Genomic DNA, 129,962 nt, shown 5'->3' with positions numbered 1-129,962 from the left:
GAAGTAAGAAAGAAGTGAGAAAGAAAGAAGAAAGAAAGAAGAAAGAAAGAAGAAAAAAGAAGTTAGAAAGAAATAAGAAAGAAGTAAGAAAGAAGTAAGAAAGAAGTAAGAAAGAAGTAAGAAAGAAAGAAGTAAGAAGTAAGAAAGAAGAAAGAAAGAAGTAAGAAAGAAGAAAGAAAGAAGAAAGAAAGAAGTAAGAAAGAAGTAAGAAAGAAGTAAGAAAGAAGTAAGAAAGAAAGAAGTAAGAAGTAAGAAAGAAGAAAGAAAGAAGTAAGAAAGAAGAAAGAAAGAAGAAAGAAAGAATTAAGAAAGATGTAAGAAAGAATTAAGAAAGAAGCAAGAAAGAAGTAAGAAAGAAAGAAGTAAGAAAGAAGTACGAAAGAAGTAAGAAAGAAAGAAGTAAGAAAGAAGTAAGAAAGAAGTAAGAAAGATGTAAGAAAGAAGTAAGAAAGAAGTAAGAAAGAAGTAAGAAAGAAGTAAGAAAGAAGTAAGAAAGAAAGAAGTAACAAGTAAGAAAGATGTAAGAAAGAAAGAAGTAAGAAAGAATAAAGAAAGAAGTAAGAAAGAAGTAAGAAAGAAGAAAGAAAGAAGAAAGAAAGAAGAAAGAAAGAATTAAGAAAGAAGAAAAAGAATTAAGAAAGATGTAAGAAAGAAGTAAGAAAGAAGAAAGAAAGAAGTAAGAAAGAAGTAAGAAAGAAAGAAGAAAGAAGTAAGAAAAAGTACGAAAAAAGTAAGAAAGAAGTAAGAAAGACGTAAGAAAGAAGTAAGAAAGAAAGAAGTAAGAAAGAAGTACGAAAGAAGTAATAAAGAAAGAAGTAAGAAAGAAGTAAAAAAGAAGTAAGAAAGAAAGAAGAAAGAAAGAAGAAAGAAATAAGAAAAAAGAAGATAGAAAGAAGTAAGAAAAAAGTAAGAAAGAAGTAAGGAAGAAGTAAGAAAGAAAGAAGTAAGAAAGAAGAAAGAAGGAAGAAAGAAAGAAGAAAGAAAGAAGTAAGAAACAAGTAAGAAAGAAGAAAGGAAGAAGTAAGAAAGAAGAAAGAAACAAGTAAGAAAGAAGTAAGAAAGAAAGAAGTAAGAAAGAAGTAAGAAAAAAGTAAGAAAGAAGTAAGAAAGAAAGAAGAAAGAAGTAAGAAAGAAGTACGAAAGAAGTAAGAAAGAGGTAAGAAAGAAAGAAGTAAGAAAGAAGTATGAAAGAATTAAGAGAGAAAGAAGAAAGAAAGAAGAAAGAAAGAAGAAAGAAAGAAGTTAGAAAGAAGTAAGAAAGAAGTAAGAAAGAAGTAAGGAAGAAGTTAGAAAGAAGAAAGAAGTATAGAAAGAAGAAAGAAAGAAGTAAGAAAGAAGAAAGAAAGAAGAAAGAAGTAAGAAAGAAGTAAGAAAGAAGTAAGAAAGAATTAAGAAAGAAAGAAGAAAGAAGTAAGAAAGAAGTAAGAAAGAAGAAAGAAAGAAGAAAGAAGTAAGAAAGAAGTAGGAAAGAAGTAAGAAAGAAGTAAGAAAGAAGTAAGAAAGAAGTAAGAAAGAAGTAAGAAAGAAGAAAGAAAGAAGTAAGAAAGAACTAAGAAAGGAAGAACTAAGAAAGAAGTAAGAAAGAAGTAAGAAAGAAGTACGAAAGATGTACGAAAGAAGTAAGAAAGAAAGAATGAAGAAAGAAGTAAGAAAGAAGTAAGAAAGAAGTAAGAAAGAAGTTAGAAAGAACTAAGAAAGAAGTAAGAAAGAATTAAGAAAGAAAGAAGTAAGAAGTAAGAAAGAAGTAAGAAAGAAAGAAGTAAGAAAGAAGAATGAAAGAAGAAAGAAAGAAATAACAAAGAAGTAAGAAAGAAGTAAGAAAGAAGTAAGAAAGAAAGAAGAAAGAAAGAAGAAAAAAGAAGTTAGAAAGAAGTAAGAAAGAAGTAAGAAAGAAGTAAGAAAGAAGTAAGAAAGAAGTAAGAAAGAAAGAAGTAAGAAGTAAGAAAGAAGAAAGAAAGAAGTAAGAAAGAAGAAAGAAAGAAGAAAGAAAGAAGTAAGAAAGAAGTAAGAAAGAAGTAAGAAAGAATAAAGAAAGTATTAAGAAAGAAGAAAGAAAGAATTAAGAAAGATGTAAGAAAGAAGTAAGAAAGAAGCAAGAAAGAAGTAAGAAAGAAAGAAGTAAGAAAGAAGTACGAAAGAAGTAAGAAAGAAAGAAGTAAGATAGAAGTAAGAAAGAAGTAAGAAAGATGTAAGAAAGAAGTAAGAAAGAAGTAAGAAAGAAGTAAGAAAGAAGTAAGAAAGAAGTAAGAAAGAAAGAAGTAAGAAAGAAGTATGAAAGAAGTAAGAAAGAAAGAAGTAAGAAAGAAGTAAGAAAGAAGTAAGAAAGAAAGAAGAAAGAAAGAAGAAAAAAGAAGAAAAAAGAAGTTAGAAAGAAGTAAGAAAGAAGTAAGAAAGAAGTAAGAAAGAAGTAAGAAAGAAGTAAGAAAGAAAGAAGTAAGAAGTAAGAAAGAAGAAAGAAAGAAGTAAGAAAGAAGAAAGAAAGAAGAAAGAAAGAAGTAAGAAAGAAGTAAGAAAGAAGTAAGAAAGAATAAAGAAAGTATTAAGAAAGAAGAAAGAAAGAATTAAGAAAGATGTAAGAAAGAAGTAAGAAAGAAGCAAGAAAGAAGTAAGAAAGAAAGAAGTAAGAAAGAAGTACGAAAGAAGTAAGAAAGAAAGAAGTAAGATAGAAGTTAGAAAGAAGTAAGAAAGAAGTAAGAAAGAAGTAAGAAAGAAGTAAGAAAGAAGTAAGAAATAAAGAAGTAACAAGTAAGAAAGATGTAAGAAAGAAAGAAGTAAGAAAGAATAAAGAAAGAAGTAAGAAAGAAGTAAGAAAGAAGAAAGAAAGAAGAAAGAAAGAAGAAAGAAAGAAGAAAGAAAGAATTAAGAAAGAAGAAAGAAAGAATTAAGAAAGATGTAAGAAAGAAGTAAGAAAGAAGAAAGAAAGAAGTAAGAAAGAAGTAAGAAAGAAAGAAGTAAGAGAGAAGTTAGAAAGAAGTAAGAAAGAAGTAAGAAAGAAGTAAGAAGGAAAGAAGTAAGAAAGAAGAAAGAAAGAAGAAAGAAAGAAGAAAGAAAGAAGTAAGAAAGAAGTAAGAAAGAAGTAAGAAAGAAGTAAGAAAGAAGTAAGAAAGAAAGAAGAAATAAAGAAAAAAGAAAGAAGAAAGAAAGAAGTTAGAAAGAAGTAAGAAAGAAGTAAGAAAGAAGTAAGAAAATAGTTAGAAAGAAGTAAGAAAGAAGTAAGAAAGAAAGAAGTAAGAAAGAAGTAAGAAAGAAGTAAAGAAAGAAGAAAGAAAGAAGAAAGAAAGAAGATAGAAAGAAGTAAGAAAGAAGTAAGAAAGAAGTAAGAAAGAAGTATGAAAGAAGTAAGAAAGAAGAAAGAAAGAAGTAAGAAAGAAGTAAGAAAGAAAGAAGAAAGAAAGAAGAAAGAAGTAAGAAAGAAGAAAGAAAGAAGTAAGAAAGAAGAAAGAAAGAAGTAAGAAAGAAGAAAGAAAGAAGTAAGAAAGAAGTAAGAAAGAAAGAAGAAAGAAGTAAGAAAGAAGTAAGAAAGAAGAAAAAAGAATTTGGAAAGAAGTAAGAAAGAAGTAAGAAAGAAGTAATAAAGAAGAAAGAATGAAGAAAGAAAGAAAGAAGAAAGAAGTAAGAAAGAAGTAAGAAAGAAGTAAGAAAGAAGTAATAAAGAAGTAAGAAAGAAGTAAGAAAGAAGAAAGAAAGAAGTAAGAAAGAAGTAAGAAAGAAGTAAGAAAGAAATAAGAAAGAAAGAAAAAAGAAAGAAGAAAGAAAGAAGTTAGAAAGAAGTAAGAAAGAAGTAATAAAGAAGTAAGAAAGTAGTTAGAAAGAAGTAAGAAAGAAGTAAGAAAGACGTAAGAAAGAAGTAAGAAAGAAGTAAGAAAGAAAGAAGAAAGAAAGAAGAAAGAAGTAAGAAAGAAGTAAGAAAGAATTAAGAAAGAAGTAAGAAAGAAGTTAGAAAGAAGTAAGAAAGAAGTAAGAAAGAAGTAAGAAAGAAGTAAGAAATAAGAAAGAAGTAAGAAAGAAGTAAGAAAGAAGTAAGAAAGAAAGAAGTAAGAGAGAAGAAAGAAAGAGGTTAGAAAGAAGTTAGAAAGAATTTAGAAATAAGAAAGAAAGAAGAAAGCAAGAAGAAAGAAAGAAAGAAGTAAGAAAGAAGTAAGAAAGAAGTAAGAAAAAAAGAAGAAAGAAAGAAGAAAGAAAGAAGAATGAGAGAAGAAAGAGAGAAGAAAGAAAGAAGAAAGAAGTAAGAAAGAAGTAAGAAAGAACTAAGAAAGACGTAAGAAAGAAGTAAGAAAGAAGTAAGAAAGAAAGAAGAAAGAAGTAAGAAAGAAGTAAGAAAGAAGAAAGAAAGAAGTAAGAAAGAAGAAAGAAAGAAGTACGAAAGAAGTACGAAAGAAGTAAGAAAGAAGTAAGAAAGAAAGAAGTAAGAAAGAAGTAAGAAAGAAGTAAGAGAGAAGTAAGAAAGAAGTAAGAAAGAAGTAAGAAAGAAGTTAGAAAGAAGTAAGAAAGATAAGAAAGAATTAAGAAAGAAAGAAGAAAGAAGTAAGAAAGAAGTAAGAAAGAAGAGAGAAGTAAGAAAGAAGTAAGAAAGAAGTAAGAAAGAAGTTAGAAAGAAGTAAGAAAGAAGTAAGAAAGAATTAAGAAAGAAAGAAGAAAGAAGTAAGAAAGAAGTAAGAAAGAAGAAAGAAAGAATTAAGAAAGTGAAAGAAAGAAGAAAGAAGTAAGAAAGAAGTAAGAAAGAAGTAAGAAAGAATTAAGAAAGAAAGAAGAAAGAAGTAAGAAAGAAGTAAGAAAGAAGAAAGAAAGAAGAAGAAGTAAGAAAGAAGTAGGAAGTAAGAAAGAAGTAAGAAGGAATGAAGAAAGAAGTAAGAAAGAAGTAAGAAAGAAGAAAGAAAGAAGTAAGAAAGAAGAAAGAAAGAAGAAAGAAGTAAGAAAGAAAGAAGAAAGAAGTAAGAAAGAAGTAAGAAAGAAGAAAGAAAGAAGAAAGAAAGAAGAAAGAAAGTAGTAAGAAAGAAGTAAGAAAGAAGTAAGAAAGAAGTAAGAAAGAAAGAAGAAAGAAAGAAGTAAGAAAGAAGTAAGAAAGAAGTAAGAAAGAATTTAGAAAGAAGTAAGAAAGAAGTAAGAAAGAAGTAAGAAAGAAGTAAGAAAGAAGTAAGAAGGAAGTAAGAAAGAAGTAAGAAAGAAGTAAGAAAGAAGTAAGAAGAAAGAAGTAAGAAAGAAGTAAGAAAGAAGTAAGAGAGAAGTAAGAAAGAAGTAAGAAAGAAGTAAGAAAGAAGTTAGAAAGAAGTAAGAAAGATGTAAGAAAGAATTAAGAAAGAAAGAAGAAAGAAGTAAGAAAGAAGTAAGAAAGAAGTATGAAAGAAGTAAGAAAGAAGAAAGAAAGAAGTAAGAAAGAGGTAAGAAAGAAGTAAGAAAGAAGTAAGAAAGAAAGAAGAAAGAAGAAAGAAAGAAGTAAGAAAGAAGTAAGAAAGAAAGAAGAAAGAAGAAAGAAAGAAGTAAGAAAGAAGTAAGAAAGAAGTAAGAAAGAAGTAAGAGAAAAGTAATAAGGAATGAAGTAAGTAGTAAGAAAGAAGTAAGAAAGAAGTAAGAAAGAGGTAAGAAAGAAGTAAGAAAGAAGTAACAAAGAAAGAAGAAAGAAGAAAGAAGAAAGAAAGAAGTAAGAAAGAAGTAAGAAAGAAAGAAGAAAGAAGAAAGAAAGAAGTAAGAAAGAAGTAAGAAAGAAGAAAGAAAGAAGTAAGAAAGAAGTAAGAAAGAAAGAAGTAAGAAAGAAGTAAGAAAGAAGTAAGAAAGTAGAAAAAACAAGTTAGAAAGAAGAAAGAAAGAAGTAAAAAAGAAGTAAGAAAGAAAGAAAAAAGAAGTACGAAAGAAGTAAGAAAGAAGTAAGAAAGAGGTAAGAAAGAAGTAAGAAAGAAGTAAGAAAGAAGTAAGAAAGAAGAAAGAAAGAAGAAAGAAAGAAAGAAAGAAGAAGAAGTAAGAAAGAAGTAAGAAAGAAGTAAGAAAGGAGTAAGAAAGAAAGAAGAAAGAAGAAAGAAGTAAGAAAGAAGTAAGAAAGAAGTAAGAAAGAATTAAGAAAGAAAGAAGAAAGAAGTAAGAAAGAAGTAAGAAAGAAGTAGGAAAGAAGTAAGAAAGAAGTAAGAAAGAATGAAGAAAGAAGTAAGAAAGAAGTAAGAAAGAAGAAAGAAAGATGTAAGAAAGAAGAAGAAAGAAGAAAGAAGTAAGAAAGAAAGAAGAAAGAAGTAAGAAAGAAGTAAGAAAGAAGAAAGAAAGAAGAAAGAAAGAAGAAAGAAAGTAGTAAGAAAGAAGTAAGAAAGAAAGAAGAAAGAAAGAAGTAAGAAAGAAGTAAGAAAGAAAGAAGTAAGAAAGAAGTAAGAAAGAAAGAAGTAAGAAAGAAGTAAGAAAGAAGTAAGAAAGAATTTAGAAAGAAGTAAGAAAGAAGTAAGAAAGAAGTAAGAAAGAAGTAAGAAAGAAGTAAGAAGGAAGTAAGAAAGAAGTAAGAAATAAAGAAGAAAGAAGTAAGAAAGAAGTAAGAAAGAAGTATGAAAGAAGTAAGAAAGAAGAAAGAAAGAAGTAAGAAAGAGGTAAGAAAGAAGTAAGAAAGAAGTAAGAAAGAAAGAAGAAAGAAGAAAGAAAGAAGTAAGAAAGAAGTAACAAAGAAAGAAGAAAGAAGAAAGAAAGAAGTAAGAAAGAAGTAAGAAAGAAGTAAGAAAGAAGTAAGAGAAAAGTAATAAGGAATGAAGTAAGTAGTAAGAAAGAAGTAAGAAAGAAGTAAGAAAGAGGTAAGAAAGAAGTAAGAAAGAAGTAAGAAAGAAAGAAGAAAGAAGAAAGAAAGAAGTAAGAAAGAAGTAAGAAAGAAAGAAGAAAGAAGAAAGAAAGAAGTAAGAAAGAAGTAAGAAAGAAGAAAGAAAGAAGTAAGAGAAAAGTAATAAGGAATGAAGAAAGTAGTAAGAAAGAAGTAAGAAAGAAGTAAGAAAGAAGTAAGAAAGAAGTAAGAAAGAAAGAAGAAAGAAGTAAGAAACAAGTAAGAAAGAAGTATGAAAGAAGTAAGAAAGAAGTAATAAAGAATTAAGAAGGAATGAAGAAAGAAGTAAGAAAGAAGAAAGACAGAAGTAAGAAAGAAGTAAGAAAGAAGTAAGAAAGAAGTAAGAAAGAAGAAAGAAAGAAGTAAGAAAGAAGTAAGAAAGAAGAAAGAAAGAAGTAAGAAAGAAGAAAGAAAGAAGTAAGAAAGAAGTAAGAAAGAAATAAGAAAAAAGTAAGAAAGAAAGAAGTAAGAAGTAAGAAAGAAGTAAGAAAGAAGTAAGAAAGAAGTACGAAAGAAGTAAGAAAGAATTAAGAAAGAAAGAAGTTAGAAAGAAGTAAGAAAGAAAGAAGAAAGAAGTAAGAAAGAAGTAAGAAAGAAGTATGAAAGTATAAGAAAGAAGAAAGAAAGAAGTAAGGAAGAAGTAAGAAAGTAGTAAGAAAGAAGTAAGAAAGAAGTAATAAAGAAAGAAGGAAGAAGTAAGAAAGAAGTAATAAAGAAGTAAGAAAGAAGTAAGAAAGAAGAAAGAAAGAAGTAAGAAAGAAGAAAGAAAGAAGTAAGAAAGAAGTAAGAAAGAAAGAAGTAAGAAAGAAGTAAGAAAGTAGAAAAAACAAGTTAGAATAAGAAAGAAAGAAGTAAAAAAGAAGTAAGAAAGAAAGAAAAAAGAAGTACGAAAGAAGTAAGAAAGAAGTAAGAAAGAAGTAAGAAAGAAGTAAGAAAGAAGTAAGAAAGAAGTAAGAAAGAAGAAAGAAAGAAGAAAGAAAGAAAGAAAGAAGAAAGAAGTAAGAAAGAGGTAAGAAAGAAGTAAGAAAGAAGTAAGAAAGAAAGAAGAAATAAGAAAGAAGTAAGAAAGAAGTAAGAAAGAAGTAAGAAAGAATTAAGAAAGAAAGAAGAAAGAAGTAAGAAAGAAGTAAGAAAGAAGAAAGAAAGAAGAAAGAAGTAAGAAAGAAGTAGGTAAGAAGTAAGAAAGAAGTAAGAAAGAATGAAGAAAGAAGTAAGAAAGAAGTAAGAAAGAAGAAAGAAAGAAGTAAGAAAGAAGTAAGAAAGAAAGAAGAAAGAAAGAAGTAAGAAAGAAGTAAGAAAGAAAGAAGTAAGAAAGAAGTAAGAAAGAAAGAAGAAAGAAAGAAGTAAGAAAGAAGTAAGAAAGAAAGAAGTAAGAAAGAAGTAAGAAAGAAGTAAGAAGGAAGTAAGAAAGAGGTAAGAAATAAAGAAGAAAGAAGTAAGAGAGAAGTAAGAAAGAAGTATGAAAGAAGTAAGAAAGAAGAAAGAAGTAAGAAAGAGGTAAGAAAGAAGTAAGAAAGAAGTAAGAAAGAAAGAAGAAAGAAGAAAGAAAGAAGTAAGAAAGAAGTAAGAAAGAAGTAAGAAAGAAGTAAGAGAAAAGTAATAAGGAATGAAGAAAGTAGTAAGAAAGAAGTAAGAAAGAAGTAAGAAAGAAGTAAGAAAGAAGTAAGAAAGAAAGAAGAATGAAGTAAGAAACAAGTAAGAAAGAAGTATGAAAGAAGTAAGAAAGAAGAAAGAAAGAAGTAAGAAAGAAGTAAGAAAGAAGTAAGAAAGAAATAAGAAGGAATGAAGAAAGAAGTAAGAAGAAGAAAGAAAGAAGTTAGAAAGAAGTAAGAAAGAAGTAAGAAAGAAGTAAGAAAGAAGTAAGAAAGAATTACGAAAGAAGTAAGAAAGAAGTAAGAAAGAAAGAAGAAAGAAAGGAAGAAAGAAGAAAGAAAGAAGTAAGAAAGAAGTAAGAAAGAAGAAAGAAAGAAGTAAGAAAGAAGAAAGAAAGAAGTAAGAAAGAAGTAAGAAAGAAGAAAGAAAGAAGTAAGAAAGAAGTAAGAAAGAAAGAAGAAAGAAGGGAAGAAAGAAGAAAGAAAGAAGTAAGAAAGAAGTAAGAAAGAAGAAAGAAAGAAGTAAGAAAGAAGTAAGAAAGAAGAAAGAAAGAAGTAAGAAAGAAGTAAGAAGTAAGAAAGAAGTAAGAAATAAGTAAGAAAGAGGTACAAAAGAAGTAAGAAAGAATTAAGAAAGAAAGTAGTTAGAAAGAAGTAAGAAAGAAAGAAGAAAGAAGTAAGAAAGAAGTAAGAAAGAAGTATGAAAGAATAAGAAAGAAGAAAGAAAGAAGTAAGGAAGAAATAAGAATGAAGTAAGAAAGAAGTAAGAAAGAAGTAATAAAGTAAGAAGGAAGAAGTAAGAAAGAAGTAATAAAGAAGTAAGAAAGAAGTAAGAAAGAAGAAAGAAAGAAGTAAGAAAGAAGAAAGAAAGAAGTAAGAAAGAAGTAAGAAGGAAGTAAGAAAGAAGTAAGAAATAAAGAAGAAAGAAGTAAGAAAGAAGTAAGAAAGAAGTATGAAAGAAGTAAGAAAGAAGAAAGAAAGAAGTAAGAAAGAGGTAAGAAAGAAGTAAGAAAGAAGTAAGAAAGAAAGAAGAAAGAAGAAAGAAAGAAGTAAGAAAGAAGTAAGAAAGAAAGAAGAAAGAAGAAAGAAAGAAGTAAGAAAGAAGTAAGAAAGAAGTAAGAAAGAAGTAAGAAAGAGGTAAGAAAGAAGTAAGAAAGAAGTAAGAAAGAAAGAAGAAAGAAGAAAGAAAGAAGTAAGAAAGAAGTAAGAAAGAAAGAAGAAAGAAAGAAGTAAGAAAGAAGTAAGAAAGAAGAAAGAAAGAAGTAAGGGAAAAGTAATAAGGAATGAAGAAAGTAGTAAGAAAGAAGTAAGAAAGAAGTAAGAAAGAAGTAAGAAAGAAGTAAGAAAGAAAGAAGAAAGAAGTAAGAAACAAGTAAGAAAGAAGTATGAAAGAAGTAAGAAAGAAGTAATAAAGAATTAAGAAGGAATGAAGAAAGAAGTAAGAAAGAAGAAAGACAGAAGTAAGAAAGAAGTAAGAAAGAAGTAAGAAAGAAGTAAGAAAGAAGAAAGAAAGAAGTAAGAAAGAAGTAAGAAAGAAGAAAGAAAGAAGTAAGAAAGAAGAAAGAAAGAAGTAAGAAAGAAGTAAGAAAGAAATAAGAAAAAAGTAAGAAAGAAAGAAGTAAGAAGTAAGAAAGAAGTAAGAAAGAAGTAAGAAAGAAGTACGAAAGAAGTAAGAAAGAATTAAGAAAGAAAGAAGTTAGAAAGAAGTAAGAAAGAAAGAAGAAAGAAGTAAGAAAGAAGTAAGAAAGAAGTATGAAAGTATAAGAAAGAAGAAAGAAAGAAGTAAGGAAGAAGTAAGAAAGTAGTAAGAAAGAAGTAAGAAAGATGTAATAAAGAAAGAAGGAAGAAGTAAGAAAGAAGTAATAAAGAAGTAAGAAAGAAGAAAGAAAGAAGTAAGAAAGAAGAAAGAAAGAAGTAAGAAAGAAGTAAGAAAGAAAGAAGTAAGAAAGAAGTAAGAAAGTAGAAAAAACAAGTTAGAAAGAAGAAAGAAAGAAGTAAAAAAGAAGTAAGAAAGAAAGAAAAAAGAAGTACGAAAGAAGTAAGAAAGAAGTAAGAAAGAAGTAAGAAAGAAGTAAGAAAGAAGTAAGAAAGAAGAAAGAAGAAAGAAAGAAGAAAGAAAGAAAGAAAGAAGAAAGAAGTAAGAAAGAGGTAAGAAAGAAGTAAGAAAGAAGTAAGAAAGAAAGAAGAAATAAGAAAGAAGTAAGAAAGAAGTAAGAAAGAAGTAAGAAAGAGTTAAGAAAGAAAGAAGAAAGAAGTAAGAAAGAAGTAAGAAAGAAGAAAGAAAGAAGAAAGAAGTAAGAAAGAAGTAGGAAAGAAGTAAGAAAGAAGTAAGAAAGAATGAAGAAAGAAGTAAGAAAGAAGTAAGAAAGAAGAAAGAAAGAAGTAAGAAAGAAGTAAGAAAGAAAGAAGAAAGAAAGAAGTAAGAAAGAAGTAAGAAAGAAAGAAGTAAGAAAGAAGTAAGAAAGAAAGAAGAAAGAAAGAAGTAAGAAAGAAGTAAGAAAGAAAGAAGTAAGAAAGAAGTAAGAAAGAAGTAAGAAGGAAGTAAGAAAGAGGTAAGAAATAAAGAAGAAAGAAGTAAGAGAGAAGTAAGAAAGAAGTATGAAAGAAGTAAGAAAGAAGAAAGAAGTAAGAAAGAGGTAAGAAAGAAGTAAGAAAGAAGTAAGAAAGAAAGAAGAAAGAAGAAAGAAAGAAGTAAGAAAGAAGTAAGAAAGAAAGAAGAAAGAAGAAAGAAAGAAGTAAGAAAGAAGTAAGAAAGAAGTAAGAAAGAAGTAAGAGAAAAGTAATAAGGAATGAAGAAAGTAGTAAGAAAGAAGTAAGAAAGAAGTAAGAAAGAAGTAAGAAAGAAGTAAGAAAGAAAGAAGAATGAAGTAAGAAACAAGTAAGAAAGAAGTATGAAAGAAGTAAGAAAGAAGAAAGAAAGAAGTAAGAAAGAAGTAAGAAAGAAGTAAGAAAGAAATAAGAAGGAATGAAGAAAGAAGTAAGAAAGAAGAAAGAAAGAAGTTAGAAAGAAGTAAGAAAGAAGTAAGAAAGAAGTAAGAAAGAAGTAAGAAAGAATTACGAAAGAAGTAAGAAAGAAGTAAGAAAGAAAGAAGAAAGAAAGGAAGAAAGAAGAAAGAAAGAAGTAAGAAAGAAGTAAGAAAGAAGAAAGAAAGAAGTAAGAAAGAAGAAAGAAAGAAGTAAGAAAGAAGTAAGAAAGAAGAAAGAAAGAAGTAAGAAAGAAGTAAGAAAGAAAGAAGAAAGAAGGGAAGAAAGAAGAAAGAAAGAAGTAAGAAAGAAGTAAGAAAGAAGAAAGAAAGAAGTAAGAAAGAAGTAAGAAAGAAGAAAGAAAGAAGTAAGAAAGAAGTAAGAAGTAAGAAAGAAGTAAGAAATAAGTAAGAAAGAAGTACAAAAGAAGTAAGAAAGAATTAAGAAAGAAAGTAGTTAGAAAGAAGTAAGAAAGAAAGAAGAAAGAAGTAAGAAAGAAGTAAGAAAGAAGTATGAAAGAATAAGAAAGAAGAAAGAAAGAAGTAAGGAAGAAATAAGAATGAAGTAAGAAAGAAGTAAGAAAGAAGTAATAAAGTAAGAAGGAAGAAGTAAGAAAGAAGTAATAAAGAAGTAAGAAAGAAGTAAGAAAGAAGAAAGAAAGAAGTAAGAAAGAAGAAAGAAAGAAGTAAGAAAGAAGTAAGAAAGAAAGAAGTAAGAAAGCAGTAAGAAAGAAGTAAGAAAGTAGAAAAAACAAGTTAGAAAGAAGAAATAAAGAAGTAAAAAAGAAGTAAGAAAGAAGTTAGAAAGAAGTAAGAAAGAAGTAAGAAAGAAGTAAGAAAGAAGTAAGAAAGAAGTAAGAAAGAAGTAAGAAAGAAAGAAGAAAGAAGAAAGAAGTAAGAAAGAAGTAAGAAAGAAGTAAGAAAGAATTAAGAAAGAAAGAAGAAAGAAGTAAGAAAGAAGTAAGAAAGAAGAAAGAAAGAAGAAAGAAGTAAGAAAGAAGTAGGAAAGAAGTAAGAAAGAAGTAAGAAAGAATGAAGAAAGAAGTAAGAAAGAAGTAAGAAAGAAGTAAGAAAGAAGTAAGAAAGAAGAAAGAAAGAAGAAAGAAGTAAGAAAGAAAGAAGAAAGAAGTAAGAAAGAAGTAAGAAAGAAGAAAGAAAGAAGAAAGAAAGAAGAAAGAAAGTAGTAAGAAAGAAGTAAGAAAGAAGTAAGAAAGAAGTAAGAAAGAAAGAAGAAAGAAAGAAGTAAGAAAGAAGTAAGAAAGAAAGAAGTAAGAAAGAAGTAAGAAAGAAAGAAGAAAGAAAGAAGTAAGAAAGAAGTAAGAAAGAAAGAAGTAAGAAAGAAGTAAGAAAGAAGTAAGAAAGAATTTAGAAAGAAGTAAGAAAGAAGTAAGAAAGAAGTAAGAAAGAAGAAGGAAGTAAGAAAGAAGTAAGAAATAAAGAAGAAAGAAGTAAGAAAGAAGTATGAAAGAAGTAAGAAAGAAGAAAGAATGAAGTAAGAAAGAGGTAAGAAAGAAGTAAGAAAGAAGTAAGATAGAAAGAAGAAAGAAAAAAGAAAGAAGTAAGAAAGAAGTAAGAAAGAAAGAAGAAAGAAGAAAGAAAGAAGTAAGAAAGAAGTAAGAAAGAAGTAAGAAAGAAGTAAGAGAAAAGTAATAAGGAATGAAGAAAGTAGTAAGAAAGAAGTAAGAAAGAAGTAAGAAAGAGGTAAGAAAGAAGTAAGAAAGAAGTAAGAAAGAAAGAAGAAAGAAGAAAGAAAGAAGTAAGAAAGAAGTAAGAAAGAAAGGAGAAAGAAGAAAGAAAGAAGTAAGAAAGAAGTAAGAAAGAAGTAAGAAAGAAGTAAGAGAAAAGTAATAAGGAATGAAGTAAGTAGTAAGAAAGAAGTAAGAAAGAAGTAAGAAAGAAGTAAGAAAGAAGTAAGAAAGAAGTAAGAAAGAAGTAAGAAAGAAAGAAGAAAGAAGTAAGAAACAAGTAAGAAAGAAGTATGAAAGAAGTAAGAAAGAAGAAAGAAAGAAGTAAGAAAGAAGTAAGAAAGAAGTAAGAAAGAAATAAGAAAGAAAGAAGAAAGAAGAAAGAATTAAGAAAGAAAGAAGTTAGAAAGAAGTAAGAAAGAAAGAAGAAAGAAGTAAGAAAGAAGTAAGAAAGAAGTATGAAAGTATAAGAAAGAAGAAAGAAAGAAGTAAGGAAGAAGTAAGAAAGAAGTAAGAAAGAAGCAAGAAAGAAGTAAGAAAGAATTACGAAAGAAGTAAGAAAGAAGTAAGAAAGAAAGAAGAAAGAAAGAAGTAAGAAAGAAGTAAGAAAGAAGTAAGAAAGAAAGAAGTAAGAAAGAAGTAAGAAAGAAGTAAGAAAGTAGAAAAAACAAGTTAGAAAGAAGAAAGAAAGAAGTAAAAAAGAAGTAAGAAAGAAAGAAAAAAGAAGTACGAAAGAAGTAAGAAAGAAGTAAGAAAGAAGTAAGAAAGAAGTAAGAAAGAAGTAAGAAAGAAGAAAGAAAGAAGAAAGAAAGAAAGAAAGAAGAAAGAAGTAAGAAAGAAGTAAGAAAGTAGTAAGAAAGAAGTAAGAAAGAAAGAAGAAAGAAGAAAGAAGTTAGAAAGAAGTAAGAAAGAAGTAAGAAAGAATTAAGAAAGAAAGAAGAAAGAAGTAAGAAAGAAGTAAGAAAGAAGAAAGAAAGAAGAAAGAAGTAAGAAAGAAGTAGGAAAGAAGTAAGAAAGAAGTAAGAAAGAAGTAAGAAAGAAGTAAGAAAGAAGTAAGAAAGAAGAAAGAAAGAAGTAAGAAAGAAGTAAGAAAGGAAGAACTAAGAAAGAAGTAAGAAAGAAGTAAGAAAGAAGTAAGAGAGAAGTAAGAAAGAAGTAAGAGAGAAGTAAGAAAGAAGTAAGAAAGAATTACGAAAGAAGTAAGAAAGAAGTAAGAAAGAAAGAAGAAAGAAAGAAGTAAGAAAGAAGAAAGAAAGAAGTAAGAAAGAAGTAAGAAAGAAAGAAGTAAGAAAGAAGTAAGAAAGAAGTAAGAAAGTAGAAAAAACAAGTTAGAAAGAAGAAAGAAAGAAGTAAAAAAGAAGTAAGAAAGAAAGAAAAAAGAAGTACGAAAGAAGTAAGAAAGAAGTAAGAAAGAAGTGAGAAAGAAGTAAGAAAGAAGTAAGAAAGAAGAAAGAAAGAAGAAAGAAAGAAAGAAAGAAGAAATAAGTAAGAAAGAAGTAAGAAAGAAGTAAGAAAGAAGTAAGAAAGAAAGAAGAAAGAAGAAAGAAGTAAGAAAGAAGTAAGAAAGAAGTAAGAAAGAATTAAGAAAGAAAGAAGAAAGAAGTAAGAAAGAAGTAAGAAAGAAGAAAGAAAGAAGAAAGAAGTAAGAAAGAAGTAGGAAAGAAGTAAGAAAGAAGTAAGAAAGAAGTAAGAAAGAAGTAAGAATGAAGTAAGAAAGAAGAAAGAAAGAAGTAAGAAAGAAGTATGAAAGGAAGAACTAAGAAAGAAGTAAGAAGGAAGTAAGAAAGAATTTAGAAAAAGTAAGAAAGAAGTAAGAAAGAAGTAAGAAAGAAGAAGAAAGAAGTAAGAAAGAAGTAAGAAAGAAGTATGAAAGAAGTAAGAAGAAGAAAGAAAGAAGTAAGAAAGAGGTAAGAAAGAAGTAAGAAAGAAGTAAGAAAGAAAGAAGAAAGAACAAAGAAAGAAGTAAGAAAGAAGTAAGAAAGAAGTAAGAAAGAATTTAGAAAGAAGTAAGAAAGAAGTAAGAAAGAAGTAAGAAAGAAGTAAGAAAGAAGTAAGAAGGAAGTAAGAAAGAAGTAAGAAATAAAGAAGAAAGAAGTAAGAAAGAAGTAAGAAAGAAGTATGAAAGAAGTAAGAAAGAAGAAAGAAAGAAGTAAGAAAGAGGTAAGAAAGAAGTAAGAAAGAAGTAAGAAAGAAAGAAGAAAGAAGAAAGAAAGAAGTAAGAAAGAATTAAGAAAGGAAGAAGAAAGAAGAAAGAAAGAAGTAAGAAAGAAGTAAGAAAGAAGTAAGAAAGAAGTAAGAGAAAAGTAATAAGGAATGAAGAAAGTAGTAAGAAAGAAGTAAGAAAGAAGTAAGAAAGAAGTAAGAAAGAAGTAAGAAAGAAGTAAGAAAGAAAGAATAAAGAAGTAAGAAACAAGTAAGAAAGAAGTATGAAAGAAGTAAGAAAGAAGAAAGAAAGAAGTAAGAAAGAAGTAAGAAAGAAGTAAGAAAGAAATAAGAAGGAATGAAGAAAGAAGTAAGAAAGAAGAAAGAAAGAAGTTAGAAAGAAGTAAGAAAGAAGTAAGAAAGAAGTAAGAAAGAAGTAAGAAAGAATTACGAAAGAAGTAAGAAAGAAGTAAGAAAGAAAGAAGAAAGAAGGGAAGAAAGAAGAAAGAAAGAAGTAAGAAAGAAGTAAGAAAGAAGAAAGAAAGAAGTAAGAAAGAAGAAAGAAAGAAGTAAGAAAGAAGTAAGAAAGAAGAAAGAAAGAAGTAAGAAAGAAGTAAGAAAGAAAGAAGAAAGAAGGGAAGAAAGAAGAAAGAAAGAAGTAAGAAAGAAGTAAGAAAGAAGAAAGAAAGAAGTAAGAAAGAAGTAAGAAAGAAGAAAGAAAGAAGTAAGAAAGAAGTAAGAAGTAAGAAAGAAGTAAGAAAGAAGTAAGAAAGAAGTACGAAAGAAGTAAGAAAGAATTAAGAAAGAAAGAAGTTAGAAAGAAGTAAGAAAGAAAGAAGAAGGAAGTAAGAAAGAAGTAAGAAAGAAGTATGAAAGAATAAGAAAGAAGAAAGAAAGAAGTAAGGAAGAAGTAAGAATGAAGTAAGAAAGAAGTAAGAAAGAAGTAATAAAGAAAGAAGGAAGAAGTAAGAAAGAAGTAATAAAGAAGTAAGAAAGAAGTAAGAAAGAAGAAAGAAAGAAGTAAGAAAGAAGAAAGAAAGAAGTAAGAAAGAAGTAAGAAAGAAAGAAGTAAGAAAGAAGTAAGAAAGAAGTAAGAAAGTAGAAAAAACAAGTTAGAAAGAAGAAAGAAAGAAGTAAAAAAGAAGTAAGAAAGAAAGAAAAAAGAAGTACGAAAGAAGTACGAAAGAAGTAAGAAAGAAGTAAGAAAGAAGTAAGAAAGAAGTAAGAAAGAAGTAAGAAAGAAGAAAGAAAGAAGAAAGAAAGAAAGAAAGAAGAAAGAAGTAAGAAAGAAGTAAGAAAGAAGTAAGAAAGAAGTAAGAAAGAAAGAAGAAAGAAGAAAGAAGTAAGAAAGAAGTAAGAAAGAAGTAGGAAAGAATTAAGAAAGAAAGAAGAAAGAAGTAAGAAAGAAGTAAGAAAGAAGAAAGAAAGAAGAAAGAAGTAAGAAAGAAGTAGGAAAGAAGTAAGAAAGAAGTAAGAAAGAATGAAGAAAGAAGTAAGAAAGAAGTAAGAAAGAAGTAAGAAAGAAGTAAGAAAGAAGAAAGAAAGAAGAAAGAAGTAAGAAAGAAAGAAGAAAGAAGTAAGAAAGAAGTAAGAAAGAGGAAAGAAAGAAGAAAGAAAGAAGAAAGAAAGTAGTAAGAAAGAAGTAAGAAAGAAGTAAGAAAGAAGTAAGAAAGAAAGAAGAAAGAAAGAAGTAAGAAAGAAGTAAGAAAGAAAGAAGTAAGAAAGAAGTAAGAAAGAAAGAAGAAAGAAAGAAGTAAGAAAGAAGTAAGAAAGAAAGAAGTAAGAAAGAAGTAAGAAAGAAGTAAGAAAGAATTTAGAAAGAAGTAAGAAAGAAGTAAGAAAGAAGTAAGAAAGAAGTAAGAAAGAAGTAAGAAAGAAGTAAGAAAGTAGAAAAAACAAGTTAGAAAGAAGAAAGAAAGAAGTAAAAAAGAAGTAAGAAAGAAAGAAAAAAGAAGTACGAAAGAAGTAAGAAAGAAGTAAGAAAGAAGTAAGAAAGAAGTAAGAAAGAAGTAAGAAAGAAGTAAGAAAGAAGAAAGAAAGAAGAAAGAAAGAAAGAAAGAAGAAAGAAGTAAGAAAGAAGTAAGAAAGAAGTAAGAAAGTAGTAAGAAAGAAAGAAGAAAGAAGAAAGAAGTAAGAAAGAAGTAAGAAAGAAGTAAGAAAGAATTAAGAAAGAAAGAAGAAAGAAGTAAGAAAGAAGTAAGAAAGAAGAAAGAAAGAAGAAAGAAGTAAGAAAGAAGTAGGAAAGAAGTAAGAAAGAAGTAAGAAAGAAGTAAGAAAGAAGTAAGAAAGAAGTTAGAAAGAAGAAAGAAAGAAGTAAGAAAGAAGTAAGAAAGGAAGAACTAAGAAAGAACTAAGAAAGAAGTAAGAAAGAAGTAAGAAAGAATTTAGAAAGAAGTAAGAAAGAAGTAAGAAAGAAGTAAGAACGAAGTAAGAAAGAAGTAAGAAATAAGAAGAAAGAAGTAAGAAAGAAGTAAGAAAGAAGTATGAAAGAAGTAAGAAAGAAGAAAGAAAGAAGTAAGAAAGAGGTAAGAAAGAAGTAAGAAAGAAGTAAGAGAAAAGTAATAAGGAATGAAGAAAGTAGTAAGAAAGAAGTAAGAAAGAAGTAAGAAAGAGGTAAGAAAGAAGTAAGAAAGAAGTAAGAAAGAAAGAAGAAAGAAGAAAGAAAGAAGTAAGAAAGAAGTAAGAAAGAAAGGAGAAAGAAGAAAGAAAGAAGTAAGAAAGAAGTAAGAAAGAAGTAAGAAAGAAGTAAGAGAAAAGTAATAAGGAATGAAGTAAGTAGTAAGAAAGAAGTAAGAAAGAAGTAAGAAAGAAGTAAGAAAGAAGTAAGAAAGAAGTAAGAAAGAAGTAAGAAAGAAAGAAGAAAGAAGTAAGAAACAAGTAAGAAAGAAGTATGAAAGAAGTAAGAAAGAAGAAAGAAAGAAGTAAGAAAGAAGTAAGAAAGAAGTAAGAAAGAAATAAGAAAGAAAGAAGAAAGAAGAAAGAATTAAGAAAGAAAGAAGTTAGAAAGAAGTAAGAAAGAAAGAAGAAAGAAGTAAGAAAGAAGTAAGAAAGAAGTATGAAAGTATAAGAAAGAAGAAAGAAAGAAGTAAGGAAGAAGTAAGAAAGAAGTAAGAAAGAAGCAAGAAAGAAGTAAGAAAGAATTACGAAAGAAGTAAGAAAGAAGTAAGAAAGAAAGAAGAAAGAAAGAAGTAAGAAAGAAGTAAGAAAGAAGTAAGAAAGAAAGAAGTAAGAAAGAAGTAAGAAAGAAGTAAGAAAGTAGAAAAAACAAGTTAGAAAGAAGAAAGAAAGAAGTAAAAAAGAAGTAAGAAAGAAAGAAAAAAGAAGTACGAAAGAAGTAAGAAAGAAGTAAGAAAGAAGTAAGAAAGAAGTAAGAAAGAAGTAAGAAAGAAGAAAGAAAGAAGAAAGAAAGAAAGAAAGAAGAAAGAAGTAAGAAAGAAGTAAGAAAGTAGTAAGAAAGAAGTAAGAAAGAAAGAAGAAAGAAGAAAGAAGTTAGAAAGAAGTAAGAAAGAAGTAAGAAAGAATTAAGAAAGAAAGAAGAAAGAAGTAAGAAAGAAGTAAGAAAGAAGAAAGAAAGAAGAAAGAAGAAAGAAGTAGGAAAGAAGTAAGAAAGAAGTAAGAAAGAAGTAAGAAAGAAGTAAGAAAGAAGTAAGAAAGAAGAAAGAAAGAAGTAAGAAAGAAGTAAGAAAGGAAGAACTAAGAAAGAAGTAAGAAAGAAGTAAGAAAGAAGTAAGAGAGAAGTAAGAAAGAAGTAAGAGAGAAGTAAGAAAGAAGTAAGAAAGAATTACGAAAGAAGTAAGAAAGAAGTAAGAAAGAAAGAAGAAAGAAAGAAGTAAGAAAGAAGAAAGAAAGAAGTAAGAAAGAAGTAAGAAAGAAAGAAGTAAGAAAGAAGTAAGAAAGAAGTAAGAAAGTAGAAAAAACAAGTTAGAAAGAAGAAAGAAAGAAGTAAAAAAGAAGTAAGAAAGAAAGAAAAAAGAAGTACGAAAGAAGTAAGAAAGAAGTAAGAAAGAAGTGAGAAAGAAGTAAGAAAGAAGTAAGAAAGAAGAAAGAAAGAAGAAAGAAAGAAAGAAAGAAGAAATAAGTAAGAAAGAAGTAAGAAAGAAGTAAGAAAGAAGTAAGAAAGAAAGAAGAAAGAAGAAAGAAGTAAGAAAGAAGTAAGAAAGAAGTAAGAAAGAATTAAGAAAGAAAGAAGAAAGAAGTAAGAAAGAAGTAAGAAAGAAGAAAGAAAGAAGAAAGAAGTAAGAAAGAAGTAGGAAAGAAGTAAGAAAGAAGTAAGAAAGAAGTAAGAAAGAAGTAAGAATGAAGTAAGAAAGAAGAAAGAAAGAAGTAAGAAAGAAGTATGAAAGGAAGAACTAAGAAAGAAGTAAGAAAGAAGTAAGAAAGAATTTAGAAAAAGTAAGAAAGAAGTAAGAAAGAAGTAAGAAAGAAGTAAGAACGAAGTAAGAAAGAAGTAAGAAATAAGAAGAAAGAAGTAAGAAAGAAGTAAGAAAGAAGTATGAAAGAAGTAAGAAGAAGAAAGAAAGAAGTAAGAAAGAGGTAAGAAAGAAGTAAGAAAGAAGTAAGAAAGAAAGAAGAAAGAACAAAGAAAGAAGTAAGAAAGAAGTAAGAAAGAAGTAAGAAAGAATTTAGAAAGAAGTAAGAAAGAAGTAAGAAAGAAGTAAGAAAGAAGTAAGAAAGAAGTAAGAAGGAAGTAAGAAAGAAGTAAGAAATAAAGAAGAAAGAAGTAAGAAAGAAGTAAGAAAGAAGTATGAAAGAAGTAAGAAAGAAGAAAGAAAGAAGTAAGAAAGAGGTAAGAAAGAAGTAAGAAAGAAGTAAGAAAGAAAGAAGAAAGAAGAAAGAAAGAAGTAAGAAAGAATTAAGAAAGAAAGAAGAAAGAAGAAAGAAAGAAGTAAGAAAGAAGTAAGAAAGAAGTAAGAAAGAAGTAAGAGAAAAGTAATAAGGAATGAAGAAAGTAGTAAGAAAGAAGTAAGAAAGAAGTAAGAAAGAAGTAAGAAAGAAGTAAGAAAGAAGTAAGAAAGAAAGAATAAAGAAGTAAGAAACAAGTAAGAAAGAAGTATGAAAGAAGTAAGAAAGAAGAAAGAAAGAAGTAAGAAAGAAGTAAGAAAGAAGTAAGAAAGAAATAAGAAGGAATGAAGAAAGAAGTAAGAAAGAAGAAAGAAAGAAGTTAGAAAGAAGTAAGAAAGAAGTAAGAAAGAAGTAAGAAAGAAGTAAGAAAGAATTACGAAAGAAGTAAGAAAGAAGTAAGAAAGAAAGAAGAAAGAAGGGAAGAAAGAAGAAAGAAAGAAGTAAGAAAGAAGTAAGAAAGAAGAAAGAAAGAAGTAAGAAAGAAGAAAGAAAGAAGTAAGAAAGAAGTAAGAAAGAAGAAAGAAAGAAGTAAGAAAGAAGTAAGAAAGAAAGAAGAAAGAAGGGAAGAAAGAAGAAAGAAAGAAGTAAGAAAGAAGTAAGAAAGAAGAAAGAAAGAAGTAAGAAAGAAGTAAGAAAGAAGAAAGAAAGAAGTAAGAAAGAAGTAAGAAGTAAAGAAAGAAGTAAGAAAGAAGTAAGAAAGAAGTACGAAAGAAGTAAGAAAGAATTAAGAAAGAAAGAAGTTAGAAAGAAGTAAGAAAGAAAGAAGAAGGAAGTAAGAAAGAAGTAAGAAAGAAGTATGAAAGAATAAGAAAGAAGAAAGAAAGAAGTAAGGAAGAAGTAAGAATGAAGTAAGAAAGAAGTAAGAAAGAAGTAATAAAGAAAGAAGGAAGAAGTAAGAAAGAAGTAATAAAGAAGTAAGAAAGAAGTAAGAAAGAAGAAAGAAAGAAGTAAGAAAGAAGAAAGAAAGAAGTAAGAAAGAAGTAAGAAAGAAAGAAGTAAGAAAGAAGTAAGAAAGAAGTAAGAAAGAAGAAAGAAAGAAGAAAGAAAGAAAGAAAGAAGAAAGAAGTAAGAAAGAAGTAAGAAAGAAGTAAGAAAGAAGTAAGAAAGAAAGAAGAAAGAAGAAAGAAGTAAGAAAGAAGTAAGAAAGAAGTAGGAAAGAATTAAGAAAGAAAGAAGAAAGAAGTAAGAAAGAAGTAAGAAAGAAGAAAGAAAGAAGAAAGAAGTAAGAAAGAAGTAGGAAAGAAGTAAGAAAGAAGTAAGAAAGAATGAAGAAAGAAGTAAGAAAGAAGTAAGAAAGAAGTAAGAAAGAAGTAAGAAAGAAGAAAGAAAGAAGAAAGAAGTAAGAAAGAAAGAAGAAAGAAGTAAGAAAGAAGTAAGAAAGAGGAAAGAAAGAAGAAAGAAAGAAGAAAGAAAGTAGTAAGAAAGAAGTAAGAAAGAAGTAAGAAAGAAGTAAGAAAGAAAGAAGAAAGAAAGAAGTAAGAAAGAAGTAAGAAAGAAAGAAGTAAGAAAGAAGTAAGAAAGAAAGAAGAAAGAAAGAAGTAAGAAAGAAGTAAGAAAGAAAGAAGTAAGAAAGAAGTAAGAAAGAAGTAAGAAAGAATTTAGAAAGAAGTAAGAAAGAAGTAAGAAAGAAGTAAGAAAGAAGTAAGAAAGAAGTAAGAAAGAAGTAAGAAAGTAGAAAAAACAAGTTAGAAAGAAGAAAGAAAGAAGTAAAAAAGAAGTAAGAAAGAAAGAAAAAAGAAGTACGAAAGAAGTAAGAAAGAAGTAAGAAAGAAGTAAGAAAGAAGTAAGAAAGAAGTAAGAAAGAAGTAAGAAAGAAGAAAGAAAGAAGAAAGAAAGAAAGAAAGAAGAAAGAAGTAAGAAAGAAGTAAGAAAGAAGTAAGAAAGAAGTAAGAAAGAAAGAAGAAAGAAGAAAGAAGTAAGAAAGAAGTAAGAAAGAAGTAAGAAAGAATTAAGAAAGAAAGAAGAAAGAAGTAAGAAAGAAGTAAGAAAGAAGAAAGAAAGAAGAAAGAAGTAAGAAAGAAGTAGGAAAGAAGTAAGAAAGAAGTAAGAAAGAAGTAAGAAAGAAGTAAGAAAGAAGTTAGAAAGAAGAAAGAAAGAAGTAAGAAAGAAGTAAGAAAGGAAGAACTAAGAAAGAACTAAGAAAGAAGTAAGAAAGAAGTAAGAAAGAATTTAGAAAGAAGTAAGAAAGAAGTAAGAAAGAAGTAAGAACGAAGTAAGAAAGAAGTAAGAAATAAGAAGAAAGAAGTAAGAAAGAAGTAAGAAAGAAGTATGAAAGAAGTAAGAAAGAAGAAAGAAAGAAGTAAGAAAGAGGTAAGAAAGAAGTAAGAAAGAAGTAAGAAAGAAAGAAGAAAGAAGAAAGAAAGAAGTAAGAAAGAAGTAAGAAAGAAAGAAGAAAGAAGAAAGAAAGAAGTAAGAAAGAAGTAAGAAAGAAGTAAGAAAGAAGTAAGAGAAAAGTAATAAGGAATGAAGAAAGTAGTAAGAAAGAAGTAAGAAAGAAGTAAGAAAGAAGTAAGAAAGAAGTAAGAAAGAAAGAAGAATGAAGTAAGAAACAAGTAAGAAAGAAGTATGAAAGAAGTAAGAAAGAAGAAAGAAAGAATTAAGAAAGAAGTAAGAAAGAAGTAAGAAAGAAATAAGAAGGAATGAAGAAAGAAGTAAGAAAGAAGAAAGAAAGAAGTTAGAAAGAAGTAAGAAAGAAGTAAGAAAGAAGTAAGAAAGAAGTAAGAAAGAATTACGAAAGAAGTAAGAAAGAAGTAAGAAAGAAAGAAGAAAGAAAGGAAGAAAGAAGAAAGAAAGAAGTAAGAAAGAAGTAAGAAAGAAGAAAGAAAGAAGTAAGAAAGAAGAAAGAAAGAAGTAAGAAAGAAGTAAGAAAGAAGAAAGAAAGAAGTAAGAAAGAAGTAAGAAAGAAAGAAGAAAGAAGGAAAGAAAGAAGAAAGAAAGAAGTAAGAAAGAAGTAAGAAAGAAGAAAGAAAGAAGTAAGAAAGAAGTAAGAAAGAAGAAAGAAAGAAGTAAGAAAGAAGTAAGAAGTAAGAAAGAAGTAAGAAAGAAGTAAGAAAGATGTACGAAAGAAGTAAGAAAGAATTAAGAAAGAAAGAAGTTAGAAAGAAGTAAGAAAGAAAGAAGAAAGAAGTAAGAAAGAAGTATGAAAGAATAAGAAAGAAGAAAGAAAGAAGTAAGGAAGAAGTAAGAATGAAGTAAGAAAGAAGTAAGAAAGAAGTAATAAAGAAAGAAGGAAGAAGTAAGAAAGAAGTAATAAAGAAGTAAGAAAGAAGTAAGAAAGAAGAAAGAAAGAAGTAAGAAAGAAGAAAGAAAGAAGTAAGAAAGAAGTAAGAAAGAAAGAAGTAAGAAAGAAGTAAGAAAGAAGTAAGAAAGTAGAAAAAACAAGTTAGAAAGAAGAAAGAAAGAAGTAAAAAAGAAGTAAGAAAGAAAGAAAAAAGAAGTACGAAAGAAGTAAGAAAGAACTAAGAAAGAAGTAAGAAAGAAGTAAGAAAGAAGTAAGAAAGAAGAAAGAAAGAAGAAAGAAAGAAAGAAAGAAGAAAGAAGTAAGAAAGAAGTAAGAAAGAAGTAAGAAAGAAGTAAGAAAGAAGTAAGAAAGAAAGAAGAAAGAAGAAAGAAGTAAGAAAGAAGTAAGAAAGAAGTAAGAAAGAAAGAAGAAAGAAGTAAGAAAGAAGTAAGAAAGAAGAAAGAAAGAAGAAAGAAGTAAGAAAGAAGTAGGAAAGAAGTAAGAAAGAAGTAAGAAAGAATGAAGAAAGAAGTAAGAAAGAAGTAAGAAAGAAGTAAGAAAGAAGTAAGAAAGAAGAAAGAAAGAAGAAAGAAGTAAGAAAGAAAGAAGAAAGAAGTAAGAAAGAAGTAAGAAAGAAGAAAGAAAGAAGAAAGAAATAAAAAAGAAAGTAGTAAGAAAGAAGTAAGAAAGAAGTAAGAAAGAAGTAAGAAAGAAAGAAGAAAGAAAGGAGTAAGAAAGAAGTAAGAAAGAAAGAAGAAAGAAAGAAGTAAGAAAGAAGTAAGAAAGAAATAAGAAAAAAGTAAGAAAGAAAGAAGTAAGAAGTAAGAAAGAAGTAAGAAAGAAGTAAGAAAGAAGTAAGAAAGAAGTACGAAAGAAGTAAGAAAGAATTAAGAAAGAAAGAAGTTAGAAAGAAGTAAGAAAGAAAGAAGAAAGAAGTAAGAAAGAAGTAAGAAAGAAGTATGAAAGTATAAGAAAGAAGAAAGAAAGAAGTAAGGAAGAAGTAAGAAAGTAGTAAGAAAGAAGTAAGAAAGATGTAATAAAGAAAGAAGGAAGAAGTAAGAAAGAAGTAATAAAGAAGTAAGAAAGAAGTAAGAAAGAAGAAAGAAAGAAGTAAGAAAGAAGAAAGAAAGAAGTAAGAAAGAAGTAAGAAAGAAAGAAGTAAGAAAGAAGTAAGAAAGTAGAAAAAACAAGTTAGAAAGAAGAAAGAAAGAAGTAAAAAAGAAGTAAGAAAGAAAGAAAAAAGAAGTACGAAAGAAGTAAGAAAGAAGTAAGAAAGAAGTAAGAAAGAAGTAAGAAAGAAGTAAGAAAGAAGTAAGAAAGAAGAAAGAAAGAAGAAAGAAAGAAAGAAAGAAGAAAGAAGTAAGAAAGAGGTAAGAAAGAAGTAAGAAAGAAGTAAGAAAGAAAGAAGAAATAAGAAAGAAGTAAGAAAGAAGTAAGAAAGAAGTAAGAAAGAATTAAGAAAGAAAGAAGAAAGAAGTAAGAAAGAAGTAAGAAAGAAGAAAGAAAGAAGAAAGAAGTAAGAAAGAAGTAGGAAAGAAGTAAGAAAGAAGTAAGAAAGAATGAAGAAAGAAGTAAGAAAGAAGTAAGAAAGAAGAAAGAAAGAAGTAAGAAAGAAGTAAGAAAGAAAGAAGAAAGAAAGAAGTAAGAAAGAAGTAAGAAAGAAAGAAGTAAGAAAGAAGTAAGAAAGAAAGAAGAAAGAAAGAAGTAAGAAAGAAGTAAGAAAGAAAGAAGTAAGAAAGAAGTAAGAAAGAAGTAAGAAGGAAGTAAGAAAGAGGTAAGAAATAAAGAAGAAAGAAGTAAGAGAGAAGTAAGAAAGAAGTATGAAAGAAGTAAGAAAGAAGAAAGAAGTAAGAAAGAGGTAAGAAAGAAGTAAGAAAGAAGTAAGAAAGAAAGAAGAAAGAAGAAAGAAAGAAGTAAGAAAGAAGTAAGAAAGAAAGAAGAAAGAAGAAAGAAAGAAGTAAGAAAGAAGTAAGAAAGAAGTAAGAAAGAAGTAAGAGAAAAGTAATAAGGAATGAAGAAAGTAGTAAGAAAGAAGTAAGAAAGAAGTAAGAAAGAAGTAAGAAAGAAGTAAGAAAGAAAGAAGAATGAAGTAAGAAACAAGTAAGAAAGAAGTATGAAAGAAGTAAGAAAGAAGAAAGAAAGAAGTAAGAAAGAAGTAAGAAAGAAGTAAGAAAGAAATAAGAAGGAATGAAGAAAGAAGTAAGAAAGAAGAAAGAAAGAAGTTAGAAAGAAGTAAGAAAGAAGTAAGAAAGAAGAAAGAAAGAAGTAAGAAAGAAGAAAGAAAGAAGTAAGAAAGAAGTAAGAAAGAAGAAAGAAAGAAGTAAGAAAGAAGTAAGAAGTAAGAAAGAAGTAAGAAATAAGTAAGAAAGAAGTACAAAAGAAGTAAGAAAGAATTAAGAAAGAAAGTAGTTAGAAAGAAGTAAGAAAGAAAGAAGAAAGAAGTAAGAAAGAAGTAAGAAAGAAGTATGAAAGAATAAGAAAGAAGAAAGAAAGAAGTAAGGAAGAAATAAGAATGAAGTAAGAAAGAAGTAAGAAAGAAGTAATAAAGTAAGAAGGAAGAAGTAAGAAAGAAGTAATAAAGAAGTAAGAAAGAAGTAAGAAAGAAGAAAGAAAGAAGTAAGAAAGAAGAAAGAAAGAAGTAAGAAAGAAGTAAGAAAGAAAGAAGTAAGAAAGAAGTAAGAAAGAAGTAAGAAAGTAGAAAAAACAAGTTAGAAAGAAGAAAGAAAGAAGTAAAAAAGAAGTAAGAAAGAAAGAAAAAAGAAGTACGAAAGAAGTACGAAAGAAGTAAGAAAGAAGTAAGAAAGAAGTAAGAAAGAAAGAAGAAAGAAGAAAGAAGTAAGAAAGAAGTAAGAAAGAAATAAGAAAGAATTAAGAAAGAAAGAAGAAAGAAGTAAGAAAGAAGTAAGAAAGAAGAAAGAAAGAAGAAAGAAGTAAGAAAGAAGTAGGAAAGAAGTAAGAAAGAAGTAAGAAAGAATGAAGAAAGAAGTAAGAAAGAAGTAAGAAAGAAGTAAGAAAGAAGTAAGAAAGAAGAAAGAAAGAAGAAAGAAGTAAGAAAGAAAGAAGAAAGAAGTAAGAAAGAAGTAAGAAAGAAGAAAGAAAGAAGAAAGAAAGAAGAAAGAAAGTAGTAAGAAAGAAGTAAGAAAGAAGTAAGAAAGAAGTAAGAAAGAAAGAAGAAAGAAAGAAGTAAGAAAGAAGTAAGAAAGAAAGAAGTAAGAAAGAAGTAAGAAAGAAAGAAGAAAGAAAGAAGTAAGAAAGAAGTAAGAAAGAAAGAAGTAAGAAAGAAGTAAGAAAGAAGTAAGAAAGAATTTAGAAAGAAGTAAGAAAGAAGTAAGAAAGAAGTAAGAAAGAAGAAGGAAGTAAGAAAGAAGTAAGAAATAAAGAAGAAAGAAGTAAGAAAGAAGTATGAAAGAAGTAAGAAAGAAGTAAGAAAGAAAGAAGAAAGAAGAAAGAAAGAAGTAAGAAAGAAGTAAGAAAGAAGTAAGAAAGAAGTAAGAGAAAAGTAATAAGGAATGAAGAAAGTAGTAAGAAAGAAGTAAGAAAGAAGTAAGAAAGAGGTAAGAAAGAAGTAAGAAAGAAGTAAGAAAGAAAGAAGAAAGAAGAAAGAAAGAAGTAAGAAAGAAGTAAGAAAGAAAGAAGAAAGAAGAAAGAAAGAAGTAAGAAAGAAGTAAGAAAGAAGTAAGAAAGAAGTAAGAGAAAAGTAATAAGGAATGAAGTAAGTAGTAAGAAAAAAGTAAGAAAGAAGTAAGAAAGAAGTAAGAAAGAAGTAAGAAAGAAGTAAGAAAGAAGTAAGAAAGAAAGAAGAAAGAAGTAAGAAACAAGTAAGAAAGAAGTATGAAAGAAGTAAGAAAGAAGAAAGAAAGAAGTAAGAAAGAAGTAAGAAAGAAGTAAGAAAGAAATAAGAAAGAAAGAAGAAAGAAGAAAGAATTAAGAAAGAAAGAAGTTAGAAAGAAGTAAGAAAGAAGAAAGAAGTAAGAAAGAAGTAAGAAAGAAGTATGAAAGTATAAGAAAGAAGAAAGAAAGAAGTAAGGAAGAAGTAAGAAAGAAGTAAGAAAGAAGTAAGAAAGAAGTAAGAAAGAATTACGAAAGAAGTAAGAAAGAAGTAAGAAAGAAAGAAGAAAGAAAGAAGTAAGAAAGAAGAAAGAAAGAAGTAAGAAAGAAGTAAGAAAGAAAGAAGTAAGAAAGAAGTAAGAAAGAAGTAAGAAAGTAGAAAAAACAAGTTAGAAAGAAGAAAGAAAGAAGTAAAAAAGAAGTAAGAAAGAAAGAAAAAAGAAGTACGAAAGAAGTAAGAAAGAAGTAAGAAAGAAGTAAGAAAGAAGTAAGAAAGAAGTAAGAAAGAAGAAAGAAAGAAGAAAGAAAGAAAGAAAGAAGAAAGAAGTAAGAAAGAAGTAAGAAAGTAGTAAGAAAGAAGTAAGAAAGAAAGAAGAAAGAAGAAAGAAGTTAGAAAGAAGTAAGAAAGAAGTAAGAAAGAATTAAGAAAGAAAGAAGAAAGAAGTAAGAAAGAAGTAAGAAAGAAGAAAGAAAGAAGAAAGAAGTAAGAAAGAAGTAGGAAAGAAGTAAGAAAGAAGTAAGAAAGAAGTAAGAAAGAAGTAAGAAAGAAGAAAGAAAGAAGAAAGAAAGAAGTAAGAAAGAAGTAAGAAAGGAAGAACTAAGAAAGAAGTAAGAAAGAAGTAAGAAAGAAGTAAGAGAGAAGTAAGAAAGAAGTAAGAGAGAAGTAAGAAAGAAGTAAGAAAGAATTACGAAAGAAGTAAGAAAGAAGTAAGAAAGAAAGAAGAAAGAAAGAAGTAAGAAAGAAGAAAGAAAGAAGTAAGAAAGAAGTAAGAAAGAAAGAAGTAAGAAAGAAGTAAGAAAGAAGTAAGAAAGTAGAAAAAACACGTTAGAAAGAAGAAAGAAAGAAGTAAAAAAGAAGTAAGAAAGAAAGAAAAAAGAAGTACGAAAGAAGTAAGAAAGAAGAAAGAAAGAAGAAAGAAAGAAAGAAAGAAGAAATAAGTAAGAAAGAAGTAAGAAAGAAGTAAGAAAGAAGTAAGAAAGAAAGAAGAAAGAAGAAAGAAGTAAGAAAGAAGTAAGAAAGAAGTAAGAAAGAATTAAGAAAGAAAGAAGAAAGAAGTAAGAAAGAAGTAAGAAAGAAGAAAGAAAGAAGAAAGAAGTAAGAAAGAAGTAGGAAAGAAGTAAGAAAGAAGTAAGAAAGAAGTAAGAAAGAAGTAAGAATGAAGTAAGAAAGAAGAAAGAAAGAAGTAAGAAAGAAGTATGAAAGGAAGAACTAAGAAAGAAGTAAGAAAGAAGTAAGAAAGAATTTAGAAAAAGTAAGAAAGAAGTAAGAAAGAAGTAAGAAAGAAGTAAGAACGAAGTAAGAAAGAAGTAAGAAATAAGAAGAAAGAAGTAAGAAAGAAGTAAGAAAGAAGTATGAGAGAAGTAAGAAGAAGAAAGAAAGAAGTAAGAAAGAGGTAAGAAAGAAGTAAGAAAGAAGTAAGAAAGAAAGAAGAAAGAACAAAGAAAGAAGTAAGAAAGAATTAAGAAAGAAGTAAGAAAGAATTTAGAAAGAAGTAAGAAAGAAGTAAGAAAGAAGTAAGAAAGAAGTAAGAAAGAAGTAAGAAGGAAGTAAGAAAGAAGTAAGAAATAAAGAAGAAAGAAGTAAGAAAGAAGTAAGAAAGAAGTATGAAAGAAGTAAGAAAGAAGAAAGAAAGAAGTAAGAAAGAGGTAAGAAAGAAGTAAGAAAGAAGTAAGAAAGAAAGAAGAAAGAAGAAAGAAAGAAGTAAGAAAGAATTAAGAAAGAAAGAAGAAAGAAGAAAGAAAGAAGTAAGAAAGAAGTAAGAAAGAAGTAAGAAAGAAGTAAGAGAAAAGTAATAAGGAATGAAGAAAGTAGTAAGAAAGAAGTAAGAAAGAAGTAAGAAAGAAGTAAGAAAGAAGTAAGAAAGAATTACGAAAGAAGTAAGAAAGAAGTAAGAAAGAAAGAAGAAAGAAAGAAGTAAGAAAGAAGAAAGAAAGAAGTAAGAAAGAAGTAAGAAAGAAAGAAGTAAGAAAGAAGTAAGAAAGAAGTAAAAAAGTAGAAAAAACAAGTTAGAAAGAAGAAAGAAAGAAGTAAAAAAGAAGTAAGAAAGAAAGAAAAAAGAAGTACGAAAGAAGTAAGAAAGAAGTAAGAAAGAAGTAAGAAAGAAGTAAGAAAGAAGTAAGAAAGAAGAAAGAAAGAAGAAAGAAAGAAAGAAAGAAGAAAGAAGTAAGAAAGAAGTAAGAAAGTAGTAAGAAAGAAGTAAGAAAGAAAGAAGAAAGAAGAAAGAAGTTAGAAAGAAGTAAGAAAGAAGTAAGAAAGAATTAAGAAAGAAAGAAGAAAGAAGTAAGAAAGAAGTAAGAAAGAAGAAAGAAAGAAGAAAGAAGTAAGAAAGAAGTAGGAAAGAAGTAAGAAAGAAGTAAGAAAGAAGTAAGAAAGAAGTAAGAAAGAAGTAAGAAAGAAGAAAGAAAGAAGTAAGAAAGAAGTAAGAAAGGAAGAACTAAGAAAGAAGTAAGAAAGAAGTAAGAAAGAAGTAAGAGAGAAGTAAGAAAGAAGTAAGAGAGAAGTAAGAAAGAAGTAAGAAAGAATTACGAAAGAAGTAAGAAAGAAGTAAGAAAGAAAGAAGAAAGAAAGAAGTAAGAAAGAAGAAAGAAAGAAGTAAGAAAGAAGTAAGAAAGAAAGAAGTAAGAAAGAAGTAAGAAAGAAGTAAGAAAGTAGAAAAAACAAGTTAGAAAGAAGAAAGAAAGAAGTAAAAAAGAAGTAAGAAAGAAAGAAAAAAGAAGTACGAAAGAAGTAAGAAAGAAGTAAGAAAGAAGTGAGAAAGAAGTAAGAAAGAAAGAAGAAAGAAGAAAGAAGTAAGAAAGAAGTAAGAAAGAAGTAAGAAAGAATTAAGAAAGAAAGAAGAAAGAAGTAAGAAAGAAGTAAGAAAGAAGAAAGAAAGAAGAAAGAAGTAAGAAAGAAGTAGGAAAGAAGTAAGAAAGAAGTAAGAAAGAAGTAAGAATGAAGTAAGAAAGAAGAAAGAAAGAAGTAAGAAAGAAGTATGAAAGGAAGAACTAAGAAAGAAGTAAGAAAGAAGTAAGAAAGAATTTAGAAAAAGTAAGAAAGAAGTAAGAAAGAAGTAAGAAAGAAGTAAGAACGAAGTAAGAAAGAAGTATGAAAGAAGTAAGAAGAAGAAAGAAAGAAGTAAGAAAGAGGTAAGAAAGAAGTAAGAAAGAAGTAAGAAAGAAAGAAGAAAGAACAAAGAAAGAAGTAAGAAAGAAGTAAGAAAGAAGTATGAAAGAAGTAAGAAGAAGAAAGAAAGAAGTAAGAAAGAGGTAAGAAAGAAGTAAGAAAGAAGTAAGAAAGAAAGAAGAAAGAACAAAGAAAGAAGTAAGAAAGAAGTAAGAAAGAAGTAAGAAAGAATTTAGAAAGAAGTAAGAAAGAAGTAAGAAAGAAGTAAGAAAGAAGTAAGAAAGAAGTAAGAAGGAAGTAAGAAAGAAGTAAGAAATAAAGAAGAAAGAAGTAAGAAAGAAGTAAGAAAGAAGTATGAAAGAAGTAAGAAAGAAGAAAGAAAGAAGTAAGAAAGAGGTAAGAAAGAAGTAAGAAAGAAGTAAGAAAGAAAGAAGAAAGAAGAAAGAAAGAAGTAAGAAAGAATTAAGAAAGAAAGAAGAAAGAAGAAAGAAAGAAGTAAGAAAGAAGTAAGAAAGAAGTAAGAAAGAAGTAAGAAAGAAGTAAGAGAAAAGTAATAAGGAATGAAGAAAGTAGTAAGAAAGAAGTAAGAAAGAAGTAAGAAAGAAGTAAGAAAGAAGTAAGAAAGAAGTAAGAAAGAAAGAAGAAAGAAGTAAGAAACAAGTAAGAAAGAAGTATGAAAGAAGTAAGAAAGAAGAAAGAAAGAAGTAAGAAAGAAGTAAGAAAGAAGTAAGAAAGAAATAAGAAGGAATGAAGAAAGAAGTAAGAAAGAAGAAAGAAAGAAGTTAGAAAGAAGTAAGAAAGAAGTAAGAAAGAAGTAAGAAAGAAGTAAGAAAGAATTACGAAAGAAGAAAGAAAGAAGTAAGAAAGAAGTAAGAAAGAAGAAAGAAAGAAGTAAGAAAGAAGTAAGAAAGAAAGAAGAAAGAAGGGAAGAAAGAAGAAAGAAAGAAGTAAGAAAGAAGTAAGAAAGAAGAAAGAAAGAAGTAAGAAAGAAGTAAGAAAGAAGAAAGAAAGAAGTAAGAAAGAAGTAAGAAGTAAGAAAGAAGTAAGAAAGAAGTAAGAAAGAAGTACGAAAGAAGTAAGAAAGAATTAAGAAAGAAAGAAGTTAGAAAGAAGTAAGAAAGAAAGAAGAAGGAAGTAAGAAAGAAGTAAGAAAGAAGTAAGAATGAAGTAAGAAAGAAGTAAGAAAGAAGTAATAAAGAAAGAAGGAAGAAGTAAGAAAGAAGTAATAAAGAAGTAAGAAAGAAGTAAGAAAGAAGAAAGAAAGAAGTAAGAAAGAAGAAAGAAAGAAGTAAGAAAGAAGTAAGAAAGAAAGAAGTAAGAAAGAAGTAAGAAAGAAGTAAGAAAGTAGAAAAAACAAGTTAGAAAGAAGAAAGAAAGAAGTAAAAAAGAAGTAAGAAAGAAAGAAAAAAGAAGTACGAAAGAAGTACGAAAGAAGTAAGAAAGAAGTAAGAAAGAAGTAAGAAAGAAGTAAGAAAGAAGTAAGAAAGAAGAAAGAAAGAAGAAAGAAAGAAAGAAAGAAGAAAGAAGTAAGAAAGAAGTAAGAAAGAAGTAAGAAAGAAGTAAGAAAGAAAGAAGAAAGAAGAAAGAAGTAAGAAAGAAGTAAGAAAGAAGTAGGAAAGAATTAAGAAAGAAAGAAGAAAGAAGTAAGAAAGAAGTAAGAAAGAAGAAAGAAAGAAGAAAGAAGTAAGAAAGAAGTAGGAAAGAAGTAAGAAAGAAGTAAGAAAGAATGAAGAAAGAAGTAAGAAAGAAGTAAGAAAGAAGTAAGAAAGAAGTAAGAAAGAAGAAAGAAAGAAGAAAGAAGTAAGAAAGAAAGAAGAAAGAAGTAAGAAAGAAGTAAGAAAGAGGAAAGAAAGAAGAAAGAAAGAAGAAAGAAAGTAGTAAGAAAGAAGTAAGAAAGAAGTAAGAAAGAAGTAAGAAAGAAAGAAGAAAGAAAGAAGTAAGAAAGAAGTAAGAAAGAAAGAAGTAAGAAAGAAGTAAGAAAGAAAGAAGAAAGAAAGAAGTAAGAAAGAAGTAAGAAAGAAAGAAGTAAGAAAGAAGTAAGAAAGAAGTAAGAAAGAATTTAGAAAGAAGTAAGAAAGAAGTAAGAAAGAAGTAAGAAAGAAGTAAGAAAGAAGTAAGAAAGAAGTAAGAAAGTAGAAAAAACAAGTTAGAAAGAAGAAAGAAAGAAGTAAAAAAGAAGTAAGAAAGAAAGAAAAAAGAAGTACGAAAGAAGTAAGAAAGAAGTAAGAAAGAAGTAAGAAAGAAGTAAGAAAGAAGTAAGAAAGAAGTAAGAAAGAAGAAAGAAAGAAGAAAGAAAGAAAGAAAGAAGAAAGAAGTAAGAAAGAAGTAAGAAAGAAGTAAGAAAGAAGTAAGAAAGAAAGAAGAAAGAAGAAAGAAGTAAGAAAGAAGTAAGAAAGAAGTAAGAAAGAATTAAGAAAGAAAGAAGAAAGAAGTAAGAAAGAAGTAAGAAAGAAGAAAGAAAGAAGAAAGAAGTAAGAAAGAAGTAGGAAAGAAGTAAGAAAGAAGTAAGAAAGAAGTAAGAAAGAAGTAAGAAAGAAGTTAGAAAGAAGAAAGAAAGAAGTAAGAAAGAAGTAAGAAAGGAAGAACTAAGAAAGAACTAAGAAAGAAGTAAGAAAGAAGTAAGAAAGAATTTAGAAAGAAGTAAGAAAGAAGTAAGAAAGAAGTAAGAACGAAGTAAGAAAGAAGTAAGAAATAAGAAGAAAGAAGTAAGAAAGAAGTAAGAAAGAAAGAAGAAAGAAGAAAGAAAGAAGTAAGAAAGAAGTAAGAAAGAAGTAAGAAAGAAGTAAGAGAAAAGTAATAAGGAATGAAGAAAGTAGTAAGAAAGAAGTAAGAAAGAAGTAAGAAAGAAGTAAGAAAGAAGTAAGAAAGAAAGAAGAATGAAGTAAGAAACAAGTAAGAAAGAAGTATGAAAGAAGTAAGAAAGAAGAAAGAAAGAAGTAAGAAAGAAGTAAGAAAGAAGTAAGAAAGAAATAAGAAGGAATGAAGAAAGAAGTAAGAAAGAAGAAAGAAAGAAGTTAGAAAGAAGTAAGAAAGAAGTAAGAAAGAAGTAAGAAAGAAGTAAGAAAGAATTACGAAAGAAGTAAGAAAGAAGTAAGAAAGGAAGAAGAAAGAAAGGAAGAAAGAAGAAAGAAAGAAGTAAGAAAGAAGTAAGAAAGAAGAAAGAAAGAAGTAAGAAAGAAGAAAGAAAGAAGTAAGAAAGAAGTAAGAAAGAAGAAAGAAAGAAGTAAGAAAGAAGTAAGAAAGAAAGAAGAAAGAAGGAAAGAAAGAAGAAAGAAAGAAATAAGAAAGAAGTAAGAAAGAAGAAAGAAAGAAGTAAGAAAGAAGTAAGAAAGAAGAAAGAAAGAAGTAAGAAAGAAGTAAGAAGTAAGAAAGAAGTAAGAAAGAAGTAAGAAAGATGTACGAAAGAAGTAAGAAAGAATTAAGAAAGAAAGAAGTTAGAAAGAAGTAAGAAAGAAAGAAGAAAGAAGTAAGAAAGAAGTATGAAAGAATAAGAAAGAAGAAAGAAAGAAGTAAGGAAGAAGTAAGAATGAAGTAAGAAAGAAGTAAGAAAGAAGTAATAAAGAAAGAAGGAAGAAGTAAGAAAGAAGTAATAAAGAAGTAAGAAAGAAGTAAGAAAGAAGAAAGAAAGAAGTAAGAAAGAAGAAAGAAAGAAGTAAGAAAGAAGTAAGAAAGAAAGAAGTAAGAAAGAAGTAAGAAAGAAGTAAGAAAGAATTTAGAAAGAAGTAAGAAAGAAGTAAGAAAGAAGTAAGAAAGAAGTAAGAAAGAAGTAAGAAGGAAGTAAGAAAGAAGTAAGAAATAAAGAAGAAAGAAGTAAGAAAGAAGTAAGAAAGAAGTATGAAAGAAGTAAGAAAGAAGAAAGAAAGAAGTAAGAAAGAGGTAAGAAAGAAGTAAGAAAGAAGTAAGAAAGAAGTAAGAAAGAAGTAAGAAAGAAGTAAGAAAGAAGTAAGAAAGAGGTAAGAAAGAAGTAAGAAAGAAGTAAGAAAGAAAGAAGAAAGAAGAAAGAAAGAAGTAAGAAAGAAATAAGAAAGAAAGAAGAAAGAAGAAAGAAAGAAGTAGGAAAGAAGTAAGAAAGAAGTAAGAAAGAAGTAAGAAAGAAGTAATAAAGAAGTAAGAGAGAAGTAAGAAAGAAGTAAGTAGGAATGAAGAAAGAAGTAAGAAAGAAGTAAGAAAGAAGTATGAAAGAAGTAAGAAAGAAGTATGAAAGAAGAAAGAAAGAAGAAAGAAAGAAGAAAGAAAGTAGTAAGAAAGAAGTAAGAAAGAAGTAAGAAAGAAGTAAGAAAGAAAGAAGAAAGAAAGAAGTAAGAAAGAAGTAAGAAAGAAAGAAGTAAGAAAGAAGTAAGAAAGAAAGAAGAAAGAAAGAAGTTAGAAAGAAGTAAGAAAGAAAGAAGTAAGAAAGAAGTAAGAAAGAAGTAAAAAAGAATTTAGAAAAAAGTAAGAAAGAAGTAAGAAAGAAGTAAGAAAGAAGAAGGAAGTAAGAAAGAAGTAAGAAATAAAGAAGAAAGAAGTAAGAAAGAAGTAAGAAAGAAGTAAGAGAAAAGTAATAAGGAATGAAGAAAGTAGTAAGAAAGAAGTAAGAAAGAAGTAAGAAAGAAGTAAGAAAGAAGTAAGAAAGAAGTAAGAAAGAAGTAAGAAAGAAGTAAGAAAGAAAGAAGAAAGAAGTAAGAAACAAGAAAGAAGTATGAAAGAAGTAAGAAAGAAGAAAGAAAGAAGTAAGAAAGAAGTAAGAAAGAAGTAAGAAAGAAATAAGAAAGAAAGAAGAAAGAAGAAAGAAAGAAGTAGGAAAGAAGTAAGAAAGAAGTAAGAAAGAAGTAAGAAAGAAGTAATAAAGAAGTAAGAGAGAAGTAAGAAAGAAGTAAGTAGGAATGAAGAAAGAAGTAAGAAAGAAGTATGAAAGAAGTAAGAAAGAAGTATGAAAGAAGAAATAAAGAAGAAAGAAAGAAGAAAGAAAGTAGTAAGAAAGAAGTAAGAAAGAAGTAAGAAAGAAGTAAGAAAGAAAGAAGAAAGAAAGAAGTAAGAAAGAAGTAAGAAAGAAAGAAGTAAGAAAGAATTAAGAAAGTAAGAAGAAAGAAAGAAGTAAGAAAGAAGTAAGAAAGAAAGAAGTAAGAAAGAAGTAAGAAAGAAGTAAGAAAGAATTTAGAAAAAAGTAAGAAAGAAGTAAGAAAGAAGTAAGAAAGAAGAAGGAAGTAAGAAAGAAGTAAGAAATAAAGAAGAAAGAAGTAAGAAAGAAGTAAGAAAGAAGTATGAAAGAAGTAAGAAAGAAGAAAGAAAGAAGTAAGAAAGAGGTAAGAAAGAAGTAAGAAAGAAGTAAGATAGGAAGAAGAAAGAAGAAAGAAAGAAGTAAGAAAGAAGTAAGAAAGAAAGAAGAAAGAAGAAAGAAAGAAGTAAGAAAGAAGTAAGAAAGAAGTAAGAAAGAAGTAAGAGAAAAGTAATAAGGAATGAAGAAAGTAGTAAGAAAGAAGTAAGAAAGAAGTAAGAAAGAGGTAAGAAAGAAGTAAGAACGAAGTAAGAAAGAAAGAAGAAAGAAGAAAGAAAGAAGTAAGAAAGAAGTAAGAAAGAAAGAAGAAAGAAGAAAGAAAGAAGTAAGAAAGAAGTAAGAAAGAAGTAAGAAAGAAGTAAGAGAAAAGTAATAAGGAATGAAGAAAGTAGTAAGAAAGAAGTAAGAAAGAAGTAAGAAAGAGGTAAGAAAGAAGTAAGAAAGAAGTAAGAAAGAAGTAAGAAAGAAGTAAGAAAGAAAGAAGAAAGAAGTAAGAAACAAGTAAGAAAGAATTATGAAAGAAGTAAGAAAGAAGAAAGAAAGAAGTAAGAAAGAAGTAAGAAAGAAGTAAGAAAGAAATAAGAAAGAAAGAAGAAAGAAGAAAGAAAGAAGTAGGAAAGAAGTAAGAAAGAAGTAAGAAAGAAGTAATAAAGAATTAAGAAGGAATGAAGAAAGAAGTAAGAAAGAAGAAAGAAAGAAGTAAGAAAGAAGTAAGAAAGAAGTAAGAAAGAAGTAAGAAAGAAGTAAGAAAGAAAGAAGTAAGAAAGAAGAAAGAAAGAAGTAAGAAAGAAGTAAGAAAGAAGTAAGAAAGAAGTAAGAAAGTAGAAAAAACAAGTTAGAAAGAAGAAAGAAAGAAGTAAAAAAGAAGAAAGAAAGAAGTAAAAAAGAAGTAAGAAAGAAAGAAAAAAGAAGTACGAAAGAAGTAAGAAAGAAGTAAGAAAGAAGTAAGAAAGAAGTAAGAAAGAAGTAAGAAAGAAGTAAGAAAGAAGAAAGAAAGAAGAAAGAAAGAAAGAAAGAAGAAAGAAGTAAGAAAGAAGTAAGAAAGAAGTAAGAAAGAAGTTAGAAAGAAAGAAGAAAGAAGAAAGAAGTAAGAAAGAAGTAAGAAAGAAGTAAGAAAGAAGTAAGAAAGAAGAAAGAAAGAAGTAAGAAAGAAGTAAGAAAGAAGTAAGAAAGAAATAAGAAAGAAGAAGGAAGTAAGAAAGAAGTAAGAAATAAAGAAGAAAGAAGTAAGAAAGAAGTAAGAAAGAAGTAAGAGAAAAGTAATAAGGAATGAAGAAAGTAGTAAGAAAGAAGTAAGAAAGAAGTAAGAAAGAAGTAAGAAAGAAGTAAGAAAGAAGTAAGAAAGAAAGAAGAAAGAAGTAAGAAACAAGTAAGAAAGAAGTATGAAAGAAGTAAGAAAGAAAAAAGAAAGAAGTAAGAAAGAAGTATGAAAGAAGTAAGAAAGAAGTATGAAAGAAGAAGGAAAGAAGAAAGAAAGAAGAAAGAAAGTAGTAAGAAAGAAGTAAGAAAGAAGTAAGAAAGAAGTAAGAAAGAAAGAAGAAAGAAAGAAGTAAGAAAGAAGTAAGAAAGAAAGAAGTAAGAAAGAAGTAAGAAAGAAAGAAGAAAGAAAGAAGTTAGAAAGAAGTAAGAAAGAAAGAAGTAAGAAAGAAGTAAGAAAGAAGAAAGAAAGAAGTAAGAAAGAAGTAAGAAAGAAGTAAGAAAGAAGTAAGAAAGAAGAAGGAAGTAAGAAAGAAGTAAGAAATAAAGAAGAAAGAAGTAAGAAAGAAGTAAGAAAGAAGTAAGAGAAAAGTAATAAGGAATGAAGAAAGTAGTAAGAAAGAAGTAAGAAAGAAGTAAGAAAGAAGTAAGAAAGAAGTAAGAAAGAAGTAAGAAAGAAGTAAGAAAGAAAGAAGAAAGAAGTAAGAAACAAGTAAGAAAGAAGTATGAAAGAAGTAAGAAAGAAGAAAGAAAGAAGTAAGAAAGAAGTAAGAAAGAAGTAAGAAAGAAATAAGAAAGAAAGAAGAAAGAAGAAAGAAAGAAGTAGGAAAGAAGTAAGAAAGAAGTAAGAAAGAAGTAAGAAAGAAGTAATAAAGAAGTAAGAGAGAAGTAAGAAAGAAGTAAGTAGGAATGAAGAAAGAAGTAAGAAAGAAAGAAGAAAGAAAGAAGTAAGAAAGAAGTAAGAAAGAAAGAAGTAAGAAAGAAGTAAGAAAGTAAGAAGAAAGAAAGAAGTAAGAAAGAAGTAAGAAAGAAAGAAGTAAGAAAGAAGTAAGAAAGAAGTAAGAAAGAATTTAGAAAAAAGTAAGAAAGAAGTAAGAAAGAAGTAAGAAAGAAGAAGGAAGTAAGAAAGAAGTAAGAAATAAAGAAGAAAGAAGTAAGAAAGAAGTAAGAAAGAAGTATGAAAGAAGTAAGAAAGAAGAAAGAAAGAAGTAAGAAAGAGGTAATAAAGAAGTAAGAAAGAAGTAAGATAGGAAGAAGAAAGAAGAAAGAAAGAAGTAAGAAAGAAGTAAGAAAGAAAGAAGAAAGAAGAAAGAAAGAAGTAAGAAAGAAGTAAGAAAGAAGTAAGAAAGAAGTAAGAGAAAAGTAATAAAGAATGAAGAAAGTAGTAAGAAAGAAGTAAGAAAGAAGTAAGAAAGACGTAAGAAAGAAGTAAGAAAGAAGTAAGAAAGAAAGAAAAAAGAAGAAAGAAAGAAGTAAGAAAGAAGTAAGAAAGAAAGAAGAAAGAAGAAAGAAAGAAGTAAGAAAGAAGTAAGAAAGAAGTAAGAAAGAAGTAAGAGAAAAGTAATAAGGAATGAAGTAAGTAGTAAGAAAGAAGTAAGAAAGAAGTAAGAAAGAAGTAAGAAAGAAGTAAGAAAGAAGTAAGAAAGAAGTAAGAAAGAAAGAAGAAAGAAGTAAGAAACAAGTAAGAAAGAAGTATGAAAGAAGTAAGAAAGAAGTAAGAAAGTAGAAAAAACATGTTAGAAAGAAGAAAGAAAGAAGTAAGAAAGAAGTAAGAAAGAAGTAAGAAAGAAGTAAGAAAGAAGTAAGAAAGAAGTAAGAAAGAAGAAAGAAAGAAGAAAGAAAGAAAGAAGTAAGAAAGAAGTAAGAAAGAAGTAAGAAAGAAGTAAGAAAGAAGTAAGAAAGAAGTAAGAAAGAAGAAAGAAAGAAGAAAGAAGTAAGAAAGAAAGAAGAAAGAAGTAAGAAAGAAGTAAGAAAGAAGAAAGAAAGAAGAAAGAAAGAAGAAAGAAAGTAGTAAGAAAGAAGTAAGAAAGAAGTAAGAAAGAAGTAAGAAAGAAAGAAGAAAGAAGAAAGAAGTAAGAAAGAAGTAAGAAAGAAGTAAGAAAGAATTAAGAAAGAAAGAAGAAAGAAGTAAGAAAGAAGTAAGAAAGAAGAAAGAAAGAAGAAAGAAGTAAGAAAGAAGTAGGAAAGAAGTAAGAAAGAAGTAAGAAAGAAGTAAGAAAGAAGTAAGAAAGAAGTAAGAAAGAAGTAAGAAAGAAGTAAGAAAGAAGAAAGAAAGAAGTAAGAAAGAAGTAAGAAAGGAAGAACTAAGAAAGAAGTAAGAAAGAAGTAAGAAAGAATTTAGAAAGAAGTAAGAAAGAAGTAAGAAAGAAGTAAGAAAGAAGTAAGAAATAAGAAGAAAGAAGTAAGAAAGAAGTAAGAAAGAAGTATGAAAGAAGTAAGAAAGAAGAAAGAAAGAAGTAAGAAAGAGGTAAGAAAGAAGTAAGAAAGAAGTAAGAAAGAAAGAAGAAAGAAGAAAGAAAGAAGTAAGAAAGAAGTAAGAAAGAGGTAAGAAAGAATTTAGAAAGAAGTAAGAAAGAAGTAAGAAGGAAGTAAGAAAGAGGTAAGAAATAAAGAAGAAAGAAGTAAGAAAGAAGTAAGAAAGAAGTATGAAAGAAGTAAGAAAGAAGAAAGAAAGAAGTAAGAAAGAGGTAAGAAAGAAGTAAGAAAGAAGTAAGAAAGAAAGAAGAAAGAAGAATGAAAGAAGTAAGAAAGAAGTAAGAAAGAAAGAAGAAAGAAGAAAGAAAGAAGTAAGAAAGAAGTAAGAAAGAAGTAAGAAAGAAGTAAGAGAAAAGTAATAAGGAATGAAGAAAGTAGTAAGAAAGTAGTAAGAAAGAAGTAAGAAAGAAGTAAGAAAGAAGTAAGAAAGAAGTAAGAAAGAAAGAAGAAAGAAGTAAGAAACAAGTAAGAAAGAAGTATGAAAGAAGTAAGGAAGAAGTAAGAATGAAGTAAGAAAGAAGTAAGAAAGAAGTAATAAAGAAAGAAGGAAGAAGTAAGAAAGAAGTAATAAAGAAGTAAGAAAGAAGAAAGAAAGAAGTAAGAAAGAAGAAAGAAAGAAGTAAGAAAGAAGTAAGAAAGAAAGAAGTAAGAAAGAAGTAAGAAAGAAGTAAGAAAGTAGAAAAAACAAGTTAGAAAGAAGAAAGAAAGAAGTAAAAAAGAAGTAAGAAAGAAAGAAAAAAGAAGTACGAAAGAAGTAAGAAAGAAGTAAGAAAGAAGTAAGAAAGAAGTAAGAAAGAAGTAAGAAAGAAGTAAGAAAGAAGAAAGAAAGAAGAAAGAAAGAAAGAAAGAAGAAAGAAGTAAGAAAGAAGTAAGAAAGAAGTAAGAAAGAAAGAAGAAAGAAGAAAGAAGTAAGAAAGAAGTAAGAAAGAAGTAAGAAAGAATTAAGAAAGAAAGAAGAAAGAAGTAAGAAAGAAGTAAGAAAGAAGAAAGAAAGAAGAAAGAAGTAAGAAAGAAGTAGGAAAGAAGTAAGAAAGAAGTAAGAAAGAATGAAGAAAGAAGTAAGAAAGAAGTAAGAAAGAAGTAAGAAAGAAGTAAGAAAGAAGAAAGAAAGAAGAAAGAAGTAAGAAAGAAAGAAGAAAGAAGTAAGAAAGAAGTAAGAAAGAAGAAAGAAAGAAGAAAGAAAGAAGAAAGAAAGTAGTAAGAAAGAAGTAAGAAAGAAGTAAGAAAGAAAGAAGAAAGAAAGAAGTAAGAAAGAAGTAAGAAAGAAAGAAGTAAGAAAGAAGTAAGAAAGAAAGAAGAAAGAAAGAAGTAAGAAAGAAGTAAGAAAGAAAGAAGTAAGAAAGAAGTAAGAAAGAAGTAAGAAAGAAGTAAGAAAGAAGTAAGAAAGAAGTAAGAAAGAAGTAAGAAAGAAGTAAGAAAGAAGAAAGAAAGAAGAAAGAAAGAAAGAAAGAAGAAAGAAGAAAGAAAGAAGTAAGAAAGAAGTAAGAAAGAAGTAAGAAAGAAAGAAGAAAGAAGAAAGAAGTAAGAAAGAAGTAAGAAAGAAGTAAGAAAGAATTAAGAAAGAAAGAAGAAAGAAGTAAGAAAGAAGTAAGAAAGAAGTAAGAAAGAAGAAAGAAAGAAGAAAGAAGTAAGAAAGAAGTAGGAAAGAAGTAAGAAAGAAGTAAGAAAGAAGTAAGAAAGAAGTAAGAAAGAAGTAAGAAAGAAGAAAGAAAGAAGTAAGAAAGAAGTAAGAAAGGAAGAACTAAGAAAGAAGTAAGAAAGAAGTAAGAAAGAATTTAGAAAGAAGTAAGAAAGAAGTAAGAAAGAAGTAAGAACGAAGTAAGAAAGAAGTAAGAAATAAGAAGAAAGAAGTAAGAAAGAAGTAAGAAAGAAGTATGAAAGAAGTAAGAAAGAAGAAAGAAAGAAGTAAGAAAGAGGTAAGAAAGAAGTAAGAAAGAAGTAAGAAAGAAAGAAGAAAGAAGAAAGAAAGAAGTAAGAAAGAAGTAAGAAAGAAGTAAGAAAGAATTTAGAAAGAAGTAAGAAAGAAGTAAGAAAGAAGTAAGAAAGAAGTAAGAAAGAAGTAAGAAAGAAGTAAGAAGGAAGTAAGAAAGAGGTAAGAAATAAAGAAGAAAGAAGTAAGAAAGAAGTAAGAAAGAAGTATGAAAGAAGTAAGAAAGAAGAAAGAAAGAAGTAAGAAAGAGGTAAGAAAGAAGTAAGAAAGAAGTAAGAAAGAAAGAAGAAAGAATAAAGAAAGAAGTAAGAAAGAAGTAAGAAAGAAAGAAGAAAGAAGAAAGAAAGAAGTAAGAAAAAGTAAGAAAGAAGTAAGAAAGAAGTAAGAGAAAAGTAATAAGGAATGAAGAAAGTAGTAAGAAAGAAGTAAGAAAGAAGTAAGAAAGAAGTAAGAAAGAAGTAAGAAAGAAGTAAGAAAGAAAGAAGAAAGAAGTAAGAAACAAGTAAGAAAGAAGTATGAAAGAAGTAAGAAAGAAGAAAGAAAGAAGTAAGAAAGAAGTAAGAAAGAAGTAAGAAAGAAATAAGAAGGAATGAAGAAAGAAGTAAGAAAGAAGAAAGAAAGAAGTTAGAAAGAAGTAAGAAAGAAGTAAGAAAGAAGTAAGAAAGAAGTAAGAAAGAATTACGAAAGAAGTAAGAAAGAAGTAAGAAAGAAAGAAGAAAGAAAGGAAGAAAGAAGAAAGAAAGAAGTAAGAAAGAAGTAAGAAAGAAGAAAGAAAGAAGTAAGAAAGAAGAAAGATAGAAGTAAGAAAGAAGAAAGAAAGAAGTAAGAAAGAAGTAAGAAAGAAAGAAGAAAGAAGGGAAGAAAGAAGAAAGAAAGAAGTAAGAAAGAAGTAAGAAAGAAGAAAGAAAGAAGTAAGAAAGAAGTAAGAAAGAAGAAAGAAAGAAGTAAGAAAGAAGTAAGAAGTAAGAAAGAAGTAAGAAAGAAGTAAGAAAGAAGTACGAAAGAAGTAAGAAAGAATTCAGAAAGAAAGAAGTTAGAAAGAAGTAAGAAAGAAAGAAGAAAGAAGTAAGAAAGAAGTAAGAAAGAAGTATGAAAGAATAAGAAAGAAGAAAGAAAGAAGTAAGGAAGAAGTAAGAATGAAGTAAGAAAGAAGTAAGAAAGAAGTAATAAAGAAAGAAGGAAGAAGTAAGAAAGAAGTAATAAAGAAGTAAGAAAGAAGTAAGAAAGAAGAAAGAAAGAAGTAAGAAAGAAGAAAGAAAGAAGTAAGAAAGAAGTAAGAAAGAAAGAAGTAAGAAAGAAGTAAGAAAGTAGAAAAAACAAGTTAGAAAGAAGAAAGAAAGAAGTAAAAAAGAAGTAAGAAAGAAAGAAAAAAGAAGTACGAAAGAAGTACGAAAGAAGTAAGAAAGAAGTAAGAAAGAAGTAAGAAAGAAGTAAGAAAGAAGTAAGAAAGAAGAAAGAAAGAAGAAAGAAAGAAAGAAAGAAGAAAGAAGTAAGAAAGAAGTAAGAAAGAAGTAAGAAAGAAGTAAGAAAGAAAGAAGAAAGAAGAAAGAAGTAAGAAAGAAGTAAGAAAGAAGTAAGAAAGAACTAAGAAAGAAAGAAGAAAGAAGGAAGAAAGAAGTAAGAAAGAAGAAAGAAAGAAGAAAGAAGTAAGAAAGAAGTAGGAAAGAAGTAAGAAAGAGGTAAGAAAGAATGAAGAAAGAAGTAAGAAAGAAGTAAGAAAGAAGTAAGAAAGAAGTAAGAAAGAAGAAAGAAAGAAGAAAGAAGTAAGAAAGAAAGAAGAAAGAAGTAAGAAAGAAGTAAGAAAGAGGAAAGAAAGAGGAAAGAAAGAAGAAAGAAAGTAGTAAGAAAGAAGTAAGAAAGAAGTAAGAAAGAAGTAAGAAAGAAAGAAGAAAGAAAGAAGTAAGAAAGAAGTAAGAAAGAAAGAAGTAAGAAAGAAGTAAGAAAGAAAGAAGAAAGAAAGAAGTAAGAAAGAAGTAAGAAAGAAAGAAGTAAGAAAGAAGTAAGAAAGAAGTAAGAAAGAATTTAGAAAGAAGTAAGAAAGAAGTAAGAAAGAATTTAGAAAGAAGTAAGAAAGAAGTAAGAAAGAAGTAAGAAAGAAGTAAGAAAGAAGTAAGAAGGAAGTAAGAAAGAAGTAAGAAATAAAGAAGAAAGAAGTAAGAAAGAAGTAAGAAAGAAGTATGAAAGAAGTAAGAAAGAAGAAAGAAAGAAGTAAGAAAGAGGTAAGAAAGAAGTAAGAAAGAAGTAAGAAAGAAGTAAGAAAGAAGTAAGAAAGAAAGAAGTAAGAAAGAAGTAAGAAAGAAAGAAGAAAGAAGAAAGAAAGAAGTAAGAAAGAAGTAAGAAAGAAGTAAGAAAGATGTAAGAGAAAAGTAATAAGGAATGAAGAAAGTAGTAAGAAAGAAGTAAGAAAGAAGTAAGAAAGAGGTAAGAAAGAAGTAAGAAAGAAGTAAGAAAGAAAGAAGAAAGAAGAAAGAAAGAAGTAAGAAAGAAGTAAGAAAGAAAGAAGAAAGAAGAAAGAAAGAAGTAAGAAAGAAGTAAGAAAGAAGTAAGAAAGAAGTAAGAGAAAAGTAATAAGGAATGAAGAAAGTAGTAAGAAAGAAGTAAGAAAGAAGTAAGAAAGAAGTAAGAAAGAAGTAAGAAAGAAGTAAGAAAGAAGTAAGAAAGAAAGAAGAAAGAAGTAAGAAACAAGTAAGAAAGAAGTATGAAAGAAGTAAGAAAGAAGAAAGAAAGAAGTAAGAAAGAAGTAAGAAAGAAGTAATAAAGAATTAAGAAGGAATGAAGAAAGAAGTAAGAAAGAAGAAAGAAAGAAGTAAGAAAGAAATAAGAAAGAAGTAGGAAAGAAGTAAGAAAGAATTACGAAAGAAGTAAGAAAGAAGTAAGAAAGAAAGAAGTAAGAAAGAAGTAAGAAAGAAGTAAGAAAGTAGAAAAAACAAGTTAGAAAGAAGAAAGAAAGAAGTAAAAAAGAAGTAAGAAAGAAAGAATAAAGAAGTACGAAAGAAGTAAGAAAGAAGTAATAAAGAAGTAAGAAAGAAGTAAGAAAGAAGTAAGAAAGTAGTAAGAAAGAAGAAAGAAAGAAGAAAGAAAGAAAGAAGAAAGAAGTAAGAAAGAAGTAAGAAAGAATTAAGAATGAAGTAAGAAAGAAAGAAAAAAGAAGAAAGAAGTAAGAAAGAAGTAAGAAAGAAGTAAGAAAGAATTAAGAAAGAAAGAAGAAAGAAGTAAGAAAGAAGTAGGAAAGAAGTAAGAAAGAAGTAAGAAAGAAGTAAGAAAGAAGTAAGAAAGAAGAAAGAAAGAAGTAAGAAAGAAGTAAGAAAGGAAGAACTAAGAAAGAAGTAAGAAAGAAGTAAGAAAGAATTTAGAAAGAAGTAAGAAAGAAGTAAGAAAGAAGTAAGAACGAAGTAAGAAAGAAGTAAGAAATAAGGAAGAAAGAAGTAAGAAAGAAGTAAGAAAGAAGTATGAAAGAAGTAAGAAAGAAGAAAGAAAGAAGTAAGAAAGAGGTAAGAAAGAAGTAAGAAAGAAGTAAGAAAGAAAGAAGAAAGAAGAAAGAAAGAAGTAAGAAAGAAGTAAGAAAGAAAGAAGAAAGAAGAAAGAAGAAAGAAAGAAGTAAGAAAGAAGTAAGAAAGAAGTAAGAAAGAAGTAAGAGAAAAGTAATAAGGAATGAAGAAAGTAGTAAGAAAGAAGTAAGAAAGAAGTAAGAAAGAAGTAAGAAAGAAGTAAGAAAGAAGTAAGAAAGAAGTAAGAAAGAATTACGAAAGAAGTAAGAAAGAAGTAAGAAAGAAGAAAGAAAGAACTAAGAAAGAAGAAAGAAAGAAGTAAGAAAGAAGTAAGAAAGAAAGAAAGAAAGAAAAAAGAAAGAAGAAAGAAAGAAGTAAGAAAGAAGTAAGAAAGAAGTAAGAAAGAAGGAAGAAAGAAGTACGAAAGAAGTAAGAAAGAAAGAAGTAAGAAGTAAGAAAGAAGTAAGAAAGAAGTAAGAAAGAAGTACGAAAGAAGTAAGAAAGAATTAAGAAAGAAAGAAGTCAGAAAGAAGTAAGAAAGAAAGAAGAAAGAAGTAAGAAAGAAGTAAGAAAGAAGTATGGAAGAATAAGAAAGAAGAAAGAAAGAAGTAAGGAAGAAGTAAGAAAGAAGTAAGAAAGAAGTAAGAAAGAAGTAATAAAGAAAGAAGGAAGAAGTAAGAAAGAAGTAATAAAGAAGTAAGAAAGAAGTAAGAAAGAAGAAAGAAAGAAGTAAGAAAGAAGAAAGAAAGAAGTAAGAAAGAAGTAAGAAAGAAAGAAGTAAGAAAGAAGTAAGAAAGAAGTAAGAAAGTAGAAAAAACAAGTTAGAAAGAAGAAAGAAAGAAGAAAAATAAAGTAAGAAAGAAAGAAAAAAGAAGTACGAAAGAAGTAAGAAAGAAGTAAGAAAGAAGTAAGAAAGAAGTAAGAAAGAAGTAAGAAAGAATTACGAAAGAAGTAAGAAAGAAGTAAGAAAGAAGAAAGAAAGAACTAAGAAAGAAGAAAGAAAGAAGTAAGAAAGAAGTAAGAAAGAAAGAAAGAAAGAAAAAAGAAAGAAGAAAGAAAGAAGTAAGAAAGAAGTAAGAAAGAAGTAAGAAAGAAGGAAGAAAGAAGTACGAAAGAAGTAAGAAAGAAAGAAGTAAGAAGTAAGAATGAAGTAAGAAAGAAGTAAGAAAGAAGTACGAAAGAAGTAAGAAAGAATTAAGAAAGAAAGAAGTCAGAAAGAAGTAAGAAAGAAAGAAGAAAGAAGTAAGAAAGAAGTAAGAAAGAAGTATGGAAGAATAAGAAAGAAGAAAGAAAGAAGTAAGGAAGAAGTAAGAAAGAAGTAAGAAAGAAGTAAGAAAGAAGTAATAAAGAAAGAAGGAAGAAGTAAGAAAGAAGTAATAAAGAAGTAAGAAAGAAGTAAGAAAGAAGAAAGAAAGAAGTAAGAAAGAAGAAAGAAAGAAGTAAGAAAGAAGTAAGAAAGAAAGAAGTAAGAAAGAAGTAAGAAAGAAGTAAGAAAGTAGAAAAAACAAGTTAGAAAGAAGAAAGAAAGAAGAAAAATAAAGTAAGAAAGAAAGAAAAAAGAAGTACGAAAGAAGTAAGAAAGAAGTAAGAAAGAAGTAAGAAAGAAGTAAGAAAGAAGTAAGAAAGAAGAAAGAAAGAAGAAAGAAAGAAAGAAAGAAGAAAGAAGTAAGAAAGAAGTAAGAAAGAAGTAAGAAAGAAGTAAGAAAGAAAGAAGTAAGAAAGAAGTAAGAGAGAAGTTAGAAAGAAGTAAGAAAGAAGTAAGAAAGAAGTAAGAAAGAAGTAAGAGAGAAGTTAGAAAGAAGTAAGAAAGAAGTAAGAAACAAGTAAGAAAGAAGAAAGAAGAAAAACGTAGTTAGAAAGAAGTAAGAAAGAAGTAAGAAAAGTAAGAAAGAAGTAAGAAACAAAGAAGAAAGAAAGAAGAAAGAAAGAAGAGAGAAAGAAGTTAGAAAAAAGTACGAAAGAAGTAAGAAAGAAGTAAGAAAGAAAGAAGTAAGAAAGAAGTTAGAAAGAAGTAAGAAAGAAGTGAGAAAGAAGTATGAAAGAAGTAAGAAAGAAGTAAGAAAGAAGTAAAAAAGAAGTACGAAAGAAGTAAGAAAGAAGTAAGAAAGAAAGAAGTAAGAAAGATGTAAGAAAGTAGTTAAAAAGAAGTAAGAAAGAAGTAAGAAATAAGTAAGAAAGAAGTTAGAAAGAAGTAAGAAAGAAGTAAGAAAGAAGTAAGAAATAAGAAAGAAGTAAGAAAGAAGTAAGAAAGAAGTAAGAAAGAAAGAAGTAAGAGAGAAGAAAGAAAGAAGTTAGAAAGAAGTTAGAAAGAATTTAGAAATAAGAAAGAAAGAAGAAAGCAAGAAGAAAGAAAGAAAGAAGTAAGAAAGAAGTAAGAATGAAGTAAGAAAGAAAGAAGAAAGAAAGAAGAAGGAGAGATGAAAGAGAGAAGAAAGAAAGAAGAAAGAAGTAAGAAAGAACTAAGAAAGAACTAAGAAAGACGTAAGAAAGAAGTAAGAAAGAAGTAAGAAAGAAAGAAGAAAGGAGTAAGAAAGAAGTAAGAAAGAAGAAAGAAAGAAGTAAGAAAGAAGAAAGAAAGAAGTAAGAAAGAAGTAAGAAAGAAGTAAGAAATAAAGAAGAAAGAAGTAAGAAAGAAGTAAGAAAGAAGTACGAAAGAAGTACGAAAGAAGTAAGAAAGAAAGAAGTAAGAAAGAAGTAAGAAAGAAGTAAGAAAGAAGTAAGAGAGAAGTAAGAAAGAAGTAAGAGAGAAGTAAGAAAGAAGTAAGAAAGAAGTAAGAAAAAAGATAGAAAGAAGTAAGAAAGAAGTAAGAAAGAATTAAGAAAGAAAGAAGAAAGAAGTAAGAAAGAAGTAAGAAAGAAGAAAGAAAGAAGAAAGAAGTAAGAAAGAAGTAGGAAAGAAGTAAGAAAGAAGTAAGAAGGAATGAAGAAAGAAGTAAGAAAGAAGTAAGAAAGAAGAAAGAAAGAAGTAAGAAAGAAGAAAGAAATAAGAAAGAAGTAAGAAAGAACGAAGAAAGAAGTAAGAAAGAAGTAAGAAAGAAGAAAGAAAGAAGAAAGAAAGAAGAAAGAAAGAAGAAAGAAGTAAGAAAGAAGTAAGAAAGAAGTAAGAAAGAAAGAAGAAAGAAAGAAGTAAGAAAGAAGTTAGAAAGAAGTAAGAAAGAAGTAAGAAAGAATTAAGAAAGAAAGAAGAAAGAAGTAAGAAAGAAGTAAGAAAGAAGAAAGAAAGAAGTAAGAAAGAATTAAGAAAGAAAGAAGAAAGAAGTAAGAAAGAAGTAAGAAAGAAGAAAGAAAGAAGAAAGAAGTAAGAAAGAAGTAGGAAAGAAGTAAGAAAGAAGTAAGAAGGAATGAAGAAAGAAGTAAGAAAGAAGTAAGAAAGAAGAAAGAAAGAAGTAAGAAAGAAGAAAGAAAGAAGAAAGAAGTAAGAAAGAAAGAAGAAAGAAGTAAGAAAGAAGTAAGAAAGAAAGAAGAAAGAAGTAAGAAAGATGAAAGAAGTAAGAAAGAAAGAAGAAAGAAAGAAGTAAGAAAGAAGTAAGAAAGAAAGAAGTAAGAAAGAAAGAAGAAAGAAAGAAGTAAGAAAGAAGTAAGAAAGAAAGAAGTAAGAAAGAAGTAAGAAAGAAGTAAGAAAGAAGTAATAAAGAAAGAAGGAAGAAGTAAGAAAGAAGTAATAAAGAAGTAAGAAAGAAGTAAGAAAGAAGAAAGAAAGAAGTAAGAAAGAAGAAAGAAAGAAGTAAGAAAGAAGTAAGAAAGAAAGAAGTAAGAAAGAAGTAAGAAAGAAGTAAGAAAGTAGAAAAAACAAGTTAGAAAGAAGAAAGAAAGAAGAAAAATAAAGTAAGAAAGAAAGAAAAAAGAAGTACGAAAGAAGTAAGAAAGAAGTAAGAAAGAAGTAAGAAAGAAGTAAGAAAGAAGTAAGAAAGAAGAAAGAAAGAAGAAAGAAAGAAAGAAAGAAGAAAGAAGTAAGAAAGAAGTAAGAAAGAAGTAAGAAAGAAGTAAGAAAGAAAGAAGTAAGAAAGAAGTAAGAGAGAAGTTAGAAAGAAGTAAGAAAGAAGTAAGAAAGAAGTAAGAAAGAAGTAAGAGAGAAGTTAGAAAGAAGTAAGAAAGAAGTAAGAAAGAAGTAAGAAAGAAAGAAGAAAGAAGTAAGAAAGAAGTAAGAAAGAAGTAAGAAAGAAGAAAGAAGAAAAACGTAGTTAGAAAGAAGTAAGAAAGAAGTAAGAAAAGTAAGAAAGAAGTAAGAAACAAAGAAGAAAGAAAGAAGAAAGAAAGAAGAAAGAAAGAAGTTAGAAAAAAGTACGAAAGAAGTAAGAAAGAAGTAAGAAAGAAAGAAGTAAGAAAGAAGTTAGAAAGAAGTAAGAAAGAAGTGAGAAAGAAGTATGAAAGAAGTAAGAAAGAAGTAAGAAAGAAGTAAAAAAGAAGTACGAAAGAAGTAAGAAAGAAGTAAGAAAGAAAGAAGTAAGAAAGATGTAAGAAAGAAGTTAAAAAGAAGTAAGAAAGAAGTAAGAAATAAGTAAGAAAGAAGTTAGAAAGAAGTAAGAAAGAAGTAAGAAAGAAGTAAGAAATAAGAAAGAAGTAAGAAAGAAGTAAGAAAGAAGTAAGAAAGAAAGAAGTAAGAGAGAAGAAAGAAAGAAGTTAGAAAGAAGTTAGAAAGAATTTAGAAATAAGAAAGAAAGAAGAAAGCAAGAAGAAAGAAAGAAGTAAGAAAGAAGTAAGAATGAAGTAAGAAAGAAAGAAGAAAGAAAGAAGGAGAGATGAAAGAGAGAAGAAAGAAAGAAGAAAGAAGTAAGAAAGAACTAAGAAAGAACTAAGAAAGACGTAAGAAAGAAGTAAGAAAGAAGTAAGAAAGAAAGAAGAAAGAAGTAAGAAAGAAGTAAGAAAGAAGAAAGAAAGAAGTAAGAAAGAAGAAAGAAAGAAGTAAGAAAGAAGTAAGAAAGAAGTAAGAAATAAAGAAGAAAGAAGTAAGAAAGAAGTAAGAAAGAAGTACGAAAGAAGTACGAAAGAAGTAAGAAAGAAAGAAGTAAGAAAGAAGTAAGAAAGAAGTAAGAAAGAAGTAAGAGAGAAGTAAGAAAGAAGTAAGAGAGAAGTAAGAAAGAAGTAAGAAAGAAGTAAGAAAAAAGTTAGAAAGAAGTAAGAAAGAAGTAAGAAAGAATTAAGAAAGAAAGAAGAAAGAAGTAAGAAAGAAGTAAGAAAGAAGAAAGAAAGAAGAAAGAAGTAAGAAAGAAGTAGGAAAGAAGTAAGAAAGAAGTAAGAAGGAATGAAGAAAGAAGTAAGAAAGAAGTAAGAAAGAAGAAAGAAAGAAGTAAGAAAGAAGAAAGAAATAAGAAAGAAGTAAGAAAGAACGAAGAAAGAAGTAAGAAAGAAGTAAGAAAGAAGAAAGAAAGAAGAAAGAAAGAAGAAAGAAAGAAGAAAGAAGTAAGAAGTAAGAAAGAAGTAAGAAAGAAAGAAGAAAGAAAGAAGTAAGAAAGAAGTTAGAAAGAAGTAAGAAAGAAGTAAGAAAGAATTAAGAAAGAAAGAAGAAAGAAGTAAGAAGTAAGAAAGAAGTAAGAAAGAAGAAAGAAAGAAGTAAGAAAGAATTAAGAAAGAAAGAAGAAAGAAGTAAGAAAGAAGTAAGAAAGAAGAAAGAAAGAAGAAATAAGTAAGAAAGAAGTAGGAAAGAAGTAAGAAAGAAGTAAGAAGGAATGAAGAAAGAAGTAAGAAAGAAGTAAGAAAGAAGAAAGAAAGAAGTAAGAAAGAAGAAAGAAAGAAGAAAGAAGTAAGAAAGAAAGAAGAAAGAAGTAAGAAAGAAGTAAGAAAGAAAGAAGAAAGAAGTAAGAAAGATGAAAGAAGTAAGAAAGAAAGAAGAAAGAAAGAAGTAAGAAAGAAGTAAGAAAGAAAGAAGTAAGAAAGAAAGAAGAAAGAAAGAAGTAAGAAAGAAGTAAGAAAGAAAGAAGTAAGAAAGAAGTAAGAAAGAAGTAAGAAAGAATTTAGAAAGAAGTAAGAAAGAAGAAAGAAAGAAGTAGGAAAGAAGTAAGAAAGAAGTAAGAAAGAAGTAATAAAGAATTAAGAAGGAATGAAGAAAGAAGTAAGAAAGAAGAAAGAAAGAAGTAAGAAAGAAGTAAGAAAGAAGTAAGAAAGAAGTAAGAAAGAAGTAACAAAGAATTACGAAAGAAGTAAGAAAGAAGTAAGAAAGAAAGAAGAAAGAAAGAAGTAAGAAAGAAGAAAGAAAGAAGTAAGAAAGAAGTAAGAAAGAAAGAAGTAAGAAAGAAGTAAGAAAGAAGTAAGAAAGTAGAAAAAACAAGTTAGAAAGAAGAAAGAAAGAAGTAAAAAAGAAGTAAGAAAGAAAGAATAAAGAAGTACGAAAGAAGTAAGAAAGAAGTAATAAAGAAGTAAGAAAGAAGTAAGAAAGAAGTAAGAAAGAAGTAAGAAAGAAGAAAGAAAGAAGAAAGAAAGAAAGAAAGAAGAAAGAAGTAAGAAAGAAGTAAGAAAGAAGTAAGAAAGAAGTAAGAAAGAAAGAAGAAAGAAGAAAGAAGTAACAAAGAAGTAAGAAAGAAGTAAGAAAGAATTAAGAAAGAAAGAAGAAAGAAGTAAGAAAGAAGTAAGAAAGAAGAAAGAAAGAAGAAAGAAGTAAGAAGGAAGTAGGAAAGAAGTAAGAAAGAAGTAAGAAAGAAGTAAGAAAGAAGTAAGAAAGAAGAAAGAAAGAAGTAAGAAAGAAGTAAGAAAGGAAGAACTAAGAAAGAAGTAAGAAAGAAGTAAGAAAGAATTTACAAAGAAGTAAGAAAGAAGTAAGAAAGAAGTAAGAAAGAAGTAAGAACGAAGTAAGAAAGAAGTAAGAAATAAAGAAGAAAGAAGTAAGAAAGAAGTATGAAAGAAGTAAGAAAGAAGAAAGAAAGAAGTAAGAAAGAGGTAAGAAAGAAGTAAGAAAGAAGTAAGAAAGAAAGAAGAAAGAAGAAAGAAAGAAGTAAGAAAGAAGTAAGAAAGAAAGAAGAAAGAAGAAAGAAAGAAGTAAGAAAGAAGAAAGAAAGAAGTAAGAAAGAGGTAAGAAAGAAGTAAGAAAGAAGTAAGAAAGAAAGAAGAAAGAAGAAAGAAAGTAGTAAGAAAGAAGTAAGAAAGAAGTAAGAAAGAAGTAAGAAAGAAGTAAGAAAGAAGTAAGAAAGAAGTAAGAAAGAAAGAAGAAAGAAGTAAGAAACAAGTAAGAAAGAAGTATGAAAGAAGTAAGAAAGAAGAAAGAAAGAAGTAAGAAAGAAGTAAGAAAGAAGTAAGAAAGAAATAAGAAAGAAAGAAAGAAGAAAGAAAGAAGTAGGAAAGAAGTAAGAAAGAAGTAAGAAAGAAGTAATAAAGAATTAAGAAGGAATGAAGAAAGAAGTAAGAAAGAAGAAAGAAAGAAGTAAGAAAGAAGTAAGAAAGAAGTAAGAAAGAAGTAAGAAAGAAGTAAGAAAGAATTACGAAAGAAGTAATAAAGAAGTAAGAAAGAAAGAAGTAAGAAAGAAGTAAGAAAGAAATAAGAAAGAAAGAAGAAAGAAGAAAGAAAGAAGTAGGAAAGAAGTAAGAAAGAAGTAAGAAAGAAATAATAAAGAATTAAGAAGGAATGAAGAAAGAAGTAAGAAAGAAGAAAGAAAGAAGTAAGAAAGAAGTAAGAAAGAAGTAAGAAAGAAAGAAGAAAGAAAGAAGTAAGAAAGAAAGAAGAAAGAAGTAAGAAAGAAGTAAGAAAGAAAGAAAGAAAGAAAAAAGAAAGAAGAAAGAAAGAAGTAAGAAAGAAGTAAGAAAGAAGTAAGAAAGAAGAAAGAAGTAAGAAAGAAGTAAGAAAGAAGTAAGAAAGAAGTAAGAAAGAAAGAAGAAAGAAGTAAGAAAGATGAAAGAAGTAAGAAAGAAAGAAGAAAGAAAGAAGTAAGAAAGAAGTAAGAAAGAAAGAAGTAAGAAAGAAAGAAGAAAGAAAGAAGTAAGAAAGAAGTAAGAAAGAAAGAAGTAAGAAAGAAGTAAGAAAGAAGTAAGAAAGAATTTAGAAAGAAGTAAGAAAGAAGAAAGAAAGAAGTAAGAAAGAAGTAAGAAAGAAATAAGAAAGAAAGAAGAAAGAAGAAAGAAAGAAGTAGGAAAGAAGTAAGAAAGAAGTAAGAAAGAAGTAAGAAAGAAGTAATAAAGAATTAAGAAGGAATGAAGAAAGAAGTAAGAAAGAAGAAAGAAAGAAGTAAGAAAGAAGTAAGAAAGAAGTAAGAAAGAAGTAAGAAAGAAGTAACAAAGAATTACGAAAGAAGTAAGAAAGAAGTAAGAAAGAAAGAAGAAAGAAAGAAGTAAGAAAGAAGAAAGAAAGAAGTAAGAAAGAAGTAAGAAAGAAAGAAGTAAGAAAGAAGTAAGAAAGAAGTAAGAAAGTAGAAAAAACAAGTTAGAAAGAAGAAAGAAAGAAGTAAAAAAGAAGTAAGAAAGAAAGAATAAAGAAGTACGAAAGAAGTAAGAAAGAAGTAATAAAGAAGTAAGAAAGAAGTAAGAAAGAAGTAAGAAAGAAGTAAGAAAGAAGAAAGAAAGAAGAAAGAAAGAAAGAAAGAAGAAAGAAGTAAGAAAGAAGTAAGAAAGAAGTAAGAAAGAAGTAAGAAAGAAAGAAGAAAGAAGAAAGAAGTAAGAAAGAAGTAAGAAAGAAGTAAGAAAGAATTAAGAAAGAAAGAAGAAAGAAGTAAGAAAGAAGTAAGAAAGAAGAAAGAAAGAAGAAAGAAGTAAGAAAGAAGTAGGAAAGAGGTAAGAAAGAAGTAAGAAAGAAGTAAGAAAGAAGTAAGAAAGAAGTAAGAAAGAAGTAAGAAAGAAGTAAGAGAGAAGTAAGAAAGAAGTAAGAGAGAAGTAAGAAAGAAGTAAGAAAGAAGTAAGAAAAAAGTTAGAAAGAAGTAAGAAAGAAGTAAGAAAGAATTAAGAAAGAAAGAAGAAAGAAGTAAGAAAGAAGTAAGAAAGAAGAAAGAAAGAAGAAAGAAGTAAGAAAGAAGTAGGAAAGAAGTAAGAAAGAAGTAAGAAGGAATGAAGAAAGAAGTAAGAAAGAAGTAAGAAAGAAGAAAGAAAGAAGTAAGAAAGAAGAAAGAAATAAGAAAGAAGTAAGAAAGAACGAAGAAAGAAGTAAGAAAGAAGTAAGAAAGAAGAAAGAAAGAAGAAAGAAAGAAGAAAGAAAGAAGAAAGAAGTAAGAAAGAAGTAAGAAAGAAGTAAGAAAGAAAGAAGAAAGAAAGAAGTAAGAAAGAAGTTAGAAAGAAGTAAGAAAGAAGTAAGAAAGAATTAAGAAAGAAAGAAGAAAGAAGTAAGAAGTAAGAAAGAAGTAAGAAAGAAGAAAGAAAGAAGTAAGAAAGAATTAAGAAAGAAAGAAGAAAGAAGTAAGAAAGAAGTAAGAAAGAAGAAAGAAAGAAGAAAGAAGTAAGAAAGAAGTAGGAAAGAAGTAAGAAAGAAGTAAGAAGGAATGAAGAAAGAAGTAAGAAAGAAGTAAGAAAGAAGAAAGAAAGAAGTAAGAAAGAAGAAAGAAAGAAGAAAGAAGTAAGAAAGAAAGAAGAAAGAAGTAAGAAAGAAGTAAGAAAGAAAGAAGAAAGAAGTAAGAAAGATGAAAGAAGTAAGAAAGAAAGAAGAAAGAAAGAAGTAAGAAAGAAGTAAGAAAGAAAGAAGTAAGAAAGAAAGAAGAAAGAAAGAAGTAAGAAAGAAGTAAGAAAGAAAGAAGTAAGAAAGAAGTAAGAAAGAAGTAAGAAAGAATTTAGAAAGAAGTAAGAAAGAAGAAAGAAAGAAGTAGGAAAGAAGTAAGAAAGAAGTAAGAAAGAAGTAATAAAGAATTAAGAAGGAATGAAGAAAGAAGTAAGAAAGAAGAAAGAAAGAAGTAAGAAAGAAGTAAGAAAGAAGTAAGAAAGAAGTAAGAAAGAAGTAACAAAGAATTACGAAAGAAGTAAGAAAGAAGTAAGAAAGAAAGAAGAAAGAAAGAAGTAAGAAAGAAGAAAGAAAGAAGTAAGAAAGAAGTAAGAAAGAAAGAAGTAAGAAAGAAGTAAGAAAGAAGTAAGAAAGTAGAAAAAACAAGTTAGAAAGAAGAAAGAAAGAAGTAAAAAAGAAGTAAGAAAGAAAGAATAAAGAAGTACGAAAGAAGTAAGAAAGAAGTAATAAAGAAGTAAGAAAGAAGTAAGAAAGAAGTAAGAAAGAAGTAAGAAAGAAGAAAGAAAGAAGAAAGAAAGAAAGAAAGAAGAAAGAAGTAAGAAAGAAGTAAGAAAGAAGTAAGAAAGAAGTAAGAAAGAAAGAAGAAAGAAGAAAGAAGTAACAAAGAAGTAAGAAAGAAGTAAGAAAGAATTAAGAAAGAAAGAAGAAAGAAGTAAGAAAGAAGTAAGAAAGAAGAAAGAAAGAAGAAAGAAGTAAGAAGGAAGTAGGAAAGAAGTAAGAAAGAAGTAAGAAAGAAGTAAGAAAGAAGTAAGAAAGAAGAAAGAAAGAAGTAAGAAAGAAGTAAGAAAGGAAGAACTAAGAAAGAAGTAAGAAAGAAGTAAGAAAGAATTTACAAAGAAGTAAGAAAGAAGTAAGAAAGAAGTAAGAAAGAAGTAAGAACGAAGTAAGAAAGAAGTAAGAAATAAAGAAGAAAGAAGTAAGAAAGAAGTATGAAAGAAGTAAGAAAGAAGAAAGAAAGAAGTAAGAAAGAGGTAAGAAAGAAGTAAGAAAGAAGTAAGAAAGAAAGAAGAAAGAAGAAAGAAAGAAGTAAGAAAGAAGTAAGAAAGAAAGAAGAAAGAAGAAAGAAAGAAGTAAGAAAGAAGAAAGAAAGAAGTAAGAAAGAGGTAAGAAAGAAGTAAGAAAGAAGTAAGAAAGAAAGAAGAAAGAAGAAAGAAAGTAGTAAGAAAGAAGTAAGAAAGAAGTAAGAAAGAAGTAAGAAAGAAGTAAGAAAGAAGTAAGAAAGAAGTAAGAAAGAAAGAAGAAAGAAGTAAGAAACAAGTAAGAAAGAAGTATGAAAGAAGTAAGAAAGAAGAAAGAAAGAAGTAAGAAAGAAGTAAGAAAGAAGTAAGAAAGAAATAAGAAAGAAAGAAAGAAGAAAGAAAGAAGTAGGAAAGAAGTAAGAAAGAAGTAAGAAAGAAGTAATAAAGAATTAAGAAGGAATGAAGAAAGAAGTAAGAAAGAAGAAAGAAAGAAGTAAGAAAGAAGTAAGAAAGAAGTAAGAAAGAAGTAAGAAAGAAGTAAGAAAGAATTACGAAAGAAGTAATAAAGAAGTAAGAAAGAAAGAAGTAAGAAAGAAGTAAGAAAGAAATAAGAAAGAAAGAAGAAAGAAGAAAGAAAGAAGTAGGAAAGAAGTAAGAAAGAAGTAAGAAAGAAATAATAAAGAATTAAGAAGGAATGAAGAAAGAAGTAAGAAAGAAGAAAGAAAGAAGTAAGAAAGAAGTAAGAAAGAAGTAAGAAAGAAAGAAGAAAGAAAGAAGTAAGAAAGAAAGAAGAAAGAAGTAAGAAAGAAGTAAGAAAGAAAGAAAGAAAGAAAAAAGAAAGAAGAAAGAAAGAAGTAAGAAAGAAGTAAGAAAGAAGTAAGAAAGAAGAAAGAAGTAAGAAAGAAGTAAGAAAGAAGTAAGAAAGAAGTAAGAAAGAAAGAAGAAAGAAGTAAGAAAGATGAAAGAAGTAAGAAAGAAAGAAGAAAGAAAGAAGTAAGAAAGAAGTAAGAAAGAAAGAAGTAAGAAAGAAAGAAGAAAGAAAGAAGTAAGAAAGAAGTAAGAAAGAAAGAAGTAAGAAAGAAGTAAGAAAGAAGTAAGAAAGAATTTAGAAAGAAGTAAGAAAGAAGAAAGAAAGAAGTAAGAAAGAAGTAAGAAAGAAATAAGAAAGAAAGAAGAAAGAAGAAAGAAAGAAGTAGGAAAGAAGTAAGAAAGAAGTAAGAAAGAAGTAAGAAAGAAGTAATAAAGAATTAAGAAGGAATGAAGAAAGAAGTAAGAAAGAAGAAAGAAAGAAGTAAGAAAGAAGTAAGAAAGAAGTAAGAAAGAAGTAAGAAAGAAGTAACAAAGAATTACGAAAGAAGTAAGAAAGAAGTAAGAAAGAAAGAAGAAAGAAAGAAGTAAGAAAGAAGAAAGAAAGAAGTAAGAAAGAAGTAAGAAAGAAAGAAGTAAGAAAGAAGTAAGAAAGAAGTAAGAAAGTAGAAAAAACAAGTTAGAAAGAAGAAAGAAAGAAGTAAAAAAGAAGTAAGAAAGAAAGAATAAAGAAGTACGAAAGAAGTAAGAAAGAAGTAATAAAGAAGTAAGAAAGAAGTAAGAAAGAAGTAAGAAAGAAGTAAGAAAGAAGAAAGAAAGAAGAAAGAAAGAAAGAAAGAAGAAAGAAGTAAGAAAGAAGTAAGAAAGAAGTAAGAAAGAAGTAAGAAAGAAAGAAGAAAGAAGAAAGAAGTAAGAAAGAAGTAAGAAAGAAGTAAGAAAGAATTAAGAAAGAAAGAAGAAAGAAGTAAGAAAGAAGTAAGAAAGAAGAAAGAAAGAAGAAAGAAGTAAGAAAGAAGTAGGAAAGAGGTAAGAAAGAAGTAAGAAAGAAGTAAGAAAGAAGTAAGAAAGAAGTAAGAAAGAAGAAAGAAAGAAGTAAGAAAGAGGTAAGAAAGAAGTAAGAAAGAAGTAAGAAAGAAAGAAGAAAGAAGAAAGAAAGAAGTAAGAAAGAAGTAAGAAAGAAAGAAGAAAGAAGAAAGAAAGAAGTAAGAAAGAAAGTAAGAAAGAAGTAAGAAAGAAGTAAGAGAAAAGTAATAAGGAATGAAGAAAGTAGTAAGAAAGAAGTAAGAAAGAAGTAAGAAAGAAGTAAGAAAGAAGTAAGAAAGAAGTAAGAAAGAAGTAAGAAAGAAAGAAGAAAGAAGTAAGAAACAAGTAAGAAAGAAGTATGAAAGAAGTAGAAAGAAGAAAGAAAGAAGTAAGAAAGAAGTAAGAAAGAAGTAAGAAAGAAATAAGAAAGAAAGAAGAAAGAAGAAAGAAAGAAGTAGGAAAGAAGTAAGAAAGAAGTAAGAAAGAAGTAATAAAGAATTAAGAAGGAATGAAGAAAGAAGTAAGAAAGAAAGAAGTAAGAAAGAAGTAAGAAAGAAGTAAGAAAGAAGTAAGAAAGAAGTAAGAAAGAATTACGAAAGAAGTAATAAAGAAGTAAGAAAGAAAGAAGAAAGAAAGAAGTAAGAAAGAAGTAAGAAAGAAAGAGAAAGAAAGAAGAAAGAAGAAAGAAGTAGGAAAGAAGTAAGAAGAAGTAAGAAAGAAGTAATAAAGAATTAAGAAGGAATGAAGAAAGAAGTAAGAAAGAAGAAAGAAAGAAGTAAGAAAGAAGTAAGAAAGAAGTAAGAAAGAAGTAAGAAAGAAGTAAGAAGAATACGAAAGAAGTAAGAAAGAAGTAGAAGAAAGAAGTAAGAAAGAAGTAAGAAAGAAGAAGAAAGAAGTAAGAAAGAAGTAAGAAAGAAAGAAAGAAAGAAGTAAGAAAGAAGTAAGAAAGAAGTAAGAAAGAAGTAAGAAAGAAGTACGAAAGAAGTAAGAAAGAAGTACGAAAGAAGTAAGAAAGAAAGAAGTAAGAAGTAAGAAAGAAGTAAGAAAGAAGTAAGAAAGAAGTACGGAAGAAGTAAGAAAGAATTAAGAAAGAAAGAAGTTAGAAAGAGTAAGAAAGAAGAAGAAAGAAGTAAGAAAGAAGTAAGAAAGAAGTATGGAAGAATAAGAAAGAAGAAAGAAAGAAGTAGGAAGAAGTAAGAAAGAAGTAAGAAAGAAGAAAGAAAGAAGAAAGAAGAAAGAAGAAAGAAGTAAGAAGAAGTAAGAAAGAAGTAAGAAAGAGTAAGAAAGAAAGAAGTAAGAAAGAAGTAAGAAAGAAGAAAGAAAGAAGTAAGAAAGAAGTAAGAAAGAAAGAAGTAAGAAAGAAGTAAGAAAGAAGTAAGAAAGTAGAAAAACAAGTTAGAAAGAAGAAAGAAAGAAGAAAAATAAAGTAAGAAAGAAAGAAAAAAGAAGTACGAAAGAAGTAAGAAAGAAGTAAGAAAGAAGTAAGAAAGAAAGAAGTAAGAGAGAAGAAGAAGAAGTTAGAAAGAAGTTAGAAGAATTTAGAATAAGAAAGAAAGAAGAAAGCAAGAAGAAAGAAAGAAAGAAGTAAGAAAGAAGTAAGAATGAAGTAAGAAAGAAAGAAGAAAGAAAGAAGAAGGAGAGATGAAGAGAGAAGAAAGAAAGAAGAAAGAAGTAAGAAAGAAGTAAGAAAGAACTAAGAAAGACGTAAGAAAGAAGTAAGAAAGAAGTAAGAAAGAAAGAAGAAAGAAGTAAGAAAGAAGTAAGAAAGAAGAAAGAAAGAAGTAAGAAAGAAGAAAGAAAGAAGTAAGAAAGAAGTAAGAAAGAAGTAAGAATAAGAAGAAAGAAGTAAGAAAGAAGTAAGAAAGAACTACGAAAGAAGTACGAAAGAAGTAAGAAAGAAGAAGTAAGAAAGAAGTAAGAAGAAGTAAGAGAGAAGTAAGAAAGAAGTAAGAGAGAAGTAACAAAGAAGTAAGAAAGAAGTAAGAAAAAAGTTAGAAAGAAGTAAGAAAGAAGTAAGAAGAATTAAGAAAGAAAGAAGAAAGAAGTAAGAAAGAAGTAAGAAAGAAGAAAGAAATAAGAAAGAAGTAAGAAAGAAGTAGGAAAGAAGTAAGAAAGAAGTAAGAAGGAATGAGAAAGAAGTAAGAAAGAAGTAAGAAAGAAGAAAGAAAGAAGTAAGAAAGAAGAAAGAAATAAGAAAGAAGTAAGAAAGAACGAGAAAGAAGTAAGAAAGAAGTAAGAAAGAAGAAAGAAGAAGAAAGAAAGAAGTAGAAAGAAGTAAGAAAGAAGTAAGAAAGAAGTAAGAAAGAAGTAAGAAAGAAAGAAGAAAGAAGAAGTAAGAAAGAAGTTAGAAAGAAGAAAGAAAGAAGAAAGAAGTAAGAAAGAAGTAGGAAAGAAGTAAGAAAAAAGTTAGAAAGAAGAAAGAAGTAAGAAAGAAGTAAGAAAAAAAGAAGAAAGAAGAAAGAAAGAAGTAAGAAAGAAGTAAGAAAGAAGTAAGAAAGAAGTAAGAGAAAAGTAATAAGGAATGAAGAAAGTAGTAAGAAGAAGTAAGAAAGAAGGAAGAAAGAAGTAAGAAAGAAAGAAGAAAGAAAGAAGAAAGAAGTAAGAAACAAGTAAGAAAGAAGTATGAAAGAAGTAAGAAAGAATTACGAAAGAAGTAAGAAAGAAGTAAGAAAGAAAGAAGAAAGAAAGAAAGTAAGAAAGAAGAAAGAAGAAGTAAGAGAAGTAAGAAGAGAAGAAAGAAGTAAGAAAGAAGAAAGAAAGAAGTAAGAAAGAATTAAGAAAGAAGAGTTAGAAAGAAGTAAGAAAGAAGAAGAAATGAAGTTAGAAAGAGTATGAAGATAGAAAGAAGAAAGAAGAAGTAAGAGAAGAAGAAAGAAGTAAGAATGAAGTAAGAAAGAAGTAATAAAGAAAGAAGGAAGAAGTAAGAAAGAAGGTAATAAAGAAGTAAGAAGAAGTAGAAAGAAGAAAAGAAGAAGTAAGAAAGAAGAAAGAAAGAAGTAAGAAGAAGAAGAAAGAAGAAAGAAGTAAGAAAGAAAGAAGTAGAAAGAAGTAAGAAAGAAGTAGAAAGTAGAAAAAACAAGTTAGAAAGAAGTAAGAAATAAGTAAGAAAGAAGTAAGAAGAAAGAGAAAGAAGTAAGAAGAGGTAAGAAAGAAGTAAGAAAGAAGTAAGAAAGAAGAAATAAAGAAGTAAGAAAGAAGAAAGAAAGAAGTAAGAAAGAAGTAAGAAAGAAGTAAGAAAGAAGTAAGAAGAAGTACAAAGAAGTAAGAAAGAATTAGAAAGAAAGAAGTAAGAAAGAAGTAGAAAGAAAGAAGAAGAAGTAAGAAAGAAGTAAGAAAGAAGTAGAAGAAAGAAGAAAGAAGTACAAGAGAATTAAGAAAGAAGTAAGAAAGAAGTAATAAAGAATTAGAAGGAATGAAGAAAGAAGTAAGAAAGAAGAAAGAAAGAAGTAAGAAGAAGAAGAAAGAAGTAAGAAAGAAGTAAGAAAGAAAGAAGAAAGAAGTAAGAAAGAAGTAAGAAAGAAGTAAGAAAGAATAAAGAAAGAAGAAAGAAGAAAGAAAGAAGAAAGAAGTAAGAAAGAAGTAAGACAGAAGTAAGAAAGAAAGAAGTAAGAAAGAAGTAAGACAGAAGTTAGAAAGAGTAAGAAAGAAGTAAGAAAGAAGTAAGAAGAAAGAAGAAAGAAGTAAGAAAGAAGTAGAAAGAAGTAAGAAAGAAGAAAGAAGAAAAAAGTAGTTAGAAAGAAGTAAGAAAGAAGTAAGAAAGTAAGAAAGAAGTAAGAAAGAAAGAAGAAAGAAAAGAAAGAAAGAAGTAAGAAAGAAGTTAGAAAAAGTACGAAAGAAGTAAGAAAGAAGTAAGAAAGAAAGAAGTAAGAAGAGGTTAGAAAGAAGTAAGAAAGAAGAGAGAAAGAAGTATGAAAGAAGTAAGAAAGAAGTAAGAAAGAAGTAAGAAAGAAGTTAGAAAGAAGTAAGAAAGAAGTAAGAAAGAAGTAAGAATTAGTAAAGAAGTAAGAAATAAGTAAGAAAGAAGTAAGAAGGAAGAAGTAAGAAAGAGAAAGAAGAAGTAAGAAAGAAGAAAGAAAGAAGTAAGAAAGAAGTAAGAAAGAAGTAAGAAAGAAGTAAGAAGAAGTAAGAAAGAAAGAAGAAAGAAAGAAAAAAGAAAGAAGAAATAAAGAATTTAGAAAGAAGTAAGAAAGAAGTATGAAAGAAGTAAGAAAGTAGTTAGAAAGAAGTAAGAAGAAGTAAGAAAGAAGTAAGAAAGAAAGAAGAAAGAAAGAAGAAAGAAAGAAGTTATAAAGAAGTAAGAAGAAGTAAGAAAGAAGTAGAAAGAAGTATGAAAGAAGTAGGAAAGAAGAAAGAAAGAAAGAAGAAAGAGTAGAAAGAAGAAAGAAAGAAGTAAGAAAGAAGAAAGAAAGAAGTAAGAGGAAGTAAGAAAGAAGAAGAAGAAATAAGAAAGAAGTAAGAAAAAGTAAGAAAGAAAAGAAGAAAGAAGAAAGAAGTAAGAAAGAGAAAGAAAGAAGTAAGAAAGAGAAAAAGTAGTAGAAAGAAGTAAGAAAGAGTAAGAAAGAAAGAAGAAAGAAGTAAGAAGAAGAAGAAAGAAGTAAGAAAGAAGTACGAAGAAGTAAGAAGTAAGAAAGAAAGAAGTAAGAATTAAGAAGAGTTAAAAAGAAGTAAGAAAGAAGTAAGAAATAAGTAAGAAAGAAGTAGAAAGAAGTAAGAAAGAGGTAAGAAGAAGTAAGAAATAGTAAAGAAGTAAGAAGAAGTAAGAAAGAAGTAAGAAGGAAAGAAGTAAGAAAGAAGAAAGAAAGAAGTAAGAAAGAAGAAAAAGAAAGAAGTAAAAGAAGTAAGAGAAGAAGAAAGAAAAGTAAGAAAGAAGTAAGAAAGAGAAGAAGAAAGAAAGAGAAAGAAGTAGAAAGAAGTAAGAAAGAAGTAAGAAAGAAGTAAGAAAGTAGGTTAGAAAGAAGTAAGAAAGAAGTAAGAAAGAAAGAAGTAGAAAGAGTAAGAAGGGAGTAAGAAGAAAGAAGAAAGAAGAAGAAAGAAGTTATAAAGAAGTAAGAAAGAAGTAAGAAAGAAGAAAGAAAGAAGTAAGAAAGAAGTAAGAAAGAAGTAAGAAAGAAGTAAGAAAGAAAGAAGAAAGAAGTAAGAAAGAAGTAGAGAAAGAAGAAAGAAAGAAGTAAGAAAGAAAGAAGAAAGAAGTTAGAAAGAAGTAAGAAAGAAGTAAGAAAGAAAAAGAAAGAAGTAAGAAAGAAGAAAGAAAGAAGTAAGAAAGAAGTAAGAAGAAGTAAGAAAGAAGTAAGAAAGAAAGAAGAAAGAAGTAAGAAAGAAGTAAGAAAGAAGTTAGAAAGAAGTAAGAAAGAAGAAAAAGAAGTTAGAAGAAGTAAGAAAGAAGTAAGAAAGAAGTAAGAAAGAAGAAATAAAAGAAGAAAGAAAGAAGAAAGAGTAAGAAAGAAGTAGAAAGAGTAAGAAGAGAAGAAGAAGAAGGAAGTAGAGAGAGTAGAAGAGTAAGAAGTAGAAGTAAGAAAGAAGAAGAAGAAGTAAGAAAGAAGTAAGAAAGAATTAAGAAAGAAGTAAGAAAGAAGAAAAAAGAGTTAGAAAGAAGTAAGAAAGAAGTAAGAAAGAAGTAAGAAAGAAGTAAGAAAGAAGAAAGAAAGAAGAAAGAAAGAAAGAAGAAAGAAGTAAGAAAGAAGTAAGAAAGAAGTAAGAAAGAAGTAAGAAAGAAAGAAGTAAGAAAGAAGTAAGAGAGAAGTTAGAAAGAGTAAGAAAGAAGTAAGAAAGAAAGAAGAAGAAAGAAGTAAGAAAGAAGTAAGAAAGTAGAAAAACAAGTTAGAAAGAAGAAAGAAAGAAGAAAAATAAAGTAAGAAAGAAGAAAAAAGAAGTACGAAAGAAGTCGAAAGAAGTAAGAAGAAGTAAGAAAGAAGTAGAAAGAAGTAAGAAAGAAGAAAGAAAGAAGAAAGAAAGAAGTAAGAAAGAAGTAAGAAAGAAGTAAGAAAGAAGTAAGAAAGAAGTAAGAAAGAAAGAAGTAAGAAAGAAGTTAGAAAGAAGTAAGAAAGAAGTGAGAAAGAAGTATGAAAGAAGTAAGAAAGAAAGAAGAAAGAAGTAAGAAAGAAGTACGAAAGAACTAAGAAAGAAGTAAGAAAGAAAGAAGTAAGAAAGATGTAAGAAAGAAGTTAAAAAGAAGTAAGAAAGAAGTAAGAAATAAGTAAGAAAGAAGTTAGAAAGAAGTAAGAAAGAAGTAAGAAAGAAAGTAAGAAAGAAGTAAGAAATAAGAAAGAAGTAAGAAAGAAGTAAGAAAGAAGTAAGAAAGAAAGAAGTAAGAGAGAAGAAAGAAAGAAGTTAGAAAGAAGTTAGAAAGAATTTAGAAATAAGAAAGAAAGAAGAAAGCAAGAAGAAAGAAAGAAAGAAGTAAGAAAGAAGTAAGAATGAAGTAAGAAAGAAAGAAGAAAGAAAGAAGAAGGAGAGATGAAAGAGAGAAGAAAGAAAGAAGAAAGAAGTAAGAAAGAAGTAAGAAAGAACTAAGAAAGACGTAAGAAAGAAGTAAGAAAGAAGTAAGAAAGAAAGAAGAAAGAAGTAAGAAAGAAGTAAGAAAGAAGTAAGAAAGAAGTAAGAAAGGAGAAAGAAAGAAGTAAGAAAGAAGTAAGAAAGAAGTAAGAAATAAAGAAGAAAGAAGTAAGAAAGAAGTAAGAAAGAACTACGAAAGAAGTACGAAAGAAGTAAGAAAGAAAGAAGTAAGAAAGAAGTAAGAAAGAAGTAAGAGAGAAGTAAGAAAGAAGTAAGAGAGAAGTAACAAAGAAGTAAGAAAGAAGTAAGAAAAAAGTTAGAAAGAAGTAAGAAAGAAGTAAGAAAGAATTAAGAAAGAAAGAAGAAAGAAGTAAGAAAGAAGTAAGAAAGAAGAAAGAAATAAGAAAGAAGTAAGAAAGAAGTAGGAAAGAAGTAAGAAAGAAGTAAGAAGGAATGAAGAAAGAAGTAAGAAAGAAGTAAGAAAGAAGAAAGAAAGAAGTAAGAAAGAAGAAAGAAATAAGAAAGAAGTAAGAAAGAACGAAGAAAGAAGTAAGAAAGAAGTAAGAAAGAAGAAAGAAAGAAGAAAGAAAGAAGTAAGAAAGAAGTAAGAAAGAAGTAAGAAAGAAGTAAGAAAGAAGTAAGAAAGAAAGAAGAAAGAAAGAAGTAAGAAAGAAGTTAGAAAGAAGAAAGAAAGAAGAAAGAAGTAAGAAAGAAGTAGGAAAGAAGTAAGAAAAAAGTTAGAAAGAAGAAAGAAAGAAGTAAGAAAGAATTAAGAAAGAAAGAAGAAAGAAGTAAGAAAGAAGTAAGAAAGAAGAAAGAAAGAAGAAAGAAGTAAGAAAGAAGTAGGAAAGAAGTAAGAAAGAAGTAAGAAGGAATGAAGAAAGAAGTAAGAAAGAAGTAAGAAAGAAGAAAGAAAGAAGTAAGAAAGAAGAAAGAAAGAAGAAATAAGTAAGAAAGAAAGAAGAAAGAAGTAAGAAAGAAGTAAGAAAGAAAGAAGAAAGAAGTAAGAAAGATGAAAGAAGTAAGAAAGAAAGAAGAAAGAAAGAAGTAAGAAAGAAGAAAGAAAGAAGTAAGAAAGAAAGAAGAAAGAAAGAAGTAAGAAAGAATTTAGAAAGAAGTAAGAAAGAAGTAAGAAAGAAGTAAGAAAGAAGTAAGAAAGAAGTAAGAAGAAAGTAAGAAAGAAGTAAGAAAGAAAGAAGAAAGGAGTAAGAAAGAAGTAAGAAAGAAGTATGAAAGAAGTAAGAAAGAAGAAAGAAGTAAGAAAGAAGTAAGAAAAAAAGAAGAAAGAAGAAAGAAAGAAGTAAGAAAGAAGTAAGAAAGAAGTAAGAAAGAAGTAAGAGAAAAGTAATAAGGAATGAAGAAAGTAGTAAGAAAGAAGTAAGAAAGAAGGAAGAAAGAAGTAAGAAAGAAAGAAGAAAGAAAGAAGAAAGAAGTAAGAAACAAGTAAGAAAGAAGTATGAAAGAAGTAAGAAAGAATTACGAAAGAAGTAAGAAAGAAGTAAGAAAGAAAGAAGAAAGAAAGAAGTAAGAAAGAAGAAAGAAAGAAGTAAGAGAGAAGTAAGAAAGAAGAAAGAAAGAAGTAAGAAAGAAGAAAGAAAGAAGTAAGAAAGAATTAAGAAAGAAAGAAGTTAGAAAGAAGTAAGAAAGAAAGAAGAAAGAAGTAAGAAAGAAGTATGAAAGAATAAGAAAGAAGAAAGAAAGAAGTAAGGAAGAAGTAAGAAAGAAGTAAGAATGAAGTAAGAAAGAAGTAATAAAGAAAGAAGGAAGAAGTAAGAAAGAAGTAATAAAGAAGTAAGAAAGAAGTAAGAAAGAAGAAAGAAAGAAGTAAGAAAGAAGAAAGAAAGAAGTAAGAAAGAAGAAAGAAAGAAGAAAGAAGTAAGAAAGAAAGAAGTAAGAAAGAAGTAAGAAAGAAGTAAGAAAGAAGAAAGAAAGAAGTAAGAAAGAAGTAAGAAAGAAGTAAGAAAGAAGTAAGAAAGAAAGAAGAAAGAAGTAAGAAAGAAGTAAGAAAGAAGAAAGAAAGAAGTAAGAAAGAAAGAAGAAAGAAGTTAGAAAGAAGTAAGAAAGAAGTAAGAAAGAAAAAAGAAAGAAGTAAGAAAGAAGAAAGAAAGAAGTAAGAAAGAAGTAAGAAAGAAGTAAGAAAGAAGTAAGAAAGAAAGAAGAAAGAAGTAAGAAAGAAGTAAGAAAGAAGTTAGAAAGAAGTAAGAAAGAAGAAAAAAGAAGTTAGAAAGAAGTAAGAAAGAAGTAAGAAAGAAGTAAGAAAGAAGAAAGAAAGAAGAAAGAAAGAAAGAAGAAAGAAGTAAGAAAGAAGTAAGAAAGAAGTAAGAAAGAGGTAAGAAAGAAAGAAGTAAGAAAGAAGTAAGAGAGAAGTTAGAAAGAAGTAAGAAAGAAGTAAGAAAGAAGTAAGAAAGAAAGAAGAAAGAAGTAAGAAAGAAGTAAGAAAGAATTAAGAAAGAAGTAAGAAAGAAGAAAAAAGAAGTTAGAAAGAAGTAAGAAAGAAGTAAGAAAGAAGTAAGAAAGAAGTAAGAAAGAAGAAAGAAAGAAGAAAGAAAGAAAGAAGAAAGAAGTAAGAAAGAAGTAAGAAAGAAGTAAGAAAGAAGTAAGAAAGAAAGAAGTAAGAAAGAAGTAAGAGAGAAGTTAGAAAGAAGTAAGAAAGAAGTAAGAAAGAAGTAAGAAAGAAAGAAGAAAGAAGTAAGAAAGAAGTAAGAAAGAAGTTAGAAAGAAGAAAAAAGTAGTTAGAAAGAAGTAAGAAAGAAGTAAGAAAAGTAAGAAAGTAGTAAGAAAGAAAGAAGAAAGAAAGAAGAAAGAAGGAAGTTAGAAAAAAGTACGAAAGAAGTAAGAAAGAAGTAAGAAAGAAAGAAGTAAGAACGAAGTTAGAAAGAAGTAAGAAAGAAGTGAGAAAGAAGTATGAAAGAAGTAAGAAAGAAGTAAGAAAGAAGTAAGAAAGAAGTACGGAAGAAGTAAGAAAGAAGTAAGAAAGAAAGAAGTAAGAAAGAAGTAAGAAAGAAGTTAAAAAGAAGTATGAAAAAATTAAGAAATTAGTAAGAAAGAAGTTAGAAAGAAGTAAGAAAGAAGTAAGAAAGAAGTAAGAAATAGTAAAGAAGTAAGAAATAAGTAAGAAAGAAGTAAGAAGGAAAGAAGTAAGAAAGAAGAAAGAAAGAAGTAAGAAAGAAGTAAGAAAGAAAGAAGAAAGAAGTAAGAAAGAAGTAAGAAAGAAGTTAGAAAGAAGTAAGAAAGAAGAAAAAAGAAGTTAGAAAGAAGTAAGAAAGAAGTAAGAAAGAAGTAGGAAAGAAGAAAGAAAGAAGAAAGAAAGAAAGAAGAAAGAAGTAAGAAAGAAGTAAGAAAGAAGTAAGAAAGAGGTAAGAAAGAAAGAAGTAAGAAAGAAGTAAGAGAGAAGTTAGAAAGAAGTAAGAAAGAAGTAAGAAAGAAGTAAGAAAGAAAGAAGAAAGAAGTAAGAAAGTAGTAAGAAAGAAGTTAGAAAGAAGAAAAAAGTAGTTAGAAAGAAGTAAGAAAGAAGTAAGAAAAGTAAGAAAGTAGTAAGAAAGAAAGAAGAAAGAAAGAAGAAAGAAAGAAGTTAGAAAAAAGTACGAAAGAAGTAAGAAAGAAGTAAGAAAGAAAGAAGTAAGAACGAAGTTAGAAAGAAGTAAGAAAAAAGTGAGAAAGAAGTATGAAAGAAGAAAGAAAGAAGGAAGAAAGAAGTAAGAAAGAAGTACGAAAGAAGTAAGAAAGAAGTAAGAAAGAAAGAAGTAAGAAAGAAGTAAGAAAGAAGTTAAAAAGAAGTAAGAAAAATTAAGAAATTAGTAAGAAAGAAGTTAGAAAGAAGTAAGAAAGAAGTAAGAAAGAAGTAAGAAATAGTAAAGAAGTAAGAAATAAGTAAGAAAGAAGTAAGAAGGAAAGAAGTAAGAAAGAAGAAAGAAAGAAGTAAGAAAGAAGAAAGAAAGAAGTAAGAAAGAAGTAAGAAAGAAGTAAGAATGAAGTAAGAAAGAAAGAAGAAAGAAAGAAAAAAGAAAGAATAAAGAAAGAAGTTAGAAAGAAGTAAGAAAGAAGTAAGAAAGAAGTAAGAAGCTAGTTAGAAAGAAGTAAGAAAGAAGTAAGAAAGAAAGAAGAAAGAAAGAAGAAAGAAAGAAGTTATAAAGAAGTAAGAAAGAAGTAAGAAAGAAGTAAGAAAGCAGTATGAAAGAAGTAGGAAAGAAGAAAGAAAGAAAGAAGAAAGAAGTAAGAAAGAAGAAAGAAAGAAGTAAGAAAGAAGAAAGAAAGAAGTAAGAAAGAAGTAAGAAAGAAGTAAGAAAGAAATAAGAAAGATGTAAGAAAAAGTAAGAAAGAAAGAAGAAAGAAGTAAGAAAGAAGTAAGAAAGAAGAAAGAAGTAAGAAAGAAGAAATAAGTAGTTAGAAAGAAGTAAGAAAGAAGTAAGAAAGAAAGAAGAAAGAAGTAAGAAAGAAGAAAGAAAGAAGTAAGAAAGAAGTAAGAAAGAGGTAAGAAAGAAGTAAGAAAGAAAGAAGAAAGAAGTAAGAAAGAAGTAAGAAAGAAGAAAGAAAGAAGTAAGAAAGAATAAAAAAGTAGTTAGAAAGAAGAAAGAAAGAAGTAAGAAAGAAAGAAGAAAGAAGTATGAAAGAAGTAAGAAAGAAGTAAGAAAGAAGTAAGAAAGAAGAAAAAAGTAGTTAGAAAGAAGTAAGAAAGAAGTAAGAAAGAAGTAATAAAGAAGAAAGAAAGAAGTAAGAAAGAAGAAAGAAAGAAGTAAGAAAGAAGTAAGAAAGAAGTAAGAAAGAAATAAGAAAGAAGTACAAAAGAAGTAAGAAAGAATTAAGAAAGAAAGAAGTAAGAAAGAAGCAAGAAAGAAAGAAGAAAGAAGTAAGAAAGAAGTAAGAAAGAAGTAAGAAAGGAAGAAGAAAGAAGTAAGAAAGAATTAAGAAAGAAGTAAGAAAGAAGTAAGAAAGAAGTAATAAAGAATTAAGAAGGAATGAAGAAAGAAGTAAGAAAGAAGAAAGAAAGAAGTAAGAAAGAAGAAAGAAAGAAGTAAGAAAGAAGTAAGAAAGAAAGAAGAAAGAAGTAAGAAAGAAGTAAGAAAGAAGTAAGAAAGAAGCAAAAAGAAGTTAGAAAGAAGTAAGAAAGAAGTAAGAAAGAAGTAAGAAATAATTAAGAAAGAAGCAAGAAAGAAGAAAGAAAGAAAGAAAGAAGAAAGTAGTAAGAAAGAAGTAAGAAAGAAGTAAGAAAGAAGTAAGAAAGAAAGAAGTAAGAAAGAAGTAAGAGAGAAGTTAGAAAGAAGTAAGAAAGAAGTAAGAAAGAAGTAAGAAAGAAAGAAGAAAGAAGTAAGAAAGAGGTAAGAAAGAAGTAAGAAAGAAGAAAGAAGAAAAAAGTAGTTAGAAAGAAGTAAGAAAGAAGTAAGAAATAGTAAGAAAGAAGTAAGAAAGAAAGAAGAAAGAAAGAAGAAAGAAAGAAGAAAGAAAGAAGTTAGAAAAAAGTACGAATGAAGAAAGAAAGAAGTAAGAAAGAAAGAAGTAAGAAAGAAGTTAGAAAGAAATAAGAAAGAAGAGAGAAAGAAGTATGAAAGAAGTAAGAAAGAAGTAAGAAAGAAGTAAGAAAGAAGTAAGAAAGAAGTAAGAAAGAAAGAAGTAAGAAAGATGTAAGAAAGAAGTTAAAAAGAAGTAAGAAAGAAGTAAGAAAGAAGTAAGAAATAGTAAAGAAGTAAGAAAGAAGTAAGAAAGAAGTAAGAAGGAAAGAAGTAAGAAAGAAGAAAGAAAGAAGTAAGAAAGAAGAAAGAAAGAAGTAAGAAAGAAGTAAGAAAGAAGTAAGAAAGAAGTAAGAAAGAAAAAAGAAAGAAAGAAAAAAGAAAGAAGAAAGAAAGAAGTTAGAAAGAAGTAAGAAAGAAGTAAGAAAGAAGTAAGAAAGTAGTTAGAAAGAAGTAAGAAAGAAGTAAGTAAGAAGAAGTAAGAAAGAAGTAAGAAAGAAGTAAGAAAGAAAGAAGAAAGAAAGAAGAAAGAAAGAAGTTATAAAGAAGTAAGAAAGAAGTAAGAAAGAAGTAAGAAAGAAGTATGAATGAAGTAAGAAAGAAGAAAGAAAGAAAGAAGAAAGAAGTAAGAAAGTAGAAAAAACAAGTTAGAAAGAAGAAAGAAAGAAGTAAGAAAGAAGTAAGAAAGAAGTAAGAAAGAAGTAAGAAAGAAGTAAGAAAGAAGTAAGAAAGAAGTAAGAAAGAAAGAAGAAAGAAGTAAGAAAGAAGTAAGAAAGAAGAAAGAAAGAAGTAAGAAAGAAGAAAAAAGTAGTTAGAAAGAAGTAAGAAAGAAGTAAGAAAGAAAGAAGAAAGAAGTAAGAAAGAAGAAAGAAAGAAGTAAGAAAGAAGTAAGAAAGAAGTAAGAAAGAAGTAAGAAAGAGAGAAGAAAGAAGTAAGAAATAATTAAGAAAGAAGTAAGAAGGAAAGAAGTAAGAAAGAAGAAAGAAAGAAGTAAGAAAGAAGTAAGAAAGAAAGAAGTAAGAAAGATGTAAGAAAGAAGTTAAAAAGAAGTAAGAAAGAAGTAAGAAATAAGTAAGAAAGAAGTTAGAAAGAAGTAAGAAAGAAGTAAGAAAGAAGTAAGAAATAGTAAAGAAGTAAGAAAGAAGTAAGAAAGAAGTAAGAAGGAAAGAAGTAAGAAAGAAGAAAGAAAGAAGTAAGAAAGAAGAAAGAAAGAAGTAAGAAAGAAGTAAGAAAGAAGTAAGAAAGAAGTAAGAAAGAAGTAAGAAAGAAAGAAGAAAGAAAGAAAAAAGAAAGAAGAAAGAAAGAAGTTAGAAAGAAGTAAGAAAGAAGTAAGAAAGAAGTAAGAAAGAAAGAAGAAAGAAGAAAGAAAGAAGTAAGAAAGAAGTAAGAAAGAAGTAAGAAAGAAGTAAGAGAGAAGTAAGAAGGAATGAAGAAAGTAGTAAGAAAGAAGTAAGAAAGAAGTAAGAAAGAAGTAAGAAAGAAGTAAGAAAGAATTAAGAAGGAATGAAGAAAGAAGTAAGAAAGAAGAAAGAACGAAGTAAGAAAGAAGTAAGAAAGAAGAAAGAAAGAAGTAAGAAAGAAAGAAGAAAGAAGTTAGAAAGAAGTAAGAAAGAAGTAAGAAAGAAAGAAGAAAGAAGTAAGAAAGAAGAAAGAAAGAAGTAAGAAAGAAGTAAGAAAGAAGTAATAAAGAAAGAAGAAAGAAGTAAGAAAGAAGTAAGAAAGAAGTTAGAAAGAAGTAAGAAAGAAGAAAAAAGAAGTTAGAAAGAAGTAAGAAAGAAGTAAGAAAGAAGTAAGAAAGAAGAAAGAAAGAAGAAAGAAAGAAAGAAGAAAGAAGTAAGAAAGAAGAAAGAAAGAAGTAAGAAAGAAGTAAGAAAGAAGTAAGAAAGAAAGAAGAAAGAAGTAAGAAAGAAGTAAGAAAGAAGTTAGAAAGAAGTAAGAAAGAAGAAAAAAGAAGTTAGAAAGAAGTAAGAAAGAAGTAAGAAAGAAGTAAGAAAGAAGAAAGAAAGAAGAAAGAAAGAAAGAAGAAAGAAGTAAGAAAGAAGTAAGAAAGAAGTTGGAAAGAAGAAAAAAGTAGTTAGAAAGAAGTAAGAAAGAAGTAAGAAAAGTAAGAAAGTAGTAAGAAAGAAAGAAGAAAGAAAGAAGAAAGAAAGAAGTTAGAAAGAAGTAAGAAAGAAGTAAGAAAGAAGTAAGAAAGTAGTTAGAAAGAAGTAAGAAAGAAGTAAGTAAGAAGAAGTAAGAAAGAAGTAAGAAAGAAGTAAGAAAGAAAGAAGAAAGAAAGAAGAAAGAAAGAAGTTATAAAGAAGTAAGAAAGAAGTAAGAAAGAAGTAAGAAAGAAGTATGAATGAAGTAAGAAAGAAGAAAGAAAGAAAGAAGAAAGAAGTAAGAAAGTAGAAAAAACAAGTTAGAAAGAAGAAAGAAAGAAGTAAGAAAGAAGTAAGAAAGAAGTAAGAAAGAAGTAAGAAAGAAGTAAGAAAGAAGTAAGAAAGAAGTAAGAAAGAAAGAAGAAAGAAGTAAGAAAGAAGTAAGAAAGAAGAAAGAAAGAAGTAAGAAAGAAGAAAAAAGTAGTTAGAAAGAAGTAAGAAAGAAGTAAGAAAGAAAGAAGAAAGAAGTAAGAAAGAAGAAAGAAAGAAGTAAGAAAGAAGTAAGAAAGAAGTAAGAAAGAAGTAAGAAAGAGAGAAGAAAGAAGTAAGAAATAATTAAGAAAGAAGTAAGAAGGAAAGAAGTAAGAAAGAAGAAAGAAAGAAGTAAGAAAGAAGTAAGAAAGAAAGAAGTAAGAAAGATGTAAGAAAGAAGTTAAAAAGAAGTAAGAAAGAAGTAAGAAATAAGTAAGAAAGAAGTTAGAAAGAAGTAAGAAAGAAGTAAGAAAGAAGTAAGAAATAGTAAAGAAGTAAGAAAGAAGTAAGAAAGAAGTAAGAAGGAAAGAAGTAAGAAAGAAGAAAGAAAGAAGTAAGAAAGAAGAAAGAAAGAAGTAAGAAAGAAGTAAGAAAGAAGTAAGAAAGAAGTAAGAAAGAAGTAAGAAAGAAAGAAGAAAGAAAGAAAAAAGAAAGAAGAAAGAAAGAAGTTAGAAAGAAGTAAGAAAGAAGTAAGAAAGAAGTAAGAAAGAAAGAAGAAAGAAGAAAGAAAGAAGTAAGAAAGAAGTAAGAAAGAAGTAAGAAAGAAGTAAGAGAGAAGTAAGAAGGAATGAAGAAAGTAGTAAGAAAGAAGTAAGAAAGAAGTAAGAAAGAAGTAAGAAAGAAGTAAGAAAGAATTAAGAAGGAATGAAGAAAGAAGTAAGAAAGAAGAAAGAACGAAGTAAGAAAGAAGTAAGAAAGAAGAAAGAAAGAAGTAAGAAAGAAAGAAGAAAGAAGTTAGAAAGAAGTAAGAAAGAAGTAAGAAAGAAAGAAGAAAGAAGTAAGAAAGAAGAAAGAAAGAAGTAAGAAAGAAGTAAGAAAGAAGTAATAAAGAAAGAAGAAAGAAGTAAGAAAGAAGTAAGAAAGAAGTTAGAAAGAAGTAAGAAAGAAGAAAAAAGAAGTTAGAAAGAAGTAAGAAAGAAGTAAGAAAGAAGTAAGAAAGAAGAAAGAAAGAAGAAAGAAAGAAAGAAGAAAGAAGTAAGAAAGAAGAAAGAAAGAAGTAAGAAAGAAGTAAGAAAGAAGTAAGAAAGAAAGAAGAAAGAAGTAAGAAAGAAGTAAGAAAGAAGTTAGAAAGAAGTAAGAAAGAAGAAAAAAGAAGTTAGAAAGAAGTAAGAAAGAAGTAAGAAAGAAGTAAGAAAGAAGAAAGAAAGAAGAAAGAAAGAAAGAAGAAAGAAGTAAGAAAGAAGTAAGAAAGAAGTTGGAAAGAAGAAAAAAGTAGTTAGAAAGAAGTAAGAAAGAAGTAAGAAAAGTAAGAAAGTAGTAAGAAAGAAAGAAGAAAGAAAGAAGAAAGAAAGAAGTTAGAAAAAATTACGAAAGAAGTAAGAAAGAAGTAAGAAAGAAAGAAGTAAGAACGAAGTTAGAAAGAAGTAAGAAAAAAGTGAGAAAGAAGTATGAAAGAAGAAAGAAAGAAGGAAGAAAGAAGTAAGAAAGAAGTACGAAAGAAGTAAGAAAGAAGTAAGAAAGAAAGAAGTAAGAAAGAAGTAAGAAAGAAGTTAAAAAGAAGTAAGAAAAATTAAGAAATTAGTAAGAAAGAAGTTAGAAAGAAGTAAGAAAGAAGTAAGAAAGAAGTAAGAAATAGTAAAGAAGTAAGAAATAAGTAAGAAAGAAGTAAGAAGGAAAGAAGTAAGAAAGAAGAAAGAAAGAAGTAAGAAAGAAGAAAGAAAGAAGTAAGAAAGAAGTAAGAAAGAAGTAAGAAAGAAGTAAGAAAGAAAGAAGAAAGAAAGAAAAAAGAAAGAAGAAAGAAAGAAGTTAGAAAGAAGTAAGAAAGAAGTAAGAAAGAAGTAAGAAAGTAGTTAGAAAGAAGTAAGAAAGAAGTAAGAAAGAAGTAAGAAAGAAAGAAGAAAGAAAGAAGAAAGAAAGAAGTTATAAAGAAGTAAGAGAGAAGTAAGAAAGAAGTAAGAAAGCAGTATGAAAGAAGTAGGAAAGAAGAAAGAAAGAAAGAAGAAAGAAGTAAGAAAGAAGAAAGAAAGAAGTAAGAAAGAAGAAAGAAAGAAGTAAGAAAGAAGTAAGAAAGAAGTAAGAAAGAAATAAGAAAGATGTAAGAAAAAGTAAGAAAGAAAGAAGAAAGAAGTAAGAAAGAAGTAAGAAAGAAGAAAGAAAGAAGTAAGAAAGAAGAAAAAAGTAGTTAGAAAGAAGAAAGAAAGAAGTAAGAAAGAAAGAAGAAAGAAGTATGAAAGAAGTAAGAAAGAAGAAAGAAGTAAGAAAGAAGAAAAAAGTAGTTAGAAAGAAGTAAGAAAGAAGTAAGAAAGAAGTAAGAAAGAAGAAAGAAAGAAGTAAGAAAGAAGAAAGAAAGAAGTAAGAAAGAAGTAAGAAAGAAGTAAGAAAGAAGTAAGAAAGAAGTACAAAAGAAGTAAGAAAGAATTAAGAAAGAAAGAAGTAAGAAAGAAGTAAGAAAGAAAGAAGAAAGAAGTAAGAAAGAAGTAAGAAAGAAGTAAGAAAGGAAGAAGAAAGAAGTAAGAAAGAATTAAGAAAGAAGTAAGGAAGAAGTAAGAAAGAAGTAATAAAGAATTAAGAAGGAATGAAGAAAGAAGTAAGAAAGAAGAAAGAAAGAAGTAAGAAAGAAGAAAGAAAGAAGTAAGAAAGAAGTAAGAAAGAAAGAAGAAAGAAGTAGGAAAGAAGTAAGAAAGAAGTAAGAAAGAAGCAAAAAGAAGTTAGAAAGAAGTAAGAAAGAAGTAAGAAAGAAGTAAGAAAGAAGTAAGAAAGAAGCAAGAAAGAAGAAAGAAAGAAAGAAAGAAGAAAGAAGTAAGAAAGAAGTAAGAAAGAAGTAAGAGAGAAGTTAGAAAGAAGTAAGAAAGAAGTAAGAAAGAAGTAAGAAAGAAAGAAGAAAGAAGTAAGAAAGAAGTAAGAAAGAAGTAAGAAAGAAGAAAGAAGAAAAAAGTAGTTAGAAAGAAGTAAGAAAGAAGTAAGAAATAGTAAGAAAGAAGTAAGAAAGAAAGAAGAAAGAAAGAAGAAAGAAAGAAGAAAGAAAGAAGTTAGAAAAAAGTACGAAAGAAGTAAGAAAGAAGTAAGAAAGAAAGAAGTAAGAAAGAAGTTAGAAAGACGTAAGAAAGAAGAGAGAAAGAAGTATGAAAGAAGTAAGAAAGAAGTAAGAAAGAAGTAAGAAAGAAGTACGAAAGAAGTAAGAAAGAAGTAAGAAAGAAAGAAGTAAGAAAGATGTAAGAAAGAAGTAAGAAAGAAGTAATAAAGAATTAAGAAGGAATGAAGAAAGAAGTAAGAAAGAAGAAAGAAAGAAGTAAGAAAGAAGAAAGAAAGAAGTAAGAAAGAAGTAAGAAAGAAAGAAGAAAGAAGTAAGAAAGAAGTAAGAAAGAAGTAAGAAAGAATAAAGAAAGAAGAAAGAAAGAAAGAAAGAAGAAAGAAGTAAGAAAGAAGTAAGACAGAAGTAAGAAAGAAAGAAGTAAGAAAGAAGTAAGACAGAAGTTAGAAAGAAGTAAGAAAGAAGTAAGAAAGAAGTAAGAAAGAAAGAAGAAAGAAGTAAGAAAGAAGTAAGAAAGAAGTAAGAAAGAAGAAAGAAGAAAAAAGTAGTTAGAAAGAAGTAAGAAAGAAGTAAGAAAAGTAAGAAAGAAGTAAGAAAGAAAGAAGAAAGAAAAGAAAGAAAGAAGTAAGAAAGAAGTTAGAAAAAAGTACGAAAGAAGTAAGAAAGAAGTAAGAAAGAAAGAAGTAAGAAAGAGGTTAGAAAGAAGTAAGAAAGAAGAGAGAAAGAAGTATGAAAGAAGTAAGAAAGAAGTAAGAAAGAAGTAAGAAAGAAGTTAGAAAGAAGTAAGAAAGAAGTAAGAAAGAAGTAAGAAATAGTAAAGAAGTAAGAAATAAGTAAGAAAGAAGTAAGAAGGAAAGAAGTAAGAAAGAAGAAAGAAAGAAGTAAGAAAGAAGAAAGAAAGAAGTAAGAAAGAAGTAAGAAAGAAGTAAGAAAGAAGTAAGAAAGAAGTAAGAAAGAAAGAAGAAAGAAAGAAGAAAGAAAGAAGTTATAAAGAAGTAAGAAAGAAGTAAGAAAGAAGTAAGAAAGAAGTATGAAAGAAGTAGGAAAGAAGAAAGAAAGAAAGAAGAAAGAAGTAAGAAAGAAGAAAGAAAGAAGTAAGAAAGAAGAAAGAAAGAAGTAAGAAGGAAGTAAGAAAGAAGTAAGAAAGAAATAAGAAAGAAGTAAGAAAAAGTAAGAAAGAAAGAAGAAAGAAGAAAGAAGTAAGAAAGAAGAAAGAAAGAAGTAAGAAATAAGAAAAAAGTAGTTAGAAAGAAGTAAGAAAGAAGTAACAAAGAAAGAAGAAAGAAGTAAGAAAGAAGAAAGAAAGAAGTAAGAAAGAAGTAAGAAAGAAGTACGAAAGAAGTAAGAAAGAAGTAAGAAAGAAAGAAGTAAGAAAGATGTAAGAAAGAAGTTAAAAAGAAGTAAGAAAGAAGTAAGAAATAAGTAAGAAAGAAGTTAGAAAGAAGTAAGAAAGAAGTAAGAAAGAAGTAAGAAATAGTAAAGAAGTAAGAAAGAAGTAAGAAAGAAGTAAGAAGGAAAGAAGTAAGAAAGAAGAAAGAAAGAAGTAAGAAAGAAGAAAGAAAGAAGTAAGAAAGAAGAAAGAAAGAAGTAAGAAAGAAGTAAGAAAGAAGTAAGAAAGAAGTAAGAAAGAAGTAAGAAAGAAAGAAGAAAGAAAGAAAAAAGAAAGAAGAAAGAAAGAAGTTAGAAAGAAGTAAGAAAGAAGTAAGAAAGAAGTAAGAAAGTAGTTAGAAAGAAGTAAGAAAGAAGTAAGAAAGAAAGAAGTAAGAAAGAAGTAAGAAAGGAGTAAGAAAGAAAGAAGAAAGAAGAAAGAAAGAAGATATAAAGAAGTAAGAAAGAAGTAAGAAAGAAGAAAGAAAGAAGTAAGAAAGAAGTAAGAAAGAAGTAAGAAAGAAGTAAGAAAGAAAGAAGAAAGAAGTAAGAAAGAAGTAAGAAAGAAGAAAGAAAGAAGTAAGAAAGAAAGAAGAAAGAAGTTAGAAAGAAGTAAGAAAGAAGTAAGAAAGAAAAAAGAAAGAAGTAAGAAAGAAGAAAGAAAGAAGTAAGAAAGAAGTAAGAAAGAAGTAAGAAAGAAGTAAGAAAGAAAGAAGAAAGAAGTAAGAAAGAAGTAAGAAAGAAGTTAGAAAGAAGTAAGAAAGAAGAAAAAAGAAGTTAGAAAGAAGTAAGAAAGAAGTAAGAAAGAAGTAAGAAAGAAGAAAGAAAGAAGAAAGAAAGAAAGAAGAAAGAAGTAAGAAAGAAGTAAGAAAGAAGTAAGAAAGAGGTAAGAAAGAAAGAAGTAAGAAAGAAGTAAGAGAGAAGTTAGAAAGAAGTAAGAAAGAAGTAAGAAAGAAGTAAGAAAGAAAGAAGAAAGAAGTAAGAAAGAAGTAAGAAAGAATTAAGAAAGAAGTAAGAAAGAAAAAAAAGAAGTTAGAAAGAAGTAAGAAAGAAGTAAGAAAGAAGTAAGAAAGAAGTAAGAAAGAAGAAAGAAAGAAGAAAGAAAGAAAGAAGAAAGAAGTAAGAAAGAAGTAAGAAAGAAGTAAGAAAGAAGTAAGAAAGAAAGAAGTAAGAAAGAAGTAAGAGAGAAGTTAGAAAGAAGTAAGAAAGAAGTAAGAAAGAAGTAAGAAAGAAAGAAGAAAGAAGTAAGAAAGAAGTAAGAAAGAAGTTAGAAAGAAGAAAAAAGTAGTTAGAAAGAAGTAAGAAAGAAGTAAGAAAAGTAAGAAAGTAGTAAGAAAGAAAGAAGAAAGAAAGAAGAAAGAAGGAAGTTAGAAAAAAGTACGAAAGAAGTAAGAAAGAAGTAAGAAAGAAAGAAGTAAGAACGAAGTTAGAAAGAAGTAAGAAAGAAGTGAGAAAGAAGTATGAAAGAAGTAAGAAAGAAGTAAGAAAGAAGTAAGAAAGAAGTACGGAAGAAGTAAGAAAGAAGTAAGAAAGAAAGAAGTAAGAAAGAAGTAAGAAAGAAGTTAAAAAGAAGTATGAAAAAATTAAGAAATTAGTAAGAAAGAAGTTAGAAAGAAGTAAGAAAGAAGTAAGAAAGAAGTAAGAAATAGTAAAGAAGTAAGAAATAAGTAAGAAAGAAGTAAGAAGGAAAGAAGTAAGAAAGAAGAAAGAAAGAAGTAAGAAAGAAGTAAGAAAGAAAGAAGAAAGAAGTAAGAAAGAAGTAAGAAAGAAGTTAGAAAGAAGTAAGAAAGAAGAAAAAAGAAGTTAGAAAGAAGTAAGAAAGAAGTAAGAAAGAAGTAGGAAAGAAGAAAGAAAGAAGAAAGAAAGAAAGAAGAAAGAAGTAAGAAAGAAGTAAGAAAGAAGTAAGAAAGAGGTAAGAAAGAAAGAAGTAAGAAAGAAGTAAGAGAGAAGTTAGAAAGAAGTAAGAAAGAAGTAAGAAAGAAGTAAGAAAGAAAGAAGAAAGAAGTAAGAAAGTAGTAAGAAAGAAGTTAGAAAGAAGAAAAAAGTAGTTAGAAAGAAGTAAGAAAGAAGTAAGAAAAGTAAGAAAGTAGTAAGAAAGAAAGAAGAAAGAAAGAAGAAAGAAAGAAGTTAGAAAAAAGTACGAAAGAAGTAAGAAAGAAGTAAGAAAGAAAGAAGTAAGAACGAAGTTAGAAAGAAGTAAGAAAAAAGTGAGAAAGAAGTATGAAAGAAGAAAGAAAGAAGGAAGAAAGAAGTAAGAAAGAAGTACGAAAGAAGTAAGAAAGAAGTAAGAAAGAAAGAAGTAAGAAAGAAGTAAGAAAGAAGTTAAAAAGAAGTAAGAAAAATTAAGAAATTAGTAAGAAAGAAGTTAGAAAGAAGTAAGAAAGAAGTAAGAAAGAAGTAAGAAATAGTAAAGAAGTAAGAAATAAGTAAGAAAGAAGTAAGAAGGAAAGAAGTAAGAAAGAAGAAAGAAAGAAGTAAGAAAGAAGAAAGAAAGAAGTAAGAAAGAAGTAAGAAAGAAGTAAGAATGAAGTAAGAAAGAAAGAAGAAAGAAAGAAAAAAGAAAGAATAAAGAAAGAAGTTAGAAAGAAGTAAGAAAGAAGTAAGAAAGAAGTAAGAAGCTAGTTAGAAAGAAGTAAGAAAGAAGTAAGAAAGAAAGAAGAAAGAAAGAAGAAAGAAAGAAGTTATAAAGAAGTAAGAAAGAAGTAAGAAAGAAGTAAGAAAGCAGTATGAAAGAAGTAGGAAAGAAGAAAGAAAGAAAGAAGAAAGAAGTAAGAAAGAAGAAAGAAAGAAGTAAGAAAGAAGAAAGAAAGAAGTAAGAAAGAAGTAAGAAAGAAGTAAGAAAGAAATAAGAAAGATGTAAGAAAAAGTAAGAAAGAAAGAAGAAAGAAGTAAGAAAGAAGTAAGAAAGAAGAAAGAAGTAAGAAAGAAGAAATAAGTAGTTAGAAAGAAGTAAGAAAGAAGTAAGAAAGAAAGAAGAAAGAAGTAAGAAAGAAGAAAGAAAGAAGTAAGAAAGACGTAAGAAAGAGGTAAGAAAGAAGTAAGAAAGAAAGAAGAAAGAAGTAAGAAAGAAGTAAGAAAGAAGAAAGAAAGAAGTAAGAAAGAATAAAAAAGTAGTTAGAAAGAAGAAAGAAAGAAGTAAGAAAGAAAGAAGAAAGAAGTATGAAAGAAGTAAGAAAGAAGTAAGAAAGAAGTAAGAAAGAAGAAAAAAGTAGTTAGAAAGAAGTAAGAAAGAAGTAAGAAAGAAGTAATAAAGAAGAAAGAAAGAAGTAAGAAAGAAGAAAGAAAGAAGTAAGAAAGAAGTAAGAAAGAAGTAAGAAAGAAATAAGAAAGAAGTACAAAAGAAGTAAGAAAGAATTAAGAAAGAAAGAAGTAAGAAAGAAGCAAGAAAGAAAGAAGAAAGAAGTAAGAAAGAAGTAAGAAAGAAGTAAGAAAGGAAGAAGAAAGAAGTAAGAAAGAATTAAGAAAGAAGTAAGAAAGAAGTAAGAAAGAAGTAATAAAGAATTAAGAAGGAATGAAGAAAGAAGTAAGAAAGAAGAAAGAAAGAAGTAAGAAAGAAGAAAGAAAGAAGTAAGAAAGAAGTAAGAAAGAAAGAAGAAAGAAGTAAGAAAGAAGTAAGAAAGAAGTAAGAAAGAAGCAAAAAGAAGTTAGAAAGAAGTAAGAAAGAAGTAAGAAAGAAGTAAGAAATAATTAAGAAAGAAGCAAGAAAGAAGAAAGAAAGAAAGAAAGAAGAAAGTAGTAAGAAAGAAGTAAGAAAGAAGTAAGAAAGAAGTAAGAAAGAAAGAAGTAAGAAAGAAGTAAGAGAGAAGTTAGAAAGAAGTAAGAAAGTAAGAAAGAAGTAAGAAAGAAAGAAGAAAGTAGTAAGAAAGAGGTAAGAAAGAAGTAAGAAAGAAGAAAGAAGAAAAAAGTAGTTAGAAAGAAGTAAGAAAGAAGTAAGAAATAGTAAGAAAGAAGTAAGAAAGAAAGAAGAAAGAAAGAAGAAAGAAAGAAGAAAGAAAGAAGTTAGAAAAAAGTACGAATGAAGAAAGAAAGAAGTAAGAAAGAAAGAAGTAAGAAAGAAGTTAGAAAGAAATAAGAAAGAAGAGAGAAAGAAGTATGAAAGAAGTAAGAAAGAAGTAAGAAAGAAGTAAGAAAGAAGTAAGAAAGAAGTAAGAAAGAAAGAAGTAAGAAAGATGTAAGAAAGAAGTTAAAAAGAAGTAAGAAAGAAGTAAGAAAGAAGTAAGAAATAGTAAAGAAGTAAGAAAGAAGTAAGAAAGAAGTAAGAAGGAAAGAAGTAAGAAAGAAGAAAGAAAGAAGTAAGAAAGAAGAAAGAAAGAAGTAAGAAAGAAGTAAGAAAGAAGTTAGAAAGAAGTAAGAAAGAAGAAAAAAGAAGTTAGAAAGAAGTAAGAAAGAAGTAAGAAAGAAGTAGGAAAGAAGAAAGAAAGAAGAAAGAAAGAAAGAAGAAAGAAGTAAGAAAGAAGTAAGAAAGAAGTAAGAAAGAGGTAAGAAAGAAAGAAGTAAGAAAGAAGTAAGAGAGAAGTTAGAAAGAAGTAAGAAAGAAGTAAGAAAGAAGTAAGAAAGAAAGAAGAAAGAAGTAAGAAAGTAGTAAGAAAGAAGTTAGAAAGAAGAAAAAAGTAGTTAGAAAGAAGTAAGAAAGAAGTAAGAAAAGTAAGAAAGTAGTAAGAAAGAAAGAAGAAAGAAAGAAGAAAGAAAGAAGTTAGAAAAAAGTACGAAAGAAGTAAGAAAGAAGTAAGAAAGAAAGAAGTAAGAACGAAGTTAGAAAGAAGTAAGAAAAAAGTGAGAAAGAAGTATGAAAGAAGAAAGAAAGAAGGAAGAAAGAAGTAAGAAAGAAGTACGAAAGAAGTAAGAAAGAAGTAAGAAAGAAAGAAGTAAGAAAGAAGTAAGAAAGAAGTTAAAAAGAAGTAAGAAAAATTAAGAAATTAGTAAGAAAGAAGTTAGAAAGAAGTAAGAAAGAAGTAAGAAAGAAGTAAGAAATAGTAAAGAAGTAAGAAATAAGTAAGAAAGAAGTAAGAAGGAAAGAAGTAAGAAAGAAGAAAGAAAGAAGTAAGAAAGAAGAAAGAAAGAAGTAAGAAAGAAGTAAGAAAGAAGTAAGAATGAAGTAAGAAAGAAAGAAGAAAGAAAGAAAAAAGAAAGAATAAAGAAAGAAGTTAGAAAGAAGTAAGAAAGAAGTAAGAAAGAAGTAAGAAGCTAGTTAGAAAGAAGTAAGAAAGAAGTAAGAAAGAAAGAAGAAAGAAAGAAGAAAGAAAGAAGTTATAAAGAAGTAAGAAAGAAGTAAGAAAGAAGTAAGAAAGCAGTATGAAAGAAGTAGGAAAGAAGAAAGAAAGAAAGAAGAAAGAAGTAAGAAAGAAGAAAGAAAGAAGTAAGAAAGAAGAAAGAAAGAAGTAAGAAAGAAGTAAGAAAGAAGTAAGAAAGAAATAAGAAAGATGTAAGAAAAAGTAAGAAAGAAAGAAGAAAGAAGTAAGAAAGAAGTAAGAAAGAAGAAAGAAGTAAGAAAGAAGAAATAAGTAGTTAGAAAGAAGTAAGAAAGAAGTAAGAAAGAAAGAAGAAAGAAGTAAGAAAGAAGAAAGAAAGAAGTAAGAAAGAAGTAAGAAAGAGGTAAGAAAGAAGTAAGAAAGAAAGAAGAAAGAAGTAAGAAAGAAGTAAGAAAGAAGAAAGAAAGAAGTAAGAAAGAATAAAAAAGTAGTTAGAAAGAAGAAAGAAAGAAGTAAGAAAGAAAGAAGAAAGAAGTATGAAAGAAGTAAGAAAGAAGTAAGAAAGAAGTAAGAAAGAAGAAAAAAGTAGTTAGAAAGAAGTAAGAAAGAAGTAAGAAAGAAGTAATAAAGAAGAAAGAAAGAAGTAAGAAAGAAGAAAGAAAGAAGTAAGAAAGAAGTAAGAAAGAAGTAAGAAAGAAATAAGAAAGAAGTACAAAAGAAGTAAGAAAGAATTAAGAAAGAAAGAAGTAAGAAAGAAGCAAGAAAGAAAGAAGAAAGAAGTAAGAAAGAAGTAAGAAAGAAGTAAGAAAGGAAGAAGAAAGAAGTAAGAAAGAATTAAGAAAGAAGTAAGAAAGAAGTAAGAAAGAAGTAATAAAGAATTAAGAAGGAATGAAGAAAGAAGTAAGAAAGAAGAAAGAAAGAAGTAAGAAAGAAGAAAGAAAGAAGTAAGAAAGAAGTAAGAAAGAAAGAAGAAAGAAGTAAGAAAGAAGTAAGAAAGAAGTAAGAAAGAAGCAAAAAGAAGTTAGAAAGAAGTAAGAAAGAAGTAAGAAAGAAGTAAGAAATAATTAAGAAAGAAGCAAGAAAGAAGAAAGAAAGAAAGAAAGAAGAAAGTAGTAAGAAAGAAGTAAGAAAGAAGTAAGAAAGAAGTAAGAAAGAAAGAAGTAAGAAAGAAGTAAGAGAGAAGTTAGAAAGAAGTAAGAAAGAAGTAAGAAAGAAGTAAGAAAGAAAGAAGAAAGTAGTAAGAAAGAGGTAAGAAAGAAGTAAGAAAGAAGAAAGAAGAAAAAAGTAGTTAGAAAGAAGTAAGAAAGAAGTAAGAAATAGTAAGAAAGAAGTAAGAAAGAAAGAAGAAAGAAAGAAGAAAGAAAGAAGAAAGAAAGAAGTTAGAAAAAAGTACGAATGAAGAAAGAAAGAAGTAAGAAAGAAAGAAGTAAGAAAGAAGTTAGAAAGAAATAAGAAAGAAGAGAGAAAGAAGTATGAAAGAAGTAAGAAAGAAGTAAGAAAGAAGTAAGAAAGAAGTAAGAAAGAAGTAAGAAAGAAAGAAGTAAGAAAGATGTAAGAAAGAAGTTAAAAAGAAGTAAGAAAGAAGTAAGAAAGAAGTAAGAAATAGTAAAGAAGTAAGAAAGAAGTAAGAAAGAATTAAGAAGGAAAGAAGTAAGAAAGAAGAAAGAAAGAAGTAAGAAAGAAGAAAGAATGAAGTAAGAAAGAAGTAAGAAAGAAGTAAGAAAGAAGTAAGAAAGAAAGAAGAAAGAAAGAAAAAAGAAAGAAGAAAGAAAGAAGTTAGAAAGAAGTAAGAAAGAAGTAAGAAAGAAGTAAGAAAGTAGTTAGAAAGAAGTAAGAAAGAAGTAAGTAAGAAGAAGTAAGAAAGAAGTAAGAAAGAAGTAAGAAAGAAAGAAGAAAGAAAGAAGAAAGAAAGAAGTTATAAAGAAGTAAGAAAGAAGTAAGAAAGAAGTAAGAAAGAAGTATGAATGAAGTAAGAAAGAAGAAAGAAAGAAAGAAGAAAGAAGTAAGAAAGTAGAAAAAACAAGTTAGAAAGAAGAAAGAAAGAAGTAAGAAAGAAGTAAGAAAGAAGTAAGAAAGAAGTAAGAAAGAAGTAAGAAAGAAGTAAGAAAGAAGTAAGAAAGAAAGAAGAAAGAAGTAAGAAAGAAGTAAGAAAGAAGAAAGAAAGAAGTAAGAAAGAAGAAAAAAGTAGTTAGAAAGAAGTAAGAAAGAAGTAAGAAAGAAAGAAGAAAGAAGTAAGAAAGAAGAAAGAAAGAAGTAAGAAAGAAGTAAGAAAGAAGTAAGAAAGAAGTAAGAAAGAGAGAAGAAAGAAGTAAGAAATAATTAAGAAAGAAGTAAGAAGGAAAGAAGTAAGAAAGAAGAAAGAAAGAAGTAAGAAAGAAGTAAGAAAGAAAGAAGTAAGAAAGATGTAAGAAAGAAGTTAAAAAGAAGTAAGAAAGAAGTAAGAAATAAGTAAGAAAGAAGTTAGAAAGAAGTAAGAAAGAAGTAAGAAAGAAGTAAGAAATAGTAAAGAAGTAAGAAAGAAGTAAGAAAGAAGTAAGAAGGAAAGAAGTAAGAAAGAAGAAAGAAAGAAGTAAGAAAGAAGAAAGAAAGAAGTAAGAAAGAAGTAAGAAAGAAGTAAGAAAGAAGTAAGAAAGAAGTAAGAAAGAAAGAAGAAAGAAAGAAAAAAGAAAGAAGAAAGAAAGAAGTTAGAAAGAAGTAAGAAAGAAGTAAGAAAGAAGTAAGAAAGAAAGAAGAAAGAAGAAAGAAAGAAGTAAGAAAGAAGTAAGAAAGAAGTAAGAAAGAAGTAAGAGAGAAGTAAGAAGGAATGAAGAAAGTAGTAAGAAAGAAGTAAGAAAGAAGTAAGAAAGAAGTAAGAAAGAAGTAAGAAAGAATTAAGAAGGAATGAAGAAAGAAGTAAGAAAGAAGAAAGAACGAAGTAAGAAAGAAGTAAGAAAGAAGAAAGAAAGAAGTAAGAAAGAAAGAAGAAAGAAGTTAGAAAGAAGTAAGAAAGAAGTAAGAAAGAAAGAAGAAAGAAGTAAGAAAGAAGAAAGAAAGAAGTAAGAAAGAAGTAAGAAAGAAGTAATAAAGAAAGAAGAAAGAAGTAAGAAAGAAGTAAGAAAGAAGTTAGAAAGAAGTAAGAAAGAAGAAAAAAGAAGTTAGAAAGAAGTAAGAAAGAAGTAAGAAAGAAGTAAGAAAGAAGAAAGAAAGAAGAAAGAAAGAAAGAAGAAAGAAGTAAGAAAGAAGAATGAAAGAAGTAAGAAAGAAGTAAGAAAGAAGTAAGAAAGAAAGAAGAAAGAAGTAAGAAAGAAGTAAGAAAGAAGTTAGAAAGAAGTAAGAAAGAAGAAAAAAGAAGTTAGAAAGAAGTAAGAAAGAAGTAAGAAAGAAGTAAGAAAGAAGAAAGAAAGAAGAAAGAAAGAAAGAAGAAAGAAGTAAGAAAGAAGTAAGAAAGAAGTTGGAAAGAAGAAAAAAGTAGTTAGAAAGAAGTAAGAAAGAAGTAAGAAAAGTAAGAAAGTAGTAAGAAAGAAAGAAGAAAGAAAGAAGAAAGAAAGAAGTTAGAAAAAATTACGAAAGAAGTAAGAAAGAAGTAAGAAAGAAAGAAGTAAGAACGAAGTTAGAAAGAAGTAAGAAAAAAGTGAGAAAGAAGTATGAAAGAAGAAAGAAAGAAGGAAGAAAGAAGTAAGAAAGAAGTACGAAAGAAGTAAGAAAGAAGTAAGAAAGAAAGAAGTAAGAAAGAAGTAAGAAAGAAGTTAAAAAGAAGTAAGAAAAATTAAGAAATTAGTAAGAAAGAAGTTAGAAAGAAGTAAGAAAGAAGTAAGAAAGAAGTAAGAAATAGTAAAGAAGTAAGAAATAAGTAAGAAAGAAGTAAGAAGGAAAGAAGTAAGAAAGAAGAAAGAAAGAAGTAAGAAAGAAGAAAGAAAGAAGTAAGAAAGAAGTAAGAAAGAAGTAAGAAAGAAGTAAGAAAGAAAGAAGAAAGAAAGAAAAAAGAAAGAAGAAAGAAAGAAGTTAGAAAGAAGTAAGAAAGAAGTAAGAAAGAAGTAAGAAAGTAGTTAGAAAGAAGTAAGAAAGAAGTAAGAAAGAAGTAAGAAAGAAAGAAGAAAGAAAGAAGAAAGAAAGAAGTTATAAAGAAGTAAGAGAGAAGTAAGAAAGAAGTAAGAAAGCAGTATGAAAGAAGTAGGAAAGAAGAAAGAAAGAAAGAAGAAAGAAGTAAGAAAGAAGAAAGAAAGAAGTAAGAAAGAAGAAAGAAAGAAGTAAGAAAGAAGTAAGAAAGAAGTAAGAAAGAAATAAGAAAGATGTAAGAAAAAGTAAGAAAGAAAGAAGAAAGAAGTAAGAAAGAAGTAAGAAAGAAGAAAGAAAGAAGTAAGAAAGAAGAAAAAAGTAGTTAGAAAGAAGAAAGAAAGAAGTAAGAAAGAAAGAAGAAAGAAGTATGAAAGAAGTAAGAAAGAAGAAAGAAGTAAGAAAGAAGAAAAAAGTAGTTAGAAAGAAGTAAGAAAGAAGTAAGAAAGAAGTAAGAAAGAAGAAAGAAAGAAGTAAGAAAGAAGAAAGAAAGAAGTAAGAAAGAAGTAAGAAAGAAGTAAGAAAGAAGTAAGAAAGAAGTACAAAAGAAGTAAGAAAGAATTAAGAAAGAAAGAAGTAAGAAAGAAGTAAGAAAGAAAGAAGAAAGAAGTAAGAAAGAAGTAAGAAAGAAGTAAGAAAGGAAGAAGAAAGAAGTAAGAAAGAATTAAGAAAGAAGTAAGGAAGAAGTAAGAAAGAAGTAATAAAGAATTAAGAAGGAATGAAGAAAGAAGTAAGAAAGAAGAAAGAAAGAAGTAAGAAAGAAGAAAGAAAGAAGTAAGAAAGAAGTAAGAAAGAAAGAAGAAAGAAGTAGGAAAGAAGTAAGAAAGAAGTAAGAAAGAAGCAAAAAGAAGTTAGAAAGAAGTAAGAAAGAAGTAAGAAAGAAGTAAGAAAGAAGTAAGAAAGAAGCAAGAAAGAAGAAAGAAAGAAAGAAAGAAGAAAGAAGTAAGAAAGAAGTAAGAAAGAAGTAAGAGAGAAGTTAGAAAGAAGTAAGAAAGAAGTAAGAAAGAAGTAAGAAAGAAAGAAGAAAGAAGTAAGAAAGAAGTAAGAAAGAAGTAAGAAAGAAGAAAGAAGAAAAAAGTAGTTAGAAAGAAGTAAGAAAGAAGTAAGAAATAGTAAGAAAGAAGTAAGAAAGAAAGAAGAAAGAAAGAAGAAAGAAAGAAGAAAGAAAGAAGTTAGAAAAAAGTACGAAAGAAGTAAGAAAGAAGTAAGAAAGAAAGAAGTAAGAAAGAAGTTAGAAAGACGTAAGAAAGAAGAGAGAAAGAAGTATGAAAGAAGTAAGAAAGAAGTAAGAAAGAAGTAAGAAAGAAGTACGAAAGAAGTAAGAAAGAAGTAAGAAAGAAAGAAGTAAGAAAGATGTAAGAAAGAAGTAAGAAAGAAGTAATAAAGAATTAAGAAGGAATGAAGAAAGAAGTAAGAAAGAAGAAAGAAAGAAGTAAGAAAGAAGAAAGAAAGAAGTAAGAAAGAAGTAAGAAAGAAAGAAGAAAGAAGTAAGAAAGAAGTAAGAAAGAAGTAAGAAAGAATAAAGAAAGAAGAAAGAAAGAAAGAAAGAAGAAAGAAGTAAGAAAGAAGTAAGACAGAAGTAAGAAAGAAAGAAGTAAGAAAGAAGTAAGACAGAAGTTAGAAAGAAGTAAGAAAGAAGTAAGAAAGAAGTAAGAAAGAAAGAAGAAAGAAGTAAGAAAGAAGTAAGAAAGAAGTAAGAAAGAAGAAAGAAGAAAAAAGTAGTTAGAAAGAAGTAAGAAAGAAGTAAGAAAAGTAAGAAAGAAGTAAGAAAGAAAGAAGAAAGAAAAGAAAGAAAGAAGTAAGAAAGAAGTTAGAAAAAAGTACGAAAGAAGTAAGAAAGAAGTAAGAAAGAAAGAAGTAAGAAAGAGGTTAGAAAGAAGTAAGAAAGAAGAGAGAAAGAAGTATGAAAGAAGTAAGAAAGAAGTAAGAAAGAAGTAAGAAAGAAGTTAGAAAGAAGTAAGAAAGAAGTAAGAAAGAAGTAAGAAATAGTAAAGAAGTAAGAAATAAGTAAGAAAGAAGTAAGAAGGAAAGAAGTAAGAAAGAAGAAAGAAAGAAGTAAGAAAGAAGAAAGAAAGAAGTAAGAAAGAAGTAAGAAAGAAGTAAGAAAGAAGTAAGAAAGAAGTAAGAAAGAAAGAAGAAAGAAAGAAAAAAAGAAAGAAGAAATAAAGAATTTAGAAAGAAGTAAGAAAGAAGTATGAAAGAAGTAAGAAAGTAGTTAGAAAGAAGTAAGAAAGAAGTAAGAAAGAAGTAAGAAAGAAAGAAGAAAGAAAGAAGAAAGAAAGAAGTTATAAAGAAGTAAGAAAGAAGTAAGAAAGAAGTAAGAAAGAAGTATGAAAGAAGTAGGAAAGAAGAAAGAAAGAAAGAAGAAAGAAGTAAGAAAGAAGAAAGAAAGAAGTAAGAAAGAAGAAAGAAAGAAGTAAGAAGGAAGTAAGAAAGAAGTAAGAAAGAAATAAGAAAGAAGTAAGAAAAAGTAAGAAAGAAAGAAGAAAGAAGAAAGAAGTAAGAAAGAAGAAAGAAAGAAGTAAGAAAGAAGAAAAAAGTAGTTAGAAAGAAGTAAGAAAGAAGTAAGAAAGAAAGAAGAAAGAAGTAAGAAAGAAGAAAGAAAGAAGTAAGAAAGAAGTAAGAAAGAAGTACGAAAGAAGTAAGAAAGAAGTAAGAAAGAAAGAAGTAAGAAAGATGTAAGAAAGAAGTTAAAAAGAAGTAAGAAAGAAGTAAGAAATAAGTAAGAAAGAAGTTAGAAAGAAGTAAGAAAGAAGTAAGAAAGAAGTAAGAAATAGTAAAGAAGTAAGAAAGAAGTAAGAAAGAAGTAAGAAGGAAAGAAGTAAGAAAGAAGAAAGAAAGAAGTAAGAAAGAAGAAAGAAAGAAGTAAGAAAGAAGTAAGAAAGAAGTAAGAAAGAAGTAAGAAAGAAGTAAGAAAGAAAGAAGAAAGAAAGAAAAAAAGAAAGAAGAAAGAAAGAAGTTAGAAAGAAGTAAGAAAGAAGTAAGAAAGAAGTAAGAAAGTAGTTAGAAAGAAGTAAGAAAGAAGTAAGAAAGAAAGAAGTAAGAAAGAAGTAAGAAAGGAGTAAGAAAGAAAGAAGAAAGAAGAAAGAAATAAGTAAGAAAGAAGTAAGAAAGAAGTAAGAAAGAAGTAAGAAAGAAAGAAGAAAGAAGTAAGAAAGAAGTAAGAAAGAAGAAAGAAAGAAGTAAGAAAGAAAGAAGAAAGAAGTTAGAAAGAAGTAAGAAAGAAGTAAGAAAGAAAAAAGAAAGAAGTAAGAAAGAAGAAAGAAAGAAGTAAGAAAGAAGTAAGAAAGAAGTAAGAAAGAAGTAAGAAAGAAAGAAGAAAGAAGTAAGAAAGAAGTAAGAAAGAAGTTAGAAAGAAGTAAGAAAGAAGAAAAAAGAAGTTAGAAAGAAGTAAGAAAGAAGTAAGAAAGAAGTAAGAAAGAAGAAAGAAAGAAGAAAGAAAGAAAGAAGAAAGAAGTAAGAAAGAAGTAAGAAAGAAGTAAGAAAGAGGTAAGAAAGAAAGAAGTAAGAAAGAAGTAAGAGAGAAGTTAGAAAGAAGTAAGAAAGAAGTAAGAAAGAAGTAAGAAAGAAAGAAGAAAGAAGTAAGAAAGAAGTAAGAAAGAATTAAGAAAGAAGTAAGAAAGAAGAAAAAAGAAGTTAGAAAGAAGTAAGAAAGAAGTAAGAAAGAAGTAAGAAAGAAGTAAGAAAGAAGAAAGAAAGAAGAAAGAAAGAAAGAAGAAAGAAGTAAGAAAGAAGTAAGAAAGAAGTAAGAAAGAAGTAAGAAAGAAAGAAGTAAGAAAGAAGTAAGAGAGAAGTTAGAAAGAAGTAAGAAAGAAGTAAGAAAGAAGTAAGAAAGAAAGAAGAAAGAAGTAAGAAAGAAGTAAGAAAGAAGTTAGAAAGAAGAAAAAAGTAGTTAGAAAGAAGTAAGAAAGAAGTAAGAAAAGTAAGAAAGTAGTAAGAAAGAAAGAAGAAAGAAAGAAGAAAGAAGGAAGTTAGAAAAAAGTACGAAAGAAGTAAGAAAGAAGTAAGAAAGAAAGAAGTAAGAACGAAGTTAGAAAGAAGTAAGAAAGAAGTGAGAAAGAAGTATGAAAGAAGTAAGAAAGAAGTAAGAAAGAATTAAGAAAGAAGTACGGAAGAAGTAAGAAAGAAGTAAGAAAGAAAGAAGTAAGAAAGAAGTAAGAAAGAAGTTAAAAAGAAGTATGAAAAAATTAAGAAATTAGTAAGAAAGAAGATAGAAAGAAGTAAGAAAGAAGTAAGAAAGAAGTAAGAAATAGTAAAGAAGTAAGAAATAAGTAAGAAAGAAGTAAGAAGGAAAGAAGTAAGAAAGAAGAAAGAAAGAAGTAAGAAAGAAGTAAGAAAGAAAGAAGAAAGAAGTAAGAAAGAAGTAAGAAAGAAGTTAGAAAGAAGTAAGAAAGAAGAAAAAAGAAGTTAGAAAGAAGTAAGAAAGAAGTAAGAAAGAAGTAGGAAAGAAGAAAGAAAGAAGAAAGAAAGAAAGAAGAAAGAAGTAAGAAAGAAGTAAGAAAGAAGTAAGAAAGAGGTAAGAAAGAAAGAAGTAAGAAAGAAGTAAGAGAGAAGTTAGAAAGAAGTAAGAAAGAAGTAAGAAAGAAGTAAGAAAGAAAGAAGAAAGAAGTAAGAAAGTAGTAAGAAAGAAGTTAGAAAGAAGAAAAAAGTAGTTAGAAAGAAGTAAGAAAGAAGTAAGAAAAGTAAGAAAGTAGTAAGAAAGAAAGAAGAAAGAAAGAAGAAAGAAAGAAGTTAGAAAAAAGTACGAAAGAAGTAAGAAAGAAGTAAGAAAGAAAGAAGTAAGAACGAAGTTAGAAAGAAGTAAGAAAAAAGTGAGAAAGAAGTATGAAAGAAGAAAGAAAGAAGGAAGAAAGAAGTAAGAAAGAAGTACGAAAGAAGTAAGAAAGAAGTAAGAAAGAAAGAAGTAAGAAAGAAGTAAGAAAGAAGTTAAAAAGAAGTAAGAAAAATTAAGAAATTAGTAAGAAAGAAGTTAGAAAGAAGTAAGAAAGAAGTAAGAAAGAAGTAAGAAATAGTAAAGAAGTAAGAAATAAGTAAGAAAGAAGTAAGAAGGAAAGAAGTAAGAAAGAAGAAAGAAAGAAGTAAGAAAGAAGAAAGAAAGAAGTAAGAAAGAAGTAAGAAAGAAGTAAGAATGAAGTAAGAAAGAAAGAAGAAAGAAAGAAAAAAGAAAGAATAAAGAAAGAAGTTAGAAAGAAGTAAGAAATAAGTAAGAAAGAAGTAAGAAGCTAGTTAGAAAGAAGTAAGAAAGAAGTAAGAAAGAAAGAAGAAAGAAAGAAGAAAGAAAGAAGTTATAAAGAAGTAAGAAAGAAGTAAGAAAGAAGTAAGAAAGCAGTATGAAAGAAGTAGGAAAGAAGAAAGAAAGAAAGAAGAAAGAAGTAAGAAAGAAGAAAGAAAGAAGTAAGAAAGAAGAAAGAAAGAAGTAAGAAAGAAGTAAGAAAGAAGTAAGAAAGAAATAAGAAAGATGTAAGAAAAAGTAAGAAAGAAAGAAGAAAGAAGTAAGAAAGAAGTAAGAAAGAAGAAAGAAGTAAGAAAGAAGAAATAAGTAGTTAGAAAGAAGTAAGAAAGAAGTAAGAAAGAAAGAAGAAAGAAGTAAGAAAGAAGAAAGAAAGAAGTAAGAAAGAAGTAAGAAAGAGGTAAGAAAGAAGTAAGAAAGAAAGAAGAAAGAAGTAAGAAAGAAGTAAGAAAGAAGAAAGAAAGAAGTAAGAAAGAATAAAAAAGTAGTTAGAAAGAAGAAAGAAAGAAGTAAGAAAGAAAGAAGAAAGAAGTATGAAAGAAGTAAGAAAGAAGTAAGAAAGAAGTAAGAAAGAAGAAAAAAGTAGTTAGAAAGAAGTAAGAAAGAAGTAAGAAAGAAGTAATAAAGAAGAAAGAAAGAAGTAAGAAAGAAGAAAGAAAGAAGTAAGAAAGAAGTAAGAAAGAAGTAAGAAAGAAATAAGAAAGAAGTACAAAAGAAGTAAGAAAGAATTAAGAAAGAAAGAAGTAAGAAAGAAGCAAGAAAGAAAGAAGAAAGAAGTAAGAAAGAAGTAAGAAAGAAGTAAGAAAGGAAGAAGAAAGAAGTAAGAAAGAATTAAGAAAGAAGTAAGAAAGAAGTAAGAAAGAAGTAATAAAGAATTAAGAAGGAATGAAGAAAGAAGTAAGAAAGAAGAAAGAAAGAAGTAAGAAAGAAGAAAGAAAGAAGTAAGAAAGAAGTAAGAAAGAAAGAAGAAAGAAGTAAGAAAGAAGTAAGAAAGAAGTAAGAAAGAAGCAAAAAGAAGTTAGAAAGAAGTAAGAAAGAAGTAAGAAAGAAGTAAGAAATAATTAAGAAAGAAGCAAGAAAGAAGAAAGAAAGAAAGAAAGAAGAAAGTAGTAAGAAAGAAGTAAGAAAGAAGTAAGAAAGAAGTAAGAAAGAAAGAAGTAAGAAAGAAGTAAGAGAGAAGTTAGAAAGAAGTAAGAAAGAAGTAAGAAAGAAGTAAGAAAGAAAGAAGAAAGAAGTAAGAAAGAGGTAAGAAAGAAGTAAGAAAGAAGAAAGAAGAAAAAAGTAGTTAGAAAGAAGTAAGAAAGAAGTAAGAAATAGTAAGAAAGAAGTAAGAAAGAAAGAAGAAAGAAAGAAGAAAGAAAGAAGAAAGAAAGAAGTTAGAAAAAAGTACGAATGAAGAAAGAAAGAAGTAAGAAAGAAAGAAGTAAGAAAGAAGTTAGAAAGAAATAAGAAAGAAGAGAGAAAGAAGTATGAAAGAAGTAAGAAAGAAGTAAGAAAGAAGTAAGAAAGAAGTAAGAAAGAAGTAAGAAAGAAAGAAGTAAGAAAGATGTAAGAAAGAAGTTAAAAAGAAGTAAGAAAGAAGTAAGAAAGAAGTAAGAAATAGTAAAGAAGTAAGAAAGAAGTAAGAAAGAAGTAAGAAGGAAAGAAGTAAGAAAGAAGAAAGAAAGAAGTAAGAAAGAAGAAAGAAAGAAGTAAGAAAGAAGTAAGAAAGAAGTAAGAAAGAAGTAAGAAAGAAAGAAGAAAGAAAGAAAAAAAGAAAGAAGAAAGAAAGAAGTTAGAAAGAAGTAAGAAAGAAGTAAGAAAGAAGTAAGAAAGTAGTTAGAAAGAAGTAAGAAAGAAGTAAGTAAGAAGAAGTAAGAAAGAAGTAAGAAAGAAGTAAGAAAGAAAGAAGAAAGAAAGAAGAAAGAAAGAAGTTATAAAGAAGTAAGAAAGAAGTAAGAAAGAAGTAAGAAAGAAGTATGAATGAAGTAAGAAAGAAGAAAGAAAGAAAGAAGAAAGAAGTAAGAAAGTAGAAAAAACAAGTTAGAAAGAAGAAAGAAAGAAGTAAGAAAGAAGTAAGAAAGAAGTAAGAAAGAAGTAAGAAAGAAGTAAGAAAGAAGTAAGAAAGAAGTAAGAAAGAAAGAAGAAAGAAGTAAGAAAGAAGTAAGAAAGAAGAAAGAAAGAAGTAAGAAAGAAGAAAAAAGTAGTTAGAAAGAAGTAAGAAAGAAGTAAGAAAGAAAGAAGAAAGAAGTAAGAAAGAAGAAAGAAAGAAGTAAGAAAGAAGTAAGAAAGAAGTAAGAAAGAAGTAAGAAAGAGAGAAGAAAGAAGTAAGAAAGAAGTAAGAAAGAAGTAAGAAGGAAAGAAGTAAGAAAGAAGAAAGAAAGAAGTAAGAAAGAAGTAAGAAAGAAAGAAGTAAGAAAGATGTAAGAAAGAAGTTAAAAAGAAGTAAGAAAGAAGTAAGAAATAAGTAAGAAAGAAGTTAGAAAGAAGTAAGAAAGAAGTAAGAAAGAAGTAAGAAATAGTAAAGAAGTAAGAAAGAAGTAAGAAAGAAGTAAGAAGGAAAGAAGTAAGAAAGAAGAAAGAAAGAAGTAAGAAAGAAGAAAGAAAGAAGTAAGAAAGAAGTAAGAAAGAAGTAAGAAAGAAGTAAGAAAGAAGTAAGAAAGAAAGAAGAAAGAAAGAAAAAAGAAAGAAGAAAGAAAGAAGTTAGAAAGAAGTAAGAAAGAAGTAAGAAAGAAGTAAGAAAGAAAGAAGAAAGAAGAAAGAAAGAAGTAAGAAAGAAGTAAGAAAGAAGTAAGAAAGAAGTAAGAGAGAAGTAAGAAGGAATGAAGAAAGTAGTAAGAAAGAAGTAAGAAAGAAGTAAGAAAGAAGTAAGAAAGAAGTAAGAAAGAATTAAGAAGGAATGAAGAAAGAAGTAAGAAAGAAGAAAGAACGAAGTAAGAAAGAAGTAAGAAAGAAGAAAGAAAGAAGTAAGAAAGAAAGAAGAAAGAAGTTAGAAAGAAGTAAGAAAGAAGTAAGAAAGAAAGAAGAAAGAAGTAAGAAAGAAGAAAGAAAGAAGTAAGAAAGAAGTAAGAAAGAAGTAATAAAGAAAGAAGAAAGAAGTAAGAAAGAAGTAAGAAAGAAGTTAGAAAGAAGTAAGAAAGAAGAAAAAAGAAGTTAGAAAGAAGTAAGAAAGAAGTAAGAAAGAAGTAAGAAAGAAGAAAGAAAGAAGAAAGAAAGAAAGAAGAAAGAAGTAAGAAAGAAGAAAGAAAGAAGTAAGAAAGAAGTAAGAAAGAAGTAAGAAAGAAAGAAGAAAGAAGTAAGAAAGAAGTAAGAAAGAAGTTAGAAAGAAGTAAGAAAGAAGAAAAAAGAAGTTAGAAAGAAGTAAGAAAGAAGTAAGAAAGAAGTAAGAAAGAAGAAAGAAAGAAGAAAGAAAGAAAGAAGAAAGAAGTAAGAAAGAAGTAAGAAAGAAGTTGGAAAGAAGAAAAAAGTAGTTAGAAAGAAGTAAGAAAGAAGTAAGAAAAGTAAGAAAGTAGTAAGAAAGAAAGAAGAAAGAAAGAAGAAAGAAAGAAGTTAGAAAAAATTATGAAAGAAGTAAGAAAGAAGTAAGAAAGAAAGAAGTAAGAACGAAGTTAGAAAGAAGTAAGAAAAAAGTGAGAAAGAAGTATGAAAGAAGAAAGAAAGAAGGAAGAAAGAAGTAAGAAAGAAGTACGAAAGAAGTAAGAAAGAAGTAAGAAAGAAAGAAGTAAGAAAGAAGTAAGAAAGAAGTTAAAAAGAAGTAAGAAAAATTAAGAAATTAGTAAGAAAGAAGTTAGAAAGAAGTAAGAAAGAAGTAAGAAAGAAGTAAGAAATAGTAAAGAAGTAAGAAATAAGTAAGAAAGAAGTAAGAAGGAAAGAAGTAAGAAAGAAGAAAGAAAGAAGTAAGAAAGAAGAAAGAAAGAAGTAAGAAAGAAGTAAGAAAGAAGTAAGAAAGAAGTAAGAAAGAAAGAAGAAAGAAAGAAAAAAGAAAGAAGAAAGAAAGAAGTTAGAAAGAAGTAAGAAAGAAGTAAGAAAGAAGTAAGAAAGTAGTTAGAAAGAAGTAAGAAAGAAGTAAGAAAGAAGTAAGAAAGAAAGAAGAAAGAAAGAAGAAAGAAAGAAGTTATAAAGAAGTAAGAGAGAAGTAAGAAAGAAGTAAGAAAGCAGTATGAAAGAAGTAGGAAAGAAGAAAGAAAGAAAGAAGAAAGAAGTAAGAAAGAAGAAAGAAAGAAGTAAGAAAGAAGAAAGAAAGAAGTAAGAAAGAAGTAAGAAAGAAGTAAGAAAGAAATAAGAAAGATGTAAGAAAAAGTAAGAAAGAAAGAAGAAAGAAGTAAGAAAGAAGTAAGAAAGAAGAAAGAAAGAAGTAAGAAAGAAGAAAAAAGTAGTTAGAAAGAAGAAAGAAAGAAGTAAGAAAGAAAGAAGAAAGAAGTATGAAAGAAGTAAGAAAGAAGAAAGAAGTAAGAAAGAAGAAAAAAGTAGTTAGAAAGAAGTAAGAAAGAAGTAAGAAAGAAGTAAGAAAGAAGAAAGAAAGAAGTAAGAAAGAAGAAAGAAAGAAGTAAGAAAGAAGTAAGAAAGAAGTAAGAAAGAAGTAAGAAAGAAGTACAAAAGAAGTAAGAAAGAATTAAGAAAGAAAGAAGTAAGAAAGAAGTAAGAAAGAAAGAAGAAAGAAGTAAGAAAGAAAGAAGAAAGAAGTAAGAAAGGAAGAAGAAAGAAGTAAGAAAGAATTAAGAAAGAAGTAAGGAAGAAGTAAGAAAGAAGTAATAAAGAATTAAGAAGGAATGAAGAAAGAAGTAAGAAACAAGAAAGAAAGAAGTAAGAAAGAAGAAAGAAAGAAGTAAGAAAGAAGTAAGAAAGAAAGAAGAAAGAAGTAGGAAAGAAGTAAGAAAGAAGTAAGAAAGAAGCAAAAAGAAGTTAGAAAGAAGTAAGAAAGAAGTAAGAAAGAAGTAAGAAAGAAGTAAGAAAGAAGCAAGAAAGAAGAAAGAAAGAAAGAAAGAAGAAAGAAGTAAGAAAGAAGTAAGAAAGAAGTAAGAGAGAAGTTAGAAAGAAGTAAGAAAGAAGTAAGAAAGAAGTAAGAAAGAAAGAAGAAAGAAGTAAGAAAGAAGTAAGAAAGAAGTAAGAAAGAAGAAAGAAGAAAAAAGTAGTTAGAAAGAAGTAAGAAAGAAGTAAGAAATAGTAAGAAAGAAGTAAGAAAGAAAGAAGAAAGAAAGAAGAAAGAAAGAAGAAAGAAAGAAGTTAGAAAAAAGTACGAAAGAAGTAAGAAAGAAGTAAGAAAGAAAGAAGTAAGAAAGAAGTTAGAAAGACGTAAGAAAGAAGAGAGAAAGAAGTATGAAAGAAGTAAGAAAGAAGTAAGAAAGAAGTAAGAAAGAAGTACGAAAGAAGTAAGAAAGAAGTAAGAAAGAAAGAAGTAAGAAAGATGTAAGAAAGAAGTTAAAAAGAAGTAAGAAAGAAGTAAGAAAGAAGTAAGAAATAGTAAAGAAGTAAGAAAGAAGTAAGAAAGAAGTAAGAAGGAAAGAAGTAAGAAAGAAGAAAGAAAGAAGTAAGAAAGAAGAAAGAAAGAAGTAAGAAAGAAGTAAGAAAGAAGTAAGAAAGAAGTAAGAAAGAAAGAAGAAAGAAAGAAAAAAGAAAGAAGAAAGAAAGAAGTTATAAAGAAGTAAGAAAGAAGTAAGAAAGAAGTAAGAAAGAAGTATGAATGAAGAAAGAAAGAAGAAAGAAAGAAAGAAGAAAGAAGTAAGAAAGTAGAAAAAACAAGTTAGAAAGAAGAAAGAAAGAAGTAAGAAAGAAGTAAGAAAGAAGTAAGAAAGAAGTAAGAAAGAAGTAAGAAAGAAGTAAGAAAGAAAGAAGAAAGAAGTAAGAAAGAAGTAAGAAAGAAGAAAGAAAGAAGTAAGAAAGAAGAAAAAAGTAGTTAGAAAGAAGTAAGAAAGAAGTAAGAAAGAAAGAAGAAAGAAGTAAGAAAGAAGAAAGAAAGAAGTTAGAAAGAAGTAAGAAAGAAGTAAGAAAGAAGTAAGAAATAGTAAAGAAGTAAGAAAGAAGTAAGAAAGAAGTAAGAAGGAAAGAAGTAAGAAAGAAGAAAGAAAGAAGTAAGAAAGAAGAAAGAAAGAAGTAAGAAAGAAGTAAGAAAGAAGTAAGAAAGAAGTAAGAAAGAAGTAAGAAAGAAAGAAGAAAGAAAGAAAAAAGAAAGAAGAAAGAAAGAAGTTAGAAAGAAGTAAGAAAGATGTAAGAAAGAAGTAAGAAAGTAGTTAGAAAGAAGTAAGAAAGAAGTAAGAAAGAAAGAAGTAAGAAAGAAGTAAGAAAGGAGTAAGAAAGAAAGAAGAAAGAAAGAAGAAAGAAAGAAGTTATAAAGAAGTAAGAAAGAAGTAAGAAAGAAGAAAGAAAGAAGTAAGAAAGAAGTAAGAAAGAAGTAAGAAAGAAGTAAGAAAGAAGTAAGAAAGAAAGAAGAAAGAAGTAAGAAAGAAGTAAGAAAGAAGAAAGAAAGAAGTAAGAAATAAAGAAGAAAGAAGTTAGAAAGAAGTAAGAAAGAAGTAAGAAAGAAAGAAGAAAGAAGTAAGAAAGAAGAAAGAAAGAAGTAAGAAAGAAGTAAGAAAGAAGTAAGAAAGAAGTAAGAAAGAAAGAAGAAAGAAGTAAGAAAGAAGTAAGAAAGAAGTTAGAAAGAAGTAAGAAAGAAGAAAAAAGAAGTTAGAAAGAAGTAAGAAAGAAGTAAGAAAGAAGTAAGAAAGAAGAAAGAAAGAAGAAAGAAAGAAAGAAGAAAGAAGTAAGAAAGAAGTAAGAAAGAAGTAAGAAAGAGGTAAGAAAGAAAGAAGTAAGAAAGAAGTAAGAGAGAAGTTAGAAAGAAGTAAGAAAGAAGAAAAAAGAAGTTAGAAAGAAGTAAGAAAGAAGAAAGAAAGAAGAAAGAAAGAAAGAAGAAAGAAGTAAGAAAGAAGTAAGAAAAGAGTAAGAAAGAAGTAAGAAAGAAAGAAGTAAGAAAGAAGTAAGAGAGAAGTTAGAAAGAAGTAAGAAAGAAGTAAGAAAGATGTAAGAAAGAAAGAAGAAAGAAGTAAGAAAGAAGTAAGAAAGAAGTTAGAAAGAAGAAAAAAGTAGTTAGAAAGAAGTAAGAAAGAAGTAAGAAAAGTAAGAAAGTAGTAAGAAAGAAAGAAGAAAGAAAGAAGAAAGAAGGAAGTTAGAAAAAAGTACGAAAGAAGTAAGAAAGAAGTAAGAAAGAAAGAAGTAAGAACGAAGTAGGAAAGAAGTTAAAAAGAAGTATGAAAAAATTAAGAAATTAGTAAGAAAGAAGTTAGAAAGAAGTAAGAAAGAAGTAAGAAAGAAGTAAGAAATAGTAAAGAAGTAAGAAATAAGTAAGAAAGAAGTAAGAAGGAAAGAAGTAAGAAAGAAGAAAGAAAGAAGTAAGAAAGAAGAAAGAAAGAAGTAAGAAAGAAGTAAGAAAGAAGTAAGAAAGAAGTAAGAAAGAAGTAAGAAAGAAAGAAGAAAGAAAGAAAAAAGAAAGAAGAAATAAAGAATTTAGAAAGAAGTAAGAAAGAAGTATGAAAGAAGTAAGAAAGTAGTTAGAAAGAAGTAAGAAAGAAGTAAGAAAGAAGTAAGAAAGAAAGAAGAAAGAAAGAAGAAAGAAAGAAGTTATAAAGAAGTAAGAAAGAAGTAAGAAAGAAGTAAGAAAGAAGTATGAAAGAAGTAGGAAAGAAGAAAGAAAGAAAGAAGAAAGAAGTAAGAAAGAAGAAAGAAAGAAAGAAGTAAGAAAGAAGAAAGAAAGAAGTAAGAAGGAAGTAAGAATGAAGTAAGAAAGAAATAAGAAAGAAGTAAGAAAAAGTAAGAAAGAAAGAAGAAAGAAGAAAGAAGTAAGAAAGAAGAAAGAAAGAAGTAAGAAAGAAGAAAAAAGTAGTTAGAAAGAAGTAAGAAAGAAAGAAGAAAGAAGTAAGAAAGAAGAAAGAAAGAAGTAAGAAAGAAGTAAGAAAGAAGTACGAAAGAATTAAGAAAGAAGTAAGAAAGAAAGAAGTAAGAAAGATGTAAGAAAGAAGTTAAAAAGAAGTAAGAAAGAAGTAAGAAATAAGTAAGAAAGAAGTTAGAAAGAAGTAAGAAAGAAGTAAGAAAGAAGTAAGAAATAGTAAAGAAGTAAGAAAGAAGTAAGAAAGAAGTAAGAAGGAAAGAAGTAAGAAAGAAGAAAGAAAGAAGTAAGAAAGAAGAAAGAAAGAAGTAAGAAAGAAGTAAGAAAGAAGTAAGAAAGAAGTAAGAAAGAAGTAAGAAAGAAGAGAAGAAAGAAAGAAAAAAGAAAGAAGAAAGAAAGAAGTTAGAAAGAAGTAAGAAAGAAGTAAGAAAGAAGTAAGAAAGTAGTTAGAAAGAAGTAAGAAATAAGTAAGAAAGAAAGAAGTAACAAAGAAGTAAGAAAGGAGTAAGAAAGAAAGAAGAAAGAAAGAAGAAAGAAAGAAGTTATAAAGAAGTAAGAAAGAAGTAAGAAAGAAGAAAGAAAGAAGTAAGAAAGAAGTAAGAAAGAAGTAAGAAAGAAGTAAGAAAGAAAGAAGAAAGAAGTAAGAAAGAAGAAAGAAAGAAGTAAGAAAGAAAGAAGAAAGAAGTTAGAAAGAAGTAAGAAAGAAGTAAGAAAGAAAGAAGAAAGAAGTAAGAAAGAAGAAAGAAGTAAGAAAGAAGTAAGAAAGAAGTAAGAAAGAAGTAAGAAAGAAAGAAGAAAGAAGTAAGAAAGAAGTAAGAAAGAAGTTAGAAAGAAGTAAGAAAGAAGAAAAAAGAAGTTAGAAAGAAGTAAGAAAGAAGTAAGAAAGAAGTAAGAAAGAAGAAAGAAAGAAGAAAGAAAGAAAGAAGAAAGAAGTAAGAAAGAAGTAAGAAAGAAGTAAGAAAGAGGTAAGAAAGAAAGAAGTAAGAAAGAAGTAAGAGAGAAGTTAGAAAGAAGTAAGAAAGAAGTAAGAAAGAAGTAAGAAAGAAAGAAGAAAGAAGTAAGAAAGAAGTAAGAAAGAAGTTAGAAAGAAGAAAAAAGTAGTTAGAAAGAAGTAAGAAAGAAGTAAGAAAAGTAAGAAAGTAGTAAGAAAGAAAGAAGAAAGAAAGAAGAAAGAAAGAAGTTAGAAAAAAGTACGAAAGAAGTAAGAAAGAAGTAAGAAAGAAAGAAGTAAGAACGAAGTTAGAAAGAAGTAAGAAAAAAGTGAGAAAGAAGTATGAAAGAAGAAAGAAAGAAGGAAGAAAGAAGTAAGAAAGAAGTACGAAAGAAGTAAGAAAGAAGTAAGAAAGAAAGAAGTAAGAAAGAAGTAAGAAACAAGTTAAAAAGAAGTAGGAAAAATTAAGAAATTAGTAAGAAAGAAGTTAGAAAGAAGTAAGAAAGAAGTAAGAAAGAAGTAAGAAATAGTAAAGAAGTAAGAAATAAGTAAGAAAGAAGTAAGAAGGAAAGAAGTAAGAAAGAAGAAAGAAAGAAGTAAGAAAGAAGAAAGAAAGAAGTAAGAAAGAAGTAAGAAAGAAGTAAGAAAGAAAGAAGAAAGAAAGAAAAAAGAAAGAAGAAAGAAAGAAGTTAGAAAGAAGTAAGAAAGAAGTAAGAAAGAAGTAAGAAAGTAGTTAGAAAGAAGTAAGAAAGAAGTAAGAAAGAAGTAAGAAAGAAAGAAGAAAGAAAGAAGAAAGAAAGAAGTTATAAAGAAGTAAGAAAGAAGTAAGAAAGCAGTATGAAAGAAGTAGGAAAGAAGAAAGAAAGAAAGAAGAAAGAAGTAAGAAAGAAGAAAGAAAGAAGTAAGAAAGAAGTAAGAAAGAAGTAAGAAAGAAATAAGAAAGATGTAAGAAAAAGTAAGAAAGAAAGAAGAAAGAAGTAAGAAAGAAGTAAGAAAGAAGAAAGAAGTAAGAAAGAAGAAAAAAGTAGTTAGAAAGAAGTAAGAAAGAAGTAAGAAAGAAAGAAGAAAGAAGTAAGAAAGAAGAAAGATAGAAGTAAGAAAGAAGTAAGAAAGAAGTAAGAAAGAAGTAAGAAAGAAAGAAGAAAGAAGAAAGAAAGAAGTAAGAAAGAAGAAAGAAAGAAGTAAGAAAGAAAAAAAAAGTAGTTAGAAAGAAGAAAGAAAGAAGTAAGAAAGAAAGAAGAAAGAAGTAAGAAAGAAGTAAGAAAGAAGTAAGAAAGAAGTAAGAAAGAAGAAAAAAGTAGTTAGAAAGAAGTAAGAAAGAAGTAAGAAAGAAGTAAGAAAGAAGAAAGAAAGAAGTAAGAAAGAAGAAAGAAAGAAGTAAGAAAGAAGTAAGAAAGAAGTAAGAAAGAAGTAAGAAAGAAGTACAAAAGAAGTAAGAAAGAATTAAGAAAGAAAGAAGTAAGAAAGAAGTAAGAAAGAAAGAAGAAAGAAGTAAGAAAGAAGTAAGAAAGAAGTAAGAAAGGAAGAAGAAAGAAGTAAGAAAGAATTAGAAAGAAGTAAGAAAGAAGTAAGAAAGAAGTAATAAAGAATTAAGAAGGAATGAAGAAAGAAGTAAGAAAGAAGAAAGAAAGAAGTAAGAAAGAAGAAAGAAAGAAGTAAGAAAGAAGTAAGAAAGAAAGAAGAAAGAAGTAAGAAAGAAGTAAGAAAGAAGTAAGAAAGAAGCAAAAAGAAGTTAGAAAGAAGTAAGAAAGAAGTAAGAAAGAAGTAAGAAAGAAGTAAGAAAGAAGCAAGAAAGAAGAAAGAAAGAAAGAAAGAAAGAAGAAAGAAGTAAGAAAGAAGTAAGAAAGAAGTAAGAAAGAAGTAAGAAAGAAAGAAGTAAGAAAGAAGTAAGAGAGAAGTTAGAAAGAAGTAAGAAAGAAGTAAGAAAGAAGTAAGAAAGAAAGAAGAAAGAAGTAAGAAAGAAGTAAGAAAGAAGTAAGAAAGAAGAAAGAAGAAAAAAGTAGTTAGAAAGAAGTAAGAAAGAAGTAAGAAAGAAAGAAGTAAGAAAGAAAGAAGAAAGGAAGAAGAAAGAAAGAAGAAAGAAAGAAGTTAGAAAAAAGTACGAAAGAAGTAAGAAAGAAGTAAGAAAGAAAGAAGTAAGAAAGAAGTTAGAAAGAAGTAAGAAAGAAGAGAGAAAGAAGTATGAAAGAAGTAAGAAAGAAGTAAGAAAGAAGTAAGAAAGAAGTACGAAAGAAGTAAGAAAGAAGTAAGAAAGAAAGAAGTAAGAAAGATGTAAGAAAGAAGTTAAAAAGAAGTAAGAAAGAAGTAAGAAAGAAGTAAGAAATAGTAAAGAAGTAAGAAAGAAGTAAGAAAGAAGTAAGAAGGAAAGAAATAAGAAAGAAGAAAGAAAGAAGTACGGAAGAAGAAAGAAAGAAGTAAGAAAGAAGTAAGAAAGAAGTAAGAAAGAAGTAAGAAAGAAAGAAGAAAGAAAGAAAAAAAGAAAGAAGAAAGAAAGAAGTTAGAAAGAAGTAAGAAAGAAGTAAGAAAGAAGTAAGAAAGTAGTTAGAAAGAAGTAAGAAAGAAGTAAGTAAGAAGAAGTAAGAAAGAAGTAAGAAAGAAGTAAGAAAGAAGAAGAAAGAAAGAAGAAAGAAAGAAGTTATAAAGAAGTAAGAAAGAAGTAAGAAAGAAGTAAGAAAGAAGTATGAATGAAGTAAGAAAGAAGAAAGAAAGAAAGAAGAAAGAAGTAAGAAAGTAGAAAAAACAAGTTAGAAAGAAGAAAGAAAGAAGTAAGAAAGAAGTAAGAAAGAAGTAAGAAAGAAGTAAGAAAGAAGTAAGAAAGAAGTAAGAAAGAAGTAAGAAAGAAAGAAGAAAGAAGTAAGAAAGAAGTAAGAAAGAAGAAAGAAAGAAGTAAGAAAGAAGAAAAAGTAGTTAGAAAGAAGTAAGAAAGAAGTAAGAAAGAAAGAAGAAAGAAGTAAGAAAGAAGAAAGAAAGAAGTAAGAAAGAAGTAAGAAAGAAGTAAGAAAGAAGTAAGAAAGAGAGAAGAAAGAAGTAAGAAATAATTAAGAAAGAAGTAAGAAGGAAAGAAGTAAGAAAGAAGAAAGAAAGAAGTAAGAAAGAAGTAAGAAAGAAAGAAGTAAGAAAGATGTAAGAAAGAAGTTAAAAAGAAGTAAGAAAGAAGTAAGAAATAAGTAAGAAAGAAGTTAGAAAGAAGTAAGAAAGAAGTAAGAAAGAAGTAAGAAATAGTAAAGAAGTAAGAAAGAAGTAAGAAAGAAGTAAGAAAGAAAGAAGTAAGAAAGAAGAAAGAAAGAAGTAAGAAAGAAGAAAGAAAGAAGTAAGAGAGAAGTAAGAAAGAAGTAAGAAAGAAGTAAGAAAGAAGTAAGAAAGAAAGAGGAAAGAAAGAAAAAAGAAAGAAGAAAGAAAGAAGTTAGAAAGAAAGAAGAAAGAAAGAAGAAAGAAAGAAGTTATAAAGAAGTAAGAAAGAAGTAAGAAAGAAGAAAGAAAGAAGTAAGAAAGAAGTAAGAAAGAAGTAAGAAAGAAGTAAGAAAGAAAGAAGAAAGAAGTAAGAAAGAAGTAAGAAAGAAGAAAGAAAAAAGTAAGAAATAAAGAAGAAAGAAGTTAGAAAGAAGTAAGAAAGAAGTAAGAAAGAAAGAAGAAAGAAGTAAGAAAGAAGAAAGAAAGAAGTAAGAAAGAAGTAAGAAAGAAGTAAGAAAGAAGTAAGAAAGAAAGAAGAAAGAAGTAAGAAAGAAGTAAGAAAGAAGTTAGAAAGAAGTAAGAAAGAAGAAAAAAGAAGTTAGAAAGAAGTAAGAAAGAAGTAAGAAAGAAGTAAGAAAGAAGAAAGAAAGAAGAAAGAAAGAAAGAAGAAAGAAGTAAGAAAGAAGTAAGAAAGAAGTAAGAAAGAGGTAAGAAAGAAAGAAGTAAGAAAGAAGTAAGAGAGAAGTTAGAAAGAAGTAAGAAAGAAGTATGAAAGAAGTAAGAAAGAAAGAAGAAAGAAGTAAGAAAGAAGTAAGAAAGAATTAAGAAAGAAGTAAGAAAGAAGAAAAAAGAAGTTAGAAAGAAGTAAGAAAGAAGTAAGAAAGAAGTAAGAAAGAAGTAAGAAAGAAGAAAGAAGAAGAAGAAAGAAAGAAAGAAGAGAAAGAAGTAAGAAAGAAGTAAGAAAGAAGTAAGAAAGAAGTAAGAAAGAAAGAAGTAAGAAAGAAGTAAGAGAGAAGTTAGAAAGAAGTAAGAAAGAAGTAAGAAAGAAGTAAGAAAGAAAGAAGAAAGAAGTAAGAAAGAAGTAAGAAAGAAGTTAGAAAGAAGAAAAAAGTAGTTAGAAAGAAGTAAGAAAGAAGTAAGAAAAGTAAGAAAGTAGTAAGAAAGAAAGAAGAAAGAAAGAAGAAAGAAGGAAGTTAGAAAAAAGTACGAAAGAAGTAAGAAAGAAGTAAGAAAGAAAGAAGTAAGAAAGAAAAAAGAAAGAAGTAAGAAAGAAGTGAGAAAGAAGTATGACAGAAGTAAGAAAGAAGTAAGAAAGAAGTAAGAAAGAAGTACGAAAGAAGTAAGAAAGAAGTAAGAAAGAAAGAAGTAAGAAAGAAGTAGGAAAGAAGTTAAAAAGAAGTATGAAAAAACTAAGAAATTAGTAAGAAAGAAGTTAGAAAGAAGTAAGAAAGAAGTAAGAAATAGTAAAGAAGTAAGAAATAAGTAAGAAAGAAGTAAGAAGGAAAGAAGAAAGAAGTAAGAAAGAAGTAAGAAAGAAGTACGAAAGAAGTACGAAAGAAGTAAGAAAGAATGAAGAAAGAAGTAAGAAAGAAGTAAGAAAGAAGTAAGAGAGAAGTAAGAAAGAAGTAAGAAAGAAGTAAGAAAGAAGTTAGAAAAAAGTAAGAAAGAAAGAAGAAAGAAGTAAGAAAGAAGTAAGAAAGAAGTAAGAAAGAAGTAAGAAAGTAGTAAGAGAGAAGTAAGAAAGAAGTAAGAAAGAAGTAAGAAAGAAGTTAGAAAGAAGTAAGAAAGAAGTAAGAAAGAATTAAGAAAGAAAGAAAGAAGTAAGAAAGAAGTAAGAAAGAAGAAAGAAAGAAGTAAGAAAGAAGAAAGAAAGAAGAAAGAAGTAAGAAAGAAGTAAGAAAGAAGTAAGAAAGAATTAAGAAAGAAAGATGAAAGAAGTAAGAAAGAAGTAAGAAAGAAGAAAGAAAGAAGAAAGAAGTAAGAAAGAAGTAGGAAAGAAGTAAGAAAGAAGTAAGAAAGAAGTAAGAAAGAAGTAAGAAAGAAGTAAGAAAGAAGAAAGAAAGAAGTAAGAAAGAAGTAAGAAAGGAAGAACTAAGAAAGAAGTAAGAAAGAAGTAAGAAAGAAGTACGAAAGATGTACGAAAGAAGTAAGAAAGAAAGAATGAAGAAAGAACTAAGAAAGAAGTAAGAAAGAAGTAAGAAAGAAGTTAGAAAGAAGTAAGAAAGAAAGAAGAAAGAAAGAAGTAAGAAAGAAGTAAGAAAGAAGTAAGAAAGAAAGAAGTAAGAAAGAAGTAAGAAATAAGTAACAAAGAAAGAAGAAATAAAGAAGAAAGAAAGAAGTTAGAAAGAAGTAAGAAAGAAGAAAGAAAGAAGTAAGAAAGAAGAAAGAAAGAAGAAAGAAAGAAGTCAGAAAGAAGTAAGAAAGAAGAAAGAAAGATGTAAGAAAGAAGTAAGAAAGAAGTAAGAAAGAAGTAAGAAAGAAGTAAGAAAGAAGAAAGAAGTAAGAAAGAAGTAAGAAAGAAGTAAGAAAGAAGTAAGAAAGAAGTAAGAAAGAAGTAAGAAAGAAAGAAGTAAGAAAGAAGTACGAAAGAAGTAAGAAAGAAGTAAGAAAGAAAGAAGTAAGAAAGAAGTAAGAAATAAGTAACAAAGAAAGAAGAAATAAAGAAGAAAGAAAGAAGTTAGAAAGAAGTAAGAAAGAAGAAAGAAAGAAGTAAGAAAGAAGAAAGAAAGAAGAAAGAAAGAAGTCAGAAAGAAGTAAGAAAGAAGAAAGAAAGATGTAAGAAAGAAGTAAGAAAGAAGTAAGAAAAAAGAAAGAAATAAGTGAGAAAGAAGAAAGAAAGAAGAAAGAAAGAAGTCAGAAAGAAGTAAGAAAGAAGAAAGAAAGATGTAAGAAAGAAGTAAGAAAGAAGTAAGAAAGAAGTAAGAAAGAAGTAAGAAAGAAGAAAGAAGTAAGAAAGAAGTAAGAAAGAAGTAAGAAAGAAGTAAGAAAGAAGTAAGAAAGAAGTAAGAAAGAAAGAAGTAAGAAAGAAGTACGAAAGAAGTAAGAAAGAAGTAAGAAAGAAAGAAGTAAGAAAGAAGTAAGAAAGAAAGAAGAAAGAAGTAAGAAAGAAGTAAGAAAGAAGTAAGAAAGAAGAAAGAAAGAAGGAGGAAAGAAGTAAGAAAGAAGTATGAAAGAAGTAAGAGAGAAAGAAGAAAGAAAGAAGAACGAAAGAAGAAAGAAGAAAAAAGAAGTTAGAAAGAAGTAAGAAAGAAGTAAGAAAGAAGAAAGAAAGAAGTAAGAAAGAAGTAAGAAAGAAGTAAGAAAGAAAGAAGTAAGATAGAAGAAAGAAAGAAGAAAGAAAGAAGTAAGAAAGAAGTAAGAAAGAAGTAAGAAAGAAGTAATAAAGAAGTTAGAAAGAAGTAAGAAAGAAGTAACAAAGAAGTTAGAAAGAAGTAAGAAAGAAGTAAAAAAGAAGTAAGAAAGAAGTAAGAAAGAAAGAAGTAAGAAAGAAGTAAGAAAGAAGTAACAAAGAAAGAAGAAATAAAGAAGAAAGAAAGAAGAAAGAAAAAAGTTAGAAAGAAGTAAGAAAGAAGTAAGAAAGAAGTTAGGAAGAAGTAAGAAAGAAGTAAGAAAGAAGTTAGAAAGAAGTAAGAAAGAAGTAAGAAATAAGAAAGAAAGAAAAAAGAAAGAAGTAAGAAAGAAGAAAGAAGAAAAAAGAAGTAAGAAAGAAGTAAGAAAGAAGTAAGAAAGAAACAAGAAAGAAGTAAGAAAGTAGTAAGAAAGAAGAAAGAAAGAAGTAAGAAAGAAAGAAGAAAGAAAGAAGTAAGAAAGAAGTAAGAAAGAAGTAAGAAAGAAAGAAGAAAGAAGAAAGAAAGAAGAAAAAAGAAGTTAGAAAGAAGTAAGAAAGAAGTAAGAAAGAAGTTAGAAAGAAGTAAGAAAGAAGTAAGAAAGAAGTAAGAAAGAAGTAAGAAAGAAGTTAGAAAGAAGTAAGAAAGAAGCAACAAAGAAGTTAGAAAGAAGTAAGAAAGAAGTAAAAAAGAAGTAAGAAAGAAGTAAGAAAGAAAGAAGTAAGAAAGAAGTAAGAAATAAGTAACAAAGAAAGAAGAAATAAAGAAGAAAGAAAGAAGTTAGAAAGAAGTAAGAAAGAAGAAAGAAAGAAGTAAGAAAGAAGAAAGAAAGAAGAAAGAAAGAAGTCAGAAAGAAGTAAGAAAGAAGAAAGAAAGATGTAAGAAAGAAGTAAGAAAGAAGTAAGAAAGAAGTAAGAAAGAAGTAAGAAAGAAGAAAGAAGTAAGAAAGAAGTAAGAAAGAAGTAAGAAAGAAGTAAGAAAGAAGTAAGAAAGAAGTAAGAAAGAAAGAAGTAAGAAGTAAGAAAGAAGTAAGAAAGAAGTAAGAAAGAAGTAAGAAAGAAAGAAGTAAGAAAGAAGTACGAAAGAAGTAAGAAAGAAGTAAGAAAGAAAGAAGTAAGAAAGAAGTAAGAAAGAAAGAAGAAAGAAGTAAGAAAGAAGTAAGAAAGAAGTAAGAAAGAAGTAAGAAAGAAGTAAGAAAGAAAGAAGTAAGAAAGAAGTACGAAAGAAGTAAGAAAGAAGTAAGAAAGAAAGAAGTAAGAAAGAAGTAAGAAAGAAAGAAGAAAGAAGTAAGAAAGAAGTAAGAAAGAAGTAAGAAAGAAGAAAGAAAGAAGGAGGAAAGAAGTAAGAAAGAAGTATGAAAGAAGTAAGAGAGAAAGAAGAAAGAAAGAAGAAAGAAAGAAGAAAGAAAGAAGTTAGAAAGAAGTAAGAAAGAAGAAAGAAAGAAGAAAGAAAGAAGTAAGAAGGAAGCAAGGAACAAGTAAGAAAGAAGTTAGAAAGAAGTAAGAAAGAAAGAAGAAAGAAGTAAGAAAGAAGTAAGAAAGAACAAATAAATAAGTAAGAAAGAAGAAAGAAGTAAGAAAGAAGTAAGAAAGAAGTAAGAAAGAAAGAAGAACGAAAGAAGAAAGAAGAAAAAAGAAGTTAGAAAGAAGTAAGAAAGAAGTAAGAAAGAAGAAAGAAAGAAGTAAGAAAGAAGTAAGAAAGAAGTAAGAAAGAAAGAAGTAAGATAGAAGAAAGAAAGAAGAAAGAAAGAAGTAAGAAAGAAGTAAGAAAGAAGTAAGAAAGAAGTAATAAAGAAGTTAGAAAGAAGTAAGAAAGAAGTAACAAAGAAGTTAGAAAGAAGTAAGAAAGAAGTAAAAAAGAAGTAAGAAAGAAGTAAGAAAGAAAGAAGTAAGAAAGAAGTAAGAAAGAAGTAACAAAGAAAGAAGAAATAAAGAAGAAAGAAAGAAGAAAGAAAAAAGTTAGAAAGAAGTAAGAAAGAAGTAAGAAAGAAGTTAGGAAGAAGTAAGAAAGAAGTAAGAAAGAAGTTAGAAAGAAGTAAGAAAGAAGTAAGAAATAAGAAAGAAAGAAAAAAGAAAGAAGTAAGAAAGAAGAAAGAAGAAAAAAGAAGTAAGAAAGAAGTAAGAAAGAAGTAAGAAAGAAACAAGAAAGAAGTAAGAAAGTAGTAAGAAAGAAGAAAGAAAGAAGTAAGAAAGAAAGAAGAAAGAAAGAAGTAAGAAAGAAGTAAGAAAGAAGTAAGAAAGAAAGAAGAAAGAAGAAAGAAAGAAGAAAAAAGAAGTTAGAAAGAAGTAAGAAAGAAGTAAGAAAGAAGTTAGAAAGAAGTAAGAAAGAAGTAAGAAAGAAGTAAGAAAGAAGTAAGAAAGAAAGAACTAAGATAGAAGAAAGAAAGAAGAAAGAAAGAAGTAAGAAAGAAGTAAGAAAGAAGTAATAAAGAAGTTAGAAAGAAGTAAGAAAGAAGCAACAAAGAAGTTAGAAAGAAGTAAGAAAGAAGTAAAAAAGAAGTAAGAAAGAAGTAAGAAAGAAAGAAGTAAGAAAGAAGTAAGAAATAAGTAACAAAGAAAGAAGAAATAAAGAAGAAAGAAAGAAGTTAGAAAGAAGTAAGAAAGAAGAAAGAAAGAAGTAAGAAAGAAGAAAGAAAGAAGAAAGAAAGAAGTCAGAAAGAAGTAAGAAAGAAGAAAGAAAGATGTAAGAAAGAAGTAAGAAAGAAGTAAGAAAGAAGTAAGAAAGAAGTAAGAAAGAAGAAAGAAGTAAGAAAGAAGTAAGAAAGAAGTAAGAAAGAAGTAAGAAAGAAGTAAGAAAGAAGTAAGAAAGAAAGAAGTAAGAAAGAAGTAAGAAAGAAGTAAGAAAGAAGTAAGAAAGAAAGAAGTAAGAAAGAAGTAAGAAAGAAAGAAGAAAGAAGTAAGAAAGAAGTAAGAAAGAAGTAAGAAAGAAGAAAGAAAGAAGGAGGAAAGAAGTAAGAAAGAAGTATGAAAGAAGTAAGAGAGAAAGAAGAAAGAAAGAAGAAAGAAAGAAGAAAGAAAGAAGTTAGAAAGAAGTAAGAAAGAAGAAAGAAAGAAGAAAGAAAGAAGTAAGAAAGAAGCAAGGAACAAGTAAGAAAGAAGTTAGAAAGAAGTAAGAAAGAAAGAAGAAAGAAGTAAGAAAGAAGTAAGAAAGAACAAATAAATAAGTAAGAAAGAAGAAAGAAGTAAGAAAGAAGTAAGAAAGAAGTAAGAAAGAAAGAAGAACGAAAGAAGAAAGAAGAAAAAAGAAGTTAGAAAGAAGTAAGAAAGAAGTAAGAAAGAAGAAAGAAAGAAGTAAGAAAGAAGTAAGAAAGAAGTAAGAAAGAAAGAAGTAAGATAGAAGAAAGAAAGAAGAAAGAAAGAAGTAAGAAAGAAGTAAGAAAGAAGTAAGAAAGAAGTAATAAAGAAGTTAGAAAGAAGTAAGAAAGAAGTAACAAAGAAGTTAGAAGAAAGTAAGAAAGAAGTAAAAAAGAAGTAAGAAAGAAGTAAGAAAGAAAGAAGTAAGAAAGAAGTAAGAAAGAAGTAACAAAGAAAGAAGAAATAAAGAAGAAAGAAAGAAGAAAGAAAAAAGTTAGAAAGAAGTAAGAAAGAAGTAAGAAAGAAGTTAGAAAGAAGTAAGCAAGAAGTAAGAAAGAAGTTAGAAAGAAGTAAGAAAGAAGTAAGAAATAAGAAAGAAAGAAAAAAGAAAGAAGTAAGAAAGAAGAAAGAAGAAAAAAGAAGTAAGAAAGAAGTAAGAAAGAAGTAAGAATGAAACAAGAAAGAAGTAAGAAAGTAGTAAGAAAGAAGAAAGAAAGAAGTAAGAAAGAAGTAAGAAAGAAAGAAGAAAGAAAGAAGTAAGAAAGAAGTAAGAAAGAAGTAAGAAAGAAAGAAGAAAGAAGAAAGAAAGAAGAAAAAAGAAGTTAGAAAGAAGTAAGAAAGAAGTAAGAAAGAAGTTAGAAAGAAGTAAGAAAGAAGTAAGAAAGAAGTAAGAAAGAAGTAAGAAAGAAAGAAGTAAGATAGAAGAAAGAAAGAAGAAAGAAAGAAGTAAGAAAGAAGTAAGAAAGAAGTAATAAAGAAGTTAGAAAGAAGTAAGAAAGAAGCAACAAAGAAGTTAGAAAGAAGTAAGAAAGAAGTAAAAAAGAAGTAAGAAAGAAGTAAGAAAGAAAGAAGTAAGAAAGAAGTAAGAAAGAATTAACAAAGAAAGAAGAAATAAAGAAGAAAGAAAGAAGTTAGAAAGAAGTAAGAAAGAAGAAAGAAAGAAGTAAGAAAGAAGAAAGAAAGAAGAAAGAAAGAAGTCAGAAAGAAGTAAGAAAGAAGAAAGAAAGATGTAAGAAAGAAGTAAGAAAGAAGTAAGAAAGAAGTAAGAAAGAAGTAAGAAAGAAGAAAGAAGTAAGAAAGAAGTAAGAAAGAAGTAAGAAAGAAGTAAGAAAGAAGTAAGAAAGAAGTAAGAAAGAAAGAAGTAAGAAAGAAGTACGAAAGAAGTAAGAAAGAAGTAAGAAAGAAAGAAGTAAGAAAGAAGTAAGAAAGAAAGAAGAAAGAAGTAAGAAAGAAGTAAGAAAGAAGTAAGAAAGAAGAAAGAAAGAAGTAAGAAAGAAGTATGAAGAAGTAAGAGAGAAGAAGAAGAAGAAGAAAGAAAGAAGAAGAAGAAGTAAGAAGTAAGAAAGAAGAAGAAGAAGAAGAAGTAAGAAGAAGAAGAAAGTAAGAAGAAGTTAGAAGAAGTAAGAAGAAGAAGAAGTAAGAAAGAAGTAAGAAGAAAATAAATAAGTAAGAAAGAAGAAGAAGTAAGAAAGAAGTAAGAAGAAGTAAGAAAGAAGAGAACGAAAGAAGAAAGAAGAAAAGAAGTTAGAAAGAAGTAGAAAGAAGTAAGAAAGAAGAAAGAAGAAGTAAGAAGAAGTAAGAAAGAAGTAAGAAAGAAAGAAGTAAGATAGAAGAAAGAAGAGAAGAAAGAAGTAAGAAAGAAGTAAGAAAGAAGTAAGAAAGAAGTAATAAAGAAGTTAGAAAGAAGTAAGAAAGAAGTAACAAAGAAGTTAGAAAGAAGTAAGAAAGAAGTAAAAAAGAAGTAAGAAAGAAGTAAGAAAGAAAGAAGTAAGAAAGAAGTAAGAAAGAAGTAACAAAGAAAGAAGAAATAAAGAAGAAAGAAAGAAGAAAGAAAAAAGTTAGAAAGAAGTAAGAAAGAAGTAAGAAAGAAGTTAGAAAGAAGTAAGAAAGAAGTAAGAAAGAAGTTAGAAAGAAGTAAGAAAGAAGTAAGAAATAAGAAAGAAAGAAAAAAGAAAGAAGTAAGAAAGAAGAAAGAAGAAAAAAGAAGTAAGAAAGAAGTAAGAAAGAAGTAAGAAAGAAAGAAGTAAGATAGAAGAAAGAAAGAAGAAAGAAAGAAGTAAGAAAGAAGTAAGAAAGAAGTAAGAAAGAAGTAATAAAGAAGTTAGAAAGAAGTAAGAAAGAAGTAACAAAGAAGTTAGAAAGAAGTAAGAAAGAAGTAAAAAAGAAGTAAGAAAGAAGTAAGAAAGAAAGAAGTAAGAAAGAAGTAAGAAAGAAGTAACAAAGAAAGAAGAAATAAAGAAGAAAGAAAGAAGAAAGAAAAAAGTTAGAAAGAAGTAAGAAAGAAGTAAGAAAGAAGTTAGAAAGAAGTAAGAAAGAAGTAAGAAAGAAGTTAGAAAGAAGTAAGAAAGAAGTAAGAAAGAAGAAAGAAAGAAGTAAGAAAGAAGTAAGAAAGAAAGAAGAAAGAAAGAAGTAAGAAAGAAGTAAGAAAGAAGTAAGAAAGAAAGAAGAAAGAAGAAAGAAAGAAGAAAAAAGAAGTTAGAAAGAAGTAAGAAAGAAGTAAGAAAGAAGTTAGAAAGAAGTAAGAAAGAAGTAAGAAAGAAGTAAGAAAGAAGTAAGAAAGAAAGAAGTAAGATAGAAGAAAGAAAGAAGAAAGAAAGAAGTAAGAAAGAAGTAAGAAAGAAGTAATAAAGAAGTTAGAAAGAAGTAAGAAAGAAGCAACAAAGAAGTTAGAAAGAAGTAAGAAAGAAGTAAAAAAGAAGTAAGAAAGAAGTAAGAAAGAAAGAAGTAAGAAAGAAGTAAGAAAGAAGTAACAAAGAAAGAAGAAATAAAGAAGAAAGAAAGAAGTTAGAAAGAAGTAAGAAAGAAGAAAGAAAGAAGTAAGAAAGAAGAAAGAAAGAAGAAAGAAAGAAGTCAGAAAGAAGTAAGAAAGAAGAAAGAAAGATGTAAGAAAGAAGTAAGAAAGAAGTAAGAAAGGAGTAAGAAAGAAGTAGGAAAGAAGAAAGAAGTAAGAAAAAGTAAGAAAGAAGTAAGAAAGAAGTAAGAAAGAAGTAAGAAAGAAGTAAGAAAGAAAGAAGTAAGAAAGAAGTACGAAAGAAGTAAGAAAGAAGTAAGAAAGAAAGAAGTAAGAAAGAAAGAAGAAAGAAGTAAGAAAGAAGTAAGAAAGAAGTAAGAAAGAAGAAAGAAAGAAGGAGGAAAGAAGTAAGAAAGAAGTATGAAAGAAGTAAGAGAGAAAGAAGAAAGAAGTAAGAAAGAAGTAAGAAAGAAGTAAGAAAGAAGTAAGAAAGAAAGAAGTAAGAAAAAAGAAAGAAAGAAGTAAGAAAGAAGTAAGAAAGAAGAAAGAAGTAAGAAAGAAAGAAGTAAGAAAGAAGTACGAAAGAAGTAAGAAAGAAAGAAGTAAGAAAGAAGTAAGAAAGAAGTAAGAAAGAAGTAAGAAAGAAGTAAGAAAGAAAGAAGTAAGAAGTAAGAAAGAAGTAAGAAAGAAAGAAATAAGAAAGAAGAAAGAAAGAAGAAAGAAAGAAGTAAGAAAGAAGTAAGAAAGAAGTAAGAAAGAAGTAAGAAAGAAGTAAGAAAGAAAGAAGTAAGAAAGAAGTACGAAAGAAGTACGAAAGAAAGAAGTAAGATAGAAGTAAGAAAGAAGAAAGAAACATGTAAGAAAGAAGTAAGAAAGAAGTAAGAAAGAAGTAAGAAAGAAGTAAGAAAGAAGTAAGAAAGAAAGAAGTAAGAAAGAAGTACGAAAGAAGTAAGAAAGTAAGAAGTAAGAAAGAAGTAAGAAAGAGGTAAGAAAGAAAGAAGAAAGAAAGAAGAAAGAAATAAGAAAAAAGAAGTTAGAAAGAAGTAAGAAAGAAGTAAGAAAGAAGTAAGAAAGAAGTATAGAAATAAAGAAGTAAGAAGTAAGAAAGAAGTAAGAAAGAAAGAAGTAAGAAAGAAGAAAGAAAGAAGAAAGAAAGAAGTAAGAAAGAAGTAAGAAAGAAGTAAGAAAGAAGAAAGAAAGAATTAAGAAAGAAGAAAGAAAGAATTAAGAAAGATGTAAGAAAGAAGTAAGAAAGAAGCAAGAAAGAAGTAAGAAAGAAGTAAGAAAGAAAGAAGAAAGAAGTAAGAAAAAGTACGAAAGAAGTAAGAAAGAAGTAAGAAAGAAGTATGAAAGAAGTAAGAAAGAAAGAAGTAAGAAAGAAGTACGAAAGAAGTAAGAAAGAAAGAAGTAAGAAAGAAGTAAGAAAGAAAGAAGAAAGAAAGAAGAAAGAAATAAGAAAAAAGAAGATAGAAAGAAGTAAGAAAAAAGTAAGAAAGAAGTAAGAAATAAGTAAGAAAGAAAGAAGTAAGAAAGAAGAAAGGAAGAAGTAAGAAAGAAGAAAGAAAGAAGTAAGAAAGATGTAAGAAAGAAGTAAGAAAGAAGTAAGAAAAAAGTAAGAAAGAAGTAAGAAAGAAAGAAGAAAGAAGTAATAAAGAAGTACGAAAGAAGTAAGAAAGACGTAAGAAAGAAAGAAGTAAGAAAGAAGTATGAAAGAAGTAAGAGAGAAAGAAGAAAGAAAGAAGAAAGAAAGAAGAAAGAAAGAAGTTAGAAAGAAGTAAGAAAGAAGTAAGAAAGAAGTAAGAAAGAAGTTAGAAAGAAGTAAGAAAGAAGTAAGAAAGAAGAAAGAAAGAAGTAAGAAAGAAGTAAGAAAGAAAGAAGTAAGATAGAAGAAAGAAAGAAGAAAGAAAGAAGTAAGAAAGAAGTAAGAAAGAAGTAATAAAGAAGTTAGAAAGAAGTAAGAAAGAAGCAACAAAGAAGTTAGAAAGAAGTAAGAAAGAAGTAAAAAAGAAGTAAGAAAGAAGTAAGAAAGAAAGAAGTAAGAAAGAAGTAAGAAAGAAGTAACAAAGAAAGAAGAAATAAAGAAGAAAGAAAGAAGTTAGAAAGAAGTAAGAAAGAAGAAAGAAAGAAGTAAGAAAGAAGAAAGAAAGAAGAAAGAAAGAAGTAAGAAAGAAGTAAGAAAGAAGAAAGAAAGATGTAAGAAAGAAGTAAGAAAGAAGTAAGAAAGAAGTAAGAAAGAAGTAAGAAAGAAGAAAGACGTAAGAAAGAAGTAAGAAAGAAGTAAGAAAGAAGTAAGAAAGAAGTAAGAAAGAAGTAAGAAAGAAAGAAGTAAGAAAGAAGTACGAAAGAAGTAAGAAAGAAGTAAGAAAGAAAGAAGTAAGAAAGAAGTAAGAAAGAAAGAAGAAAGAAGTAAGAAAGAAGTAAGAAAGAAGTAAGAAAGAAGAAAGAAAGAAGGAGGAAAGAAGTAAGAAAGAAGTATGAAAGAAGTAAGAGAGAAAGAAGAAAGAAGTAAGAAAGAAGTAAGAAAGAAGTAAGAAAGAAGTAAGAAAGAAAGAAGTAAGAAAAAAGAAAGAAAGAAGTAAGAAAGAAGTAAGAAAGAAGAAAGAAGTAAGAAAGAAAGAAGTAAGAAAGAAGTACGAAAGAAGTAAGAAAGAAAGAAGTAAGAAAGAAGTAAGAAAGAAGTAAGAAAGAAAGAAGAAAAAAAGAAGAAAGAAAGAAGAAAAAAGAAGTTAGAAAGAAGTAAGAAAGAAGTAAGAAAGAAGTAAGAAAGAAGTAAGAAAGAAGTAAGAAAGAAGTAAGAAAGAAGTAAGAAAGAAGTAAGAAAGAAAGAAATAAGAAAGAAGAAAGAAAGAAGAAAGAAAGAAGTAAGAAAGAAGTAAGAAAGAAGTAAGAAAGAAGTAAGAAAGAAGTAAGAAAGAAGTAAGAAAGAAAGAAGTAAGAAAGAAGTAAGAAAGAAAGAAGTAAGATAGAAGTAAGAAAGAAGTAAGAAACATGTAAGAAAGAAGTAAGAAAGAAGTAAGAAAGAAGTAAGAAAGAAGTAAGAAAGAAGTAAGAAAGAGGTAAGAAATAAGTAAGAAAGAAAGAAGTACGAAAGAAGTACGAAAGAAGTAAGAAAGTAAGAAGTAAGAAAGAAGTAAGAAAGAGGTAAGAAAGAAAGAATAAAGAAAGAAGAAAGAAATAAGAAAAAAGAAGTTAGAAAGAAGTAAGGAAGAAGTAAGAAAGAAGTAAGAAAGAAGTATAGAAATAAAGAAGTAAGAAGTAAGAAAGAAGTAAGAAAGAAAGAAGTAAGAAAGAAGAAAGAAAGAAGAAAGAAAGAAGTAAGAAAGAAGTAAGAAAGAAGTAAGAAAGAAGAAAGAAAGAATTAAGAAAGAAGAAAGAAAGAATTAAGAAAGATGTAAGAAAGAAGTAAGAAAGAAGCAAGAAAGAAGTAAGAAAGAAGTAAGAAAGAAAGAAGAAAGAAGTAAGAAAAAGTACGAAAGAAGTAAGAAAGAAGTAAGAAAGAAGTATGAAAGAAGTAAGAAAGAAAGAAGAAGTAAGAAAGAAGTACGAAAGAAGTAAGAAAGAAAGAAGTAAGAAAGAAGTAAGAAAGAAAGAAGAAAGAAAGAAGAAAGAAATAAGAAAAAAGAAGATAGAAAGAAGTAAGAAAAAAGTAAGAAAGAAGTAATAAATAAGTAAGAAAGAAAGAAGTAAGAAAGAAGAAAGAAAGAAGAAAGAAAGAAGTAAGAAAGAAGTAAGAAAGAAGAAAGGAAGAAGTAAGAAAGAAGAAAGAAAGAAGTAAGAAAGATGTAAGAAAGAAGTAAGAAAGAAGTAAGAAAAAAGTAAGAAAGAAGTAAGAAAGAAAGAAGAAAGAAGTAATAAAGAAGTACGAAAGAAGTAAGAAAGAGGTAAGAAAGAATGAATTAAGAAAGAAGTATGAAAGAAGTAAGAGAGAAAGAAGAAAGAAAGAAGAAAGAAAGAAGAAAGAAAGAAGTTAGAAAGAAGTAAGAAAGAAGTAAGAAAGAAGTAAGAAAGAAGTTAGAAAGAAGTAAGAAAGAAGTAAGAAAGAAGAAAGAAAGAAGTAAGAAAGAAGAAAGAAAGAATTAAGAAAGAAGTAAGAAATAAGTAAGAAAGAAGTAACAAAGAAGTAAGAAAGAAAGAAGAAAGAAAGAAGAAAGAAAGAAGAAAAAAGAAGTTAGAAAGAAGTACGAAGGAAGTAAGAAAGAGGTAAGAAAGAAAGAAGTAAGAAAGAAGAAAGAAAGAAGAAAGAAAGAAGTAAGAAAGAAGCACGAAAGAAGTAAGAAAGAGGTAAGAAAGAAAGAAGTAAGAAAGAAGTATGAAAGAAGTAAGAGAGAAATAAGAAAGAAAGAAGAAAGTAAGAAGAAAGAAAGAAGTTAGAAAGAAGTAAGAAAGAAGTAAGAAAGAAGAAAGAAGTAAGAAAGAAGTGCCAAAGAAGTAAGAAAGAAGTGAGAAAGAAGTAAGAAAGAAGTAAGAAAGAAGTAAGAAGAAGTAAGAAAGAAAGAAGTAAGACAGAAGAAAGAATGAAGAAAGAAAGAAGTAAGAAAGAAGTAAGAAAGAAGTAAGAAAGAAGAAAGAAAGAAAGAAAGAAGAAAAAAAGAATAAAGAAAGAAGAAAGAAAAAAGTTAGAAAGAAGTAAGAAAGAAGTAAGAAAGCAGTTAGAAAGAAGTAAGAAAGAAGTAAGAAAGAAGTTAGAAAGAAGTAAGAAAGAAAGAAGAAAATAAGAAGAAAGAAAGAAGAAAGAAAAAAAGTTAGAAAGAAGTAAGAAAGAAGTAAGAAAGAAGTTAGAAAGAAGTAAGAAAGAAGTAAGAAAGAAGTTAGAAAGAAGTAAGAAAGAAGTAAGAAATAAGAAAGAAAGAAAAAAGAAAGAAGTAAGAAAGAAGAAAGAAGAAAGAAAGAAATAAGAAAGAAGTAAGAAAGAAGTAAGAAAGAAACAAGAAAGAAGTAAGAAAGAAGTAAGAAAGAAGAAAGAAAGAAGTAAGAAAGAAGTACGAAAGAAGTAAGAAAGAAAGAAGTAAGAAAGAAGTATGAAAGAAGTAAGAAAGAAAGAAGAAAGAAAGAAGAAAGAAAGAAGAAACAAAGAAGTTAGAAAGAAGTAAGAAAGAAGTAAGAAAAAAGTTAGAAAGAAGTAAGAAAGAAGTAAGAAAGAAGTTAGAAAGAAGTAAGAAAGAATTAAGAAAGAAGTAAGAAAGAAGTTAGAAAGAAGTTAGAAAGAAATAAGAAAGAAGTAAGAAAGAAGTTAGAAAGAAGCAAGAAAGAAGTAAGAAAGAAGTAAGAAAGAAGTAAGAAAGAAGAAAGAAGTAAGAAAGAAGTAAGAAAGAAGTAAGAAAGAAGTAAGAAAGAAGTAAGAAAGAAGTAAGAAAGAAAGAAGTAAGAAAGAAGTACGAAAGAAGTAAGAAAGAAGTAAGAAAGAAAGAAGTAAGAAAGAAGTAAGAAAGAAAGAAGAAAGAAGTAAGAAAGAAGTAAGAAAGAAGTAAGAAAGAAGAAAGAAAGAAGGAGGAAAGAAGTAAGAAAGAAGTATGAAAGAAGTAAGAGAGAAAGAAGAAAGAAAGAAGAAAGAAAGAAGAAAGAAGTTAGAAAGAAGTAAGAAAGAAGAAAGAAAGAAGAAAGAAAGAAGTAAGAAAGAAGCAAGGAACAAGTAAGAAAGAAGTTAGAAAGAAGTAAGAAAGAAAGAAGAAAGAAGTAAGAAAGAAGTAAGAAAGAACAAATAAATAAGTAAGAAAGAAGAAAGAAGTAAGAAAGAAGTAAGAAAGAAGTAAGAAAGAAGTAAGAAAGAAACAAGAAAGAAGTAAGAAAGTAGTAAGAAAGAAGAAAGAAAGAAGTAAGAAAGAAGTAAGAAAGAAAGAAGAAAGAAAGAAGTAAGAAAGAAGTAAGAAAGAAGTAAGAAAGAAAGAAGAAAGAAGAAAGAAAGAAGAAAAAAGAAGTTAGAAAGAAGTAAGAAAGAAGTAAGAAAGAAGTTAGAAAGAAGTAAGAAAGAAGTAAGAAAGAAGTAAGAAAGAAGTAAGAAAGAAAGAAGTAAGATAGAAGAAAGAAAGAAGAAAGAAAGAAGTAAGAAAGAAGTAAGAAAGAAGTAATAAAGAAGTTAGAAAGAAGTAAGAAAGAAGCAACAAAGAAGTTAGAAAGAAGTAAGAAAGAAGTAAAAAAGAAGTAAGAAAGAAGTAAGAAAGAAAGAAGTAAGAAAGAAGTAAGAAATAAGTAACAAAGAAAGAAGAAATAAAGAAGAAAGAAAGAAGTTAGAAAGAAGTAAGAAAGAAGAAAGAAAGAAGTAAGAAAGAAGAAAGAAAGAAGAAAGAAAGAAGTCAGAAAGAAGTAAGAAAGAAGAAAGAAAGATGTAAGAAAGAAGTAAGAAAGAAGTAAGAAAAAAGAAAGAAATAAGTGAGAAAGAAGGAAGAAAGAAGAAAGAAAGAAGTCAGAAAGAAGTAAGAAAGAAGAAAGAAAGATGTAAGAAAGAAGTAAGAAAGAAGTAAGAAAGAAGTAAGAAAGAAGTAAGAAAGAAGAAAGAAGTAAGAAAGAAGTAAGAAAGAAGTAAGAAAGAAGTAAGAAAGAAGTAAGAAAGAAAGAAGTAAGAAAGAAGTACGAAAGAAGTAAGAAAGAAGTAAGAAAGAAAGAAGTAAGAAAGAAGTAAGAAAGAAAGAAGAAAGAAGTAAGAAAGAAGTAAGAAAGAAGTAAGAAAGAAGAAAGAAAGAAGGAGGAAAGAAGTAAGAAAGAAGTATGAAAGAAGTAAGAGAGAAAGAAGAAAGAAAGAAGAAAGAAAGAAGAAAGAAAGAAGTTAGAAAGAAGTAAGAAAGAAGAAAGAAAGAAGAAAGAAAGAAGTAAGAAAGAAGCAAGGAACAAGTAAGAAAGAAGTTAGAAAGAAGTAAGAAAGAAAGAAGAAAGAAGTAAGAAAGAAGTAAGAAAGAACAAATAAATAAGTAAGAAAGAAGAAAGAAGTAAGAAAGAAGTAAGAAAGAAGTAAGAAAGAAAGAAGAACGAAAGAAGAAAGAAGAAAAAAGAAGTTAGAAAGAAGTAAGAAAGAAGTAAGAAAGAAGAAAGAAAGAAGTAAGAAAGAAGTAAGAAAGAAGTAAGAAAGAAAGAAGTAAGATAGAATAAAGAAAGAAGAAACAAAGAAAGAAGAAATAAAGAAGAAAGAAAGAAGAAAGAAAAAAGTTAGAAAGAAGTAAGGAAGAAGTAAGAAAGAAGTTAGAAAGAAGTAAGAAAGAAGTAAGAAAGAAGTTAGAAAGAAGTAAGAAAGAAGTAAGAAATAAGAAAGAAAGAAAAAAGAAAGAAGTAAGAAAGAAGAAAGAAGAAAAAAGAAGTAAGAAAGAAGTAAGAAAGAAGTAAGAAAGAAACAAGAAAGAAGTAAGAAAGTAGTAAGAAAGAAGAAAGAAAGAAGTAAGAAAGAAGTAAGAAAGAAAGAAGAAAGAAAGAAGTAAGAAAGAAGTAAGAAAGAAGTAAGAAAGAAAGAAGAAAGAAGAAAGAAAGAAGAAAAAAGAAGTTAGAAAGAAGTAAGAAAGAAGTAAGAAAGAAGTTAGAAAGAAGTAAGAAAGAAGTAAGAAAGAAGTAAGAAAGAAGTAAGAAAGAAAGAAGTAAGATAGAAGAAAGAAAGAAGAAAGAAAGAAGTAAGAAAGAAGTAAGAAAGAAGTAATAAAGAAGTTAGAAAGAAGTAAGAAAGAAGCAACAAAGAAGTTAGAAAGAAGTAAGAAAGAAGTAAAAAAGAAGTAAGAAAGAAGTAAGAAAGAAAGAAGTAAGAAAGAAGTAAGAAATAAGTAACAAAGAAAGAAGAAATAAAGAAGAAAGAAAGAAGTTAGAAAGAAGTAAGAAAGAAGAAAGAAAGAAGTAAGAAAGAAGAAAGAAAGAAGAAAGAAAGAAGTCAGAAAGAAGTAAGAAAGAAGAAAGAAAGATGTAAGAAAGAAGTAAGAAAGAAGTAAGAAAGAAGTAAGAAAGAAGTAAGAAAGAAGAAAGAAGTAAGAAAGAAGTAAGAAAGAAGTAAGAAAGAAGTAAGAAAGAAGTAAGAAAGAAGTAAGAAAGAAAGAAGTAAGAAAGAAGTACGAAAGAAGTAAGAAAGAAGTAAGAAAGAAAGAAGTAAGAAAGAAGTAAGAAAGAAAGAAGAAAGAAGTAAGAAAGAAGTAAGAAAGAAGTAAGAAAGAAGAAAGAAAGAAGGAGGAAAGAAGTAAGAAAGAAGTATGAAAGAAGTAAGAGAGACAGAAGAAAGAAAGAAGAAAGAAAGAAGAAAGAAAGAAGTTAGAAAGAAGTAAGAAAGAAGAAAGAAAGAAGAAAGAAAGAAGTAAGAAAGAAGCAAGGAACAAGTAAGAAAGAAGTTAGAAAGAAGTAAGAAAGAAAGAAGAAAGAAGTAAGAAAGAAGTAAGAAAGAACAAATAAATAAGTAAGAAAGAAGAAAGAAGTAAGAAAGAAGTAAGAAAGAAGTAAGAAAGAAAGAAGAACGAAAGAAGAAAGAAGAAAAAAGAAGTTAGAAATAAGTAAGAAAGAAGTAAGAAAGAAGAAAGAAAGAAGTAAGAAAGAAGTAAGAAAGAAGTAAGAAAGAAAGAAGTAAGATAGAAGAAAGAAAGAAGAAAGAAAGAAGTAAGAAAGAAGTAAGAAAGAAGTAAGAAAGAAGTAATAAAGAAGTTAGAAAGAAGTAAGAAAGAAGTAACAAAGAAGTTAGAAAGAAGTAAGAAAGAAGTAAAAAAGAAGTAAGAAAGAAGTAAGAAAGAAAGAAGTAAGAAAGAAGTAAGAAAGAAGTAACAAAGAAAGAAGAAATAAAGAAGAAAGAAAGAAGAAAGAAAAAAGTTAGAAAGAAGTAAGAAAGAAGTAAGAAAGAAGTTAGAAAGAAGTAAGCAAGAAGTAAGAAAGAAGTTAGAAAGATGTAAGAAAGAAGTAAGAAATAAGAAAGAAAGAAAAAAGAAAGAAGTAAGAAAGAAGAAAGAAGAAAAAAGAAGTAAGAAAGAAGTAAGAAAGAAGTAAGAAAGAAACAAGAAAGAAGTAAGAAAGTAGTAAGAAAGAAGAAAGAAAGAAGTAAGAAAGAAGTAAGAAAGAAAGAAGAAAGAAAGAAGTAAGAAAGAAGTTAGAAAGAAGTAAGAAAGAAGTAAGAAAGAAGTTAGAAAGAAGTAAGAAAGAAGTAAGAAAGAAGTAAGAAAGAAGTAAGAAAGAAAGAAGTAAGATAGAAGAAAGAAAGAAGAAAGAAAGAAGTAAGAAAGAAGTAAGAAAGAAGTAATAAAGAAGTTAGAAAGAAGTAAGAAAGAAGCAACAAAGAAGTTAGAAAGAAGTAAGAAAGAAGTAAAAAAGAAGTAAGAAAGAAGTAAGAAAGAAAGAAGTAAGAAAGAAGTAAGAAAGAAGTAACAAAGAAAGAAGAAATAAAGAAGAAAGAAAGAAGTTAGAAAGAAGTAAGAAAGAAGAAAGAAAGAAGTAAGAAAGAAGAAAGAAAGAAGAAAGAAAGAAGTCAGAAAGAAGTAAGAAAGAAGAAAGAAAGATGTAAGAAAGAAGTAAGAAAGAAGTAAGAAAGAAGTAAGAAAGAAGTAAGAAAGAAGAAAGAAGTAAGAAAGAAGTAAGAAAGAAGTAAGAAAGAAGTAAGAAAGAAGTAAGAAAGAAGTAGGAAAGAAAGAAGTAAGAAAGAAGTACGAAAGAAGTAAGAAAGAAGTAAGAAAGAAGTAAGAAAGAAGTAAGAAAGAAAGAAGAAAGAAGTAAGAAAGAAGTAAGAAAGAAGTAAGAAAGAAGAAAGAAAGAAGGAGGAAAGAAGTAAGAAAGAAGTATGAAAGAAGTAAGAGAGAAAGAAGAAAGAAGTAAGAAAGAAGTAAGAAAGAAGTAAGAAAGAAGTAAGAAAGAAAGAAGTAAGAAAAAAGAAAGAAAGAAGTAAGAAAGAAGTAAGAAAGAAGAAAGAAGTAAGAAAGAAAGAAGTAAGAAAGAAGTACGAAAGAAGTAAGAAAGAAAGAAGTAAGAAAGAAGTAAGAAAGAAAGAAGTAAGAAAGAAGTAAGAAAGAAAGAAGAAAGAAGTAAGAAAGAAGTAAGAAAGAAGTAAGAAAGAAGAAAGAAAGAAGGAGGAAAGAAGTAAGAAAGAAGTATGAAAGAAGTAAGAGAGAAAGAAGAAAGAAGTAAGAAAGAAGTAAGAAAGAAGTAAGAAAGAAAGAAGTAAGAAAAAAGAAAGAAAGAAGTAAGAAAGAAGTAAGAAAGAAGAAAGAAGTAAGAAAGAAAGAAGTAAGAAAGAAGTACGAAAGAAGTACGAAAGAAAGAAGGAAGATAGAAGTAAGAAAGAAGTAAGAAACATGTAAGAAAGAAGTAAGAAAGAAGTAAGAAAGAAGTAAGAAAGAAGTAAGAAAGAAAGAAGTAAGAAAGAAGTACGAAAGAAGTAAGAAAGTAAGAAGTAAGAAAGAAGTAAGAAAGAGGTAAGAAAGAAAGAAGAAAGAAAGAAGAAATAAATAAGAAAAAAGAAGTTAGAAAGAAGTAAGAAAGAAGTAAGAAAGAAGTAAGAAAGAAGTATAGAAATAAAGAAGTAAGAAGTAAGAAAGAAGTAAGAAAGAAAGAAGTAAGAAAGAAGAAAGAAAGAAGAAAGAAAGAAGTAAGAAAGAAGCAAGGAACAAGTAAGAAAGAAGTTAGAAAGAAGTAAGAAAGAAAGAAGAAAGAAGTAAGAAAGAAGTAAGAAAGAACAAATAAATAAGTAAGAAAGAAGAAAGAAGTAAGGAAGAAGTAAGAAAGAAGTAAGAAAGAAAGAAGAACGAAAGAAGAAAGAAGAAAAAAGAAGTTAGAAAGAAGTAAGAAAGAAGTAAGAAAGAAGAAAGAAAGAAGTAAGAAAGAAGAAAGAAAGAAGTAAGAAAGAAAGAAGTAAGATAGAAGAAAGAAAGAAGAAAGAAAGAAGTAAGAAAGAAGTAAGAAAGAAGTAAGAAAGAAGTAATAAAGAAGTTAGAAAGAAGTAAGAAAGAAGTAACAAAGAAGTTAGAAAGAAGTAAGAAAGAAGTAAAAAAGAAGTAAGAAAGAAGTAAGAAAGAAAGAAGTAAGAAAGAAGTAAGAAAGAAGTAACAAAGAAAGAAGAAATAAAGAAGAAAGAAAGAAGAAAGGAAAAAGTTATAAAGAAGTAAGAAAGAAGTAAGAAAGAAGTAAGAAATAAGAAAGAAAGAAAAAGAAAGAAGTAAGAAAGAAAGAAGAAAGAAAGAAGTAAGAAAGAAGTAAGAAAGAAGTAAGAAAGAAAGAAGAAAGAAGAAAGAAAGAAGAAAAAAGAAGTTAGAAAGAAGTAAGAAAGAAGTAAGAAAGAAGTTAGAAAAAAGTAAGAAAGAAGTAAGAAAGAAGTAAGAAAGAAGTAAGAAAGAAAGAAGTAAGATAGAAGAAAGAAAGAAGAAAGAAAGAAGTAAGAAAGAAGTAAGAAAGAAGTAATAAAGAAGTTAGAAAGAAGTAAGAAAGAAGCAACAAAGAAGTTAGAAAGAAGTAAGAAAGAAGTAAAAAAGAAGTAAGAAAGAAGTAAGAAAGAAAGAAGTAAGAAAGAAGTAAGAAAGAAGTAACAAAGAAAGAAGAAATAAAGAAGAAAGAAAGAAGTTAGAAAGAAGTAAGAAAGAAGAAAGAAAGAAGTAAGAAAGAAGAAAGAAAGAAGAAAGAAAGAAGTCAGAAAGAAGTAAGAAAGAAGAAAGAAAGATGTAAGAAAGAAGTAAGAAAGAAGTAAGAAAGGAGTAAGAAAGAAGTAGGAAAGAAGAAAGAAGTAAGAAAAAGTAAGAAAGAAGTAAGAAAGAAGTAAGAAAGAAGTAAGAAAGAAGTAAGAAAGAAAGAAGTAAGAAAGAAGTACGAAAGAAGTAAGAAAGAAGTAAGAAAGAAAGAAGTAAGAAAGAAAGAAGAAAGAAGTAAGAAAGAAGTAAGAAAGAAGTAAGAAAGAAGAAAGAAAGAAGGAGGAAAGAAGTAAGAAAGAAGTATGAAAGAAGTAAGAGAGAAAGAAGAAAGAAGTAAGAAAGAAGTAAGAAAGAAGTAAGAAAGAAGTAAGAAAGAAAGAAGTAAGAAAAAAGAAAGAAAGAAGTAAGAAAGAAGTAAGAAAGAAGAAAGAAGTAAGAAAGACAGAAGTAAGAAAGAAGTACGAAAGAAGTAAGAAAGAAAGAAGTAAGAAAGAAGTAAGAAAGAAGTAAGAAAGAAGTAAGAAAGAAGTAAGAAAGAAAGAAGTAAGAAGTAAGAAAGAAGTAAGAAAGAAAGAAATAAGAAAGAAGAAAGAAAGAAGAAAGAAAGAAGTAAGAAAGAAGTAAGAAAGAAGTAAGAAAGAAGTAAGAAAGAAGTAAGAAAGAAAGAAGTAAGAAAGAAGTACGAAAGAAGTACGAAAGAAAGAAGTAAGATAGAAGTAAGAAAGAAGAAAGAAACATGTAAGAAAGAAGTAAGAAAGAAGTAAGAAAGAAGTAAGAAAGAAGTAAGAAAGAAAGAAGTAAGAAAGAAGTACGAAAGAAGTAAGAAAGTAAGAAGTAAGAAAGAAGTAAGAAAGAGGTAAGAAAGAAAGAAGAAAGAAAGAAGAAAGAAATAAGAAAAAAGAAGTTAGAAAGAAGTAAGAAAGAAGTAAGAAAGAAGTAAGAAAGAAGTATAGAAATAAAGAAGTAAGAAGTAAGAAAGAAGTAAGAAAGAAAGAAGTAAGAAAGAAGAAAGAAAGAAGAAAGAAAGAAGTAAGAAAGAAGTAAGAAAGAAGTAAGAAAGAAGAAAGAAAGAATTAAGAAAGAAGAAAGAAAGAATTAAGAAAGATGTAAGAAAGAAGTAAGAAAGAAGCAAGAAAGAAGTAAGAAAGAAGTAAGAAAGAAAGAAGAAAGAAGTAAGAAAAAGTACGAAAGAAGTAAGAAAGATGTAAGAAAGAAGTATGAAAGAAGTAAGAAAGAAAGAAGTAAGAAAGAAGTACGAAAGAAGTAAGAAAGAAAGAAGTAAGAAAGAAGTAAGAAAGAAAGAAGAAAGAAAGAAGAAAGAAATAAGAAAAAAGAAGATAGAAAGAAGTAAGAAAAAAGTAAGAAAGAAGTAAGAAATAAGTAAGAAAGAAAGAAGTAAGAAAGAAGAAAGGAAGAAGTAAGAAAGAAGAAAGAAAGAAGTAAGAAAGATGTAAGAAAGAAGTAAGAAAGAAGTAAGAAAAAAGTAAGAAAGAAGTAAGAAAGAAAGAAGAAAGAAGTAATAAAGAAGTACGAAAGAAGTAAGAAAGACGTAAGAAAGAAAGAAGTAAGAAAGAAGTATGAAAGAAGTAAGAGAGAAAGAAGAAAGAAAGAAGAAAGAAAGAAGAAAGAAAGAAGTTAGAAAGAAGTAAGAAAGAAGTAAGAAAGAAGTAAGAAAGAAGTTAGAAAGAAGTAAGAAAGAAGTAAGAAAGAAGAAAGAAAGAAGTAAGAAAGAAGTAAGAAAGAAAGAAGTAAGATAGAAGAAAGAAAGAAGAAAGAAAGAAGTAAGAAAGAAGTAAGAAAGAAGTAATAAAGAAGTTAGAAAGAAGTAAGAAAGAAGCAACAAAGAAGTTAGAAAGAAGTAAGAAAGAAGTAAAAAAGAAGTAAGAAAGAAGTAAGAAAGAAAGAAGTAAGAAAGAAGTAAGAAAGAAGTAACAAAGAAAGAAGAAATAAAGAAGAAAGAAAGAAGTTAGAAAGAAGTAAGAAAGAAGAAAGAAAGAAGTAAGAAAGAAGAAAGAAAGAAGAAAGAAAGAAGTAAGAAAGAAGTAAGAAAGAAGAAAGAAAGATGTAAGAAAGAAGTAAGAAAGAAGTAAGAAAGAAGTAAGAAAGAAGTAAGAAAGAAGAAAGAAGTAAGAAAGAAGTAAGAAAGAAGTAAGAAAGAAGTAAGAAAGAAGTAACAAAGAAGTAAGAAAGAAAGAAGTAAGAAAGAAGTACGAAAGAAGTAAGAAAGAAGTAAGAAAGAAAGAAGTAAGAAAGAAGTAAGAAAAAAAGAAGAAAGAAGTAAGAAAGAAGTAAGAAAGAAGTAAGAAAGAAGAAAGAAAGAAGGAGGAAAGAAGTAAAAAAGAAGTATGAAAGAAGTAAGAGAGAAAGAAGAAAGAAGTAAGAAAGAAGTAAGAAAGAAGTAAGAAAGAAGTAAGAAAGAAAGAAGTAAGAAAAAAGAAAGAAAGAAGTAAGAAAGAAGTAAGAAAGAAGAAAGAAGTAAGAAAGAAAGAAGTAAGAAAGAAGTACGAAAGAAGTAAGAAAGAAAGAGGTAAGAAAGAAGTAAGAAAGAAGTAAGAAAGAAAGAAGAAAAAAAGAAGAAAGAAAGAAGAAAAAAGAAGTTAGAAAGAAGTAAGAAAGAAGTAAGAAAGAAGTAAGAAAGAAGTAAGAAAGAAGTAAGAAAGAAAGAAGTAAGAAGTAAGAAAGAAGTAAGAAAGAAAGAAATAAGAAAGAAGAAAGAAAGAAGAAAGAAAGAAGTAAGAAAGAAGTAAGAAAGAAGTAAGAAAGAAGTAAGAAAGAAGTAAGAAAGAAGTAAGAAAGAAAGAAGTAAGATAGAAGTAAGAAAGAAGTAAGAAACATGTAAGAAAGAAGTAAGAAAGAAGTAAGAAAGAAGTAAGAAAGAAGTAAGAAAGAAGTAAGAAAGAAGTAAGAAATAAGTAAGAAAGAAAGAAGTAAGAAAGAAGTACGAAAGAAGTAAGAAAGTAAGAAGTAAGAAAGAAGTAAGAAAGAGGTAAGAAAGAAAGAATAAAGAAAGAAGAAAGAAATAAGAAAAAAAGAAGTTAGAAAGAAGTAAGGAAGAAGTAAGAAAGAAGTAAGAAAGAAGTATAGAAATAAAGAAGTAAGAAGTAAGAAAGAAGTAAGAAAGAAAGAAGTAAGAAAGAAGAAAGAAAGAAGAAAGAAAGAAGTAAGAAAGAAGTAAGAAAGAAGTAAGAAAGAAGAAAGAAAGAATTAAGAAAGAAGAAAGAAAGAATTAAGAAAGATGTAAGAAAGAAGTAAGAAAGAAGCAAGAAAGAAGTAAGAAAGAAGTAAGAAAGAAAGAAGAAAGAAGTAAGAAAAAGTACGAAAGAAGTAAGAAAGAAGTAAGAAAGAAGTATGAAAGAAGTAAGAAAGAAAGAAGAAGTAAGAAAGAAGTACGAAAGAAGTAAGAAAGAAAGAAGTAAGAAAGAAGTAAGAAAGAAGTAAGAAAGAAAGAAGAAAGAAAGAAGAAAGAAATAAGAAAAAAGAAGATAGAAAGAAGTAAGAAAAAAGTAAGAAAGAAGTAAGAAATAAGTAAGAAAGAAAGAAGTAAGAAAGAAGAAAGAAAGAAGAAAGAAAGAAGTAAGAAAGAAGTAAGAAAGAAGAAAGGAAGAAGTAAGAAAGAAGAAAGAAAGAAGTAAGAAAGATGTAAGAAAGAAGTAAGAAAGAAGCAAGAAAGAAGTAAGAAAGAAGTAAGAAAGAAAGAAGAAAGAAGTAAGAAAAAGTACGAAAGAAGTAAGAAAGATGTAAGAAAGAAGTATGAAAGAAGTAAAAAAGAAAGAAGTAAGAAAGAAGTACGAAAGAAGTAAGAAAGAAAGAAGTAAGAAAGAAGTAAGAAAGAAAGAAGAAAGAAAGAAGAAAGAAATAAGAAAAAAGAAGATAGAAAGAAGTAAGAAAAAAGTAAGAAAGAAGTAAGAAATAAGTAAGAAAGAAAGAAGTAAGAAAGAAGAAAGGAAGAAGTAAGAAAGAAGAAAGAAAGAAGTAAGAAAGATGTAAGAAAGAAGTAAGAAAGAAGTAAGAAAAAAGTAAGAAAGAAGTAAGAAAGAAAGAAGAAAGAAGTAATAAAGAAGTACGAAAGAAGTAAGAAAGACGTAAGAAAGAAAGAAGTAAGAAAGAAGTATGAAAGAAGTAAGAGAGAAAGAAGAAAGAAAGAAGAAAGAAAGAAGAAAGAAAGAAGTTAGAAAGAAGTAAGAAAGAAGTAAGAAAGAAGTAAGAAAGAAGTTAGAAAGAAGTAAGAAAGAAGTAAGAAAGAAGAAAGAAAGAAGTAAGAAAGAAGTAAGAAAGAAAGAAGTAAGATAGAAGAAAGAAAGAAGAAAGAAAGAAGTAAGAAAGAAGTAAGAAAGAAGTAATAAAGAAGTTAGAAAGAAGTAAGAAAGAAGCAACAAAGAAGTTAGAAAGAAGTAAGAAAGAAGTAAAAAAGAAGTAAGAAAGAAGTAAGAAAGAAAGAAGTAAGAAAGAAGTAAGAAAGAAGTAACAAAGAAAGAAGAAATAAAGAAGAAAGAAAGAAGTTAGAAAGAAGTAAGAAAGAAGAAAGAAAGAAGTAAGAAAGAAGAAAGAAAGAAGAAAGAAAGAAGTAAGAAAGAAGTAAGAAAGAAGAAAGAAAGATGTAAGAAAGAAGTAAGAAAGAAGTAAGAAAGAAGTAAGAAAGAAGTAAGAAAGAAGAAAGAAGTAAGAAAGAAGTAAGAAAGAAGTAAGAAAGAAGTAAGAAAGAAGTAACAAAGAAGTAAGAAAGAAAGAAGTAAGAAAGAAGTACGAAAGAAGTAAGAAAGAAGTAAGAAAGAAAGAAGTAAGAAAGAAGTAAGAAAGAAAGAAGAAAGAAGTAAGAAAGAAGTAAGAAAGAAGTAAGAAAGAAGAAAGAAAGAAGGAGGAAAGAAGTAAAAAAGAAGTATGAAAGAAGTAAGAGAGAAAGAAGAAAGAAGTAAGAAAGAAGTAAGAAAGAAGTAAGAAAGAAGTAAGAAAGAAAGAAGTAAGAAAAAAGAAAGAAAGAAGTAAGAAAGAAGTAAGAAAGAAGAAAGAAGTAAGAAAGAAAGAAGTAAGAAAGAAGTACGAAAGAAGTAAGAAAGAAAGAGGTAAGAAAGAAGTAAGAAAGAAGTAAGAAAGAAAGAAGAAAAAAAGAAGAAAGAAAGAAGAAAAAAGAAGTTAGAAAGAAGTAAGAAAGAAGTAAGAAAGAAGTAAGAAAGAAGTAAGAAAGAAGTAAGAAAGAAAGAAGTAAGAAGTAAGAAAGAAGTAAGAAAGAAAGAAATAAGAAAGAAGAAAGAAAGAAGAAAGAAAGAAGTAAGAAAGAAGTAAGAAAGAAGTAAGAAAGAAGTAAGAAAGAAGTAAGAAAGAAGTAAGAAAGAAAGAAGTAAGATAGAAGTAAGAAAGAAGTAAGAAACATGTAAGAAAGAAGTAAGAAAGAAGTAAGAAAGAAGTAAGAAAGAAGTAAGAAAGAAGTAAGAAAGAAGTAAGAAATAAGTAAGAAAGAAAGAAGTAAGAAAGAAGTACGAAAGAAGTAAGAAAGTAAGAAGTAAGAAAGAAGTAAGAAAGAGGTAAGAAAGAAAGAATAAAGAAAGAAGAAAGAAATAAGAAAAAAAGAAGTTAGAAAGAAGTAAGGAAGAAGTAAGAAAGAAGTAAGAAAGAAGTATAGAAATAAAGAAGTAAGAAGTAAGAAAGAAGTAAGAAAGAAAGAAGTAAGAAAGAAGAAAGAAAGAAGAAAGAAAGAAGTAAGAAAGAAGTAAGAAAGAAGTAAGAAAGAAGAAAGAAAGAATTAAGAAAGAAGAAAGAAAGAATTAAGAAAGATGTAAGAAAGAAGTAAGAAAGAAGCAAGAAAGAAGTAAGAAAGAAGTAAGAAAGAAAGAAGAAAGAAGTAAGAAAAAGTACGAAAGAAGTAAGAAAGAAGTAAGAAAGAAGTATGAAAGAAGTAAGAAAGAAAGAAGAAGTAAGAAAGAAGTACGAAAGAAGTAAGAAAGAAAGAAGTAAGAAAGAAGTAAGAAAGAAGTAAGAAAGAAAGAAGAAAGAAAGAAGAAAGAAATAAGAAAAAAGAAGATAGAAAGAAGTAAGAAAAAAGTAAGAAAGAAGTAAGAAATAAGTAAGAAAGAAAGAAGTAAGAAAGAAGAAAGAAAGAAGAAAGAAAGAAGTAAGAAAGAAGTAAGAAAGAAGAAAGGAAGAAGTAAGAAAGAAGAAAGAAAGAAGTAAGAAAGATGTAAGAAAGAAGTAAGAAAGAAGTAAGAAAAAAGTAAGAAAGAAGTAAGAAAGAAAGAAGAAAGAAGTAATAAAGAAGTACGAAAGAAGTAAGAAAGAGGTAAGAAAGAATGAATTAAGAAAGAAGTATGAAAGAAGTAAGAGAGAAAGAAGAAAGAAAGAAGAAAGAAAGAAGAAAGAAAGAAGTTAGAAAGAAGTAAGAAAGAAGTAAGAAAGAAGAAAGAAAGAAGTAAGAAAGAAGAAAGAAAGAATTAAGAAAGAAGTAAGAAATAAGTAAGAAAGAAGTAACAAAGAAGTAAGAAAGAAAGAAGAAAGAAAGAAGAAAGAAAGAAGAAAAAAGAAGTTAGAAAGAAGTACGAAGGAAGTAAGAAAGAGGTAAGAAAGAAAGAAGTAAGAAAGAAGAAAGAAAGAAGAAAGAAAGAAGTAAGAAAGAAGCACGAAAGAAGTAAGAAAGAGGTAAGAAAGAAAGAAGTAAG

This window comes from Columba livia, unplaced genomic scaffold (genome assembly GCF_036013475.1).
Source record: "Columba livia isolate bColLiv1 breed racing homer unplaced genomic scaffold, bColLiv1.pat.W.v2 Scaffold_103, whole genome shotgun sequence".
In the NCBI taxonomy this organism is placed as follows: domain Eukaryota; kingdom Metazoa; phylum Chordata; class Aves; order Columbiformes; family Columbidae; genus Columba; species Columba livia.
This window is presented reverse-complemented; position numbering follows the sequence as displayed.